General features: G+C 45.1%; 1 protein-coding gene across 1 annotated transcript; it reads left to right on the top strand.

Annotated features, from left to right (window-relative positions):
- The first annotated feature begins 47,587 nt into the window (after positions 1-47,587).
- KCNS1 (potassium voltage-gated channel modifier subfamily S member 1) lies at positions 47,588-143,785 on the top strand. The gene is made up of 3 exons (XM_030212102.1): positions 47,588-47,867; positions 135,574-136,572; positions 142,928-143,785. Exons 2-3 carry the CDS (start codon positions 135,607-135,609, stop codon positions 143,336-143,338), a joined length of 1,377 nt encoding a protein of 458 aa, XP_030067962.1. The 5' UTR covers positions 47,588-47,867; positions 135,574-135,606; the 3' UTR covers positions 143,339-143,785.
- The last annotated feature ends 394 nt before the right edge of the window (positions 143,786-144,179 follow it).

Raw genomic sequence — 144,179 nt, 5'->3', positions numbered from 1 at the left:
TTGGGAGTAATTAGAATTTACACGCACAACTCACTAAGCGCATTCTGTAATGCAGTACGCCTATCTTCTAATGCGCACAAGGAAAAAGGAGGCGTGGTTATAGGCAGGGAAATGGGCATTTCATGGCTGTTCTGAAACTTACGTGTGTAGTTATAGCATATGGGCCAATGCACCTAAGTCTACGCAATAGGACATGCCACATTTTCATTGGAGTATATGGAGGCGCATAGTTTTTAGACGCTGTGATATCAACTAAGCGTATTCTATATACCGTGCCTAAATCTAAGCGCCGCTTATAGAATACGCTTAGTTGGCTCTGATTGCCACGCCGATTTTTTAGGTTGCATATATAGAATCTCCCTCTTATCACTTAGAAACCTGTCATTACTGCCCCTAACATGATTAATAAGAAAAGCAATATATTATACATATATATATACATACACACACACACACATATATATCTAAACAGTAGTGGCATTAGCAATAAGATAATATATTAGTTCCCACTCTTCCCTTTAGCGTTGGAATGCATTGTAAGATTCACTTAATTTTGTAGCGATATCAGTTTATAATTGTTCCAGCAGATATTGAGCTGGCAGTGGTCAGTGTTTTTTTAAACACTGACCATCACTGGCTAAATTAGCCCAGGATATTCCACGCAGGGCCATGTCTGGACACTGGCACTAAATATACAGGGCTAATTGTATTTTTGCTGGCTGCCGGAGCCTACACAAGTCCCAGCTGGGACCTGCATGAGAACCGATTATCGTCCAGGACCCACATAAGGGATGCAGATTTGATCTGATTTATTCATTACACCCAAAGGCACCAAAGCACTTCACAACATTACAGTAAAACAGAAAAAAATATATTTATAGTATACAAAAATTGCAAAATACAAGAGAAGTAGCAATTAGTTAGAGTACAAATATTGAATCATCCTGTTCACATTATATTAGATCTATTAACTTCTGACAAGCGTCAAATCAAGCACTGAGTATAGAGCCATGTTTTCACGGCTGTGCAAAACTGCAGATCGTTGGTCAAGCTTCTTATATCCTCAGATAACTGATTCCAAAACAAAGGTCCAAAATAGGAGAATGCACGTTTCATAGTTGACGACAATTTGTGACAAAAAAGGAAGTCCTAACAAAGCCAATAGAGAAAAACCTAATTTCCTTGTCGGAACATACTGATTAATTGATGCAGTGAGATAGCCAGGTACACCCAACCGAAAGGCTTTGGAAACCAAACACAAAATTTTGAAATGGATTCATACTGGCACATGTAGCCAATGCATAAGTACATAAGTACATAAGTAGTGCCATACTGGGAAAGACCAAAGGTCCATCTAGCCCAGCATCCTGTCACCGACAGTGGCCAATCCAGGTCAAGGGCACCTGGCATGCTCCCCAAACGTAAAAACATTCCAGACAAGTTATACCTAAAAATGCGGAATTTTTCCAAGTCCATTTAATAGCGGTCTATGGACTTGTCCTTTAGGAATCTATCTAACCCCTTTTTAAACTCCGTCAAGCTAACCGCCCGTACCACGTTCTCCGGCAACGAATTCCAGAGTCTAATTACACTGGAATAATATGATCAATTTTTTTCTTACCTGTATGTAAGTGAGCTGCAGTATTTTGTACCACTTTTGTAATCTGAATGTTGAATTTCAGGAGATCGTCACCCAAAAATCCCAAAGTCGTCAAGTCATGCATTATGTTACGTTCTTTCCCCTGAAATGATGATCTAAATTGCAAGTGAATGGATTCTCGGGAAATCCACATAGCAACCATTTTGCTCATATTTTGAACTAACTCATTGATATGTAGCCGTTCCCTTAACACATCCAACTTTTGGTTGAGTCTTGTAATGGCTTCTTCTTGATCATCCTTGATGAAGACAATCAACTGAATGTCACCTTCAAAGAAATGAAAATTCATATCCATGCCCTCTGCTCTCCCTATCCCCCTCCCTTCCTCCTAACCCCTTCCCCTGAAGCACACCGCCCTTCTGATCGTCTCCCAAAAGCACCCAACCCTTCCAATCCTCCTCCATCCTTCTCATCCCCCCAATGAAACAAGATCCCCCCAAGCCTATACCCACTCCCCCCACTCAGAATAGCCCTACCCCTCCGGGGCCTAATTGAAATCCCTGGTGTTCCAGTGGGAATGATGGGGACAGGAGCCTTGCCCCTAGCAGCTGCCTTTAGAAAATGGCTGCCAAGATCTCTAGTAGCAGGCCTCGCAGTAACGGAGAATGCCACTGAATGTCACCACAGGCTGCTCCTGCACTGCCCGATTAGTGACGGGGTAGTTCATGGGAGGAGCTTGAGCAGAGTCAGAGAAGAGCCAGGACTTAACCAGTTAGTGGCTATATTCAGACCACTAACTGGTTAAGGAAGCGGCTAAAGTTAGAACTTCAGAACCCCCCCCCCCCCCAGTCCAATCCCCTGAACTTCAGAATTGTCTCCCATTCTGATCCCCTGGAACTTCAGAGTCACCCCCATCCCAATCCCCCTCTCCCTGTAGAAGGATGATGGCAGGTCTGAGCCCTGCCCCACCCCCATAGCCCCCCCCCCCCAAGCCTACTTGGGTGGCCTTTAATGGGGCAATTAGGCAGGAGCAATGCCCGCTCACTCCTATCTGCACAGCAGCCTGTTCAAAATGGCTGCTGCTTTCTCTAGTGGTAGCATCATAGTACTTAGAGGAAGGGTGATTAGGACAGGGGGGTTCTGACATTCCAGGGGTTCCAAGTTCCAGCAGGTGTGAGAGGGGATCAGAAAGGGGGGCTCCAAATCTGAATGAAACCCTTATTCGGTTTTGGCGGCCAGCTCACTGAGAATTAGCACTGCATAGTTAACAAGATGGCGCCCTAGTGTATCGAGCTCACAAAGAAGTTGAACTCTTAATGAAACCCCAGAAATCACTGAACCAACAGCTCGCTAGTGTTGAAGACTTTGTGAATGTGTCAAGGTTGAAGGAGGACACTTTGAACACAAATTATGAATAAACTAAGAAAAAGCTCGTTAGACTAATGTATTTTCAAAGGTTTAAACAATTGCAGAATATTCTGAAAATATAGAAGGGGTCCCGTTTTTTTCCAGACACCATGCACATATGCCGGAATGCTATTCTGTGCTTAAATATTGTTGGTATCAGGAAAGCTGTTGCAGTGCAGAGTTTTAATGCTAGAATACTGTTTCATGCATAAACATCAATATTATTCTGCACAAAAATATCATTGTATTGTTGTTATAATGTCATCAATCCAAGCACTTTATTGTTCCTGAGGTTGGCCTAAGACAGCTTATCAAGCTGCTGCTGCTGCTGCTACAAGCAATGGATTTAAATTTTACAGGATCATAGGGGAGCGAGAGAGGAGAGGGAGCAGGCCGGACCCATGGTGAGGGGGGGATCATAGGACGAGGAAAAGATAGACTAGATTGGGGGGTGAGGAGAGATGCTGGCCCGAGGGAAAGGAGAGATGCTGAATCTGCAGGGAGGGGGTGCCAGAAGCGAAACATTGAATGAGGCACCATCAAAGCAAGTTGACTTACAGCGCCATCCTCCCTTGAACCAGCCCTGATCCTATGCCCCCTCAGGCAAACATCCAAAAATAAACACTGCATACTTCACATTTTATTTTGATTTTTTTTTCTGTGCACCAGAGTTTACCTAATTGGTGTTAGGCGTAAACTCTCAAATGTATTTGTTTTCCTTCAAGCATCTACAGAAGACCCCTGAGGAAGGCTTTTTGTGCCAAAACATGGCCTGTTTAGATTCAAGACTTTACACTTTTGATAGGTCAAGATTGTATACATATTGGAGAATTGTTGAAGAATAAAGAATTTTAAGAAGCTTTGGACTTCACCTTTTGTTACACTCCTACCTGGCTGCGCCTGGCGGCAGCCATCTTCAAAGGTGCATTTGTATCAGTTCCTGAAGGTCAGCCATCTTGAGAAGAGCATCTGAATCGGTTCCTGAGGGGCAGCCATCTTGAGAGGCTTATTCCTATGGGTGTGCCCAATGAGGTTCCTCGCCTGTCAGCCGTGGAAGGGATCTCCTGATGAGAGGCCTGTTTAAGAGCAGAACACGCTCATCAGTTTGCTTCGGCTTCTACCTTGGTGGAGTTCGTGGTGTTTTGTGGATTTGATCATTGCCTGAATCCTGACCACTTCTTTGTTTGCTGCCTGCCTTGACCATGAGTCCTGACTACTTCTTTGTCTGCCGCCATTAGGGTTACCATATGGCTCCAGAAAAAGGAAGACAGATTGAGCCAGCCGGGTTTTACTTCCATTGTTAAACCAATGGAAGTAAAACCCGGCTGGCTCAATCCGTCCTCCTTTTTCTGGAGCCATATGGTAACCCTAGCCACCATCCACGACTCTTGCCTGTCGTCTGACCACTCCCGGTTGGAATTCGGAAGTCCTGTTGGGCCCCCCCCCCCCCCCCGTCCTGGGGGCTCAACCCCCGGAGGAAGGGGTCGCTCCAGGTGAAGTCGTGGAATTGTTCGGCCGCCCTGCGGAGCTCAAGTCCAAGCTTGTCTCATCTGTGCTGCGTGGGGCACAGGGACTCACAGGCATAACACCTTTAGACTGATTTCCTGGAACGTAACTCTTCCACTTTTTTTTTTGTTTCTCTTTGAGTACTGTGGGAGTTTGCTGTTCCTTCTGTTTGTTGATGTGTAAGAAAAAGGCATAGTACATAGACTCTGAAGTGCCTAATTCAGTTTTCAATTTCTCTGTTCACCTCCATTAACCATTATACTATCTGCTGTGGTATTTGTGCTATTGTAAAGTGTTGTATGAATAAATATTGCAAAATAAATAAGGAAGCTTCTTTTTCCACATGAGCACGAAAAGTAGTTCAGAATGGCATTTGGGTTGTTCCAAGACATGCCTCACTTCCTAAGGATTTTTACTGGGTTTTATGTCTGGTGGCTATTAGAAGCTGTGTCCTCTGGATGCCAAAATAAAATGTTTCAGTGTATTTCTAGCCCCTTGATCCACCCTCCATAGACCAGGTCTAGAGGTTATTGTGAAGTGAGACAGAGACTGCCGTGTGACAGGCATCTGCGGCTTCTGGATCCTTTGTTTTTGTAGCTGTAGTTGGAGGACGTGAGGTGATAGGTACTTGTAGACCTCAGTGTTTTACAGCACGGAGGCTGCAAGGAGTTGGAAGTGTACACTTATGCAGCTCTGACCCTTTCATTCTCCCTACTTGATTGGCTTGTCAGTCCCCTCTGCCTTCTCTCTGTGATTGCATTCAACATTCCTAACCTATAGCTTTATGGAAAGGGCCACCCGAGCAATCAGAACAAAAAGATAGGTCAGGGCACAATTTCGTGCAGCTGTTTGGAGGACAACCAGGGATTCACCAAGCTGTAATTGGAGTGGAAAGTAAGCTGCAGTCTCCCTCCTGGAACAGAAAGGGTGCATGAATTCCAGGAGTGAGATGTCTTGGCAGTGATGTATAGAGTTTCCAGAAGCCTCTCACCTCATTGTACCTGTGAGGTCCTATTGGGAACTTTACTAAGTACTGTGTCCCTGAAAAAGAGTTATACGATGTAGGATCGGCCAGAGGAATGTACTATTTGGCCACAGCATCTCCCCACCTGATATCTGACCATAGCATTCCCCCCCCCCCCCTCAGACTACTGCAGAGGCTGTCAGGCTTTCAAGGCAGAAACTAGATTCGTGAACCCTTGGGCCACTGCCGAGGAGCGGCAGTGGCAGGCAAAACCACCCCACACAAGAGACAAGGCAGAACTCTGACAGGAACAACTAGACTTCACCTATGCTTGACCGTCCTTCCCCAGGAGTTGAGCCCCTGGGTGCAGGCGGCTGGCAGGACTTACCGGACAGGGCAGGCACTGGATACCAACTAGGTTGAACAGGGACTGAGGGTCAGAGGGGAAAGGAATATACATGGGCAGCAAGGCAGGAAACTGGGCTAGGACTCACAGACAGACAATACTACACAAAGCAGGAAATGGACAAGCTAAAGGACAGGAACTGAAAGCTGCCATGCAGCCACTGAAACAGGGTACAAATACTGATAGACAAGAGACAAGACTGAAAGCTGCCAGGCAGCCACTAAACAAGAAACACAGACAACCAAGAACTAGACAGAGAAATACAAACAAGAAACAAGACTGGGAAACAAGCAATACAGTACAAGATAAACTACACAAAGACTAGACTAGAATCAGGCAAGAATCTCAGACAATAAACTGGACTAGGCAGAAGTGCACAGCACACACCAGCATACCAGGGACCTTAGGCGATGCAAAGGCAAACTCAGAAGGTTCCAGGTGGTTAATAAACCCATCAGCCCCTGAAGCTCAGGTGCAGGAATCATGAGGCAGCTACAGGTGAGGCTAGCTGCCAAACTTCAAACCAAGTCTGGAGGGCTGGAACATCTGGATCGGACCGGAAAGAAAGTCTGGAAAGTCTATGGCAGCCACCGGTTCTGGCCACCAGAGGGCGACAGGAACACAAACCAAGACACAGGCAGAAAGCATACTGAAGCACAGAGAGGCTTAACACACCCAGGTGCAGTGTAGTGGAGTAATCAGAGCCATGCTGGAAGCAGCCAGCACACAGAGACAGAGACAGAACTAACTCAGGAAGAACAGACAAAAGCCAGCTCAGAAGCTGACCGCCGGAAATAAGGTGAGTCTGAGAGGGGTCACGACCACAATCATGACAGAGGCATAGTCATTGGTGGGTTTGAGTGGGTCATGGCCCCTCCAATTTGGAATCAAACCCATTTAACTGTGGCAGTGACTTAACCCATAAATATGAGAGCTGCCATGTGCCCACCCATGTTACGCATTATTTCTATAGCACTATGTTAACCTCAGACTCTACCAAACAAATCAGTTTTGGCTATGCCAATGAATTGCTGCTATACTTTATTCTAGTTTCCATACTGACAAGTGACCTCTAGTGTTTTTTTTTAATGGAGGTTTTAGTTGGATTTTGAGAGAGGTGGAGTTTTTTTTTACTTCCTTCTTCCCTGCGTTAGATGAGAAGACAAAACCTTGGCATTTTATCAAAGGTATTAATTTAGAGAACAGCTGCAGGCTCGTATCCAGTGGCTAGTAAACCTATTCTCTCTTCTCCGCTATTGCTTTGAAAGGAAATTTGTCCTGTTGGTTCCTTCTTAGAAAGAAGACGGAAGTAGCTTGACATCTGGAAGGAAATGTCCATTCACCTAGGCTCTCAGCCATTGTAGGAAAGAATGTGGTAATATGTGAGCAGATAAGGGAGGGGGGTTCTTCTGAGGCTGGAGGTTGCCCTGTGGTTTTCAGGAACCCTACTGTTCACTCCCATATCACTAAGCCTGAAAGTGTCAACACAGCTGAAACATTCTGAGGATTGGATAACCAGCTGGGGCAATATGGGAGAAGGAAAAGACTGAACTTTCCATCTGGTGCTCACTCAGTGGAGGTAGAGGGGAATACCAACACAGTACATTATCTCACCTTCGAGGATCAAATAAATGCATCCATTAAGGCTTCTTTCTTTGTGCTTCACAGAATTCGTTCCATCCGTCCACTTTTTTCTCTTCCTGCTGTTCGATCATAGCTGCTCAGTTTAGTCATCATCCATCTCAACTACTGTAACTCTTTTTATGCCGGTCTTCCTCTCTCTCTTCTCTTTAAATGGCTCCAACTCTTCCACTCAACCACAGTTCGTTTACGTCATCGATCAACACCTTTTGATCACGTTATACCATTGCTCCGGTCAGAACACTGGTTGCCTCTCTCTGCCCATGTTCAATATAAACTGTGCATTTTGATCTATAAATCTCATCTTCCATCAGCACTGGACTATCTAGCATGTCTTTTCATACCTTATGCACCTTCCAGACACCTTCATTCCTCAGCATCTGGTTCAGTTTGGTTACCCCCCCTCCCTCTGTTGTTCAACTTGATGTTACCCGTTCTATTGCTATTAGTTATGTCGGACTCAGACTTTGGAATACACTCTGTTTGGAACCCTCCTATGCGAAAGTTTAAAGCAATACTGAAAACCCAACTCTTTGCAACTGCTTACTCCTCAAATCAACAATAATGTATGTGTTTCTTTGATTCTACTTTTGCTATTGCTTACTCCTTAAATAACTGTAATGTGTGTATTTCTTTGAGTGTGCTTTCTCCTTTAAGGCAGTTAATTGGCTTTATTGTAAACTGCATTGAAGCCAACTTGGCTCGCCTCGGTAAATAAATAAATAAATATATCAAGAAGGAGAGGAGAAGAGAGAAAAAGATTTAAAGATCAAGCAGTGAATGCCCAAAGAGTGAGGTTAAATGGCCAATTCTTCTAGTGTAGGAAGGTGAATAGTAGAGTACCACAGGGATCTGTACTGGGATTGGTACTTTTTAAAACTTATTTATAAATGTTCTGGAAATGAGAACTATGAGTAAAGTGATCAAATTTGTGGATGACACAAAATTATTCAAAATTGTTCAATCACAGTTAGATAGTGAACTTGGGAGATTAAAAAACTGGCCATCCAAATATCAAAGGACATTTGATGTGGACAAATCCAAAGTGACGCATATAAGGAAGAATAACCCAACGTATAGGTTCACAATGCTAGATTCTACCTTAGGAGTTAGCCATTCAGAAAAAGGATCTAGGAGTCAGCATAGATAACACATTGAAATCTTCTACTCAGTATGCGGCAGAAGCCAAGAAAGCAAACAGAACGTTAGGAATTATTCAGAAAGTAATAGAGAATAGTACCAAGAAATATCATAATGCCTTTGTATCACTCCATGATGTGACCGCTCCTCGAATATTGTATTACAGAATCAGAAAAATACAGAAAAGGGTGACCAAAATAATTAAGGGGACGGAATGACTCATATTAGGAAAGGATAGAGAAGCTGGGGCTCTTTTATTTTGAGAAGAGATGACTGACGTGATATGATGAGGTCTATAAAATCCTGAATGGAGTTGAACAGGTAACCATGAATTGTTTACTCTTTCAATAAATAGAAAGACTAGGGGACATGCCATGAAGTTACTAAGTAGTACATTTTAATCAAATTGGACAAAATATTTTTTCACTCAATGCATAAAAACTATGGAATTTATCGGCAGAAGATGTGGTTAATGCAGTTAATGTAACTGGGTTAAGAAAGGTTTGGAAACATTCCTGAAGGCAAAGTCCATAAACCATCATCAAGGTAGATCTGAAGATAGCCATTGCATATCCCTGGGGATAAGCTGGAATTCTTCCAGGTACTTGTGACCCCAATTAGTCGCTGTTAGAAACAGGATACTGGGTTAGATGGACCTTTGGTCTGGCCCAGTCTAGCAATTCTTAGGCTCTTACATTTTATGGTACATCCAACCTCCAGCCCAATACGTATTTTCAGCATCTGGACATGACACCATCTAATTCAATGGACAAAGTTTGAGCAAATATTTGTAGCATGGAAATGAGAATTTTCCCTTAACCCTGGTCCTATTGTACCATTGGAGGAGGTAAGGACATCAGTCATTTTTGGGGCATATTCTGGCACTATGGTCTCCTTTAAATGCCAACACTTTGATTTTTATTACAGTATTGCAGTGTATTTATGCTTTATTTTATGAGCCTCGTTCCCTTTGTGCCTTGTGATTAACTATTAATAACAGTATTACAGAGTTAAAAATACAGGTGTGTATTATTCATGAGGCAAGGGAATGATATGTGAAGGAATGAGGCTTCGTATTTGACTAGAATTGTATGCTGGAGTAAACTTATTTTTTTTAGATTGGAAACATAGCTTTCGGTACTGAACCACATTTATACTCCAAAAACAAAGGAAACCAAAGGTGCACTGTGTAAGCAGGGCTCTGTGTGAATCAAATATGAGAACAGTGGAAGGAGAGAAGGAGCCCGGAACCAAAGTGGTTTGCAGTACTATGTTAGAGGAGGGCGCTTGCCCCTGGTACAAAATAAGTACCTGAATATACATTCATATACATAGGCCCACATGTGAAGACCCAGGAAACAGATGGTGAAGAATGGCATTAGCAGGTAATCACACAGATCTGATTGTAGATGGTACAGAGCTGGAGAAGAGGAGTACAGTGCATTTTAGAGAGTGTTGTGCAAGAGAGCCACACAGGCAGGTGGGTACACATAGAACCATGGAAGGAGTGCAGAGGACACAGAGAAATTATCTTTGCGGGTGAATGCCTGTTTTGGTACCATTCTGACAACGGGATGCAAAACTTTGAAAATACTGAGAAGGGCGTCCCAAGAACGCCCATGTAAGAGCGGCATGGGTGTCCCCAAGATGGTCGTCCTAATTTCGATTATGGGCAAAATCCCTAAACGTCCCCAGCTGCTCCTTCTGATTTGGTCGTCCTCATTTCCATTATGGGTGGGAAGTATGGACGTCCCCAGCTGCTCTGTGTTTTGGACCCCCTAATTTCGATTATGGGTGAAAATGATAAACGTCCCCAGCTGCTCTTCCGATTTGGAAGTTTGCATTCCCTTTATTGGCGCCTCTTTAAAACGGCTTTCTCTGTGCTTGCAGTTTAGAGGTTTTTCTTTAGATTATGGGGTGGTATTTCTAAGCGTTTTACCTTCAGTTATAGTAAACCTTGTTTTTGCCACTGTATGCTTTTGTACACCTGTTTTTTTTGGGGGGGGGAGGGGGGAGACACCTTTTGACCAATTCTTAAAGGATAACAGGTGTGTGGTCTGTGTACCTTTTGTTTGTGCCTTTTTGTGCTGCGTCCCAGAGCCCAGTAGAACCAGCATTACTTACACAGACAAATTCTCCAACTGGTATCGCAGAACCCTGGACAGCTGGTAAAGTCTGCTAAAACAATAACAACTACAAACAAAAAGAAGAAAAAAGAACCAAAAGAAGCTTCTTGGGGTGAATACAGTTTTGTTCTTTATGGGATAAACATAAAGGAATCCTGTGCAGAAGGAAGGGATCCTCAGGAGCTTAGCCTAGAATGGGTGCCAGAGCTGGTGGCTGGGAGGTGGGGCTAGTGCTGGGCAGACTTATACGGTCTGTGCTGGGGCTGGTGGTTGGGAGGCGGGACTAGTGCTGGGCAGACTTATACGGTCTGTGCCAGAGCCGGTGGTGGGAGGCAGGGATAGTGCTGGGCAGACTTATACGGTCTGTGCCAGAGCTGGTGGTGGGAGGCGGGACTAGTGCTGGGCAGACTTATACGGTCTGTGCCGGAGCTGGTGGTTGGGCGGCGGGGATAGTGCTGGGCAGACTTATACGGTCTGTGCCAGAGCCGGTGGTGGGAGGCAGGGATAGTGCTGGGCAGACTTATACGGTCCCTGCACTGAAGAGGACAGTACAAATAAAAAAGTAGCACACGTGAATTTATCTTCTTGGGCAGACTGGATGGACCGTGCAGGTCTTTTTCTGCCGTCATCTACTATGTTACTATGTAAACCACTTTGAATGTAGTTACAAAAACCTCAGAAAGGCAGTATATCAAGTCCCAATTCCCTTTCCCTATTTGAGATTCTAAATGGAATGTTGCTAGTGGAGGAGTAGCCTAGTGGTTAGTGCGGTGGACTTTGGTCCTGGGGAACCGAGTTTAATTCCCACTGCAGCTCCTTGTGACTCTGGGCAAGTCACTTAACCCTCCATTGCCCCTGGTACAAAATAAGTACCTGAATATATGTAAACCACTTTGAATGTAGTTGGAAAAACCTCAGAAAGGCAGTATATCAAGTCCCATTTCCCTTTCTCTGACAGTTTGATAATGTCAGACTTGCTGCCAACATGGCCAAATTTTGCTTCTTTCATCAGGGTAGCAGTCCCAGAGTCACAAGCACTTTTCTCTTGTTATGCAGCTGAAGAGTTAAGTACCATGAAACAGTGGCATATCTACAGGGGGGCTTTGGGGGCCTGGGCCCTCCAAATTGAATCCAGGGCCCCTGCTTTGACTGGCAGGGGACACCAATCCCCACCAGCTGAGGCCTTTCTCCAGCGCTGCTCTCTGCGCATTGCCTGCCCTGCTTCTCTCACGTTGCGTGCATGCTCGGTATTAGTGAAACTGAGCATGCGCAACTTCGCACATGGTCAGTTTCACTAAAACTAAGCATGCACGCAATGTGAGGGGAAGCAGGGCAGGCAATGTGCAGAGAACAGGGCTGGAGAAAGGTTTCAGCTGGCGGGGGGTTGGGAACCCCCACCAGCCAAGGTATGCGGGGTTGCAGCAAGGTAGAGGTTGCAGCAGGGAGGCAGGCCAAACTATGCCCCCCTCACTTTGGGCTCCAACCCACTCCCCCCAAAGGTTGAGGTCTGGCTAAGCCCCTGTGGTGAAAGCATGTTAAAGATACTTTATTTGAAAGCATTTTAGAAGAAGATTTTCGTTATAAAAATCGGAACCTGTGAGAAAGGGGCCACTGTTGCATGAAGAACTTAATATATGCTTAAGTGTACTGTGTTTTCTGAGGAACCCTAAAAAGCTTTTCCAAAAATATTCAATGGTGATGACAAAAGTTTAGCGACACTTGTTTTAAACACTATTTTCTCATAATTGCTGGGATTTTGGTAACGTCTTAGAGTGCAGGGTACATCCTGTTTGTCCTGTTTGTCTGTCCTAATTAGATTGTAAGCTCTGTCGAGCAGGGACTGTCTCTTCATGTTCAAGTGTACAGCGCTATGTACGTCTAGTAGCGCTTTAGAAATGATAAGTAGTAGTAGTTAGTATCCTAACTGTAAAGGGCTAAAATACAAATCCATTTACGCGACCAGTTTCTCCTACATCTGCACGCAGCTATGGAACGCACTACCAAAGGCCATAAAAACAGCGCAGGACCTAACCATCTTCCGAAGACTACTGAAAACAGATCTTTTCAAGAAGGCATACCATAAACATTCATCTTAAATACTAAATAATAACATTATACACGATCTATACAAAACCGAACTTTTATCGCATAACTGTTTAACCTCTTTGCCATTAATGATCAAGCACTACCACTTTAAACCTTATGACGAATAGGGTCTCTCTATAGTCGATGACCTGTTACAACCTGATTTATTACCATAATGTATTCTTCTTTTTTACCATGTGTGTATGCACATGGTATATACATATACCATGATCTGTTCCATATATATGATGTTCCATGTATGTTACCATGTATGTGTTCACCTAATGCAACACCATTTGTAATTCTGTTACCAGGAAATGGCAACCGCCATTACGGCAAATGTAAGCCACATTGAGCCTGCAAATAGGTGGGAAAATGTGGGATACAAATGCTACAAATAATAATAATAATAGATGGAATCTTAATATTGATCTCCTGGTGATATGCCAGGACTGAAGTACATTGGTGAATATATTGAACATGTGCCGAATGGAGTTTGTTCGGACTTCAGCAAAATCTGTGATTAGAGACAGGTACTGGGACAAAGTTTGTTTCCAGACTCACCCTAACCCCATCCCTGCAAGCTTTGACCCCCCCCCCCCCTTCTCCACCGTGTCCTCAGAAACTCAAACTCCAGCAAAATAGTTCCATCCCTTTTGGCAAAAGACAATTGCTCACTTTTTGTCATAAACTGTTGGCGTTTTTCAAGCTTGAACCCTACATGTATTGCACAGCTGCTGACATTACACCCTGTGGCTGAAGCTGCTAGAGCAATTATTGTGACCCCTGAGGCAGACGGCTGAGTCCGCTGAAACACGGCCAACGTCAGGTCCTTTTTCTGGTGCTTTTATTAAGAGTTTTCAAGATTCATTTATTTATTTTTATTTATTTGTTGCATTTGTATCCCACATTTGCCCACCTATTTGCAGGCTCAATGTGGCTTACAATGCTCCGTTATGGCATTCGCCTTTCCAGAGTAGAAGTTATAATTGGTGTTACATAGAGAATGGCATACAGGCATAGAAAGAAATCAATCAAAATGGAGGTCGAGAGGTAATGTGTTGTGGTTACGGTTATTGAACGTTGTGGTATGCCTTTTTGAAGAGAGATGTATTCAGAGACTTACGAAAGTTAGTGAGTTTGTAGACTGTTTTTAAGTTATGTGGTAGTGCATTCCACATCTGTGTGCCCGTGTATGAAAAGCTGGACGCATGTGTTAGTCTGTATTTTAGTTCTTTACAGCTTGGGAAGTGTAGGTTAAGGAATGTGTGGGCTGAACATTTGGCATTTCCCCATTGGATCATCATTGTCGTCATCCTCTACTCCTCCTTGGTTGCTGTTGGATTCTTGTAGAGGTTTCTTTTCCTGTTCTTGTTTGAACTTTGAGGTGGTGGCCAAAGCCAGAAGGATGTCAGGCTGCATAGAGAGGGGCATAGCCAGCAAAAGGAAGGAGGTGCTGATGCTGCTGTACAATTCATTTATACTGCACTTTTGAAGGTCATATCTTGCTAAGGATATGAAAAGACTTGAAGCAGATCTGATGAAAGTAACCAAAATGATATTGAGTCTCCACCAGAAAACTTAAGAGAACAGATTGGAAGACCCAAGTTTGTACACCCTGGAGGAAAGGAGGGACTGGGGAGATACGAAACAGATGTGTTTGTTCAAGAAGTTGAACATCTTTATCAAAGATAGGGAAGATGGAGAACTAGCGGACATGAAATGAAACTGCAAGGAAGTACATTTAAGAACTACATCAGAAAATACTTTTTCGTAGAAAGGGTGGCAGATACCTGGAAAGCCCTCACTGTGGAAGTGATGGGAACAGTGACAGAATTTTTAAAAAATTGTGAAATAAACACCAGGAATCCTTAAATAACAAGAGGATGGAATCAAAGAAAAATGTAGGTGAAGGAAAACCAGAAAAACTGGTTGAAGGATAGGAAACAGAGAGTGGGGTTAAATGGGCAGTATTCACAATGGAGAAGGGTAGTTAGTGGGGTTCCTCAGGGGTCTGTGCTAGGACCGCTGCTTTTTAATATATTTATAAATGATTTAGAGATGGGAGTAACTAGCGAGGTAATTAAATTTGCTGATGACACAAAGTTATTCAAAGTCGTTAAATCGCGACAGGATTGTGAAAAATTACAAGAGGACCTTACGAGACTGGGAGACTGGGCGGCTAAATGGCAGATGACGTTTAATGTGAGCAAGTGCAAGGTGATGCATGTGGGAAAAAAGAACCCGAATTATAGCTACGTCATGCAAGGTTCCACGTTAGGAGTTACGGACCAAGAAAGGGATCTGGGTGTCGTCGTCGATAACACACTGAAACCTTCTGCTCAGTGTGCTGCTGTGGCTAAGAAAGCGAATAGAATGTTGGGTATTATCAGGAAAGGTATGGAAAACAGGTGTGAGGATGTTATAATGCCGTTGTATCGCTCCATGGTGCGACCGCACCTTGAGTATTGTGTTCAATTCTGGTCTCCGCATCTCAAGAAAGATATACAGTGGTGGAAATAAGTATTTGATCCCTTGCTGATTTTGTAAGTTTGCCCACTGACAAAGACATGAGCAGCCCATAATTGAAGGGTAGGTTATTGGTAACAGTGAGAGATAGCACATCACAAATTAAATCCGGAAAATCACATTGTGGAAAGTATATGAATTTATTTGCATTCTGCAGAGGGAAATAAGTATTTGATCCCCCACCAACCAGTAAGAGATCTGGCCCCTACAGACCAGGTAGATGCTCCAAATCAACTCGTTACCTGCATGACAGACAGCTGTCGGCAATGGTCACCTGTATGAAAGACACCTGTCCACAGACTCAGTGAATCAGTCAGACTCTAACCTCTACAAAATGGCCAAGAGCAAGGAGCTGTCTAAGGATGTCAGGGACAAGATCATACACCTGCACAAGGCTGGAATGGGCTACAAAACCATCAGTAAGACGCTGGGCGAGAAGGAGACAACTGTTGGTGCCATAGTAAGAAAATGGAAGAAGTACAAAATGACTGTCAATCGACAAAGATCTGGGGCTCCACGCAAAATCTCACCTCGTGGGGTATCCTTGATCATGAGGAAGGTTAGAAATCAGCCTACAACTACAAGGGGGGAACTTGTCAATGATCTCAAGGCAGCTGGGACCACTGTCACCACGAAAACCATTGGTAACACATTACGACATAACGGATTGCAATCCTGCAGTGCCCGCAAGGTCCCCCTGCTCCGGAAGGCACATGTGATGGCCCGTCTGAAGTTTGCCAGTGAACACCTGGATGATGCCGAGAGTGATTGGGAGAAGGTGCTGTGGTCAGATGAGACAAAAATTGAGCTCTTTGGCATGAACTCAACTCGCCGTGTTTGGAGGAAGAGAAATGCTGCCTATGACCCAAAGAACACCGTCCCCACTGTCAAGCATGGAGGTGGAAATGTTATGTTTTGGAGGTGTTTCTCTGCTAAGGGCACAGGACTACTTCACCGCATCAATGGGAGAATGGATGGGGCCATGTACCGTACAATTCTGAGTGACAACCTCCTTCCCTCCGCCAGGGCCTTAAAAATGGGTCGTGGCTGGGTCTTCCAGCATGACAATGACCCAAAACATACAGCCAAGGCAACAAAGGAGTGGCTCAGGAAGAAGCACATTAGGGTCATGGAGTGGCCTAGCCAGTCACCAGACCTTAATCCCATTGAAAACTTATGGAGGGAGCTGAAGCTGCGAGTTGCCCAAGCGACAGCCCAGAACTCTTAATGATTTAGAGATGATCTGCAAAGAGGAGTGGACCAAAATTCCTCCTCACATGTGTGCAAACCTCATCATCAACTACAGAAGACGTCTGACCGCTGTGCTTGCCAACAAGGGTTTTGCCACCAAGTATTAGGTCTTGTTTGCCAGAGGGATTAAATACTTATTTCCCTCTGCAGAATGCAAATAAATTCATATACTTTCCACAATGTGATTTTCCGGATTTAATTTGTGATGTGCTATCTCTCACTGTTACTAATAACCTACCCTTCAATTATGGGCTGCTCATGTCTTTGTCAGTGGGCAAACTTACAAAATCAGCAAGGGATCAAATACTTATTTCCACCACTGTAGTAGAATTGGAAAAGGTGCAGCGAAGGGCGACTAAAATGATAGCGGGGATGGGACGACTTCCCTATGAAGAAAGACTAAGGAGGCTAGGGCTATACAGCTTGGAGAAGAGACGGCTGAGGGGAGACATGATAGAGGTATATAAAATAATGAGTGGAGTGGAACAGGTGCATGTGAAGCGTCTGTTCACACTTTCCAAAAATACTAGGACTAGGGGGCATGCGATGAAACTACAGTGTAGTAAATTTAAAACAAATCGGAGAAAATGTTTCTTCACCCAACGTGTAATTAAACTCTGGAATTCGTTGCCGGAGAAAGTGGTGAAGGCGGTTAGCTTAGCAGAGTTTAAAAAGGGGTTGGACGGTTTCCTAAAGGACAAGTCCATAAACCGCTACTAAACGGACTTGGAAAACTCCAAAATTCTAGGAATAACATGTATAGAATGTTTGTACGTTTGGGAAGCTCGCCAGGTGCCCTTGGCCTGCTACTACTACTACTACTACTATTTAGCATTTCTATAGCGCTACAAGGCGAACGCAGCACTGCACAAACATAGAATTGGCCGCTGTTGTGGACGGGATGCTGGGCTCGATGGACCCTTGGTCTTTTCCCAGTGTGGCATTACTTGTGTACTTATGTCCTCTACTTGGCTCACTTTTATTACACAGAGCAGTGATTTAACCTATTGTGATGTCATAGTGGCACATTCCACCAATAAGAGCCAACCTCATTAGTGATGTCACAATGGCTTGATTGTATAGAATGTTTGTACGTTTGGGAAGCTCGCCAGGTGCCCTTGGCCTGGATTGGCCGCTGTCATGGACAGGATGCTGGGCTCGATGGACCCTTGGTCTTTTCCAGAGTGGCATTACTTGTGTACTTATGTCCTCTACTTGGCTCACTTTTATTACACAGAGCAGTGATTTAACCTATTGTGATGTCATAGTGGCACATTCCACCAATAAGAGCCAACCTCATTAGTGATGTCACAATGGCTTGATTGTATAGAATGTTTGTACGTTTGGGAAGCTCGCCAGGTGCCCTTGGCCTGGATTGGCCGCTGTCATGGACAGGATGCTGGGCTCGATGGACCCTTGGTCTTTTCCCAGTGTGGCATTACTTGTGTACTTATGTCCTCTACTTGGCTCACTTTATTACACAGAGCAGTGATTTAACCTATTGTGATGTCATAGTGGCACATTCCACCAATAAGAGCCAACCTCATTAGTGATGTCACAATGGCTTGATTGTATAGAATGTTTGTACGTTTGGGAAGCTCGCCAGGTGCCCTTGGCCTGGATTGGCCGCTGTCATGGACAGGATGCTGGGCTCGATGGACCCTTGGTCTTTTCCCAGTGTGGCATTACTTGTGTACTTATGTCCTCTACTTGGCTCACTTTTATTACACAGAGCAGTGATTTAACCTATTGTGATGTCATAGTGGCACATTCCACCAATAAGAGCCAACCTCATTAGTGATGTCACAATGGCTTGATTGCATAGAATGTTTGTACGTTTGGGAAGCTCGCCAGGTGCCCTTGGCCTGGATTGGCCGCTGTCATGGACAGGATGCTGGGCTCGATGGACCCTTGGTCTTTTCCCAGTGTGGCATTACTTGTGTACTTATGTCCTCTACTTGGCTCACTTTTATTACACAGAGCAGTGATTTAACCTATTGTGATGTCATAGTGGCACATTCCACCAATAAGAGCCAACCTCATTAGTGATGTCACAATGGCTTGATTGTATAGAATGTTTGTACGTTTGGGAAGCTCGCCAGGTGCCCTTGGCCTGGATTGGCCGCTGTCATGGACAGGATGCTGGGCTCGATGGACCCTTGGTCTTTTCCCAGTGTGGCATTACTGTGTACTTATGTCCTCTACTTGGCTCACTTTTATTACACAGAGCAGTGATTTAACCTATTGTGATGTCATAGTGGCACATTCCACCAATAAGAGCCAACCTCATTAGTGATGTCACAATGGCTTGATTGTATAGAATGTTTGTACGTTTGGGAAGCTCGCCAGGTGCCCTTGGCCTGGATTGGCCGCTGTCATGGACAGGATGCTGGGCTCGATGGACCCTTGGTCTTTTCCCAGTGTGGCATTACTTATGTACTTATACTTAAAAAAAAAAAAAGAAAAGCATAGAGGGTTGTAACCCACATGGAGGGGGAGGAACAACCCTAAATAAAGGCTTAGAGGGGTGTAACCTGCATGGGGTGGCAGCTTCAACCGTAAAAAAAATGCATGGGGGAAGGGAACCCGCACAGATCAGCAGGTAAAGCTCCAGCCACCTTACCGGGCAGACCACATGGATCACACTGGTCTTCATCTATTGTCATTTCATTTACTATACTCTATGTTGAGGCTGCAACAGTAGTGAACAAAGTTTAGAGGTTATTGTAAGAGACACCAACTCAGCTGTGCCTGTAAATCTGAGGATCTTTACTTTGAGCATTGGGGACACCTTTCTCCCTCCAGAGGTCGTTTAGAATATTTACTTATTTATTTGCATTTAGCTCACAGTTATATATGATCTTTAAAACAGACTGAGTTCCAGCTTGTCCTTTCTCCCCTCTGTATACACAGACTGCGCGTTTAGAAGCCGTCATAGTTTGGCTGAAAGCAAACACCAGTGCATCCAGTTCACTGTTCATGACTGCGATTTTATGTGAATAGACTTATTTATTTATGGTGATTAACTGGATGGGAGAAATCTGCAGAAAGCAGGTCATTGTTAAAACATACAAACAATTCAAGAGGCGGAAGCCTTGAGAAAAAGGAAGCTACAGAAGTGGTGAAACAGTACAACAGAACTTGTGGAGGAGTGGCCTAGTGGTTAGGGTGGTGGACTTTGGTCCTGGGGTACTGAGGAACTGAGTTCGATTCCCACTTCAGGCACAGGCAGCTCCTTGTGACTCTGGGCAAGTCACTTAACCCTCCATTGCCCCATGTAAGCCGCATTGAGCCTGCCATGAGTGGGAAAGCGCAGGGTACAAATGTAACAAAAATAAAATGGATACCATTGGAGATTCTACATGGAATGTTGCTATTCCACTAGCAACATTCCATGTAGAAGGCTGCGCAGGCTTCTGCGCAGGCTTCTGTTTCTGTGAGTCTGACGTCCTGCATGTACGTGCAGGACGTCAGACTTGCAGAAGCCTGCGCGACAACATTGGTGATCTGCAAGGGCCGACTTCTACATGGAATGTTTCTAGTGGAATAGCAACATTCCATGTAGAATCTCAAATAGTAGCAACAGTGGAGGAGTGGCCTAGTGGTTAGGGTGGTGGACTTTGGTCCTGGGGAACTGAGGAACTGAGTTCGATTCCCAGCACAGGCAGCTCCTTGTGACTCTGGACAAGTCACTTAACCCTCCATTGCCCGCCACATAGAGCCTGCCATGAGTGGGAAAGTGCGGGGTACAAATGTAACAAAAATAAAATAGATACTATTGGAGATTCTACATGGAATGTTGCTATTCCATGTAGAAGGCTGCGCAAGCTTCTGTTTCTGTGAGTCTGACGTCCTGCATGTACGTGCAGGACGTCAGACTCACAGAAGCAGAAGCCTGCGCGGCCACATTGGTGAGGTGATCTGCAAGGGCCGACTTCGCTAGTGGAATAGCAACATTCCATGTAGAATCTCAAATAGTAGCAACAGTGGAGGAGTGGCCTAGTGGTTAGGGTGGTGGACTTTGGTCCTGAGGAACTGAGTTCGATTCCCAGCACAGGCAGCTCCTTGTGACTCTGGACAAATCACTTAACCCTCCATTGCCCGCCACATAGAGCCTGCCATGAGTGGGAAAGTGCGGGGTACAAATGTAGCAAAAAAAAAAATAGTCAGATGATCAAAAGCCCTGAGCTGTTCCAAACAGCATTCTAACTCCCTTATATGGTATGAAGCCCTGTCCAGCGCAACCTAGGATGTACTGGGCTGGGCGCCACCATTTTGCAGGTGGCACCGATGGAAGACGAGGGAGGCCACCTCCCTCCTCCAACTGCAGGTAGGGGGTGGGGAAGGGCCGCTAGACCACTAGGTGTGTGGGGGGGAGGATTTACCTGCAGCCCAGGGACATCAGTGGGATGCTGGGGGGGGGGGGGGGGGGGGGACTGGAGACCCACCGGATCTCCAGTCCCCCTGAACCTCTGTCGGGGGAGGTTGGGGGGACCAGAGGTCAGGGTTCCTGATGGGGCTGCTGCATTGGGGGGAATGGGGGCCAGCTAGCATGCACATGCATGCTGGACAGGGTTCACCATTCCTCCCCTATGGTCTGCAAACCCTAACGCCAGCTCTGAGCTGGCGTAGGGTTTGCTGCGGGCAGAGTCTAGAACAGCGAGGGTGCTAGCGCCCGTTTCCTTCCCTTTTGAAACGGGCATTTTTTACTAGTTATAGAATATGCTCCTCTCAACCTAAATCTGCGTGCTGCTATTTAGACCACATTTTCTTTGTTTTAAATGGATTTGTATAGTTCTAGGCGCTGGGATATCAAGTAAGCTTATTCTATATTCCGCACTTAAATCTAGGAGCCACTTGTAGAATACCCTTAGGTGGAAATGTATTCCGTGCGGAGTTTTCAGGCGCCATAAATAAAAATCTGTCCTTAAGCGCTATTCTCTAAAAGGTGCCAATCTTTTGGGCACCATTTCTAGAATCCCCCTTTGCTTAGATTCACTTCAGATAACAGTCTATCCTTCTTTCTTTAACCCCCGTAGATGTCAAGTGGTCAGCACATCACTTTTAGACACAAAATTAATGGTATTCTATAGCTGTCGCTTCTGTTGTATTGCTGCATGTATTGCCCAGACGAGCAGTGGACTTTGAGCGTGATGTCCTACAGAATTGTTCAATTTCTGGATCAGAATAAAATAACAGAAAAATGATCATCAATAGTGCATTGTAATGAATGACATCATTTCAGCTTTCATAGCATTTCTACTCTGCAGTTGTTCTCTCCTGTGATTTCCTGACAGCAAGCTGCTTTGCAGAATCTCTTGCCAGGCATGGCACAGATAGGTTTTTTTTTGTTTTGTTTTTTGCATCTTTGGCTAGACATAGGGCTGCGCTCAAGTGGTTGGGGTTGTGTCACACAGGTGCTAATGAAAGCTACCTCATGGTAAGGTAACAGTGGGATTGAGCGTAGGCAGCGATTAACAGAACGGAGCGTGGGAGGCAGTGATTGGCAGCTTGATGGGACTTCTGGTATTAATATTGCAGGTTTGTTGACCGACGGAGTGGAGGAACTTCCAGGCCAATGATGGTTCATGCTGATGGTTCATGTTGGCAGTAAGGGCATGGCAGATATTTACAACTATTTCTGCTTTGCAGCTGGTGCAAAATAACAGGCAGCAAGTTAGGTAAAATATTCCATGCAGATTAGATACTTACGTACAGGGCTTAATTTGAAGGAAAAAAGTGGAACTGTGGAGAGAGGGAGGGGGAGTGAAAGGTCAGGAGAAGCAAGAGGAGAGGGACTGGGGGGCCCATTTTACTAAGCCTCAGTAGGCGATACGAGCATGCAGCACGTAGCCAAATGAGGAAAAGACCAAAGGTCCATCAAGCCCAGCACCAATCCAGACCCCACGAACCTGGCAAAAACCCCAACATTTAATAACGATCAATGGACTTTTCCTTCAGGAATCTGTCCAGACCCCCTTTAAACTCAGCAAGGCCAGCTGCCGTCACTGCCTTCTCCGGCAATGAGTTCCAGAGTCTAACTACGCGCTGAGTAAAGAAAAACTTTCTCCGATTTGTTTTAAACCTACCACACTCTAATTTCATCTTGTGTCCCCTGGTTCTATTATTGTTAGAAAGCGTTAACAAATGCTTCACATCTGTCCGCACTATCCCGCTCATTATTTTGTAGACCTTTATCATATCACCCCTCAGCCGCCTTCTCTCCAGGCTAAAGAGTCCTAGCCGTCTTAACTTCTCCTCGTAGGGTAGTCATCCCATCCCTTTTATCATTTTTGTCGCCCTTCTCTGCACCTTCTCTAATTCCTTTATATCTTTTTTGAGATGAGGCGCCCAGAACTGAACACAATACTCCAGGTGCGGTCGCATCATGGAGCGATATAACGGCATTATAACATCCTCATGCTTGGTTTCCATCCCTTTTCTAATAATACTCAACATTCTGTTCGCCTTCTTAGCCGCCGCAGCACATTGAGCTGAAGATTTCAACGTCCTATCCACGATGACTCCCAGATCCCTTTCTCGGTCCGTAACTCCTGGCGGTAATTTCTGATTTTGCGTATGCCCATAACACGTGGATGGATTATTTTATTTCCTTCTTCACGCACCGTTTCCGGCGGTAATCGGCACTTGGCGCACACCAACCAGTCACCACGCATGCAGCGTGTGAGCTTTTACTGCTAGTTCAATGGGCGGCGTTGAGGGCTCAGACTGGTTTTGGGCTCGCACTGGTGTCATTTTTACCGCAGGCCCTTTTCCTGTCCCATTTTTATAGATGCAGTAAAAACTGGACCGGTGCTTGCCCAATACACGCCTACCCTACTGCAGGCCACTTTTTACCGTGGCTTAGCAAAAGGACCTCTGGATTAGGGAGCAGAGTGACTGTCCTCTACTATGTTCCAGACTCACTTCCTCCCCTCCTCTTCCCTGCAGGCTGCCTGGAAGGGAGGGGCTGGAACTGAACACCCCTCCCCTCCCCCCCCCCCCCCCCCCCCCCCCCCCCGCTGCTTTGGAGCCTGTCAAGAAGTGGCGGAACTGCATCTCAGGCCACTTCCCTGGAAATTAAGCCTGCTTATATGTGCCCTACGCTGGCAGTTTGTAATACAGATGCTTTGGCATTTCTGTAAAACTTGTATAGACATAAATATTTCTACCAAGAGAAAAGTATTCACAGCTTTCACAAAAGCCTGAAGCATTTGCCTAATGTTTAAGTGATCCTGTTCCACCCTGCTATCTCCTCATTCCACTCAGTCTGGAATACACGTAGGGTTAGGGGGGCAGTTTTACAACTGGGCACCTCAATTTGGGTGCCATGAGGATTTGCAGCGGGAGCTTATTCTAAAATGTATGTATTTATTTATTTAAATATTGCACTTGTATCCCACATTTTCCCACCTATTTGCAGGCTCAATGTGGCTTACAAAGATCTGTTATGGCATCGCCATACCAGGGTAAAGAGTACAATTGGTGTTACAAAGAAATCAAGGCAAACACGAGGGTCTGGTCAAGCAGTTATAGAAAGAGACATTCTGAGTAAAAGGTGTGTAGGTGTTGTGTTATAGCTAGTTATGGGTTCTCGTGGTAGGCCTTGTTGAAGAGATAGGTTTTCAGAGATTTGCGGAAGTTCATTACTTTGTTGATCGTTTTCAGGTGAGTTGGTAGTGCGTTCCACAGCTGCGTGCTCATGTAGGAAAAGCTGGTCGCGTGTGTTAGTTTGTATTTCAGTCCTTTACAGCTGGGGACGTGTAGGTTAAGAAAGGTGCGAGAAGATCTTTTGGCATTTCTGGGTAGGAGGTCTACGAGGTCTAGCATGTAGGTCGGGGCATCTCCGTAAATGATTTTATGAACAATCGTGCAGATCTTGAACGCGATATGTTGTTTAAGTGGGAGCCAGTGTAACCCATATGGTTTTTATCTGCTGTCATTTTGTATGTTTCTATATTAGATCTAGGTGTAATATACTAGTAAAACCCACCTTCCCTTGAATTTCTTGGACTGTCATTAAAATGCTACAGTGATCTTCTAAGTCCTGTCCATTCATTTTAAAAAAACTGGAACTACCGATCCCAGACCCCATGCACTCCAGCACTAATCAAATATCATAAGTGGGCCAGCAGGAGGGGGGCAGGGTCATTCTTCAGGAGCTTCTGCCAGTGCCACCTGCCCTCTGGCAGTTTATAGTGATGTACCACTAGGGATAAGCTGTCATTTCAGTTTCTTGTACCAATAGAGAGGTAATGCTACAAAATGATGTTAAGTTTCTAGATTTTCAGAAAGCTTTTGACAAAGTTCCTCATGAGAGACTCCTGAAAATATTCAACAGTCATGGGTTAGGAGGCAATGTTCTGTTATGGTTTAGGAATTGGTTATTGGACAGAAAACAAAAGGTAGGGTTAAATGGCCATTTCTCTCAATGGAGGAGGGTGAACAGTGGAGTGCCGCAGGGATCTACGCTGGGACCGGTGCTATTTAACATATTTATAAATGATCTGGAAAACAGAACAACGAGTGAAGTGGCTACATTTGCAGAGGACACAAAACCATTCAACATTGTTAAAAAAAATTGCAGGAAGACCTTAGGAATTGGAAGACTGGGCATCCAAATGGCTGATGAAATTTAATATGGACAAATGCAAAGCGATGCCAAAAAAAAGCAAACAGGATGCTAGGAATTACTAGGAAAGGGATGCAAAATAAGACCAAGAATATTATAATGCCTCTGTATCACTCCATGGTGCAACCTCACCTTAAGTATTGCGTTCAATTCTGGTCATGAAAAAAGTGGGGTGTCTAGAGTTCTCCGCCCTCTGGCGGATTTCTTCCCTGTTCAATTTTGGTCACCATATCTCAAAAAAGATTTAGCGGATTTAGAAAAGGTTCAAAGAAGAGCGACCAAAATGATAAAGGGGCTGGAACTCCTCTCGTATGAGGAAAGGCTAAAGAGGTTACGGCTCTTCAGCTTGGAAAAGAGATGGCTAAGGGGGGATATGATTTAGGTCTACAAAATCCTGAGTGGTGTAGAATGAGTAGAAGTGAATCAAGTTTATTTGTTTGTAATCAAATATTATATAAACATCTATGGATTATGTTTTTGTATATTGATTTGTGTTTAGCTTAAGAGAAATAACAACAGCATAGTCATTTTTTGTTAGCTATTTTTTGATTGTGTCATCATGCATTTCGTCAGTGAATTATATGATTGTATTTTTTTGGTTCAGATTTCTTTTATTTCTTATATTAATGATTGTTTTTACATTGTTTTTATGTGTTTTAACTTTAGTCGGCAGAAACACGGCCGTGTTGAGTCTATAAAGCAGTATAATAAACTTTTAGACTTTGTGCAATGTTCACTTGTACGCCACCATCTTGAACAGACAAGCCTGCAGCCTCCCCCCACCTCCATATTAGGGAAGGAAAAGGGATTTAAATTTTGCTTGTAGATGAAGGCAAGTTAATTTCTGATACAGCAGCTCTTTCCCTGTTCCTGTAGGATTTATAATCTCATGCTTATACCTGAGACAGGGAGAGTGATGTGACTTACCAAGGTCACAAGGAGCCAGGGTGGGATTTGAACTCCGCCTTTGCTGGATCTGTGCCTGCTGCTCCAATCAGACTATTCTTCCGCTCGGCTTCTAGTTATTACAGAAAAAAAGAGCCGGCCAGACAGACTCAGCTGCAGTTTAATTCTGACTGTGTCAGCTAGCATTTGTTTACAATATTTGTTATTTCCAACACAGAGAAATATCTTTAAAAGGAAAAAGAAAAATTGATGAATTTGTATATTTTCTTTAACAGCTACAAGCTCAAAGTAGTTTGCAAATAACTGAAAATACTCCCAGAAGTGGCAATATTGAGTTATTGCTCATTCATAACTGAAAAGTTAAGTGAAGCCTGGAATGAAGAGATAGATGAAGCAAGTTCATTTTCAATAGCACAGTCTATATATTATTGGAGTGTAGCAGTAGCCTGTGAACCAGGGAAGTCAGCATTCAAATTCCACTGACACACTTTTGCGGGGTAAATCTATAACCATGGGCCTATTTGGAGCCTATTCAATAAAGAGAATTAGGGACCTGCTTTTCTTTCTCGAGTGCTAATACAGCAGGGCAAATCAGGGGCGTAGCCAGACACCCAACTTTGGGTGGGCCTGGACTCAAGATGGGTGGGCAGAAGAACCCCTCTCTGTCCCACAGATGATTTGGTCTCTCCTTGTCTCGCCTGCATGCCATCTGCTATTTACAAGGTATGTAGGAGGGACAGTAGTTGGGAGTTTTCAGCTGGTGGGGCTAGGGAATCAGCATAGGTGTGCTGCTACTGGGTGGGCCTGAGCCCAAAGTGGGTGGGCCTGGCCCACCCAGACTCACCATTGGCTACGTCACTGGGGCAAATGCACACCTCTGTTTTAAGGGCACCCTTTTACGCCAGCCATAAAGCTGCTGTAAACGCTGGTACCTAGAGTGCCCAGAAATATGCATAAATTTAAGTATTCTAGAATTTGCATGTGTTAACTGTGGACCCCACCCATGCTCCGCCCAGACTCCTCCCATGTACATGCCCAGACTAGCCCCCGAATTCTATAAAAGTTGCTAAAAATTGTGCACGTAAATTTGGGAGGGGGGGAGCCCATTTTGTGTACACGATTTAATTGAGTAATGAGCTAATTAGCGCTGATAATTGGCTTGTTATCAACCAATTATTGGCACTAATTAGATGTAATTGACATATATGCACATAAATTTAGGCAAAGGACACACACATATATTTGGGGGTCCCAAAAAACAACAAGGCAAATGCTCTGCAAACTCCAACGTGGAAAATAAACCAGCAGATCAATATAAAATGTAAAGATTTGATTAATGATACCATATACCAGAGAATTGCCCGACACAGGCCATGTTTCGCCCAAAGGGGCTACATCAGGGGCTAAAATAGAAAAACACATAAAATTACAAGTATAAACAAATATAAAAACAATTACAGTAATATAATATATCAAACATAATCAAAAAACACCAACAATATAAACATAAATAGTCATCAGCCTATATAATAATTCTCACCTCCAACATTCTGAGGCTGCCTGGAACCATGGATCATGTTGGAGTAGATAATAGTGATGTCACATAACCCACACCAGATTGGCCAGTAGAAGGGAGAGGGGCAGAGCCACGATACAGGGAGCAGCAAATCAGCACAACACAGGGAATGCACAGCAGCAGGAACAGAAGCCTCTCTCACACAGTCACTCTCTCAAACATGCACACTCAGAGGAAAACCTTGCTAGCGCTTGTTTCCTTTCAAACAGAAATGGCCCTTTTTTACTAGTAATAATATAAAATGTAAATAATAATAATATAACAATACATATATTATTATGATGACTGTTTATATTGTTCATGTTTTTTGATTATGTATGATATATTATATTACTGTAATTGTTTTTATATTATTTTATACTTGTAATTTTATGTGTTTGTCTATTTTAGCCCCTGACGCAGCCCCTTTGGGCGAAACATGGCCTGTGTCGGGCAATTCTCTGGCATACGGTATCATTAATAAAATCTTTACATGTTATATTGATCTGCTGGTTTCTTTTCTACACACATATATTTTACACGCTTGTTCAAAAAGGGGGCGTGGAAATGGGAGGGTTCGAGGGTGGAATGGGTTGCGATCCTAACATTTCCATGCATTGTTATAGAATGTTGGAGGTTATGTGCCTAATGCAGCTGCATACTTTTGTACCACGTTTCAGTTGGTGTAAATGGCCACACCTAAAGTGGCCATGATTCCCAGGTGTAAGCGCTTTTCTATAAACCGTTCCGGGCCAGTTAAATAGCGCTGAATATCAGCCCATTATATTTTACCTTCTGATCCTTCAGGAAGGCCTAAGAGCTTGATGTTATTATAATGATTCGATTTCCAGCATCCTCGAGGGCAGCTTGTAATTCAGACACCATCTTGGCTATTTTCCTGCAGACGGAGGATTCGTCTTCTAGATCACTTACATGCTATTCCAGTAGTAGCAGTTTGTTACTGTTCGCACTGTTTGTTTTTGTATATTATAAACGTCAATAAAAAGTTCAAATTAAAAAAAAAAAGAACGTTCCTTGAAATGACTTAGGAAGCAAAATGAAATGAAACTTTTCTGGCTGGCCATCCTTAATCTAGGCATCTACACTGCTTTTGTCAAATCGGTGGGGTTTTCTTTACATTTCCCACAGATTCTCTGCTATGCAATTACCTCCCCTGCAGTATTTTCCCTTTGAAACACGCCAGAGATACTTGAGCGTCTGTGGACCTCCTTTTTGTATGGTACTTTTTCCGTGAAAAATAAAATGCACTAAGTTAATCTCCCATAATTATTTTCCTGTCCGCTAAACATACCCCAGGGAACACTTTTTCTCAGTGCAGCTAAATGCATGTTCTGCTACAAAGCCAGTACGTTTGCCACATCGAAACACAGGGCAATTTTCAACCGGTCAATTTACATGGGTAAAGTAAAATGGCTTACAAGAGTTTGAACAGGGCTACAGATCTCGAGGTGAAGCAAAAACAAATCCCTATAAAAGGAAGCGATTCTATAACACTGCATCTATGTGCTGCATATTCTATAAAGGGTAAAGGGTCATGGATTTCATACACTACCTTTCTGTGGTACAATCAAAACAGTTTTACGTAGATTTTATATGCAGGTACTTTCTCTGCTCCTAGGGGGCTCATAATCTAGGTTTTCGTACCTGAGCCAAATTAGCATGCACAACTTAAGGTACCATACATAGAATTTGGGGGATAACTTATCTAATATAATAACTCGCACCTCCAACGTTCTGAAGCTGACTCCGTGGCAGCATGGCAGTGAAGCCATGTAGTGTTCGTAGGGTTCGTAATGTCACTCCCGATCACTGCCCCGCCCTTGAGGGAACTCTGTGGTTTTGCTTCTGTTTCTGCAGTTCCTGTGATCCTGCCCTTCTGCAAACTGGAAATGAGGGCGGGACCAGAGGAACAGCTGAAACAAGTGGTGTCTGACTGTCTGTACTTGCTGCACTTCAGTGTTGCTGGACGAGCAGGAGATAAAACTTTTAAAACAGCAGCTGCCACGTACGAAGGGCTGGGGCACCCGTACACGTCCTCCTTGCTGTCGGAGGTCACAGAGAAAGAGGGAGGGAGACGCTGGCCGGTGGAAATGGGAGGAGGAGGGGGGCCCGGATAGAGGGGGGTTTTGAGATGAGAGAGAGGGTGAGAGGTGGGTGCTGCAATGACAGGGGGGGGAAGGGGTAGAGGAAGGGGGAGAACATTAATGGCAGAAGGTCATTACCTTGCTAGCGCCCATTTCATTTCAATGAGAAACGGGCTTTTTTTTACTAGTAGTATATATGTTATGTGTGTAAGTATCACTCCTGCCATGATCCACTCAAACTCTGGCTGTGGACATCCATCTGTCAAATATGCACTATGAGGCCCTTTCACAAAGGAGCGTAAAGGACTTTGTGAATGCAACATGCATCAAATTAACATTTACCGCCTGGCTAGCACGCGCGCCTGGTGGTAATTCTGAATTTGGCGCACACCAAAAAACCCATGGTAGAAAATAATTTTCTATTTTCTACCGCGGGGCGTTTCCCAGCTTTAATCGGCAGTTGAAGCACGCTGGACGGCGACCACACGGGTAACAGATGAGCCCTTAGCGCTAAGTCAATGGGTGGTGTTAAGGCCATAAGTAGACGTTCGCTGGTTTTAATTTTGCCACACGTCCATTTCCCGGCCCCATTTTTTTTCCCAGACACGGTGGAGAAATGGTCCAGCGCACATCCAATACACGCAACCACACCACTGCAGGCCCCTTTTTGCCGCGCCTTGGTAAAAGGGCCTCTATGTGAGAGATACGCATGTTTACAGAATTACGCTTGGGTGAAATTCTGGCAGTTACCGGCATGTATTCACCCATCTAAATGTATATGCCTTATCATTGTAATCGCAGGAAACTCAACTACAAAATCTACAACAATATGACATTTTTATATAAGAATATTTTTTTGGGGGGGGGATCATCAGATCTTAATGCAACTCAAACCATTAGAACATCTTGTTCCTTCTTCATATTGAAAAAATGGTTGCGGTGCAAATCGTCATTTCGTAAAAAAAACTTCCTCAGGGAAAAGGTTCTCAAAACATATGTCTCATGTACTCCTGCATATGGCGGCCATTTTGTTTCTAGGCAGGAGTGCATGAGACATTTGTTTTGAGAACCTCTTCCCTGAGGAAGTTTTTTTTACGAAACCTGGCCATGTCGGTGGAGGTTCTCCTGTCACTAGATACTGTCTCCAGCTTATTAAGATAAGTGTTATGCTGTGCTTTACTACATTTTTTGTAAAGAATTATAAAATACTGCATAAGATATATGCAAAAAAAAAATCACAAAATCAGGGTGATCTAATGACGATTTGCACCGCAACCATTTCTTTCAATATGAAGAAGGAACAAGATGTTCTAATGGTGCGAGTTGCATTAAGATCTGATGATCCCCCCCCCCCCAAAAAAAAAAAAATATTCTTATATTAAAATGTCATATTGTTGTAGATTTTGTAGTTGAGCTTCCTGCTGCAATATCAATGTTTGGGACACTTTCCGCCTTATTTTCGAAAGAGAAAGACGCCCATATTTTGACCCAAATTGGGAGATGGGCGTCATTCTCCCGCGGGCACCCAAATCGGTATAATCGAAAGCCGATTTTGGGCGTCTTCAACTGCAATCTGTCGCTGAAACGGCCAAAGTTGACGGGGGCTTGTCGGAGGCGTGGTGAAGGCGGGACTGGGGCACGTTTATCGGCCGAAGAGAGATGGGCGTCCTCGGCCGATAATCGAAAAAAGAAAGGCCTTTTTAGCGCGAATTTGGGTCACTTTTTTTGGACCCTTTTTTTCACAAACAAGTGCCCTAAATGACCAGATGACCACCGGAGGGAATCGGGGATGACCACCCCTGATTCCCGCCAGTGGTCACTAACCCCCTCCCACCCAAAAAAAAACAACTTTAAAAACTTTTTTTTACAGCCTGTATGCCAGCCTCAAATGTCATACCCAGCTCCATGACAGTGGATGCAGTGGACTTCTGCACTGCACACCGCGGGCAGGTGGACCCAGGCCCATCCCCCCTACCTGTTACACTTGTGGCGGTAAATGGGAGCCCTCCAAACCGCCCCCAAAACCCACTGTACCCACATCTAGGTGACCCCTTCAGCCATAAGTGCTATGGTAATGGTGTAGAGTTGTGGGGAGTGGGTTTTGGGGAGGATTTGGGGGGCTCAGCACACAAGGGAAGGGAGCTATGGACTTCAGAGGTAGTTAACTTTTTTTTTCCTTTTTACAAGTGCCCCCTAGGGTGCCCGGTTGGTGTCCTAGCATGTGAGGGGGATCAGTGCACTACGAATCCTGGCCCCTCCCACGACCCAATGCCTTGGATTTGTTCGTTTTTGAGCTGGGCGCCTTCAGGTTCCATTATCACTGAAAAGCAATACCGCCCAGCTCAAATCCGCACAAATCCGATGCATTTGGCTGGCACAAACCATATTATCGGAAAAAAGATGGACGCCCATTTTTTTTTTTCGAAAATACAGTTTGTCCCGCCCCTTCACGTACCCGTTCTCGGAGATAGATGCCCATGGAGATGAGCGTTTGCGTTCGATTATGCCCCTCTTTATGTACTTTAGCTTTATTTAAGTCCCCACATTTGTTTTAAAAAATCTTTTTGGTCAATTAACTGGATTTATCATTGCAATCAGCACATAAACCCCCTTGTTCTAGAATCTCATGTACAAATTTACTGTACATGCTGTAAACATGCATGTGCATATGTAGGTTACAGAATAAAGGCAGTTCTGCACGTAACTTAATTGTTTAATTAGGCACAAATTAGCATTAACAACTAAAAATTAGCAATAATCGAAGTTAATTTTATAATGTTAATACATAAATTCTGTAGTGTGTAACTGCCGGAGGGGCATGGGTGGGGCGTGGTGGAGCATGGGCTTCCCAAGCATTTACACGATAAGGGCCAGATTCTATATACGGCACCTATAAAGTCTGTACAGTAAACATTTCCACCTAAGCATATTCTATAAGCGGCACCTAGATTTAGGCACAGCATATAGAATACGCTTAGTTCATATCCCAGTACCTAGAACTACATACCTCCATTTACACCAACAAAAATGTGACGTAAATCCCCTGCATGTAGATTTACATGCACTGGGCCGTATTTTATAACTATGCATGTAAATTTTGGAATGCCTATGAAATGCCCATAGCCATGCCCCTTTTGAACTTTGCACATTAGAATTTAGACGCATTACAGAATACGCTTAGCGAGTTATGCGTGTAAATTCTAATTAGTGGTTATTATTGTTTGTTAAGTGCTGTTATCAATATTGATTCGTTTGTTAAGCCAATTAAGTTGCATGCATTCTTATAGAATTCACTTCAATTTTGGCGTGGATCTCTAGGCATGCTGTATAGAATCCAGCGGTAAGCTTTTAGCATCCTATCCATTAGGCATGTAACTGACAGTATTTTGGTGCGAGCATTTACACCAGCCATTGACATGGTAATTATTTTTATAAGGCACAGTAATGTGATAGTAGGGCAAGTGATATATTGTTTTGCATTTTATGTCTTTGTATGTTTTTGAATTGATTTGTATTTTTATTATGGATGTTAACTTGTTCACCACCAAGTGCTAAGGGATGTGCAGCCAATACATCTTTTAAAATAAATAAAAACACTAGTACTCTCTAATTATAGAATTAGTGCTTAGCACCCAAACATTTGGTACCTAATTTTGGTTACCATTACAGAATTTCCTCCAAATTAAGGGGCCCTTTTACCAAGCTGCAGGAGAAAAGGCCCTGGGATAGCGGCGAGGGCTGTTTTTCCCACACACCAGGGCCCTTTTTACTGCAGCGAGTAAAAAAGCCCCCAGACACACATGGCCATGCAGTGAGAGAATTCTTATTGCGTGGCTATACGACAGGGAGCCCTTACCGCCATCCATTGAGATGGTGATAAGAGCTCCCGCACTAACCCGTCAGGATACCATCGTGCAAGCCATTTCTGTTGTTTTTCTTTTTTGACTGGAAATGGTGTGCACTTGGGGCGGGACTACCGCCGGCTAGTGGCGTAGCTACGTGGGGCCAGGGGGGCCTGGGCCCCTATAGATTTGGCCCTGGACCCCCCTGCTGATGACCCTCTCGACCCCCCCTCCCGCCATCGCCTGCCTTTGCAGGTGGGGTCCCCAACCCCCGCCAGCCGAGGTCCTCTTCTTCCCACGCAAGGCTTCCTTCTGTTTCTGACGTCCTGCACGTTGTACGTGCAAGACGTCAGAAACAGAAGGAAGCCTTGCGCGGGAAGAAGAGGACCTTGGCTGGCGGGGGTTGGGGTCCCCCGCCAGCAAAGGTAGGCAACAGCAGGTTGGCAGCGGGAGGGGGGGTCGAGATGGTCATCGGCAGGGGGGGCTAAAATGTGCCCCCTCACCTCGGGCTCTGGACCCCCTCCCTCCCGCCGAAGTCTGGCTACGCCCCTGCCGCCGGCAGTCGCATTGGGCTGGTGGTAGTCCCAAAAGAGCGAGCAGTAAGCCCCGTGTTGGGCCCCTAAGTGTCCATTTGACAGAAATTGCACCTCATTAAGACAATCTGATGGCACCAATGAGTTTAATCGGAAGCTTTTCTAGAATGCAAAGATGAGACAGTGATGTTCAAAGTTCTGCCATAAAATCATGGATTTTTTCTTTTTTTGAACTGTTTATTAAAGTTTAACGGCAATGAGGTTTGTTTGGGTTTTTTTTAATTTTACAACAGTTTCTGTAAAGATCACAAAACAAGCAGCTTTTTCTTCATGAGTTACCTCTGTGGAAATTTGGATTAATTACATGCTAATTTGGTGAAAGTAATGTAATAAATTCCACTTTAGCTAATTACTTAGCATTCCAAAGAAAGAACTGCAGATTCCCAATGTCCTGGTGGGCTAATGAGCTCAAACTTCCAGAGCAGGGCTTGTACTGAGAAGCATGAATGATATATTCATAGACTCCCGATAAGCCAGGCTGGTTTGCCACAAGAAGAGGATAAGAGAGAAGAAATTAATTAGGAGAAATCATTTATTTTTTAATTGCACTTACGGGGAGAATGTTAGAAGATTTCAGACATTAACAGGCATTAATAGACATTATTCTAGGCTTAATTTGGTTCTCTCTCTCTTCAGCTCCACCTACTGGCATTGCCAAATACAGACAGGTCAACACCACTTGTTCACCCACCTATAAAAACATGCTATATTTAATATGTCTTTAATATGTTTGTTGAATGTCTATACGCATTTTTATTTGATTTATTCAATATGTTGTAGAATATGCTTTTTAGATGGCCATTTTTATGTTTTATAATCATATTATTTACATTATCTTTGCTTTATACATTTTTATTGACTGAAATTTGTGTATTGTATTTTAACTTGCAGTCTCCTGAGGCAGGCGCTGTTCGCCAAAACACAGTGCCATGTCAAGTCTTTTCTACTATTAAAGAACCCCTTCTTTTTATTTCTCATCTCCTTGGTCTTGCTTGGAAGTGTCCTGTTGATCATGCTACTCCTTTGTCTCTATGTCTAGACATTAACAGGAAGCATCCTTCCTCTTTCTGCTCCTTTTGCTGGCTCCTGGGCAAAGGTCTTTCTTTCATATCATGTACAGAGCTGAACCTCTCTTCTGCCTTTGATACCGCTAAATATTCACATTAATTGGCCATCCTCTAATCGGCAAGCTTATGGGCGGGCCAGGGGTGGAGTTTGGGCAGAACGGTGACCTAGCGGGTTAGCTGAGATATTCAGTCTGCTAACTGGCTAGGTAACCCTGTAAAGTTAGGGTAGCTAAAGTTTGGTGGCCCCCTTCCAATCCCCCCTCCCTGGAACTTCAGAATTTGCATGTTGCTTTGAAATGTTTTGAGATGGGTCCCTCATATTTTCCCATAATGCTTTGAGATGGGATTCTCGTATGTCCCCACAATTCTCTTAGTTGAGTCCTTGACTCCATCAAGATACAAAGCAATGATGTCGAAGGACGTATACTGTTATTGAGACACACTCCAGTGAGAGGTGCCTGAAGATTTGGGAGATTACTGTTAGGTCTCTCCTTATGGTAGCAAAATTGGCCATCACATTTTTTTATTAGGAACGTTTGATTATAATGATGGAGCCTACTGCTGAGGTTCTGTCTTATCTCTTTTCTCTGCCCATCCATTCCCATAAACTTGTCACAGAAATACACGATTTCTATATGCCACCAGTCCTCACACAAATCCAGATACTTCTTCCCAGCCCCTGACGGAGCTCCTGCCACCCAACCAACAGGCACTTTACCTTGAGGGGCATAATCGAACGAAAACGTCTATCTCCATGGGCGTTTATCTCCGAGAACGGGGCCGTGAAGGGGCGGACCGAACCGTATTTTCGAAAAAAATAGACTCCATGTTTTATTCGACAATTTGTGAGCTGGGCGTTTTTGTTTTTCAGCGATAATGGAAAATGAAAGCGCCCAGCTCAAAAACGAATAAATCCAAGGCATTTGTTCGTAGGAGGGGCCAGGATTCATAGTGCACTGGTCCCCCTCACATGCCAGGACACCAACCGGGCACCCTAGGGGGCACTTTTACAAAAACAAAAAAAAAGGTAAAAGAGCTCCCAGGTGCATAGCACCCTTCCCTTGTGTGTGGAGCCCCCGAAATCCCCCTCAAAACCCACTGCCCACAAGTCTACACCATTACTATAGCCCTAAGGGGTGAAGGGGGGCACCTACATGTGGGTACAGTGGGTTTGGGGGGTTGGACGACTAAGCATTAAGCAGCACAATTGTAACAGGTGGGGGGGATGGGCCTGGGTCCACCTGCCTGAAGTCCACTGCACCCCCTAACAACTGCTCCAGGGACCTGCATACTGCTGCCAGGGAGGTGGGTATGACATTTGAGGGTGAAAATAAAAAGTTATGAAGCATCATTTTTTGTGGTGGGAGGGGGTTAGTGACCACTGGGGGAGTCAGGGGAGGTCATCCCCGATTCCCTCTGGTGGTAATCTGGTCATTTAGGGCACGTTTTGGGGCCTTATTCGTGAAAAAACAGGGTCCAGGAAAAGTGCCCTAAATTCTAGCTACAAACGCATACTTTTTTTCCATTATCGGCGAAAGGCGCCCATCTCTGTTCGGGTGGTAACCATGCCCCAGTCCCGCCTTCGACACACCCCCATCAACTTTGTACGCTTCCGCGATGGAGTGGAGTTGAAAACGTCCAAGTTCGGCTTTCGATTATACTGCGTTATTCGTTTTTGTGAGATAAACGTCCATCTCCCGATTTAGGTCGGAACTTGGGCGTTTTTCTCGTTCGATTATAAGCAGGCTTGTCTCTTTCCACCAAATCCCACCCACAGACATGCCTGTACCTTAGAGATGTGCATTCATTTGAAACATCACAGGAAATGTCATTTCATTATTATTATTATTATTTATTACATTTGTACCCCGCGCTTTCCCATATACAGCAGGCTCGGTGTGGCTTACATAGTAAAAAAAGCATTACAAAGAACAAGTAAGAAGAATATTATAAGCTGTGATAAACATTAGGGCAACAGTGCCCAAGATATATGAATTGGATTGTAAGGATAGGATAATATAGGTAAAAGGGAAAAAAGATTGGGAGGGATATGGTATAAAAGGATGGAGAGGAAAAGATTGGAGATTGAGTATAAGGGGAGTTGATAATAAAGGTCATAGGTATGATTCGTGTCAGAGTCAGTGTCATAGTCAAAGCAGGAGTGGTGTAGGTGGGCTGGTAGAATTAAGTTGGTTCATTGGGGTAAGCTTGCTTGAAAAAAATGGGACTTTAACATTTTCCTGAATGGTAGATAGTTGTTAAATGCTCGGATGGGTGTTGAGAGAGCATTCCAAAGTTGACTACCCAAAAAGGAGAAAGTGGATGCATAGTAGGTTTTGTATTTGCAGTTGGGAAGGTGTAGATTGAGATACGTTCGTGATGACATTGATCTGTTTCTAATTGGAAGATCTATCAAGTTGGTTATATAGCCAGGGGATTCTCCTGATATGATCTTATGGATCATTGTATGGACCTAGAAGTATACCATTTTAAACCCAAAATAGCAGGGAAAAGCTGAATTTTATTTCTTGTGTCCTTTACAGTGTGTGCGTTGGCGCACTGCCATGCTCTACTGCAGTGCTAAGACGCCTATAGAAGAAATACTGCACCTATAATCCCTAATTTTATAAACGCGCCCAAAATTGAGTGCATGCAATTTAATTGAATAACTAGCTAATTAGCAGCAATAATTGCCTTTTTAGCAAGCAATTATTGGCACTAGATTTAATTGAACCTTACAAGCGCAGGATCTGCACCTAAAATTTATGTGTGATCTGAAAAAGGGGGCACGGAAATGGGTGCAACATGGGCGTTGCTAAAATTTACATGCATTGTTATAGAATAATTATTTAGGCACATACGTTTGCACCACGTTTCAGTTGCGCAAATGGCCACACCTACTGTTCGACACGATTCCCAGGCGTAAGCACTATTCTGCCTAACTTGAAGCACAGCTTATACAATAGTGCTTTTATCAGTGCCTATTTTTTTTTCTTGGCTCCATATATAGCATCTAGAACCACAGTAATTAATTTAATTCTGGTCAACGCATCTTAAAAAAAACATATAGTGGAATTAGAAAAGGTACAGAGAAGGGCAACAAAAATGAGGAAAGGCAACTTCCCTCTGAGGAAAGGCTAAAGCGACCAGGGCTCTTCAGCTTGGAGAAAAGATGGCTGAGGGAAGATATGATAGAGGTCTATAAAATAATGAGTGGAGTGGTAGATATGAATCAATTGTTTACTCTTTCCAAAAATACTAGGACTAGGGGGACGCAATGAAGCTACAAAGTAGTAAATTTAAAGCGAATCGGAGAAACTATTTCTTCACTCAACATGTAGTTAAACTCTGGAATTCATTGCCAGAGAATGTAGTAAAAGCAGTTAGCTTAGCGGGGTTTAAAAAAGGTTTGGCTGGTGTCTTAAAGGAAAAGTCCATACACCATTATTAAAATGGACGAGGAAAATCCACTGCTTATTTCTAGGATAAGCAGCATAAAATATATTGTACTGTTTGGGGAATCTTGCCAGGTACTTGTGACCTGGATTGGCCACTGTTGGAAACAGGATGCTGGGCTTGAAGGACCTTCGGTCTGCTCCAGTATGTCAATACTTATGTACTTATAGTACACACTATTAATTAAATTGCCCTGAAACGAAAATGTAAAAGACACACACAAACAGCACAATAAACTAAACAAAATGAATTGTTTTGCTTGCCCACCCCTAATGCACATGCAACTTGTGAGCAGCAAACATGTCTCATTATGGAATACTGCACTCAGCACAGAGATCTCCTCTGCTTGCAGCACATTCACTGTCCTCTCACACTGGCCCCTGGTAGTGCTCTGGGGATCAGTTTTTATATCCCAGTTTCATTTCCCACCTCTTAAAAACTTCAGTACTCCCGGACATACAACCATATACGGTATTTATGAGGATGCTTCCATTTCAGGATTCTTAGTCATCCCTGACACTGTGAGGAAGTTCACACTGGAGGAGGCCCAGCTGTCACGGACAAGACAGTGCTGTGAGCAAGCCAACAATGAGTTATCAGACATCCACAGTGCTGTGTATTGGTCATAAGTCTCTACATATGATAAGCCCTACCAGAAAGAGTTTACAATCAAGGGGGGGGGGGGGGGTACCTGATGTAATGGGAGAGAAAGTGAGGAAGACTGGGAGCAGGCACAGACAGGGCATTGTTGCAAGCAAGTTCACACTGCAGGAGACCCAGCTGACACTGACAGGGCACAGTATGGAGTCCCCGTTAATCTGAGAACAGCAACAGAGAGGGATTAGCATTATTGCTTGAGCTGAAACATCAGTCCAGTGTCAGTCTCCAGTTCTACATTAATAGGACGTGTCAGAAACTGCTGGTGGTACTGGTGGTGAGGGGTAGGTGCTGAGCACAAAGGAAGCTGACGAATTTAAACTGATTCTCAGAAGTTGATTCAGAGCCATCTGTTTGCATGTAAATGGATATTAGAAGCTTCAACCGGGACCCACAAGGATTGCTGTCAAGGTTTTGCATTCTCTGTCTGCTTTCAGTAGCCTGACAGACTAAGAACTGGAGGAGTCTGGTCCGATTCCCTCTGTGGCTCCTTGTGCCACACGCCAAGGCTCTTTTTGCCGCAGCAGGTAAAAAGGCCGAAAAAAGAAATGGCTGTGCGGTAAGACCGCACTTACCATGTGGCCATGTGGGGGGAAGGGGAGCACTTACCGCCACCCACTGAAGCGGCACTAAAGGCTCTCATGCTGACCCACTGGGTAACCTGCTGCAGGGGCGTAGCTACGGGTGGGCCTGGGTGGGCCCAGGCCCACCCAGTTTAAGCGCTGAAAAGTGCACAGCTGAGCAGCCAGTGCCTTTCTGCCTCGCAGCAGCGCCGGCCTGCTCAGCCACCTCGGGCGGCACTGGTAGCTGTAGTGAGCGAAGTGGCGTGACGCTCCATGACGCAAGCTGCGCGGTGTCGAACAAATCCATCAGTTCCTGTGGGCTGAGGTCGCGGAAACGAGGAGCTGGGCGCAGTGAACAAACCAACACGTGTCTGGGCAGCACCGGTCGCCGGTTTACCAGTGCGAACGAGAGCTCTGTTGTCTGCAGGAAAACCACTGAGGGCTTGATGAGGTGCGGCCCAAAGCGGAACAACATGCCGGCTTCAGTCCACAGATCCGACGCGCTGCTCTGAGGTCTCATTGGTAGTCCAGACCCTATTTCCTCTGACCCCAATACTATTTCCTGTACCGCACAGACGCAGTACTTCCCAACCGGCACTTTGAAATTTGTGGCGCGGGCCCGCGGCCAAGGAAGTTTAATAAGACTTCCTTGGAAGGGACTACCCTCCACGATCACTCCTGTTTGACTTCAGTGCTCGCTCCTTTGGAGGGACTTTTTCGTAGCAGTTTGGCTGACTCAACCGTTACTGGCCAAACAAACGGCAGTCTAGCTCCTCCACAGTCAGTCCATACTGTGCCTGCCTGCCAGCCAGTTCTAGATTTAGTCTTGGTGTGGGTGTCGGTTCTCCAATCGATCAGTATCATCATCACAGCAGCAGCAGTAGCACTCCCCGTGGCCCCACACAACACAGGTACAGGAGCTGCCCAGCAGGTAACATGTATTTTTTAATTTTTTTTAACGTGCCATGTAATTGTACTCAAAATTCTGGCTGGTGGTGGGCTTCTGGGTGGGGTAAGCACTTCACTGCCTACAGGGCAAAAAAAGGTATATTTATTGGTTACATATACCCTTTTATTGCCCTAGGCAGTGAAGAGCCCACTCCCTCCCAGAAGCCCACCACCAGGCACCAGCCAGCATTTTGATTACTCTTGTAATCAAAATGAGGGCTCTGGTGGTGGGTTTTTGGGTGGGGGGTGGACTCTTTACTGCCTAGGGGGGAAAAGTATATTTAATCATTAAATATATATCCCTCTTGCCCTAGGCAATGAAAAGCCCACCCCCACCTAGAAATTCACAAACAATAAATTTTAATAGTGCCCAGGACTCATACATAGTGCCCACCCAAATTCGCTCTGGGCCCACCCAAAATGTCAGGCCTGGCTACGCCACTGACCTGCTGCAGTAAAAAATGAGATCTATTTTCCCTAGTGCAGGAAATAGCGCCCACTGGGGGTGGAATTACCACCAGTGTCCTCACTGGGCCGGCGGTAGTTCCGGATTGCCTGCAGTAAACCCGCAGTGGGTATTCTGCTTTACTATACGGATAGCAGCACTGAACATATATGGACTATTTAAAATGCCAAGGCTAGCATTTTAAACAAATGTTGAAGATGGGATTTAAATATTAATCCGTTAGCTTCTCCTCTGTTTAAAAATCTTGATGCAGAAGAAGCTACAGGTTCTGTAGTTCAGATATAGGGACTGGTGGCTGCAGCACCGGTTTCATGTAGATCATTGCTGCCATCTGCTGGAGACGAGCTAGTAGCGTTTTTAGTCACAAACCGAGAGCTCACTGGGATTCTTAGAAGTCTTTTTTTCTCTTAGAGGATGCTCAGGGTTTTCACATTTTCAAGAAACAGTTTTCTCTCTCACCCAAAATAGGCTGTGAAAGGCAGAGGGTGTGACTGGAGGTGGATGCTGGAGTGGAGGAGTAGCCTAATGGTTAGGGCAGCAGGCTTTGGTTGTGGAAAGCTGGGTTCAATTCCCACTACAGCACCTTGTGACCTTGGGCAAGTCACTTAACACTCCATTGCCCCAGGTACAAAAAAAAACTTAGATGACTCCCAGATCTACCTCTCCACACCAGAAATCTCAGCCGAAATCCAGGCCAAAGTATCAGCCTGCCTGTCTGACATTGTTGCCTGGATGTCTCAGCGCCATCTAAAACTAAACATGACCAAGACTGAGCTTCTTATCTTTCCCCCTAAACCAACCTCTCCTCCTCCCCCATTCTCTATTTCTGTGGATAACACTCTCATCCTTCCTGTCTCATCAGCTCGTAACCTTGGGGTCATCTTCGACTCCTCCCTCTCCTTCTCTGCACATATTCAACACTGCTAAAACCTGTCGTTTCTCTATAATATCAGCAAAATTCACCCTTTCCTTTCTGAGCACACTACCAGAACCCTCATCCACACTCTTATCACCTCTCGCTTAGACTATTGCAACTTGCTTCTCACAGGTCTCCCACTTAGCCATCTCTCTCCTCTTCAATCTGTTCAAAATTCTGTTGCACGACTAATATTCCGCCAGTGTCATTATGCTCATATTAGCCCTCTCCTCAAATCATTTCACTGGCTTCCTATCCGTTTCCACATACAGTTCAAACTCCTCTTATTGCCCTATAAGTGCATTCACTCTGCAGCTCCTCAGTACCTCTCCACTCTCATCTCTCCCTACATTCCTCCCTGGGAACTCCGTTCACTGGGTAAATCTCTCTTATCTGCACCCTTCTCCTCCACTGCTAACTCCAGACTCCGTTCCTTTTATCTTGCTGCACCATATGCCTGGAATAGACTTCCTGAGCCGGTATGTCAAGCTCCATCTCTGGCCGTCTTCAAATCTAAGCTAAAAGCCCACCTTTTTGATGCTGCTTTTAACTCCTAACCCTTATTCACTTGTTCAGAACCCTTATTTTATCATCCTCACGTTAATATTTGCTTATCTCTTATTTGTCCTGTTTGTCTGTCCTAATTAGATTGTAGCTCTGTCGAGCAGGGACTGACTCTTCATGTTCAGGTGTACAACGCTGCATACATCTAGTAGCGCTTTCGAAATGATAAGTAGTAGTATATTGTGAGCCTCCTAGGGACAGACAAAGTACCTGTATATAACATGTACATGAGGTAGTACTATAGAAATGATTAGTAGTAGTAGTATCATTGCAGTGGGGGACAGGAGAGTTTTACACCTGGTCCAGAATTTCCCTGTGCTACTCCCTTACAAATGTTCTCATAGACACTTTACAGCCTGAAATGCTTACAGTGGACAAAACACCCATTGTGAAGATATTGGCCACCCAGAACTGAAGAAATAACCTGGAAGAAGTTTCATGGGGCATAGAATATTATTATGATTAGTTCTCCTTTTTGCACGATTTGTGGTGCCTGCAGCAGGTCTTCTTCTACCTTTGCTGTGGGGAAGATAAAGCCTGTCAGCATCACTGCAGAGCTTCGGAGTATGGCTGATGGTCATGATATTTCACATTTCTCAGTCAAAGTTTCTAGCTCTGTCTGTATCCAATTGACAATTCCTGCACTGTATTTAACTTAATTTGGCATTTATAAACCCGCTTTACCGACAGGTTCTAAGCGGTTTACATTTAACAGTGAGTTATCAAAAGATTAGCTAACATTAATTAGTAATAGCTTAAAGTGAAACTGTTCATTATGCAGTAAACAAAATTACATTATATCTCATTAACTAGCTAGACATGGTTGAGCATAATTGTTTCTGTAAGATCATAATTAATAGGAAACTTGATAGTCTTTGGAATTCTAAGGGTCCTGTTTACTAAGCCGCGCTGTAGGCGCGCAAACTTTTTAGCACGCGCCATCGCTAGTGACATCCATAGGAATATAATGGGTATCTCTATTGTTAGCACATGCTCATTTTTAGCGCGCACTGAAAAACGATAGCACGTTTACAGCGTGGTTTAGTAAACAGGGCCCTTAGTCTGTAATGTAGACCCTTCGTCAATTTTAATCGGGACAGGTTTAGGTTCCGAGTGAGTGTTCTGCTAGGTTTAGCGGGTGGTTTTGTGTTTCATCTTCCGTGTCTTGAGTAGATGTGGGGCTGGTTTTCCTGAGGTTGAGCCAAAGTGTTTCTGGAATAACCAAGTTTTAACTGAGCGTCTGAAATGCAGATAGTCTATTAATCTTACGCCTTGCGGCAGTAAGTTCCACAGTTTCGCTCCTTTGCCTATATTTGCATTGCCCAGATGTTGATGGCCTTCTTGGCGATTCCACCACTTAGTTTAGCTTTCAGGATTTTCCTAACCTTTGACACATTCTTCAGTGATTGTTCTCTTTGCTGCAGTACATTTGATGTTATCTGCCCAGATATTTCTAGGCTCCTTCATGGTCTAGTCCCTTGATGATCTTATTATGGGGCATTTCTTTGTCTTCGATGTCAACTATTCTTCCCTTTTTCATAGCTAGGGTGGCACATTTTATCTAATCCAAATTTGATTTCGAGTTGTGATTTTATAAATTGCAGTGGCGTAGCAAGGGCGGGGCGGTCTGCCCCAGGTGTCAACGGGTGGGGGGGTGCTCTGATAGCGCACCCCCCACCCGTTGACACCCGGGGCGGACCAGCTCCATCCACCTGGCAGCTGTGTGGTGCGGCGCCTCGCGTCTGCGCTGCTGTAAAAGAAGAAAATCTTCTCACTCTGTCCCGCCCTTGAGGAAATAGGATGTTACATCAGAGGGTGTGACACAGTGAGGGAAGGGCCGACGAGGTGAGTTTCTTGTTTTACAGCAGCGCAGAGTCGCGCGAGGCGCCGGGTGGATGGAGCTGGTAGACAGGTGGGGACTGGGTCGGGGGGGTGCCGTGTTGCCGTGTTACACCGGGGGGTGCCGTGTTGCCGTATTATGCCTTGTTATGCCAGGAGGGTGCCATGTTGCCCTGCAGTCATGGGGGGGGTGCGCGCAGTAGTGATCCACCCTGGGTGGCAGTGAACCACAGAACGCCACTGCTAAATTGTCCATGTACAGCGTAAGGCTGTTTTCCACAGTATAACTGACAGTAGAATCATAGGGGACCTTTTACTAAGCAGCGGTAAAAAGTGGCATGTGGTAGTGTAGGCATGTGTGTTGGGGCACACGCCAGGCCAGTTTTTACCACATCTACAAAAAAGGGCTTTTTTCTAATGGGACGGGAAAAAGGACTGCGGTAAAAATTGAAACCAGTGCACGCCCAAAACCGGCCTCAGCCCTTATGGCAACCCATTGATCTAGCAGTAAAGGCTCACACGCTACACGCGCAGTGACCAGTCGGCACATGCCAAGTGCCGATTAGCACCGGAACTGGCGCACATAGAAGGAAATAAATAAATAATTCACCCATGCATTATGGGCATGCACCAAATCTGAAATTACCGCCAGGAGGGCATGATGGCATAGGAGCCGACTCTGTGGGTGCTGTGGGTGCTTGAGCACCCCCAATATTGAGAAAATTCCTTCTATGTGTCCAGGGAAGGGTTATTTCCACTGGGTTTAGCACCCCCAATAATTTTGAAAAGTTGGCTCCTATGCATGATGGCCTGGTGGTAGTCTCATTTGGGTGCGCACTGCACGCGTGTAGAGCCTACCGCGGCTTAGTAAAACGGCTCCACAGTGATCACAAACAAGAAAGGTGAGAGCGACCATCTCTGAAATATGCCTTCTTGATGTTACTACTACTAATCAGTGGCGTAGGAAGGGGGGGGCGGTGGGGCGGTCCGCCCCGGGTGCACGCCGCTGGGGGGTGTCGTCGGCGCCTCGCTGGTTCCTTGCTCTCTCTGCCCCGGAACAGGTTACTTCCTGTTCTGGGGCAGAGAGAGCAAGGAACCAGTGAGGCGCCGACACCCCCCCCCCCCCCAGCGGCGTGCACTTGGCGGATTGGCCCTCCGACCCACCCCTCACCGCCTTCCAGGTATGTTCTCGCGGGCGGGGAGGGGTGTTGCGCTACGGAGGGGGGAGGGAGCATCGTGCCGTACCCGGAGCGGGGGTGCGCAGCGGCGACCCGCCCCGGGTGTCAGCTGCCCTCGCGACGCCACCGCTACTAATCATTCTATAGTACTTCTAGATGTACACATTATACACAGGTGCTTTCTCTGTCCCTAGGGGGCTCACAATCTAAGTCTTTTTGTACCTGGGGCAATGGAGTGTTGTGACTTGCCCATGGGCGTAGACTGGGGGGGCAAGGGGGGGCAATGCCCCCCCCAAACGACGAAGACGACGAAAACAACTTAATCTTCTTTCCCGCAGCGGCGAATGGGCATGTGTAAAAACAGCAAGCAAGCGCAGCCAGGCTTAAGTACTCCTTCCTTCGCTTTCTGAATCCTGACCTCTCAGCGTCCCACCCGAAAGGAAATGACATCAGAGGAAGGCGGGACGCTGAGAGGTCAGGATTCAGAAAGTGAAGGACGGAGTACTTGAGCCTGGCTGCGCTTGCTTGCTGTTTTTATGCTTGTCCATTCGCCGCTGCTAGAGAAGAGAAGCATTTATTTAAAAGTAGATGGGTTGGGGGGTGGAGAGTAGAGCTGCTGTATTGGTGCGGGTGAGAGAGAAGGAAGCTGGTCGATGGATGGAGTATTTGAAAGAGAGGGAGCTGCTGGATTGCAAGTGCTGGTGGGGAGGCTTGAGAGAGAGGAGAGTTATTGGAATGGGGGGGGGGTTGTTTGAGAAAGGGAGCCACTGAATCACAGGGGCAGGAGGGGTTAAGAGAGGGGGAACTGCTGGATCACACAGGCTGGGAGTGATTGAGATAGGGGGAGCTGCTGGATTACAGGCACCTGGGGGGTTGAGAAAGAGGAGAACTGTCGAATTGGAGGGGGTCAGAGAGAGGGAAGTTGCCAGATCAGTGGGGGGGGGGGGGTGAAAGGGGAGAAGCTGTTGGACTAGGGAGGTTGAATGAGCTGAATCACAAGGCTGGGGGGGGGGGGGGGGTTGAGAGAGAGAAGGCCTGCAGAATCAGGAGGTGAGAGGGAGAAGGGTGAGCTGCTGGACAATAGGAGGACAGTTGAGAGAGAGGCCAGCTGCCAAACTGCAGAGGAGGGGATGCTTGAAAGAGAGGGAACTGCAAATTAAGCATACATATCATTTGCGAATAGAGAAACTAAATGATCAGACAACAAAGGTAGAAAAAAGTATTTTATTCAGAATTTATTAACTGAAATATGTCAGCTTTTTGAAATGTGCATCTGTGATATTTTGTCTGTAAATTTCAATTCCTTCCTCCATATTAGCATATTCATTTGCATATGTATATATGCAAATGAATATGCTAATATGCTCCGCCCCATCCTTTGCCCCCCCAAATGAAAAAGTCAAACTACGCCTATGGACTTGCCCCAAGGTCACAAAGAATTGAACCCAGGTTGCCAGGATCAAAGCCCACTGTACTAACCACTGGGCTACTCCTTCATGTTTTCTACTGCCAACCACCAGCTCTATAGACTAAACTTAAAACTTGTATTTTCCACTGACTCATTGCTTTCTGCACAAAGTCTCTGATATTTTTAGTCCTGCCAGTTCTTTCCAGGCATTTCAAAGTCCAGCTGCCTGGCAAGGAGTTGAAGCCCTTCTTGTAATCAATGCAAGCTACATTTAAGTTTGTTTTTCGACATTTGCAGTTTTCCAGGATCATTTTATCAATCAGAAGCTGATTCTTTTGTGTCTCTAGTGTTTTGACAGCTTCCTTTTGGTTCCAGTGGAAGAAAATTGTTTCTTTCCAAGTTCTCCTGGACTGCGTCTGCTATTAATCCTGCCAGCGGTTTGGACATTGTTGACAGACAGGTTTATTGTCCTGTAGTTGTTTGGATCTGTCCCTTTTGCTGGGTCTTTTTGCGGGAGGTAAGTTTTCCCAGTTGTCAACCAGTCTTCAATCTGCCCTCCTTGCACTACGCTGTTCTTAGATGTCAATTGCATAGATAAACCCGCAGCACTGACAAACTGAAAGATAGCAGCACGAGGTGCCGCAACGCCACGCCCCCCCCCAAGTCACCGCCCAGGCGTGCAGGCTCGGCCCTTCTCTCTCAGCTCTGGTCCTGCTCTCATTTCCTGGTTTCGCAATGAGGGCGGGACCAGAGCTAACAGAGAGAGAAGGGCCGAGCGGCTGCACGCCTTTTAACGCTGCTTTCATCCGGAGAATCGCTGGGTGGCTGGAGGGGGACCAGAGGAAACAGGAAAATCACTGGGTGGCTAGAGGGGGGGCAGGGGAGAGAGGACAATCAATGGGTGGCTGGAGGTGGGGCAGGGGACAGAGGACAATCGCTGGGTGGCTGGAGGGTAGGCAAGGGACAGACAATATTCATACAGATGGAAAAAGGAGACAACACTGTTTTGTTATCATTGCAGTGAGCTTTCTCTGAGCGGGAGGCCAGCAACAAGAAGGTTGCAATAGTCAAGACGAGAGGTAACGAGTGAGTGGATGAGGGTTCGGGTGGTCTGTTCAGAGAGGAATGGACGAATTTTGCTAATATTATAGAGGAAGAAGCGACAGGTCTTAGCTGTCTGCTGGATATGGGCACAGAAGGAGAGGGAGGAGTCGAAAATGACTCCGAGATTGCGGGCTGAAGGGACGGGGAGGATGAGGGCGTTGTCAACAGAGACGGAAAGTGGGGGAAGAGGAGAAGAGGGTTTGGGTGGAAAGACAAGGAGCTCAGTCTTTGCCATGTTCAGTTTCAGATGCCGGTTGGACATCCAGGTAGCGATGTCTGAAAGGCAGGCCGAAACTTTGGCCTGGGTTTCGACTGTGATGTCGGGAGTGGAGAGGTAAAGCTGGGTGTCATCAGCATAGAGATGGTACTCAGAGAACATGTTGTCATGTTCTCTTGTGTGTTCCAGGATCTTCTGTTGCAGTTCTTTTATTTTTAGACAGCTGATGATCTCAAGCTCCTTGTGCTGTTGGTTGGGAGGTTGTCCTGGTTTGTTGACGAATGATTTCTTTGACTTTGGCTTCCTCTACAGCTATTTCACTTGTTTCAGATTGACTGTTTTTGTGGCATTTGTTCTTGTATTACTTCTTGGATGTTGCTCTGAATTTCTTCTAACTCCACATCCGTAAACTCTTTTTTTTTTTCCTGGTGATGAATCACCTCTGATCTGCTAAGCACTTCTACTTCTGAGTCCAGGGGTTTTTTTATCGCGTTAATTCAAACATTGTTTTAAGTAGCTGCACTTTGAGGGGCAAGGGGCCCAGATTAAGCCCCCTGCACACTTCTATGATAGAACAAGAGGGAAAATGTTGGGTCATCTTGCAGAGTGGTTTGGGGGGAGGAGGTCGGGGGGGGGGGGAATGTACAAAGGAGAGGTTACAGGTTCTGCAGAGGGAGTTTAACATTTTATGCAGAATCCATTTCATTCATTTCCAAGGCTGTGGCTGGTGTGATTGCTGGCGGACAGGTTGGATAAGAGAGATCAATTTATGTAACTGGCTTTTTCCAAATAAGCCCATTCTGTTTTCAGTACACAGTACAGTACAGAGACCAGGAGCTGTCATCTCTCATAAGCGCTAGGACTCTTCCCCTTGCACTTGTCCTGTAATCTGGAGTCTGCTTGCCAGCGCACTGTTTTTCTATTTTCGAGGAATCTAATTTAAATGCATTTTACAGTATATATTATGCTATGCAGCAGGAATGCTGAGAGGAGCTATTCATGCCTGACCTTGATTTGCTTTCACACTTTCTTTCACATTAAATATCTTTTCTGAGCTAAAACCGTGACAAGGTTAAGCCTTTGCTACCTAGGACTGATTTTCGAAAGGTGGTGCAGGCCATCATCGTAGTGTTTTGGACTACTGCAACATCATGCATTTGGGCCTATCCAAGCCTTGTTTGAAGGCATTGCAGATGGTCCAGAACTCGGCAGCTCTATTAGTGACTGGCCTTGCACGTTTCGATCATATATCACCCCCAAGTTTGAGCATGCGTTTGCAACTTTTATAGAATTAGGGGGATAAGTTATAGAATAATAGCATTTATGTATATAATTGGCACCACTAATTGGCAAATACGCACATTAGTGTTAGGTGTTATTCTATATCATACACACCAAAATCACGTAACGCATAAGTGTGAGGGAGCATATGGGAGGGTGTACTGCTATGGATTTACAGCCTGTCTCACTGACACAGACTACGCAATAATTACCGTGGATTCTTTTGGATTCATATTAGATAAATGAAACCTTTATTAGAGGTGCTAAAATCTACAATGATTAAGATATATATAATGGTTAGCTATATACACACAATGATTAGCTATATAAACAATCATTACATCACTGGTCTCTACATCTAAGCAATGCTAAGAGTTCTTAGACCAGGAAAAGAAGCAATAATACACTATACAACATCACTGGTCCTTACATCATCTAGGCTCTTATCATCAGCTGGGGAGGGTGCCCATTACAGCGAAAGCCAGGAGCATTTTAGACCAGAAACAAGTCCTCTGTGCAGTACATACGTTACTCACAGATGAGCTCCCGATTTCACTGAAAGAAACTTCCCTTTTTATTAGGCTCAGAACTCATGTTCAGGGCTAAGGAAAATTACAGAATGCTTCTCTGTTTAGGTAAACAAGCCATACTGTGGGAACGTGGTCACATGTTTCCTAGTCCAGGTGGCCAGTCTGAACCCAAAAACAAGCTCCATCTTTCCCTTCACATAACAAATTAATTAGAGCTGTGTCTTATCTTCTGCATTCCAACTTGTTTTTGTATTTACAAGAAAAGTTACTTTCGGTTAAAGACGGAAGATTTCAGAGTTCATTATTGATCAAAGCAGGGTTGAAAAGCAATCCTTTAAATCTTCCATTATAGAGGGTCATGAGCATGTTTTCGCGATACATGCAAAACTTATATCACCCGATATTTAAAAGAAAATGGCCGCTAAAAAAGCACTTAGAAGGCTATCCAGCGAAATTTAGCACCGAATAGCTGGCTATCCAGCACTGAATATCGCCGGTTAGCAGCTTAAAGATAGCCAGTTATATCACACAATATAACCGGATCTGCTGATTTTTAAAGGCAGACTGGCCAAGTTTGCCACCACAACAGGTAGAATAACTCTGGCCGGTCTGACTTTAACCGGCCATCGCTGAATATCAACTTGGCCGGTTAAAGTCAGACCAGTCAAAGATAAACCGGATATTCAATTCTGGTCACCGGAAATGTGCTGGCATTGAAAATCCGGGTTTAGTGAGGACCGCGGGAGACAGCCTGGCTGTCTCTCACAGTCTGAATAATCGGGTGGAAAGAGTAGTATACGTTACACACACTTCAGGGATCATTTAGGCACCAACCATTACAACTTTAGGGGTCCTTTTACTAATGTGTGTTGAAAAGTGGCCTGCGCTGGTGTAGACACGTGCATTGGACGTGCACGGGTTCATTTTTCAGCACACCTACAAAAAAGGCCCTTTTTTGGCCAAAAATGGACATGCGGCAAAACGAAAATTGGCGCGCATCCATTTTGGGCCTGAGACCTTACCACCACCCACTGACTTAGCAGCGAGGGCTCTTGCGTTAACCGGGTGGTAATGATCAGCACACATACGATGCTGATTACTGCTCGGTTAGTGCTGCGCACTGTAAATTTTCTGGCACATGTAGTGGGTACGCTTAAAAATGAAATTACCGCCTGGGCCATGCAGTAGCTGGACAGTAGTTCCGAACTGGCATGCATTGGGACACCTACATGGCTTAGTAAAAGGGCCCCTTAGGCTTACGCTAATGTTCTATAATGGAATATTGGCGCCAATCTATAGAATTCCCACCATAGCTTATTTATTTATTTCCATGACGGCTGAATATTGCCACTATCTGGACTGTTGGGTAGTATATAAGTACATAAGCATCGCTATGCTGGGACAGACCAAGGGTCCATCGAGCCCAGCACCCTGTCACCGACAGCAGCCAAAAGAACAAGCAATTTGTCCCGCCCATCCTAGAAATACTGTATTAGTCCCTCGTCCATTCAATAACATTCTATGGCTTTTTCCTCCAGGAAACTGTCCAACCCTTTTTTGAAGTCCGCTAGGTTAACCGCCTTCACCACTTTCTCCGGCAACGAATTCCAGAGTTTAATTATACGTTGAGTGAAGAAAAATTTCCTCTGATTCGTTTTAAATTTACCACACTGCAGCTTCATCGCATGCCCCCCCCCCCCCCTTGTCCTAGTATTTTTGGAAAGCGTAAACAGACGCTCCACATCGACCCGTTCCATTCCACTCGTCTAGGGGGATTTTCAGTTTCAAGCTTATTTGATATACTGTTAATCAATGAATTTTCTAAGCGGTTTACAAGCACTAAAGTAAAATGATTAAAAACAAAACGATCGTTAAACAATAAGAAGTGTATTCAATCAAAATGGCAATAAAATAAATACTATCCATACAGCAGCCAAAAATTGACAGATAGTGGAGTTATAGGCTCACCAGCCACTTGTGAATGCAGAATTCTCTGTGAATATCAGCCCTTCACATTTTTAAATGCTGTTGAAAGTGGCTGTTCTTTCTCTTACAGTCATGTACGAGCTATTAATCCTGCTGCCTTTCTGCCCGTTTTCCCTAAAGCATATACCTGTCATAGAGAAATCTTAGGTTAGAGATTTTGATATAAGTACAAGGAGCCTGTGAAGCTAATTCAAAGGTTACCAGACTGTCCAGCTACCCTGGAAGGCAAAACGTCTGTTAACCTTTTCAGCCGAATTTGAATGTTTGTTATTTTTCATTTTCTAATGTTATATAAATCAGGATTAAACCTCTCAGGTGAAAGAGGGAATCTCTGCCACAGCCCTTGCTGCCACTCACAAACCACTGGTACGAGGCAGTTCTCAGCAGCTAAGTTAACGCAGAAAGATCTTGCAGCCAAATTACAAACCCCAGCCTCGAAGATTGGTGGTGGGGTTGCCCAAAGGACTCGAGTTTGATTCCTGGGCCAGGGCTCTGTTCCCCCATCTGGCTGGGGATCCTGCAGAGACAGGTTCACAGGTCCTATGGTAGGAGAATATCCAAGTCATTGTGCAATGGTGACACCTAGTGGCTGGATTTAAGGCTATGATTGCAGGATAGCAGAATGTCTCCGAGCTAAATTTGTCACTGCAGTAGAGTTATAAGAGGATATAAAATATAGGAAATTTCCCAACTAGTTGCAAATAAAAGTTCATAAGGATTAAGGCATAGGCAAACTAGGTACATGCCTAGGGTTTAGGGGGGGAGTTATTAATCTGCATTAGTGCCTTAAGTCAAGTGATTTTCCTCTTAAAGGACTATAACTAGCTTGTCTTGCCTACCATGGTTATATTTAGGTCACTGCGGGTTACAAAGTAATGATATGCAAAACATGCAAATGCATATAAAGTAGCTTATTGTTATGTAAAAAAACCAGCACATGAGTTGTGGCTTGCACCAGGTGCACACCTCAAGCCATGTTATGGTAAATAAATGACATTAGAATAACCTCAGCCAAAAGCTGGGGCTGTGCCCCCCCCCCCCCCCCCCCAATCAAACCTCCCACCACAACCTGATCACCCCGATAAGGAAGCATAACCTCTAGTGGTATTAGAGAAAGGGTGCCATTATAGAGACAGCACCAGCAGGGCAAGAACATCTGGAAATTGTTCTTGCCCTAAGCCCACTGGACCACCACCAATGATGAGGGGATAGGGATATGATTAGAAGGGTGAGGGGTTTGATCAGGTGGGAGGAGGCACCATCCCCTTTAGGCTCCGGCTCAGAAACATCGTGCTGCAACTTGGAGGCCCAATGCGTACCCTTTACTGCACCTTGATATCTTCCCCCCCCCCTAAATGTTTATGAGGGGCCCCTCTCACATGTTACTTCAATGGCTCCCAAGGCCCTGTAAGTCAACTGCTGGTAGAAAGAAGGCTGTGTGTATTGGGGAGGGGGAGGGGACATCTGTCTATTCTCCCCACCCCCTGTGCATTGACTTTCATTTGGCAGGAAGAGCTGGTGAGCAATGTTTCTTTCCAGCTGCTTCCTCCTCTGAAATCGGAACCGTGCATGGCCCTGTGTGGGAATTTTAAAATGTATTTATATTATAACAAGTGGCCAAATGTTTAGATCCCACCAAGTGATTAAGCCTGCACTGAGTGGAGGTCTGCTCCTATGGTTACCATATTTGTGGAGACAAAAAAAAAAGGACACGAAAAATAAAAATGGCTGATACTTCGCTAAAGAAATAATTATAGCAAATGTGCAAATGGCTTTTATTTAATGAAAACCATAAATGCCTCAGTAAGCACTTTTGTATTTTGCTTGTCAATCTTTAAATCTAGCAGAGGAAAAGACACTGTAACATAGTAGATGACAGCAGAAAAAGACCTGCACGGTCCATCCAGTCTGCCCAACAAGATAACTCATATGTGCCACATTTTGTGTATACCTTACCTTGATTTGTACCTTTTTCAGGGCACAGACCGTGTAAGTCTGCCCAGCACTATCCCCGCCTCCCAACCACCAGTCCCACCTCCCACCACCGGCTCTGGCACAGACCGTATAAGTCTGCCCAGCACGATCCCCGCCTCCCAACCACCAGCCCCGCCTCCCACCACCAGCTCTGGCACAGACCGTATAAGTCTGCCCAGCACTATCCCCGCCTCCCAACCACCAGCCCCGCCTCCCACCACCAGCTCTGGCACAGACCATATAAGTCTGCCCAGCACTATCCCCGCCTCCCAACCACCAGTCCCGCCTCCCACCACCGGCTCTGGCACAGACCGTATAAGTCTGCACCAGCACTATCCCCGCCTCCCACTACCGGCTCTTGCCAACCAATCTCGGCTAAGCTCCTGAGGATCCATTCCTTCTGAACAGGAACTGACTTTCAGATCAGTCAGTTTTCAGGATAGCCACAATGAATATTCATCAGATGTTTGCATGCAGTGAAGGCAGTGCATGAAAACCTCTCTCATAAATATTCATTGTTGATATCCTGAAAACCTGACTGGCTGGGGTGCCTCCGGTATCAGGTTTGGGAACCACTGATCTGAAGATTGACAAAGCAAGAGGTGGAAAATCATATTCAAGTGCAAAAAGGCTCTCTTAGACTTTTATGGTTTTCATTTGAAATTAAGTCCTGGCCTAATAATTGAGTGTTTTAGTTCATGAACACACATCAAAGAGTGACTGACTTACAGTACAGCAGTAGACAATAATCTACTTTTCAAACACTTCCAGATTTGAGTTTGACTGAATCTAAACTCAAGCGTACTTAGCAGAAGGGTGGATATCCCTCTACAACCCTGACTGGCTTCTGAGATATGTGTGAAGGTCTTTGCATTTATTTATTGCATTTGTATCCCACATTTTCCCACCTCTTTGCAGGCTCAATGTGGCTTACAATACATCATGGATAGTGGAAATATAATAGAAAAATAGGCATTTAGTGTTAAAGAAAATTTTTGGTAACATGATAATGATAAGACATGATAGTAGTATGACAAGCAGATATTATAAGACATTTCTAACTACGTGTGGAGATTTATGTATATTCACATTGGTTGATCTTTGTGGTAAGCCTTGCTGAAGAGATGGGTCTTCAGTAGTTTGCGGAAGTTCGTTAGTTCATAGGTCATTTTTAAGTTGCGCGGCAATGCGTTCCATAACTGTGCGCTCAAGTAGGTAAAGTTTGACGCGTGCATTAGTTTGTATTATAGACCTTTGCAGTTAGGAAAGTGCAGGTTAAGGAATGTGCGGGATGATCTTTTGGCATTCCTGGGTGGTAAGTCTATCAGGTCTGACATGTAGGCTGGTGCATCTCCATGAATGATTTTGTGAACTAGGGAGCAAATTTTGTACGTGATGCGTTCTTTGAGTGGGAGCCAGTGTAGTTTTTCTCGTAGGGGCTTGGCACGTTCATATTTTGTTTTGCCGAATATGAGTCTAGCTGCAGTGTTCTGGGCTGTCTGAAGTTTCTTGATTATTTGCTCTTTACAGCCGGCATAGAGTGCGTTGTAATAATCTAGATGACTGAGCACCATTGATTGTACCAGATTACGGAAAACATTCCTTGGGAAGAAAGGTCTTACTCTTTTTAATTTCCACATTGAGTGGAACATCTTCTTGGTTGTGTTTTTTGCATGGCTTTCGAGTGTTAGGTGTCGATCGATGGTAACTCCATGACATGATATATGCTTTAAGTTGTGCTACACAAACAAAATTCTGTTGACATATTCAACCAGCAGAGCAACAAAGAGGAGATTAGCGATGTCTCTCTTTAGCACCCCCATGTGACCAGACTGAGTAATAGACCAGAGATGGCTTCTCTCATTATGTGGGTAGGTGTGTGGTTCACAGTTACATAAAAGAAAAAGAGGATATTTTCCAAAAAATTAAAAAACCTGGAGGGCATATCTGAAGAAGTCTTAAAAGAGGACGTATGGTAACCCTATCTGCGCCTAAACAGGAAAAAAAAAAGCTACCGTCTATAAAGAGAGGCCAATGGTTCTGAAATTGGGGGGGGGGGGGGGGGTGAGTCAGAACCTCAGATGACATCAACATCTTAGTAGATGGGGTCACCAAAAAAAGGCTGCTCCCCCTCCCCCTGTGCTCATATTATAATCCACTTCTAGTAGTGTGATAGGTGCAGTGGAGTGAGCACCTGGGGAACTGGGTTTAATTCCCACTATGGCTCTTTGTGATCCTCCTGGGCAAGTCGCCTAACCTTAACTGCTTAGTCCACAGAAAGGGAGTTTATCAAATCCATGACCTTTGACTAGGGTTACCATATGTCCGGATTTACCCGGACATGTCCTCTTTTTGAGGACATGTCCGGACAACCGGGCGGGTTTTGCCAATCTGGGTTTTGCAGAAATCCGGACAAACAGGCAGATTGCTAGCCTCCCCTCCCCTTACTTACTACTGCCCTGGTGGTCTAGTGACCTCTTCCGCCTTCGGGGCAGGAAACAGCCCCCTATTTCCTGCCCGGAGCGCTGCCCTGCATGCATCCTTCATGTTCCTGATCTTGGCGCCGATTCAAAATGGCCACCGAGAGTTAAAGAGACCTCATAGGACTTCAACTCTCGGCGGCCATTTTGAATCAGCACCGAGATCAGCAACACAAAGGATGCATGCAGGGCAGCGCTCCGGGCAGGAAAGAGGGGGCTCTTTCTTCCCCCGAAGAGGTCACTAGACCACCAGGGCAGTAGTAAGGTAAGGGGAGGGGGTGATGGGGAGGGGGGGTGACGGGGTGTGTGACAGGGGGGAGGGGAAAATGTGACAGGGGCGGAGCGAGAGTGTGACGGGGGGGCATGTGTCCTCCTTTTTGGGGGACAAAATATGGTAACCCTACCTTTGACCCCTATTGCGGCAATCAGCATAGAGCCTGTGAGTCAGTAAAACCATCACAGGCCCTGCCCCTTTCTCCTTTGTGGGCTTCCTGTTTGACTGGAAGCCCATGCAGAGGACTGGGGAGTGTGAACCCCTGCTTCGCTCATGTTTTGGATAAGAAGGAGGAGGAGGGCAGTGGGAGTCTGCTGCTTTGGTTCCTTCATCTGGGGTCATGGAAACTTTTAAATTAAAATTGGGTCATTTTGAAAAAAAAGTGAACTGAGCTAATCCTCTTTTGCTGAACACACACACACACACACACACACACAGAGTACAGACCTGTGGTGAAGAGGTGCTGAAAGGAGAGCTGCTGTACCCTGTGGCTGCTGAACAATGCAGAGGGGAGGGGGCCCCCCTGCAGGAGGGCCCCAGGCTGAAAGGCCTAGCACACTTGGAGCTGAGAAACACTATGACGGGGAGGCTTCCTCCACCCAAGCCCCAAGCATGCAACCAGGAGAACCAGGAGAGCCCAGGCCTGTGGACGGAGGAAGGACCAGAGCCCAGCAGCGCTTGCTGAGGAGCCAGCTCACCCTGACTGTAAGTCCTGGCCATAACATTCCTAAGCTGGGTGAAGAACAGGGGGCAAGAAGGCAGGGCCCGGGTTCCAGAGCAGGGTTCTCTGCATCCAGTATCAGAGGAGAGGTGGTGGAAGAGAATAGCGGAGAGTCTGAAGAGGACGTTAGTGAGGAAGAAGAGGAGGAGAAGGAATCCAGGCCTAGGGCCTGGCAGAAGAAAGAGGCCCAGCATATGACTCCTGAAGAGGTTATTAGATCAGTGAAGAAAATGAATCGAGTAGAAGGTGAAATAGAGGTACTGAGGAAGCGGCTGAAGCTAGCAAAAACTATGTGTAACCTGGCTTCCACTGGCCCACGAGACAAGTATGTTAAGGGAGTTGAAGCACTCCAGAAGCGGCTTACAGCAAAACAAAGGCAGCTGCAAAAACTAAAGAACTGCAGAGATAATCCCCTTCGTGAGGTTTTCCTGAACAGGGAACGCATGCAGCAGACCCAGACGCAGTCCCAGATCCAGCAGGAAGCAGAACCCAGAGACACACAGGACTCCGTGGTTCCAGACACCCCAGAGGCTATGCTGGAAGGGACAGCAGGGGAAGAGAAACAGCAGCAGCCAGAAGGAGGAAAAGACAAGACTGACACAAATAATTCCCAGTTATCACCAGTATTTTATTTCCTACAGGATTCCCAAGAGCTAGGTGCTCCATCCACTTACCAGCCTTGTAGAACAGAGGCTCCTAGTCCAGTTGTGGCAGGTACTGTGGATAAGGAGGGGCTCCAGCACTGCATGCAGCAAGAGAGCCTGGCAAGTTTGGAACACAAAAGAGCTATGAAACTGAAAAAAATTCAAAAACGTCCCTTATACTTAGAGAGCTGGCAGGGCATAGCCGAACCCACAGAGAAGAGCTCAGGTTTGCTGGGAGAGACAGAGAAGAAAGACAGCCTGGAGAATCAGAACAGTTTGAATGCTGAGGAGAATCAGAACAGTTTGAATGCTGAGGTAGGAGAAGAATCACTACACACTGAGCAAGTACAGAAGTTACCAGGAACAACGGGAGGGAAAGTAGAGCAAAAACAAGGGGTTTTGCAGATGGAGACAGAGACTAAAGAGGATGGGAAAGTACAGGAATGGAGTAGTGGAGTACTACAAGAGATGGAAGAAGCTGAGAGCAAATATGGTGGACAGAGGGCGGGAACATCGTGGGAACACCACAGTCACTCATGGACAGAATTGATAGGGCAGACCTCTGAGCAGGGCTGTCCAAGAGCTGCCATCCAATCTCAATCAGAAGTGCTGATGACATCATGGGGGAAGCTCAGTGACAGGCAGGGGCTCCCAATAGATTCTGCCACTCAGAAACAAGAAGAAAGAGCAGAAGGGAGCTTCTCAGAAACTCATGCCCATCAAAGCAGGAGTCCCAGAAAGGAGAGAGAGAATTGTGGAGAGTGTCAGCTGCACCAGGAGGCGGAGCCAAGACCCAGATCGAGTGAGACAGGGCATGGAGGAGAGTGTCAGCTGCACCAGGAGGTGGAGCCAAGACCCAGACTGAGTAAGACATTGCCAGATACAGAGAGAGTACATGAAGGAGAGTGTCAGTTGCACCAGGGGGCGGAGCCAAGTCCCAGACCCAGTAAGACAGAGCATGGAGGAGAGTGTCAGCTGCACCAGGAGGCAGAGCCAAGACCCAGACTGAGTAAGACAGTGCCAGATACAGAGAGAGTACATGAAGGAGAGTGTCAGCTGCACCAGGAGGCGGAGCCAAGACTCAGACTGAGTATGACAGTGTCAGAAACAGAGAAAGTGCATGGAGGAGAGTGTCAGCTACAAGAGGAGACAGATCCCAGACCTGGTCTGAGTGGGACAGTTGCAGAGCAAGGGAACGAGTGCTGGTTGGGAACAGCAGCAACTGGCAAAGGACTGGAAGTAGAATATTGCAGAGGGGGAAGAGACAGAAACAGCACAAGTGAACTGAACATAGTGGGGTTAGTGGACATGGGAGAGGAGGGAGGGGAAGAGAGGGGGAGGGGAGGAAGGCAGGAAGGGAGTGGGGAAGGGGGGAGCATACTGGTATCAGCCCCTTTATCCTTTGCAGCAGTAGTACGGGGAGGAGGGGCAGAGACAGGGAAGGAGGAGGGGAGGCAGGAGTCAGACATGGAGACAAGGGGAAATCCATTTTCTGGTCCGTTGCGGGGTCCCGGGAGCGGTGTTACCCCAAAACGTCGAAATGTTGTCCAGCTGCGTTGGGTGGGCACAGGGGTAGCACCACCTAGAGAGGTTGTTTTAAGAATGGTATTCTCCCTTGGCTTTATCCCTGAAGATTTGTATGCATGCATACACCCTGTGGGAATCCCTGAATATGATATTAGTTTCTTAACAGGGCGAGGTTTGGACCTGTTTTGGGAAAAGTACACAGAGGTGCAGCATCAGGGTAGATGGGTGGATTTTAAGGCTGTCCCCATCAGTAGACAGGACGCAGTCCAGATTACCATTTTGGTACGTAATGAATCTCTTATGGCTGCAGACCTGTCATACTGGTTGGGACGGTATGCCGAAATTAGGACCCCATTAAGCAAAATACCAGACCAGAGTCGTGTGTGGGCGGGGGGGTGGAGTGCCCTTGTAAAATTAAAACAGGCAGGCTATGTCACCCAACATATACCTTCAGCCGCATACATTGGAAGGGATCGAATTCAATGCTTTTATGCAGGACAACCCAGACAGTGCTACAGGTGCGGATCTTTCCGTCACTTAAGCATGTCATGTACAGTGTTAAAGTGCTCGCGATGTGGTAGTGCAGATCATGACACCAGCGACTGCACTACCATACGCTGTAACCTGTGTGGAGGCTTGGGGCACCCTTTTAGCAAGTGCCCACAAGCATCGCACAATCAGGTAGAGGAAGAGAGGAGGGGGGGAGGAAGGGGCACAAGCAGAAACTACAAGGATACAAGGACAGAAGCGGGAAGCATTAAAGGGATTAATGGATAAATCAAATACCACTATTCATACAGAGGCAGGCACTAAGGGAAAGGGAAAGGGGGAGAAAAGGGCATCAGGTTTGGATCACATTCAAAGAAGGGGTATTTGTGAAAGGATGGAAGAAGGAGGTGGGGAGAAGGGGGGAGAAGAAGGGGAAGCATGGACCCTGGTAGGGAAACATGGAGGGAAGGGGGGTCGGAGGAAGGAGGGGAGGGGGCTAGCCCGAGCGGGGAGAACAGATATTCTGGAGAAGAGCCAGAGTAATCGATATGCAGTGTTTCAGGTTTCAGGTGAAGGAGAGGGTGATCTTGAGATGAATCCACCCCAAAGGGAGGTTTTGGAGGAGAAGAGGAGGGAGGGGAGGGGAGCAAGGAATGAATCATCTGAAAGACTTAACAGAGAGGAGCCAGCAGTGTTACCCCCCAGTCTAACATCACATCCTACTAGTTTAACGAAGGGCCTCATGCAGGAAATAGAGGAGGGTAAGGAAGGGATGAAAGGGGAAAGGGCTGGTCCAGAGGAAACCAAGAAAAAAAAGGGTAGAAAGAAAGCCGGGGAAGATGACTCAGAATGGGAGGATTTGGAATTAGAAGAAATTATAGAGGATCCTGAAGAAATGATGGGGGCAGGAATATCTGTGAAGAGGGATTGCGGTGAAGAGATGAGGAGGGGTAAGAAATTTAAGAAATAAACCATGGCTGCCTTGTCCTTAATCTTTGCAACTCTGAATGTAGCCAGCATAAAGGCAGAGAGAACTAGATTTGTCACCTTTAGCGATTTGACCCAGTGCAAGGTAGACTGCATCCTGTTGCAGGAGACTCATTTGGATTCTTTGCAGCTCCTGCACCGGGCCAAGAGAGATTGGAAAGGGGGGCCCTCATTCTGGTCTCTGGCCAAAGAAAGATGCGCAGGGGTGGCTATTCTTTTTGCCACCCGAGAAGTGGAGATTACGAGGGAAATAGAGGTGGAGATAGGGAGGTGTGTTGTCTTAGACGTTTTCATTAGAGGGGTAGCAGTGCGAATCATTAACTTTTATGGGCCCCAGATTAGTTGGGAACGCAAGCAGCTGTTGCTCCGGGTGAAACCGTATTTATATACAAGCAAATTGGTGGTATTTGGAGGAGACTTTAATATGGTCTTACAGCAAGCAGATAGAAAGGGGTCCAGGCGTCAGGTGGGTTATGACAGCCTCCAGCTGGCAGCAATTGTAAAACAGGCAAGACTGGAGGTGGCGGGAGGGAAGGGGTTCACTTTTAGAAGGGGAGACACGGAGAGCCGTATTGACTGGCTCTTTGTAGGCGGGTTGGCTAAGTTTCAGGGGCAGCCGAATAGATGGACGGAATATTCAGATCATGCCTTAGTTTCCACAGTCTTAACAATATGCGAAGGGGCGCAGAAAGGCCCAGGATTTTGGAAACTGAGTGCAAAGTTATTAGAAGTAGAGGAAAACAGACAAATATTTGAGGGTTTTTTAGCAGACCAAGAAACACTATGGGAGGTGATGGATGATAAGGGAGCCTGGTGGGACATGGTAAAGGGGCGAGTCAAGGCCCTTTTCCGGTCCCTAGCCAGGAAGCAGAGTCTGGGGTTACAGGCACAGTGCTGTCGTCTTCGTAAGCAATTGGACCACGCGGTCTCCAACCATCTAGAGAAGGGAGAGATAGAAGCTTTGCAGGCCCAGTTGAGGCTGTTGCAATATGATCGATACGCTGCTTTGCTTCTGGAAAGGGAATATGGGCATCGGTATTCCCCGGATCCTTTCCAGAATTGCAAGGTAGCAGTAGGACACAAGGTCATTTATGCTATGAGAGATGAAGCAGGGCAGCGATTGACGAACCAACGTTCAATCGAGGCCAGGGTCATTCGGTTTTACACCCAATTGTGGGGGAAAGAGAGCTTGGTTTCTAACTTCATGCTATCATACGTGCAGAGTGCCCCAGGCTTGGAAAAGGTTTCGGAGGGGGAGATGGAACAACTGCTTAGGCCCATTACCACAGGAGAGGTAGATGATGCTATTGATACGCTATCAGCACGTACAACTCCGGGTCCCGATGGGCTGACCCCAGAGTTCTACAAAAAATTCCATGTGGTCCTGATTCCAGTGTTAGCTGCAATTTTTAATAATTGTTTGCAGAACGGGCGTTTGGCCCCTTCACAGCAGTGTTCTATTTTGGTTCTCCTCGCAAAGAAGGGAAATCTGGAACTTATCGAGAACTGGAGACCCATAAGTCTTCTGAATGTAGATAGGAAAATAATGGCCAGGATTATTTACAACCGCCTGGCTGGGGCAGTGGGTGGTCTCTTGTCCTCAGCACAGTTTTGCTCGGTGAAGGGGAAAGGGGCAGTGGAAGCAGTTTGTACCATCCGTGAAATAGTGGAAAGGAGTCAAGGTGGGACAAAGGGAAAGTATTTGCTGACCCTTGATCAGTCTAAGGCTTTTGACAGGGTGTCCCAGGAGTACCTATGGCTAGTGCTTCGGTGCTATGGGATACCCGACCAGTTTATAGGGTGGATCCAGACTTTGTATCGCAATGCAAGGAGTAGCACTCTAATAAATGGTTGGGTGGGCAAGAGCTTTGCAGTGAGGTCAGGGGTACGGCAGGGGTGTCCCCTCAGCCCCTTGCTGTACGTCCTTTCCTTAGATCCTTTCCTCAGAAGGTTGAGTGGAGGGTTTAGCGGTCAACTAGAGGGCATCTCTTTGGGTTCACACACATGGCGATGTGTCGCCTACGCAGATGATGTCACAGTAGTAATCAGTAGCAAGGAGGAAGCCGAGCGAGTTCAGACCTGGATGGCAGAATACACACAGGCTGCGGGGGCCCAGATAAACCAGGATAAGAGCTCCGCAATTTGGGTAGGACAGGGCAGACCAGCTTTCAAACTTCCCAGTCAGTACCCAGTAGCAAGGGATGAAGTACGGATCCTGGGTCTCTGGGTAGGCAGACAGGACTATGATACGATCAACTGGGAGAAGGGGCTGGGGAGAGTCGAGGAAAGGGTGGCCCAGTGGAAATCATATAAGTTGCGGTTTGTGGAAAAACTGCATGTCATTAAGACCTATCTGATACCCCTTCTCCTGTTCATATCCAAGGTCTGTTTACTGCCTATATCGTTACATGCCAGAGTATACAGCTTGTTTTTCCAACAGCTATGGGGGAACAGGATGAATATTATCCGGAGGGAGGTGACCTATTTGCCCAAAAGGGAGGGGGGGTTGGGAATGGTCAACCCTGTGGTACATTTTAGTTGTTTCTTTTTCCAACAAAATCTGGGAGGGGTCTTGCGGGAAGGGAGGCCGGCTTGGGCAGACTGCATGGCCTCCTGGCTTCAGCGGTACTTGAGGGATTGGGTGAGGGGAGGTCAGGCAATGCCCCTGCGAGGGAAGGCGGGATACTTGCCACAGTACATCTCACCTCTGTTGAGATTGGTGAAGAGATGGGGTATCACAGTACAGGAAATCCAGAAGGAGGACAGGAGGCAGCTACAACACCGCATTATTCAGACACACTTTTCAACACGTCTAGCCTTGAGGGACTGCCCAGGTCCACTACAGGAGGAAGGTCTGGCTTTCCTCAATTCATCACGCCTCCCCCGGAAGATTGCGGACATGGCCTGGCTGACTTTCCACAGCCGGCTTTATGTTCGAGCTAACATGAAAAATAGAAACAGCAATGATCGTAAGTGCCCGAGGGGGGAGTGCGTGACGGAGGATGAAACAATGGACCACTTCCTCCTCAAGTGCCCGTTCAATCAACAAGTCTGTCAGGCAGTAGCCCGCCAATTAGGGATTCCTTTCTTCCACCAGCTATCTTATGCAGAATGGGCCTATGGAGGGTTTCCAAAAGGAAAGGGGTGGTGTAGGGAGACACTGTATATCATCGCTGCAGCCCTTTGTTACTTCCTGTGGCAGGCACGCTGCCAAGCTTCATTATATCGGAAGTGGCTGTCTGTACAGGAGGTGGCAGGGGATGTGGTACATTTTGTCCAGCAGCTGGCAGTGAGGGAGAAGGAGCATTGTTCTGGACTACAGTGGGCAAGGCATTGGAGGGGTTTTTCGTTTCAGCCTCCCTGAGTGGGAGGGTTTGTTGAGGGGCGGGGGTATTGGCCAGTAAGGTTTTATTTATGTATTAGTTAGCGGGTTTTATTGCTTGTTTTATCGCTTGTTTGTATGCTTGGTTTGTCTTGTTGCAAGTTTCAATAAAGACAATATGACACACACACACACTTAAAATGTAGCCCAGTAAACAGTACAGTGCTCATCAGACTTTCCCTAAAATGACTTTGAAAGGTTCTAGATGAGATTCAGAAGCATTTCAGATGATCTGCACAAAAAGACTGAAATGCACTTCTGTCTCATTGTATACTTCACTCCATATACTTTGCAAACAGAAATGCGAAGGCATTTCATATGCAGTTGAGAGCAGGCCGGTGTTCAGCTTGCATACCCATAAATCCTTCAGGTTATCATAATGCAATAAAGTGCAGCCATACTTCATGGAAGCAGTAATACAGCTGTCAAACCAAACATCCCTTCCTCTCTTAAGTTGAAAGTGACACACCCTAAGTAACCATTTATCACTGTATCTCCCTCAAAAAGCTCAGGCCCACAGGCGCTACCAGCCTCATAGCCAGACCCCGGCTCATGGGGGGCACAAAGGTTTGCCCCACCCTCTAGCTCTTCACCTAGGGTTACCATTTACCTGGACATGTCCTCTTTTTGAGGACATGTTCGGGCAACCGGGCGAGTTTTGCCAATCTGCCCGTTTGTCCAGAAATCCAGACAAACAGGCAGATTGCTAGCCTCCCCTCCCCTTACTTACTACTGCCCTGGTGGTCTAGTGACCTCGTCCGCCTTCGGGGCAGGAAAGAGCCCCCTCTTTCCTGCCCAGAGCGCTGCCCTGCATGCATCCTTCCCGTTCCTGATCTCAGCGCCGATTCAAAATGGCCGCCGAGAGTTGAAGTGACCTCGCGAGACTTCAACTCTCGGTGGCCATTTTGAATCGGTGCCGAGATCAGGAACAGTCACTAGACCACCAGGGCAGTAGTAAGGTAAGGGGAGGGGGTGCACGGGGAGGGGGAGTGACGGGGTGTGTGACAGGGGGAGGGGAAAATGGGACAGGGGCGGAGCGAGGGCGTAAAAGGGGGCGGGGCATGTGTCCTCCTTTTTGGGGGACAAAATATGGTAACTCTATCTTCACCCCACCCTGCCTCCTGGTGCTCTTCTTCCCCCTGATGCCCACACACCTGAACTGGTGGCAGTCCCTATGCCCTGCCAGTAGAAGTGCTCCTCCACATGCAGTCTTCACTTTTCTGACCATCCACTGCCACCACACTAGACCTCCCCCTCCCCCAGTGCATTCAGTTTCCATGAAACTGAGCATGCACGGGAGAGACCCATGCCCCTCGCATAGTTTGTGATGCATGCACAGGGGGGAGAGGCCTGGCATGGCGGTGGTGGTCCAGGGAACATGCAGGCCACGGGTAAAGGAACACTTCCAGTGGCAGGGCTTGGCGATCCCCACCAGCCAAAGCAGCAGACAGTGCTGCAGATTTGGGGAGGAGGCCTGAACCTAAATTGGGGCAAGAGCAAATGGGATCCACACACCATCCACAGGAAAAGTCAAGAAACAAATCAAAGGTGGAAGTGGAATTGTGCCAAATGACTATTATAAAAAAACAAAATTACAGAGCATATTCAAAAGCATGGATTAATGAGACAAAGCCAACATGAATTTAGTGAGGAGAAATCTTGCCCCACCAATTGAAGAGGTGAATAAGTATGTGGATAAAGGTTGTAATCCCCCAGGAGTACTCTCATGTGCTGAGAGCCCTCTTGTTGCTCCTGTACATCATCACAAACCCTCAGCCAGGGCTCACTAGCACTTTCCTTCTAAGAAAAACCCAGAGACAAAGCTCCTCTATGGTAGCCTGTAAACTCGGTCTCAATCTTTCCAGCATATCATTCAACTTCCAATAATAAACAGTTACATTACTACCAAAAGGAGTACCAGATAAGTACCTTCTTGGTTTTTAGAGGGATCCTTCTCTCTCCACTTCCAGTGGATCTCCTTCAGCAGGCTTCAGGCTTCCCAGGTCCCCATCTCCTCCCTTCCTTTCTCTTCTTAGAGTGTGTTCTTCATAGAGTGGCTAATAATCCTCCCCACCTCTTTAGGCCCCTCCCACTGGTTCCAGAAAAGTCCAGGACCAGAACTCTCTCTACCTTTCCATCTCCTGTTCTGAGAGTTCCCCTTGGTGGCCTCTTCAGGGATGGGCAGGTCCTATACCATGAGCACTCCCTAGCTGTCCCTTCAGGTCATTCCACTGGTGTACCCCTTTTGGCTCCCTCTAGTGACCAGATCAGAGCATTTTCCAGTCTTTTCCCTAGGACAGCGCCCTCTGGCGGCCTCCTCAGGGTAGGGCAGTCCTGTGTTTATCACAAGGTGAACCGGTCAATATTGTATATCTGGATTTTCAAAAGGCATTTGACAAAGTACTCCATGAAAGACTCCAGAAGAAATTGGAGAGTCATGGGATAGAAGGAAGTGTCCTATTGTGGATTAAAAACTGGTTAAAAGATAGAAAACAGAGAGTAGGGTTAAATGGTCAGTATTCTCAATGGAGAAGGGTAGATAGTGGGGTTCCGCAGGGGTTTGTGCTGGGACCTCTGCTTTTTAACATATTTATACATGATCTAGAGATGGTAGTAACTAGTGAGGTCATTAAATTTGCTGATGACACAAAGTTATTCAAAGTTGTTAAATCACAAGAGGATTGTGAAAAATTACAAGAGGACCTTATGAGACTGGGGGACTGGGCATCTAAATGGCAGATGACGTTTAATGTGAGCAAGTGCAAAGTGATGCACGTGGGAAAGAGGTACCCGAATTATAGCGACGTAATGGAAGGTTCCACATTAGGAATCACTGACCGGGAAACGAATCTAGGCGTCGTTGTTGATGATACGTTGAAACCCTCTGCTCAGTGTGCGGCGGTGGCTAAGCAAGCAAATAGAATGCTAGGTTCATCTAAAGTCCAATTCATCCAAAGAGACAATTCATCTAAAAGTTAATTCTTCTAATGGACAAGTGGTCTAAAAATTAAATAGTCAAGATAACGATGTGAAGTCATACATTTGTCATGTGGCAGGTCACTTTTTTAAAGTCAATAATGAGAATATATCACATGCTTTAATCTAATCAAGGCACTAACCTTGGCAGCCACTTAGTAATGTAATACAATAGGTAAAAATATAACTGAATTTTTTCACTCATACAGTGGGGGAAATAAGTATTTGATCCCTTGCTGATTTTGTAAGTTTGCCCACTGACAAAGACATGAGCAGCCCATAATTGAAGGGTAGGTTATTGGTAACAGTGAGAGATAGCACATCACAAATTAAATCCGGAAAATCACATTGTGGAAAGTATATGAATTTATTTGCATTCTGCAGAGGGAAATAAGTATTTGATCCCCCACCAACCAGTAAGAGATCTGGCCCCTACAGACCAGGTAGATGCTCCAAATCAACTCGTTACCTGCATGACAGACAGCTGTCGGCAATGGTCACCTGTATGAAAGACACCTGTCCACAGACTCAGTGAATCAGTCAGACTCTAACCTCTACAAAATGGCCAAGAGCAAGGAGCTGTCTAAGGATGTCAGGGACAAGATCATACACCTGCACAAGGCTGGAATGGGCTACAAAACCATCAGTAAGACGCTGGGCGAGAAGGAGACAACTGTTGGTGCCATAGTAAGAAAATGGAAGAAGTACAAAATGACTGTCAATCGACAAAGATCTGGGGCTCCACGCAAAATCTCACCTCGTGGGGTATCCTTGATCATGAGGAAGGTTAGAAATCAGCCTACAACTACAAGGGGGGAACTTGTCAATGATCTCAAGGCAGCTGGGACCACTGTCACCACGAAAACCATTGGTAACACATTACGACATAACGGATTGCAATCCTGCAGTGCCCGCAAGGTCCCCCTGCTCCGGAAGGCACATGTGACGGCCCGTCTGAAGTTTGCCAGTGAACACCTGGATGATGCCGAGAGTGATTGGGAGAAGGTGCTGTGGTCAGATGAGACAAAAATTGAGCTCTTTGGCATGAACTCAACTCGCCGTGTTTGGAGGAAGAGAAATGCTGCCTATGACCCAAAGAACACCGTCCCCACTGTCAAGCATGGAGGTGGAAATGTTATGTTTTGGGGGTGTTTCTCTGCTAAGGGCACAGGACTACTTCACCGCATCAATGGGAGAATGGATGGGGCCATGTACCGTACAATTCTGAGTGACAACCTCCTTCCCTCCGCCAGGGCCTTAAAAATGGGTCGTGGCTGGGTCTTCCAGCATGACAATGACCCAAAACATACAGCCAAGGCAACAAAGGAGTGGCTCAGGAAGAAGCACATTAGGGTCATGGAGTGGCCTAGCCAGTCACCAGACCTTAATCCCATTGAAAACTTATGGAGGGAGCTGAAGCTGCGAGTTGCCAAGCGACAGCCCAGAACTCTTAATGATTTAGAGATGATCTGCAAAGAGGAGTGGACCAAAATTCCTCCTGACATGTGTGCAAACCTCATCATCAACTACAGAAGACGTCTGACCGCTGTGCTTGCCAACAAGGGTTTTGCCACCAAGTATTAGGTCTTGTTTGCCAGAGGGATTAAATACTTATTTCCCTCTGCAGAATGCAAATAAATTCATATACTTTCCACAATGTGATTTTCCGGATTTAATTTGTGATGTGCTATCTCTCACTGTTACCAATAACCTACCCTTCAATTATGGGCTGCTCATGTCTTTGTCAGTGGGCAAACTTACAAAATCAGCAAGGGATCAAATACTTATTTCCCCCACTGTATATATAAGTTTATAAAGTTTGTGTGCTAATCTTTAATTTCTGTATCTTAGTGTAGTTTTTTCTTACATTGCACTGACTTTTGCATCAGTATTCTGTCTCCTCTTTTGTTTAGACCCACTCATTAGTCACTGAGGGGCCCTCTTACTAAGGCGTGCTGAAAAATAGCCTGCGGAAGTGTAGACGCATGCTTTGGATGCGCGCAGAATCATTTTTCAGCGCACCTGTAAAAAAATGCCTTTTTAAATTGTTGCCAAAAATGGACGTGTGGCAAAATGAAAATTGCCGTGCGTCCATTTTAGGTCTGAGACCTTACTGCCACCCATTGACCTAGTGGTAAGGTCTCACGCGCTAACCGGGCGGTAATGGTCTACGCGCGCAAAATACCAATTACCGCCCGATTACCGCCTGCACACCAGAAAATAAAAATATTTTCCAGCCTGCGTAGTGGGCGTGCATAAAAAATGATCACAGGGGCCATGCGGTAGCCAAGCGGTAACTCAGAATTGCCGTGCGTTAGGTGCACGTAGGCGCTTACGCTGCTTAGTAAAAGGGCTCCTGTGTATTTTAGACCAATTGTCATTAGACGAACTGTCGTTAGACCAATTACTGGGGACCCAATTGGAGATTGAGGGGGGAAGAATCTGAACAGTGCAGGTGGGTGAGCGAGTGTGGGGGTCAGAGGCAGAGATGCCTCTGGGCGGAAGAGAATAGCAGCAACCGATAATAAGAAATATGGGGAGGGGGAAATGCTTCCTCTTGCCCTTTCCAGATGCCGATGGGGGCCCCTATGCAGCTGCCCTTGTCACCCCTGCTTAAGGTACACCCCGATGGTGGAGAAAGGACTGTATCTGAATTAAAGAAAGCATGGAACAAGCAAATGAGGAAAAGTCAGCACGGATTTAGTGAAGGGAAGTCTTGCCTCACCAATCTAATGCATTTTTTTGAGGAGGTAAGCAAACATGTGGACAATGGGGAGCCGGTTGATATTGTATATCTGGATTTTCAGAAGGCGTTTGACAAAGTGCCGCACGAAAGACTCCTGAAGAAATTGCAGAGTCATGGAATCGGAGGTAGGGTATTATTATGGATTAAGAACTGGTTGAAAGATAGGAAGCAGAGAGTAGGATTGCGTGGCCAGTATTCTCAGTGGAGGAGGGTAGTTAGTGGGGTCCCGCAGGGGTCTGTGCTGGGTCCGTTGCTTTTTAATGTATTTATAAATGACCTAGAGATGGGAATAACTAGTGAGGTAATTAAATTCGCCGATGACACAAAATTATTCAGGGTCGTCAAGTCGCAGGAGGAATGTGAACGATTACAGGAGGACCTTGCGAGACTGGGAGAATGGGCGTGCAAGTGGCAGATGAAGTTCAATGTTGACAAGTGCAAAGTGATGCATGTGGGTAAGAGGAACCCGAATTATAGCTACGTCTTGCAAGGTTCCGCGTTAGGAGTTACGGATCAAGAAAGGGATCTGGGTGTCGTCGTCGATGATACGCTGAAACCTTCTGCTCAGTGTGCTGCTGCGGCTAGGAAAGCGAATAGAATGTTGGGTGTTATTAGGAAGGGTATGGAGTCCAGGTGTGCGGATGTTATAATGCCGTTGTATCGCTCCATGGTGCGACCGCACCTGGAGTATTGTGTTCAGTACTGGTCTCCGTATCTCAAAAAAGATATAGTAGAATTGGAAAAGGTACAGCGAAGGGCGACGAAAATGATAGTGGGGATGGGACGACTTTCCTATGAAGAGAGGCTGAGAAGGCTAGGGCTTTTCAGCTTGGAGAAGAGACGGCTGAGGGGAGATATGATAGAAGTGTATAAAATAATGAGTGGAATGGATCGGGTGGATGTGAAGCGACTGTTCACGCTATCCAAAAATACTAGGACTAGAGGGCATGAGTTGAAGCTACAGTGTGGTAAATTTAAAACGAATCGGAGAAAATTTTTCTTCACCCAACGTGTAATTAGACTCTGGAATTCGTTGCCGGAGAACGTGGTACGGGCGGTTAGCTTGACGGAGTTTAAAAAGGGGTTAGATAGATTCCTAAAGGACAAGTCCATAGACCGCTATTAAATGGACTTGGAAAAATTCCGCATTTTTAGGTATAACTTGTCTGGAATGTTTTTACGTTTGGGGAGCGTGCCAGGTGCCCTTGACCTGGATTGGCCACTGTCGGTGACAGGATGCTGGGCTAGATGGACCTTTGGTCTTTCCCAGTATGGCACTACTTATGTACTTATGATAGTAAATGGTACGGATGGGCAGCTGGGTAGGCCCATACGATTTTTATCTACCTCCATTTTCTCTGTTTCTGTGTCTCAAACTAAATGGTCAACACTCAACCTGGACCTCAAATAGGTTGAAGGGAGAAAACAAGGCAAAAGCGGATGGGCTTTGGTGTCCCTTTTAAATTTCTTCCCTGTGTCTCGTGCTCTGGGGTCCACGTTGTCCTTCGTTCAATTATATTCCTGGACTGGTGGCAGGATTCGCTGTGACAGGAAGCCAAAGTGCCTGGATCAGCTGCCCAAACCATGGTCCTCATTCTGTTCTGGCATTTCAGTTTCTCACCTAGGTCTGCACCCGTGCTAGTAGGGACTCTGCCTCCTGCTCACATTCATTAATAGCCCTGTAAACACAAGCCCTTAAAAATGACTCCATGATGAATGAGCTCTGTAACTGTAGCCCTCTAGCCAACTCCATCCCAGGAAAAGAAAGGGGCCCTGTTAAAATAAAAAAAGGCAACTCAATCAAAACTGTCCTGCTCAATTTGTTACCTGACAGAGAAAAGTAAGCGGTCTGGTTCGACTGCCTCCAACCAAGTTTAAAACCCTGTAGTAAATCCATGCCACTGAAGGATACCGTGTGCAGTACTTCAGATGAAAGCCCTGGGCGGCTCTGAATGAAGTTAATTTTTTTTTTCTATCTGTATTTATAGATTCTCTTTCTCGCTCTAATTTCAGAACAGAGTTTTCACCAGGGCAGATCTCAGAGTTATAAAGACCCAAAGCTGCTTTGGCTTGGACATACACATCCCACCGCTTAACCCATCAGTTCTCTCCCGTGTCTTTCACCTCTCAACCCTATTTCCACTGCTGCCCTAAAAAGGAGTGTGCATTAGAGGGCTGCATGGGAACGGGAACCCCATGGGAATCCCGAGGGTCTGACTTCGGGTTTGCGGAATTTCCACAGAGATGGGAGAAGACGTCGTGGGTTTCCCGTGGGGCTAGAAAACGTTGTTGCTAGTTTCCCTGCAGGAGTATAGTCAAAATCACTGGCAGTGCCAGAGTCAGGCTTGTAACACACTGAGAGAGGCTATGGGAGTGTCGGGATCAGACTTGAAAGGCCCAAAGAGGCAGCTGGGACAGCAGACTAAGGCTTGGAATTCTCGTTGGTTGAATAGTGAATCCTGCCCCAAAAAACTGCAGAAATCATTTCCAGGAAGGAGGAACAGGAGGAAATGGGGTAAAGAAAAGTATGGATGGGGTATTGAAGGAAGTACCTGCAGGTAAGAGAAGGGATGGTGGAGACGGAATGGATCTTAGCAGGTATGGGTGGGCATGGGGTTAGATACTAGTGGGGACAAGGGGGGATTCTCTGCTGTGCACGGAACAAAAAACTTTCATTTTTCATTTTATTTTGTATTATTTTGGGTGTTTCGTTTATTTCATTTGTCAATTTGTGTGTGTATAAAAGAACAAAAGAATGGACGTTTGGTTGCATTTCTGTGTGATTTCAGCTGGAAATGACACAACCCAAAGCAGCAAAAGTCATTATTATTTCCCTGTCCTTTGAAAACAGCAACTCTCCCCTGCCCTCTATACCTTAAATTCCATTACATTGTTTGGCCTCTACTACCTCTGCTGAAAATCTATTCCAGGCCTTCTCCTCTTCCTCTTCGGATCTCACGAGCTTAAGCCAGTGCCCTGGTTCCGTCTCTTATCTTACCACCAAGTTCTGTAATAATGGAGTGAAGCTGCTGCCCTAAATATCTGGCTACCCCACGCTTGTTTACATTACACTTCAACTATGGTTGCTGGGATGTACAGTCCTTTAAAATGAAATGGAGTGTTTTAACATGAGAACCTAAGAGCATAAGCGTTGCAATACTGGGACAGACCTAAGGTCCATCAAGCCCAGTGTCCTGTTTCCAACAGTGGCCAATCCAGGGAGGAACGTTTATCAAGTAAACCAAAATTGGCTCTTGTGGACCTCTGTATGGAGGTATAGGTAGACGCAGGTACATATGCCGGCCAGATCACGATGCATAAAAGTTCCTGGGGGTGGAGCTGGAGCAGAGGTATGAGATACATGTGCTGCTTCTTTGGAGCTATTGGGGGGGGGGGGGGGGGTATTGTGGGAGCCTATTTCATAAAGGCAGCAATCCCAGGATTCTATATCAAGGCTAAGGCTCAGGTGCCAGAAATTGGGCGCAGATCCAAGATCTGCACTTAACAAGTACATAAGCATCACCATGCTGCTACAGACCAAGGGTCCATCGAGCCCAGCACCCTGTCACCAACAGCGGCCAAAAGAACAAGCAATTTGTCCCACCCATCCTAGAAATACTGTATTATTCCCTCGTCCTTTCAATTACATTCTATGGCTTTTTCCTGCAGGAAGCCGTCCAACCCTTTTTTGAAGTCCGCTAAGTTAACCGTCTTAACCACCTTTAAGAAGGCGATAGGCACCAGTTGGCCATTTAATTGGCGCTTAATTGAAGTTGTACGTGGATCTGTGCTGCGTGCTATTCTGGAACTTGGTGCCTAACTTTTCTTGCTCAAAATCAAAAAGGACAAGGAGGAGCAGGGGCGGGTCAGGGGCATTCCCAAAATTTAGGCTGCAAGTTCTAGAATTGCCTGATCCACACCTAACCTTGGGCAGCAGACTTATACCTATTTCTATCAGGCACAAGTCCAGCACGCAGAATTAGACGTCATCTGTGCCCTATGCCAGAATTCTATAAAGTTGGGCTTGGGCACCCTTTATACAAAACCGACTAAGCGCCTAGATTTCAATGCTACTTATAGAATCTCACCCAAAGTGCCACATGTTGCCTTTATAAAACAAGTCTAAAGCACAGTTTTGTTTTTAAACATTTCATATAGGCTTCCTGTTAGGAAAATACCCCACACGCTTGTAGGAGGGCCTGGAGGACAGAGGAGGGCCCAGGGATGTTTTGTTGTTGTTGTTGTTGTTGTTGTTGTTGTTGTTGTTGTTGTTGTTGCAGAAAGAATGGGGGGTTTTCGTTGTTTCTAATTTCATTTGTTGAGGTTTTTCATTTTAAATGCATGAAACAAGATAAAATAATTAAAAATGGAACAGCCCACCATGGATACCACAAACAAATGTCTGTTCACAACCCTGATAAGTTCTTCCTGCAGGGGAGGTTACCCACTTTCCAGGAACTCTGAAATTGTCCATTCACTTCTGCTCTCCTCTTTTGACTCTCTAAAGTTTAATATGACTGGGAGAAAACTCAAGCCCACTCCTTCATTTAGGAGAGGAGTGGCCTAGTGGTTAGTGCAGTGGACTCTGATCCTGGGGAACTGAGTTTGATTCCCACTGCAGCTCCTTGTGACTCTGGGCAAGTCACTTAACCCTCCATTGCCCCTGGTACAAAATAAGTACCTGAATATACGTAAACCGCTTTGAATGTAGTTGCAAAGACCTCGGCAAGGCGGTATATATCAAGTCCCATTTCCCTTTCCCCCTTTCCCTTATGACATCACAATATCAGAAGTGAGTCAAGTATTGGGCAATCAAGCCATTGTGATATCACTAATGAGGTTGGCTCTTATTGGTGGAATGAGTGGAGGAGTAGCCTAGTGGTTAGTGCAGTGGACTTTGATCCTGGGGAACTGAGTTCAATTCCCACTGCAGCTCCTTGTGACTCTGGGCAAGTCACTTAACCCTCCATTGCCCCTGGTACAAATAAGTACCTCTCCTTTAGACTACTGCAATCTGCTTCTTGCTGGCCTCCCACTTAGTCACCTCTCCCCTCTCCAGTCGGTTCAAAACTCTGCTGCCCGTCTCATCTTCCGCCAGGGTCGCTTTACTCATACTACCCCTCTCCTCAAGACCCTTCACTGGCTCCCTATCCATTTTCGCATCCTGTTCAAATTTCTTCTACTAACCTATAAATGTATTCACTCTGCTGCTCCCCAGTATCTCTCCACACTTGTCCTTCCCTACATCCCTTCCCGTGCACTCCGCTCCATGGATAAATCCTTCTTATCTGTTCCCTTCTCCACTACTGCCAACTCCAGACTTCGCGCCTTCTGTCTCGCTGCACCCTACGCCTGGAATAAACTTCCTGAGCCCCTACGTCTTGCCCCATCCTTGGCCACCTTTAAATCTAGACTGAAAGCCCACCTCTTTAACATTGCTTTTGACTTGTAACCACTTGTAACCACTCGCCTCCACCTACCCTCCTCTCTTCCTTCCCGTTCACATTAATTGATTTGATTTGCTTACTTTATTTATTTTTTGTCTATTAGATTGTAAGCTCTTTGAGCAGGGACTGTCTTTCTTCTATGTTTGTGCAGCGCTGCGTATGCCTTGTAGCGCTATAGAAATGCTAAATAGTAGTAGTAGTAGTAATATATGTAAACCGCTTTGAATGTAGTTGCAAAAACCTCAGAAAGGCGGTATCTCAAGTCCCATTTCCCTTTCCCTATTTGAGATTCTACATGGAATGTTGAGATTCTGTTGCTACTATTTGAGATTCTATATGGAATGTTACTATTCCACTAGCAACATTCCATGTAGAAGTCAGCCCTTGCAGGTCAGCAACGCGGCCGCGCAGGCTTCTGTTTCTGTGAGTCATACGTGCAGGAAGTCAGACTCGCAGAAACAGAAGCCTGCGCGGCCACATTGCTGATCTGCAAGGGCAGGCTTCTACATGGAATGTTGCTAGTGGAGGAGTAGCCTAGTGGTTAGTGCAGCAGATTCTGATTCTGGGGAACTGGGTTCGATTCCCACTGCAGCTCCTTGTGACTGTGGGCAAGTCACTTAACCCTCCATTGCCCCTGGTACAAAATAAGTACCTGAATATATGTAAACCGCTTTGAATGTAGTTGCAAAAACCTCAGAAAGGCGATATATCAAGTCCCATTTCCCTTTCCCTATTTGAGATTCTACATGGAATGTTACTATTCCACTAGCAACATTCCATGTAGAAGCCTGCCCTTGCAGATCAGCAATGCAGCCACGCAGGCTTCTGTTTCTGTGAGTCATACGTGCAGGACGTCAGACTCGCAGAAACAGAAGCCTGCGCAGCCGCATTGCTGATCTGCAAGGGCAGGCTTCTACATGGAATGTTGCTAAGGGAGGAGTAGCCTAGTGGTTAGTGCAGCGGACTTTGATCCTGAGGAACTGGGTTCAATTCCCACTGCAGCTCCTTGTGACTCTGGGCAAGTCACTTAACCCTCCATTGCCCCTGGTACAAAATAAGTACCTGGATAGATGTAAACTGCTTTGACTGTAGTTGCAAAAACCTTAGAAAGGCGGTATATCAAGTGCCATTAACAAGATTCCATGCACATTCTCAAAGAGTAGCAACATTCCATGTAGAACCCCAAAGAACAGCAAGATTCCGGAATCCCAAGGAGTGGAAGAGTTGCCTAGTGGTTGCTACTATTTGAGATTCTACATGGAATGTTGGTAGTGGAGGAGTAGCTTAGTGGTTAGTGCAGTGGACTTTGATCCTGGGGAGCTGAGTTCAATTCCCACTGCAGATCCCTGTGACTCCTGGGCAAGTCACTTAACCCTCCATTGCCCCTGGTACAAAATAAGTACCTGAATATATGTAAACTGCTTTGAATGTAGTTGCAAAAACCTCAGCAAGGCGGTATATCAAGTCCCATTTCCCTTTCCCCCTGTCCCTTATGACATCACAATATCAGAAGTGAGCCAAGTATCGGGCAATCAAGCCATTGTGACATCACTGATGAGGTTGGCTCTTATTGGTGGAATGAGTGGAGGAGTAGCCTAGTGGTTAGTGCAGTGGACTTTGATCCTGGGGAACTGGGTTCAATTCCCACTGCAGCTCCTTGTGACTGTGGGCAAGTCACTTAACCCCCTGGTACAAAATAAGTACCTGAATAGATGTAAACCGCTTTGAATGTAGTTGCAACAACCTCAGAAAGGCGGTACATCAAGTCCCATTTCCCTTTCCCTTCATTTCTACTGCCTGTTACCCTTCACCTGCCCTTAGTCGTGGTTTTTTCTCCTAGTTCCTCTGAACCTTTCTTGCTGCAACTTGCTCTTGAAAGTCCTAATAAAAATTTCCCTTTGCTGTATTTTACACAGTTGCATAGTAAACTTCGGTAGATAAAAACCTGCGCAGTCCATCCGGTCCGCCGACAAGGTGGGCAGAAGTGAATCTGCACGGGTTCTATTTTTTCATGTTTAAACACTGGTTTACTTAATCTCTGTCTCTCCCTGCCAATTTTGGAGCATGGACTGTAGAAGTCTTTCCAGCACCATTGAAGCCCCCTCCGGCCTTGATCCTTATTCTTTTTGCCATTTACAGGTGCCAGACCAGCAACGTACCAAGGGCAGGGTGGTGGGGGGTGGTCCGCCCCAGGTGCACACTGCAGGAGGGGTGCAGGGATTCCCTGCTCCCTCTGATGTTACTTCCTGTTCTGGGGCAGAGGGAGCGGGGAACCGGCGGAGCTGACAGCTGCTCGGCTGCTCCCAGCACCCCAGGCAGGGGCGTATCTGAAAGTCGGCGGTAGCGGGGGCCGAAGCCAGAGTGAGGGGGCACATTATAGCCCCCCCCAGCCGCCGCCATTTCCGACCCCCCCCCCCCCCCCCCCGCCGCCGTGGGTACCTTTGCTGGCGGGGGACCCCAACCCCCACCAGCCGAGGTCCACTTCCTCCCGCCGCTGCGAGGTTTTTTAAGTTCTTCATCGGGATTCGTCCTCCGTCACTCTGTGCTGCTGTTCAAAGAAGCTGCTAGCTGAATGCAGTTTCGGACTGAGTCTGACATCACTGCTGCACGTTGTACATGAGTCTGACGTCCTGCACATACAACGTGCAGCAGCGACGTCAGACTCAGTCCGAAACTGCATTCAGCTAGCAGCTTCTTTGAATAGCAGCACAGAGTGATGGAGGACGAATCCCAATGAACTTAAAAAATCTCGCAGCGGCAGGAGGAAGCGGACCTCGGCTGGTGGGGGTTGGGGTCCCCCGCCAGCAAAGGTACCCACGGCGGCAGTAGGGGGGTCCAGGGCGAAATCTGCGGGGGCCCAGGCCCCTATGGCCCCACGCAGATACGCCCCTGACCCCAGGAGGTAAAAGCAATGCACGGGGGGGGGGGGGGGTTGGAGGTGATGCACCAGGGGGGATAATGCTGCGCCCAGGAGGTGTCGCTGCTGCACCCGGGGGGGGGGGGGAGGGTACGCAACATTGGTCCTACTTCCCAATATCTGATGCTGCAGCCAAAGCTCACTCCAATTATGAGGTCATTTTAAGTTTTGCTTCAGTTGGATTCTATCATTTTTCTATATAGTGTTCCTCTATGTTTTCCCCACACATTCTTGAATTCCATCACCATTTTTGTCTTTGTGGAAAGGCGTTACAGGCATCCACCACCCTTTTTGTGAAAAAGAATTCCCAGACAGGGCCACCGAGAGGGGGGGACAGGGGGGACAAAATTCCCGGGGCCTGGGCCTCCAAGGGGGCCCGGCGCCGCAGTCCCACCCGCCACCGCCACCAGGCCCCTTCCATCCGAACTCCCGCCAGCAGAAGTGCTGTCTTCTGTTCTGACTCCGGAGTGCGCGGCCCACACAGACGCGATCCTCTCAGCTGATCTTCGCTGTACTCTGCAGGGCTTCTGTGCGTCTGACGTGCAGGACGTCAGACGCAGAGAAGCCCTGCAGAGTACAGCAAAGATCAGCTGAGAGGAGCGCGTCTGTGTGGGCTGCGCACGCCGGAGTCAGAAGACAGCACTTCTGCTGGTGGGGGTTTGGGTGGAAGGGGCCCGGCCCGGCGGCGGAGGCGGGTGGGACTGTGGCGTCGGGCCCCCCTCAGGAGGGGGCGACGACAACCTGGGGGGGCAGTGGGGGCGGGGCCAGTGGCCCAGGGGCGGCCTTGTCCCGGGCCTGGCCCAGTCTCTCAGCGGCCCTGTTCCCAGATATTGCTCCTAAGTTCCCACCCTACAACCTCAACTCGTGACCTCTAGTTCTACCACTTCCTCATCTCTGAAAAATATTCTTTTATTTATTTAATTACTGCATTTCTACTCCACATTTTCCATCCTAGTGGTAGGTTCAATGGGGCTTACAATTTATTAAGGGAACACAGGTTGCACGTTAGAAGCCATGCGTTGCAGTTCTGCCAGGTTCAGTTCAGTCCAAGTTCAGATCAGTTCAAGTTCATATTAATATCTTTTAAGTATTTAAAGGAAAGTGCCACTGAATGCCAGGCTGCCAGTGGAGGATCTTTACTGCTACTACTACTACTACTTAACATTTCTAAAGTGCTACTAGGGTTACGCAGCGCTGTACAGGTTAACAACGAAGGACAGTCCCTGCTCAAAGGAGTTTACAATCTAAAGGACGAAATGTCAAGTTGGGGCAGTCTAGATATCCTGGATGGAGGTATAATGGTTATGCTAGCAGGGCTTGGGAATGGTGCTGCAATTGTGGGGAGACCTAAACCTAAACTGGGTGGGGGCCAGGCCCCCTATGTCCTGCCCCCAACCCCCATGGCTATGCCACTAAAATTCTACAGTCTCATCCCTTAATATTCTTAACTGACTTAATCAGACCTCAGTATGCTAAATCTAGTAGGATTCTGAATATGAAATTGTAAAATGCATATTTATAAATGTGGAAATCAATATTCAGAATACTTAGTATTATAAATACTAAGGGGCCATTTAGATTTCACAGATTCTATAGCATGGTATTTGCAAAACTAATTTGGGGCATGCCCAGCTTTTTCCTGTATAGGTCCCACATTAACACTGGAATTAGCATGCAGTGATCCAGCTGATGTTAGCGTGGACGCACTTATCCCTGGACTCTATGTAAGGCACGACAAGTTGCACATGTTAAATTGGGAGCAAGCCCCATTTGCACATGCACCTTAATTAAACATGCCAATCAGCGCTAATAATCGGCTAACAAGCAATTATCAGTGCTAATTGGCATTAATTGGTATTTATGCATGCACCTTTTAGGCATATTCTAAAAAGAGGCGTGCATAAATCCAGTGAACTGGCTTCAAGAAAAAGGGCGTCTCTAATCATTTCTTTTCTGTATTTCAGACTTGCAATAGCCTCTGCTTGAGCCAATATTTTACTTGTCTCCAGAATAAACTTTTATTTCACTTTTGAGTAGTAAGTATTATTTACTACTACTACTACTATTTAGCATTTCTATAGCGCTACAAGGCGTATGCAGCGCTGCACAAACATAGAAGAAAGACAGTCCCTGCTCAAAGAGCTTACAATCTAATAGACAAAAAATAAAGTAAGCAAATCAAATCAATTAATGTGTACAGGAAGGAGGAGAGGAGGGTAGGTGGAGGCGAGTGGTTACAAGTGGTTACGAGTCAAAAGCAATGTTAAAGAGGTGGGCTGTCAGTCTAGATTTAAAGGTGGCCAAGGATGGGGCAAGACGTAGGGGCTCAGGAAATTTATTCCAGGCATAGGGTGCAGCGAGACAGAAGGCGCAAAGTCGGGAGTTGGCAGTAGTGGAGAAGGGAACAGATAAGAAGGATTTATCCATGGAGCGGAGTGCACGGGAAGGGGCGTAGGGAAGGACGAGTGTGGAGAGATACTGGGGAGCAGCGGAGTGAGTACATTTATAGGTTAGTAGAAGAAGTTTGAACAGGATGCGAAAACGGACAGGGAGCCAATGAAGCGACTTGACGAGAGGGGTAGTATGAGTAAAGCGACCCTGGCGGAAGACAACACAGACAGCAGAATTTTGAACCGATTGGAGAGGAGAGAGGTGACTAAGTGGGAGGCCAGCAAGAAGCAGATTGCAGTAGTCTAAACGAGAGGTGACAAGGGTGTGGATGAGGGTTTTGGTAGAGTGCTCGGAAAGAAAGGGGCGGATTTTACGGATGTTGTAAAGAAAGAAACAACAGGTCTTGGCGATCTGCTGGATTTGAGCAGAGAAGGAGAGAGAAGAGTCAAAGATGACCCCAAGGTTTCGAGCTGAGGAGACAGGGAGAATGAGAGAGCCATCAACAGAAATAGAAAACACTAATAAGACAAATAATATTTGTCTTATTAGTGTAAGAAATCCAGGGACATGAGCGCTCCAGCTGTAGTCAGTTGGGGTAAGTTGCGTGGGGTGATTGTCCAACGTGTGATAATAGTAATCAGACCCCATACAGAACCAATTTTAGTGCTTAATTGACTAATGCCCATCAGTCTTAACTATCTATATGTTCCATCTTTGCTCATACCCTATCCTGTCTATTAAAGTGTTTTATTACGTATTGTATTGATATTGTTAGTATACTATCACCAAAATTACAAGAGTAAAGAACAAAATTTAACACTAAGAAAATCCAAAAAGTATTTTGTTCTGAACATTGAAAGGGACGACTGCCGTCTAAGTATCAATTTTAAACAAATGAAACCTCAGCTGCCATAGAAGGTCAACATAGATGATCATTCGCATTGGCTCTAATCACTGGTTTCCAATTAAAGCACCAAAGAAGGAACAGTGAAACCAACTCCCCAATCAGAGAAAAAAACCCCACTGTTGCTGACTATTTGTGTGTTATTCCTCCTGAAGAAGAAAACGAAATGAGGGGGACCCTTGTCGAGGATATATGGGACCCTGTGCTGCAACATTTTGATATTGAACAGAACTGGACTAATCGAGCTGAAATTCTGGGATGTTTATGCAAAGCACTTCATTTTACATACAGAGTAACATACATAGTAGATGATGGCAGAAAAAGACCTGCACGGTCCATCCAGTCTGCCCAACAAGATAAACTCATATGTACTACTTGTTGTGTATACCCAACCTTGATTTGCACCTGTCCTCTTCAGGGCACAGACCGTATAAGTCTGCCCAGCACTATCCCCGCCTCCCACCACCGGCTCTGGCACAGACCGTATGTCTGGCCAGCACTATCCCCGCCTCCCAACCACCAGCCCGGCCTCCCACCACCGGCTCTGCCACCCAATCTCAGCTAAGCTCCTGAGGATCCATTCCTTCTGAACAGGATTCCTTTATGTTTATCCCATGCATGTTTGAATTCCGTTATCGTTTTCATTTCCACCACCTTTTAAAGCTAAGTGATTCAGGTTTTTGCTGTGCACAGTGAGGTTCTATATGTTTATATTTTTCAGCTATAACGAACAATGATAGTGAAATGACTGCAGTATTTTGAGAGTTTAACAGCATCTTTAAGTAGCATAGTTAAAGATTACTATTTGAATATTTTTACTGCTGTAATTATCTAGTGCTCAAGTTTGATCTATTCTTACTGTACACCACCTTGAGTGAACTCCTTCAAAATGGCGGTAAATAAATCCTAATAAACGTATAAATTAATAAGTTTACGTGTGGATCTAGGATCTGTGCCCATATTTGGGCAACCAGTACAAAATCCAGGGGGACATGCCATTATTGCACAATGAGGAAAGGCTAAAGCGGCTGGGGCTCTTCAGCTTGGAGAAAAGGCGGCTGAGGGGTGATATGATAGAGGTACATAAAATAATGAGTGGAGTGGAAAAGATAGATATGGAGCGCTTTCCAAAAATACTAGGACAAGGAGGCATGCGATGAAGCTGGAATGCAGTAAGTTTAAAACAAATAAGAGAAAATGTTTCTTTACTCAGCGCGTAATTCGACTCTGGATTTCGTTGCCGGAGAATGTGGTTAAGGCGGTTAGCTTAGCAGAGTTTAAGAAAGGTTTGGACGTCTTCCTGAAGGAAAAGGCCATAGAATGTTATTAAATGGACGTAGGGAAAAATCCACTATTCCTGGGACAAGCAGTACAAAATGCTTTGCTCCGTGGATCTTGTCGGGTGATTGTGACCTGGATTGGCCACTGTCGGAGACAGGGTGCTGGGCTAGATGGACCTTTGGTCTGTCCCAGTGTGGCGATGCTTATGTCTTAACTTAGTGCATAGTACCCCAATGGCAGTTACTATGTTTGTATGTTAGCTGTTTCCACTTGCTAAACTGCAAACACATTTTAGTAAACAGGCCTCTAAGGGCATTGATTTTCCATAGAAATGCAATAGGTACCTCCTCTCTTCCCCTTTTCCCCTCCCCCCCATACCAGTTTAAGTCCATAGCAGCTTAAGATTCTATCCAGTCTCCCCTGCTTTGGGGGACAGGGCCGCCAAGAGACTGGGCCGTGCCCAGGACAAGGCCGCCCCCGGGGCCCTGCCCCCACCGCCGCCCACCCATGAGGTCATCGTCGCTGCCCCCCTCCATCCACCACCAGGCCAGGCCCCCCTGAATTCAAATCATAGCGCCTCACCTCGACCACGCACCATGTGAAAGAAGCGCAGCGGCGGCAGCCTGCAGATCGCCTCCCTGTGTCCCGCCCTCGCGCAAGTTACATCAGACAAGGGCGAGACACAAGGAGGAAAGGCCCGAAGGGAGGCGATCTGCAGACTGCCGCTGCTGCTCTTTCACATGGAGCGAGGTTGAGGTGAGGCGCTATGATTTGAATTCAGGGGGGCCCGGCTTGGTGGTGGACGAAGCGGGACAGGTGGAGGGGACTGCAGCACCGGGCCCCCCTTGGAGGCCCGGGCCTGGGGAATTTTGTCATCTCTGCCCCCCCCCCCCCCTCTCTCGGCGGCCCTGCTGGGGGATAGATTTATCGCTTTTTTTTATCTTTGACACAGAAGGGAAGAGATTGGCCTTGATAAAAGTATACTCTTTCTTTTCTGTGCTTTATCACCATACGTTCTGATCTTTGCTTTGCTATTGAAAATAAATAAATAAACTGACATGATCCACAGGGATATGGAACACCCCAAAAACGTACTCCACGCCAATGCTCTTCAGGAGACTGCACACTGCAGTATCTGTCATGCTCCTTGCAAGAAAAGAAAAGAAAAAACGAATTAAAAGGCAGAAAGGAAAACTCTGTTCATAACTAATAACCAGAAACAATTAAAACAGGCAAACATTTTTAAACGATGTGCGAATGGCAGATTACCGCTATCTTGTTTAAAGTACAAATTCAGGGGAAATTGGATTTCTTCTACGAGCATGTCAGCACTGCCGGTTTAGTTACGGTATATAAGCTAATTATGCCCAATAAACTAGGAAGTGTATATCAGACAATCCTCCCAGAGCCCTATCTCTGCCTAATTAGCTGCATTAAATTAAGTTTTGCATCGCATCACAAGGAACGGGAAACCCGATATGATTCCCCCCCCCCCCTTCCCATCTGTGATGCCCCCACCCACCCTGGTTTTTTTGTGTGCATGTGACAGCAGCGAGTAGGCAGAGACAGTCCAGATGATGGATCTCCTCTTCAGCTCATCAGAAAGCTCATAAACCGTGTCTTGGTAAACAGAAATCGCTCCGGGTGCGAGAGAGAAACCATTGACCTGAACCGAATCGTGAGCTTCCGAAACTCAGCAGCCCCTTGTATTTAAAGAGACACGAGCCCTATGGTGCAGTCAACAGCTGGGGAACCACCCCATGCCCATCGATTAAGGTAAATGCAGTCGTTGCGATGTCTCGCGGCAAGCAGGAGGGTTTGCACCCTCCGTGATAGGTACGAAAACGCGTCTTATCTGTATCCTGTATTTAGGTTTCTCGGGATGTGAAGAGTCAACAGAATGCCAGTGTCAGTGGATGGGGCTGTCAGTTTGCTGGGGAGCACGTGGGTGATGTCCTCCAAGCTGAACTTCTTCTACTCTGCTGCAACCTGAAGAGGACTCGGTGGGTTTGGGGTGCTGGGGAGGGGGAAAGGGGGTGGCTGGACCTTCTCTTTGCATTTGAAGACCGACACGCTGAGCTTCCAGAGCCACCGGGCCAGCTCGGCTTCCATGAGGTGAAGAGACATCCAGAAACGAGATCTGATCGTCCGAGGGATGCTAATAGGAAACCCTTAATGCAACCGAGGCTAGATCAGACCCGTCAGCTGCACGATGAAACGTAAGTAGGCTGTGATAAGGGTACAGTATAATGTATTTTTTTATGCGCGATATCTTCACGTTAAGCAAAAGTAACGCATTTTAAAGAATTAATTTTGTTCCAAACCGAATGTTTTTAAGATGCAAGAAAAGAACTTACGTCTGTCCTCAACAAACGTTGCTAACTTCTATTCCTTCCAGTATATCAAGAGTAAAATTACAATATAAATACAGCGATGGTCCTTTTACCTAATTGCAAGTACTGTATTATATACTGGAACTCTTCAGAGAACTTTTGGACATGAATTGACAGATGGATTTTGCTGTCAACACTGATCGAGGCATTTGCAAGTTGTGATGGATTATGTGCTTTAGAATAAACAGCTAAACTGGCCTAATCTGTAAGGGTGTTTGGGTTCGTTAACTGACGACTTGTAGATACCGCCCAAGAAGCATCTACTGGCAAATCCAATACTCCTGGGCGTGAACAGTACAAGTAAAATCCATGAACAAGAAAAGCTCCCTCTGAAGGATCAGGATAAGACTTGAGGTTTTAATGTCAGTCTTCTGGGGTTGAGGATTCTACATTACTTATGTTCTGCACAATGGTACGCTTGGAGATAGAGGTGTCCAGCCCGAAAAAAAAAATCATTTCGTTTCTACCGGGTGACCTTTAAAGGAATTTTCGTTTTCTCTTATTGTTGTCGTTGGGAGCAATGTTAGGAGTGTAGGTTGTTCTGAAAGAGTGCACGCTATTCAGGAAGGGTAAGCACTGTTTCCTCGTAGTGACTGATAGTGCACGAATGTGCCCACTGTTCATGTCTGCACAATGGTGTGAGCATGCAAGTTCAGTCAGTGCCCTGTGCACTCTTTGGAAGAGTGCACACTGTTAAGGAAATGTGAAAGCAACACAATTTCAGGGTTTTCCTGTCATTATCCTGTCCTATCCCAAGGAAGAAAGTTCAGGCCTTTGAAAGCTACTCAAAAAAAATTTTTTTTTTAAGTTTAAAGTAATTTTATTGATAACAAAGTTAAGCAACACAACACACAACATACTCAATATTGCCAACTTACAAACAATACGATAGTATGCATGAACCATACAGTTTGTAAATCGCCCATTCCCCCCCCCATCCCACCCCTCCCCTTCCCATCCCCTCCATCCCAACCCCTGTACCACTCAATTTCCAAAATCTCAGGAACCTTCCTGTTGCTATCCGTATTAATTCAAGGAAGTACAACAGTACCAGTAATCCAGAACTGTTTGGCAGCCCACAGATTACCCGATTACCTTTGTACACTAGGAAAAGCAGCTTACTACGGGCAGAGAGGAGGTGGAACCCCCCCCCCCCCCACCCACTCCACATCCAAAATCAACAAGCATTAATAAGTAAGCTCTGACCCCGGGCTTAGAATCTGAAGATAAGGCATCCATATCTGAAGAAATTGTTTTCTACATTTAGGCGACATTTTGGAATCTCTAGCCTCCCAAGATGCTAAAAGGTGCACCTGATTACGCCAATGCCAGTAGGCGGGTGCTTCTGAAGAGGTCCAATATTGCATTATACACTTTCGAGCTACCAAACTCAGCTTTTTGCATAGCATAGTTGCAGGAGTACTCAAAGAGGCAAAAGCCCATGGATGGTCTAGCAAAAACTGTCCCTCCGTGCCCTCAATTTTATTCCCAAGCCTGATCAGAAACCCCCGAACCCGCTGTCAAAATTTTGTTTTACTTTGTTTTATTGGTATTTATGTTCTGCCCTGAGTAAGGGATCTTATGTTCTGAAAGGTAGTCAAGAAAGTGCATTGAGCTGGTCCAATACAAAGACATCATCTTTGTTTGTTTGTTTTTCTTTTGCTTTTATTTGTTAAGCTTTATTCCTGTTCCTTGCTTGAAGGCTTTGCAAATTCTCAATTCCACTGGTTTTGAAGTAGATTCCATGGTAGAGTAGGACAAAAATTTTCATCCTTTGAATAAAAGATGAAGGCAGAACATACGTTGTTGCACTAATAAAGCTTTTTCACATTGATAATTTTGAAAGTTGGAATTTGTTCTAAAGATTTAAGCAAAAGCAAAATGGCAAGAAACTTTTTAAAAACAAAGGCAACCTAGATCAGTCCCATGCGTAATCATATACCAACGTGATTATAAAGGGTGGGGGGAGGAGAACACATTGGAATGTGGAAACCCAGCTTAAAGGCAATATTTGTGGCAGAAAATCAATGCGCTCCAAGGAGGAAAATGCTTTTATTCCACTCCACAGAATTATTCCACTTTCTTGGCATACAGGGATCTTGCGTGTTTATTCCGTATTTCCTGCTGTTGTTTTTCAGTTTCCCCACTTGCAGCTCATTGTGCTTGTGCCCCAATTTAATTATTGGGGGCAATTCTATAAACTGACACCTCATTTTAGGTGTCACAAAGGGCTGCACTTAGGACTAGATTCTGTATATTACGCCTCAAAATTTGGCACAGAAATTACATTTTCCTAAGCGCATTTTATAAAGTACACCTTCATTTAGGTGTACTTTATAGAATAAGCCTAAATCTCCATGTGGTTTACAGAATATACCGAGCGCCGGTCCGCATGACTAAATTTAGTCACGGGCAGTTACGTCAAGTAAAACCTGGTGTAAATACCGATGCCTAAATTAGGCACGGATCAGGCATATTCTATAAGAATGTGCATAGATTTTAGAAACGCCCATGACCCTCCCATTCCATGCCATGGCCATGTCCCCTTTTCAACTATGCAACTTAGAATACACGCGCACCACATTACAGAATACGCTTAGCGCATAGTGCATGTACATTCTAATTAATGTCAATTAGTGCAGATAATTGCTTGTTAACATCCAATTATCAGTGCTGGCAGGGCCGCCAAGAGACTGGGCCAGGCCTGGGGCAAGGCCGCCCCCGCAGACCTGCCCCCACAGCCCCCCCTCCGAGGTCACTGCTTGCCCCCTCCACCCACCCCCCTCCATCCGCCACCGGCCCGGGCCCCCTGCGTTGAAATCACAGCGCCTCTCACCTCCGTGTGAAAGCGCTGCAGGCAGCAGGACAGCAGATCGCTTCCCTTCAGACCTCCTTCCCTCCCTGTGTCCCGCCCTCATATGATGTAACTTCCGCAAGGGCAGGACAGAAGGAAGGAAGGAGGCCCGAAAGGTAGTGATCTGCTGCCCTGCTGCCTGCAGTGCTTTCACACGGAGGTGAGAGACACTGTGATATCAATGCAGGGGGCCCAGCCCAGTGGCAGGCAGCCGACGGCGGAGAGCGGGTGGGACTGTGGCGCCGGGCCCCCCTTGGAGGCCCGGGAAATTTTGTCCCCCCCTGCCCCCCCTCTCAGCGGCCCTGGCTGCTGGTTAGCTTGTTAACCAATTAGGTTTTGTGCATTGTTATGGAATATGCTTCAATTTCTGTGTGGAAACCTCAGTGCAATATGTAGAATCCGGGGGATAGAGCCGAATATGACTGACCCCCATATATTCAGCGCTATTTAACTGGTTGAATATCCCCCGGTTAGCAGCTAGCAGATAGCAAGTTATATCAGCCGATATAACCATTGATTTTAAAACTGGGCCATGTGAAAATCTGGGATATCTTTGGCCGGTTTAATGATAACCGGTTAAGTCTGAATATTGACTTAGCCGGCTATTATCAAACTGGCCAAAATTAAATCGGATATTCAACGCTGGTAACCAGAAACAGCCCGGCATTGAATATCCAGGCTTCGCACGGATTGCAGGAGTTAGCCAGTCTACCTCCCATGGTCTGAATATCAGCCCCATTGTATTCGGAGCACTATTCGGGGTGCAATTGAATCAAACAGGAATATTCGGTATGGCTCGAATTTAAATTTCTCTATCATATCTAGTCTCTCCTACCTTTCTTTATAAAGTATACATATTGAGGTCTCTAAGGGGTCCTTTTACTAAGGTGCGATGAAAAGTGGCCTGCACTGGTGTAGACATGTGTATTGGATGAGCGCAGGTCCATTTTTCAGCGCACCTGCAAAAAAGGCCTTTTTTTGGCCCAAAATGGACATGTGGCAGAGTAAAAATTGGCACACGTCCATTTTGGGCCTGAGACCTTCCCGCCACTCAATGACTTAGTGGTAAGGTTTCACGTGTTAACCAGGCTGTAATCGTCACTGTGCGTACAATGCCAATTACCACCCGGTGTGACTGATAGTAAAAGAAAGATGGGGGGTGGGAAGTAGTGCAGCATATCTGAAGTAGAACATTATAGCTAAAACTTTATAGAACACTGGTTAGCACCATGCGCCAGAAAATAAAATATATTCTTGGGCACACATAGTGGGCATGTGTAAAAAATTAAATTACTGCCCTGGCCATGTGGTAGCCGTGTGGTAGTTTCAAGTTGGCACACGTTGGGCACACGTAGGTGCCTACATGGCTTAATAAAAGGGCCCCTAAATCTGTCCCCATACACTGATCATTTTAGTAGCTGCCCTCTGAACCGACTCCCTCCCTCTTCTTTTTGAGGGTGTGGTCTTCAAAATTGTACACGATATTCTAAATGGGACCTCACCAGAGACTTATACAGAGGCATCATCACCTCCTTTTTCCTGCTGGCCATTTCCCTCCCTAGGCACCCAAGGATCCTTCTGCCTTTTCTACATGTTTGGCCACCTATGATCACCCCCAAGTCCTGCTCTTCTTTCATGCACTGAAGTACTTTACCCCCTCTATTATACCATTCCCTCAGGTTTTTGCAGCTGCAATTCATGACCCTGCATATTTTAGCATTAAATCTTAGCTTCCAACTTCTGGACCATTATTCAAGCTTTGCTAGATCTCACCTCATGTTATTTACACCATCGGGGAGCTCTACTCTATAACAGAGTTTGGTATCAGAAATATTAATTCACTTGCTTCATCCCTCTCATCCTCCTGATCTTACCCATATTGATGTTTCTTGACCTTTTTCAAATCTAATTTTCAAATTTGAATGTCAACAAATTTTAAGAGAGTGTAGATAGGGTAGCATGCAAAGAGTAGCAAGTTCAACCAGCAAAGGGGGAGGGGAAGTAAGTAACCTCTATGGAGCAGCAAATGCAACCCTGGCAATCTTTCTGGGCAGACTGGATGGACCATGTTGGTCTCTAAATGCCATCATTTACTGTGCTACTATTATGACGAAAGAGAAATTCTTCCTTGTGTACATACAGTTGGTCAAAGTTGGTGTAGGTCTTGATAAGGGCATTCCTAAAAGAGTTAAATTTTTCAGAAGGAGATAACATTAGGAAGAAGAGAGGGACAATGCAAGTGAGTTATTATTTTTGAGCAATCTTGCTAGTACTACAGTGTTAAGGTTCTCAGACAAAATGGGCAGAGTACTTAAAGAATAAGTTAGCCCTTTACATACCTTTGTGAACCCTAAGGTCCTCTCAAGGATCATCACTATCTGTACTTTCGACAAAAGAAATTGTACGATGTGATACCCACCAATGAGCCTTCTCAGGAGTAGCCCACAAGCTCTGGAATTTACTCCCAGAGGGGCTGCATATAACTCGAGGCTACCTCTACTTCAGGAAGCAGCTGAAAGCCTGGCTCTTCTCCAAAACCTTTAATACATAAGTACATTAGTACATAAGCACCGCCATACTGGGAAAAGACCAAGGGTCCATCAAGCCCAGCATCCTGTCTCCGACAGCAGCCAATCCAGGCTTCAAGAACCCGGCAACACCCCCCCCCCCCCCCCCAAAAAAAAAAAAAAAAAAATTAATAATGTTCAATGGACGTTTCCCTCAGGAATCTGTCCAAACCCCCTTTAAATTCCGTAAGGCCAGCTGCTGTCACTACATTCTCCGGCAAGAAGTTCCAGAGTCTAACTACATGCTGAGTAAAGAAAAACTTTCTCCTATTTGTCTTAAATCTACCATATTCTAGCTTCATCTTGTGTCCCCTGGTTTTGTTGTTGTTTGAAAGTGTAAACAAACGCTTCACATCTGTCCGCTCTACTCTGCTCATTATCTTGTAGACTTCTATCATATCACCCCTCAACCGCCTTTTCTCCAAGCTGAAGAGCCCTAACCTTCTCAGCCTTTCCTCATAGGGAAGTCGTTCCATTCCCTTTATCATTTTCATCGCCCTTCTCTGCACCTATTCTAATTTCTTTATATCTTTTTTGAGATGCAGCGACCAGAATTGGACACAATATTCGAGGTGCGGTAGCACCATGCAGCCATACAACGGCATTATAACATCCTCTTGTTTGCTTTCCATCCCTTTCCTAATAATACTCTACATTCTGTGTGCTTTCTTAGCCACGGCAGCACACTGGGCAGACGTTTTTAACGTCTTATCCACGATGACTCCCAGATCCCTTTCTATGTCCGTAACTCCTAACGCGGAACCTTGCATGACATAGCAGTAATTCGGGTTCCTCTTACCCACATGCATCACTTTGCACTTGTCAACATTGAACTTTATCTGCCACTTGGACGCCCAATCCCCCAGTCTCACGAGGTCCTCCTGTAATCTTTCACACTCCTCCTGCGACTTGACGACCCTGAATAATTTTGTGTCATCTGCAAATTGAATTACCTCACTAGTTACTCCCATCTCTAGGTCATTTATAAATATGTTAAAAAGCAGCGGTATATATTGCTTTGGAATTCCTTTTTTTTATTTTCTTGACAAAGTTTATCTTTGGAATATAATTGAAAAATTGAATAAATAAAGAATAAAAAAAAAGCCCCTGTGGGACCCCACTAACTACCCTTCTCCACTGAGAATACTGACCATTCAACCCTACTCTTTGCTTCCTATCGTTCAACCAGCTCTCAATCCATAGTAATACCCTACCTCTGATCCCATGACTCTCCAGTTTCCTCAGGAGTCTTTCATGAGGCACTTTGTCAAACACCTTTTGAAAATCCAGATACACAATATTCACTGGCTCCCCATTGTCCACATGTTTGTTCACCCCCTCAAAAAAATGCAGTAGATTGGTGAGGCAAGACTTCCCTTCACTAAATCTGTGCTGACTTTGTCTCATCAGCCCATGTTTTTGTACGTGCTCTGTAATTTTATTCTTGATAATAGCCTCTACCATTTTGCCTGGTACCGACGTCAGACTCACCGGTCTATAATTTCCCGGATCTCCTCTGGAACCCTTTTTAAAAATCGGCGTAACATTGGCTACCCTCCAGTCTTCCGGTACCACACTCGATTTTAGGGATAGATTGCATATTACTAACAGTAGCTCTACAAGTTCATTTTTTCAGTTCTATTAATACTCTGGGATGAATACCATCAGGTCCTGGCGATTTACTACTCTTCAGTTTGCAGAACTAACCCATTACATCCTCCAAGTTTACAGAGAATTCGTTTAGTTTCTCCGACTCGCCCGCTTCAAATACGTTTTCCGGTGACTGACTAGTGACTATACACTCATTCTGCACCTGGGCTAGCTTGCAACACATACTGTAACTTAGATTGGTTCCTTATCTCTTGGTAACTATACAAAGAACTTGCCTTGAGTTTAGCTAACCATCAAATTATCCCAACTGACTCTAGCCCGCATCTTGTTCCCATCATATATCTGCTCTTGTACATAAGTACATAAGTACATAAGTAGTGCCATACTGGGAAAGACCAAAGGTTCATCTAGCCCAGCATCCTGTCACCGACAGTGGCCAATCCAGGTCAAGGGCACCTGGCACGCTCCCCAAACGTAAAAACATTCCAGACAAGTTATACCTAAAAATGCGGAATTTTTCCAAGTCCATTTAATAGCGGTCTATGGACTTGTCCTTTAGGAATCTATCTAACCCCTTTTTAAACTCCGTCAAGCTAACCGCCCGTACCACGTTCTCCGGCAACGAATTCCAGAGTCTAATTACACGTTGGGTGAAGAAAATTTTTCTCCGATTCGAGATTCGATTCGTTTTAAATTTACCACACTGTAGCTTCAACTCATGCCCTCTAGTCCTAGTATTTTTGGATAGCGTGAACAGTCGCTTCACATCCACCCGATCCATTCCACTCATTATTTTATACACTTCTATCATATCTCCCCTCAGCCGTCTCTTCTCCAAGCTGAAAAGCCCTAGCCTTCTCAGCCTCTCTTCGTAGGAAAGTCGTCCCATCCCCACTATCATTTTCGTCGCCCTTCGCTGTACCTTTTCCAATTCTACTATATCTTTTTTGAGATACGGAGACCAGTACTGAACACAATACTCCAGGTGCGGTCGCACCATGGAGCGATACAACGACATTATAACATCCGCACACCTGGACTCCATACCCTTCCTAATAACACCCAACATTCTGTTCGCTTTCCTAGCCGCAGTAGCACACTGAGCAGAAGGTTTCAGCGTATCATCGACGACGACACCCAGATCCCTTTCTTGATCCGTAACTCCTAACGCGGAACCTTGCAAGACGTAGCTATAATTCGGGTTCCTCTTACCCACATGCATCACTTTGCACTTGTCAACATTGAACTTCATCTGCCACTTGCACGCCCATTCTCCCATGGTCCCTCAGCTATATGGTAAGCCGGATTGTAGAAAATCTTTAGCATCATATCTATTTTATTTATTTGTTGCATTTGTATCCCACATTTTCCCACCTTTTTGCAGGCTCAATGTGGCTTACATGGAACCGTAATTGGCGTTAACCGATTCCGGTGTAACAAATACAAGTTGCGAGTAATATCAAGGTGATATTATGGTAGAGTGAGATACATGTATGGCAAAGACCATTGGGGAGAACTTAGTAAGGGAAGGAAGAGTAAGGATATGTCCGTTATGATCTTTGGTTATGTTGTGTCGCAAATGTCCAGGTTTTTTATGTTGGGTCGGTGGGGTATGCCCTTCTGAACAGTTCTGTTAGTTGAATGTTCTAACGCATGCTTATTAGGTGTATCATTAGTATTATGCTAACATTGTATTATACCTCTGGTATTTGAATTCCAGTGCTGTTGAATGTGTATATTTTTTTATACTGTTTCATGGTAGTTCTATTATTGGGTTTCAATTTACTGTGTTCAAGTTTACCTCATTTATTGTATTTATGTTTATTCTTGGTTATTTTACTATTGTCATGCTGTTAACAAAATTGTAAGTTTTATGTTTAAACTGTACCTGCTGTACACCGCCCTGGGTGGATCTCTTCATAAAGGCGGTTAATAAATCCCATTAAATAAATCCATAAAATGATAGTGTTGTGGTGGATTCATTAGATTTCAACGAAGATGATTGTTGTCTATTGACAAAATGGTGACACTAGTTACGGTGTTTCTTCCCAGATGTGGAGAAGCTGTTAGGGTTTGGTCTGGTGTTAGGGTGACGTCTTGTGGCTGTTTCAGAGGGACTCATTCCTACTGATGTTTCCAGGATGTACCCATAGCTTTCAGGGCTCTATGATCAGTCCAAACTGTCGGACATTTGCTTGGAATCAAAATGATTCTGGGAACAGCACCCTATTACTGTCTGCAGTTAAGGGAAAAAATTACAGTTTTGTACTTCACTTAATTTATTTACAAATGAAAGTCAAGTAAAATTGCTTTAAAAAAAAAAAAAAAAGAAACATTTGAATTTGTTTTTCGCAAACAAGCCTGGTATTGTCACATAACACAATCTGTCTTTTGTGAGGATAATCACTACCACATTGTTCTCTTTATAGCAATAAACAACACAGGAAGCAACATTAGTCAGCTGTGTTGCAGCTTGTGTCTCTGACTGACCTCAGCTTTACCTGCTAGTGTAGGCTGAGTCCCCTACGTTGTTCACTTTTAACTGGAATCTGTCTTATTTTAAAGCAGTGTTTCTCAACTTCTATTTCAGAGCCTACTTTCATTAATCCTCATTGCCCATCAAGCCAAGTTTTGACCACACCCAACATCTCTGGATGTACGTTTATCTGTTATTTCCTTTCTTTCCTATTGAATAATGAAATTATTTTTCTTTGTGTTTTGTTTGTTCATACACTGTTTTGCTGTGTCATCATGAAAGGGCGATATCCTATAATATAATTCTCACCTCCAACGTTCTGTGCCTGGGACCGTGGATCGGTGGTCTCCGAGGCACCATCAGTGACGTCCCACCTCACGCCCCTCCCACACTCTGTGGCGTTACCCCTCACGCCCCTCCGCGTAACCTAACCGCCCTCACGCCCCTCCCACCCAGTTCAACACTTGACTCCGCCCTCAAAAAAACGCTGCCGCCCTCCCTCCCAAAGATTCGGACTGTCGAAGAGGACCAAGAGGGAGGGCGGCGAGACGTCGACCGAATGGATGCGGAGACTGGCGAATCGGAATACAGGGGGGAGGGAAAGAGCAGTGGGTCCGACCGTCAGAGAGGAAGAGGGAGGGCGGCAAGATGGCGAGGTAAGCAAAGAAGCACATTGGTTGATCTCTGTTTCTACTCCCCTACGCAGCCGTCATTCCTATACACAAAAAAACAACCAAAACTAGAAGCTGCTGCTTCACACTGTCGTTTTTACATTGAGGGAGGGAGGGGGGACAGATGGAGGGAGGGAGGGAGGGAGGGAGGGAGGGAGGGGGGGACCCTGCAACTGGGAAAAAGCGAGAAAGGGAGGGAGGGGAGGTAAGCAAGGAAGCACATTGGTTAATCTCTGTTTCCACTCCCCTGCGCAGCCGTCATTCGTATACACTAAAAGACAAGCAAAACTAGGGGCTGCTGTTTTACACTGTCGTTTTTAAATTGAGGGAGGGAGGGAGGGGAGGAGGGGGGACCCTGCGAATGGGAAAAAGGGGCGGAGGGGGACCCTCCTGCAACTGGGACGGAGGGGGGGACCCTGCAACTGGGAGACAGACTGGGGCTGAAAGTGAGTAGATTGGCCCTCTTGCTCCTCAGCCCAGATGCCCATCCCAGATCTTGGAGTCCTTCTTTCTTTTCATGTACCCAATCCCTCCTCTCCTTTGCCTTCCTCTGCTCTCAACTGATTCTCCAAATTCTCCACTCCCTATATGCCTCCACTCACTCTTCTATCCTTGTTGCCAAAAATCACTTCTCCATTTTCCTCCTCTGAGATTCTCTGTCACTATGCTAAGATTCGCCCTTCTTTCCCAAACCCCAGGTCCCTTCTTCTTCCCCTCTTCTCTCTTTTCCTTTCCTGCACCATTTCCCTAAAACAGGATGAAATAAATTAACTAGGCATCATAGAAGATATGTGAAAAAGACTTTTTATAATTAAGTTTAAAAGATCATATCATTCCTTGCAAGTGTTTGATACGTTTCCTGGGCAATAAATATGTTTTCTATGAACCAAATCAACTGCGCACCTTTATAGATATGAAAAAACTATCCAGTGGACCGGTGGGGATTAATGATTTAAATGAATAATTAGTGGAGATATTCAGGGTTAAGCCATTTTCTTTTGTAAAAAAAACATTTTTTTTCAATGGATAATTGATCTTCTTGTCTTATCCCACTACCCCTCAATTTGTGGTCTAAGAAAGAGTGAACTGAATCACCTGATTGTAATAATTTTCTTTATATTACTTTCTCTGTATTTCATGGCAATATTTTATTACTTGTAAATTTTAAATTGCTATAAATAAAAATTAAAAAAAAAGATCACATCATTTAGAATGCAGATATAAATGTATGAAAATATGCCCAATATTTGCCACACAATGTTGAAAATTCTTTTTTTTTTATAATAAGTTTATTAAATCATAACAATACACCACAGAAAATGCAACAGAACAAAACACACAATATGGTACAGAGTGCTGAGTTCTAACCCTAAAATTAGTCCTTATTGGATAGAAAAAGGTCTAAAGACTTCCATTTGCGGATAGCTGATTTGTGTCCAGACAGGGAGAGTACTGCAGATTGCTCATATTTTTTATAAAGCAGAATCCAATTCCACCACATTCACATGGGAATTATCCTTCCAGTGTGATATGACCAGTTTCAGCGCAACTGAAACCAAAAAGTCATACAATAACTTATCATTGTCCGTGTAGAGAAATGATATACAAACAGATTTCCATATCACATATTTAGGTAAAAAAAGATTCTTGGAAACCAAAAATCTTTTCCAATTTTTCCCAAACATCTGATCAAAATGTTACAAGAGGTGGACATTCCAACAGTAGGTGTGTGAGAGTTCCAGTTTTGTTTTTACAGGACCAACACAAATCACAACTAGAGGACCCAGACAGTTTACTCTTTCTAGGTGTCCAGAGGGCCCTGTGATACATGAAGAAGAGGGATTGAGTTATTGCAGCCGACAATGATGCCCGGGGGCCGGTCGACCAAAGACGCGACCACTGGACACCCGACAATGCATCATTTAAATCCAATTCCCACACGTGTTGTGTGGAACTGCGTGACGTGGCAGCACTGGACCTCAAGGCTTTGTAAAACTATGAGGCCGCATGCTGCTGCCGGCACTGAATGTCGATAAAACCAGAAAGAATGGTCTGCTGGGATACCCCATTTAGTGCCCACTTTTTGGAATTGACAGCACTACGTAACTGATACCAATGCAAAAGTTGAGAGTTAGGGATTTGAAATTCTGCCTGTAACTGTGCAAACGTCTTCAGAGTACCATCAGAGATCAGTTGGCTCAAGAACCAAATTCCACAGTTTTGCCAAAGAGGCCAGCCAATTAACTGTTTACCTATCACCAGCTGTTTATTATGCCACAAAACCAAATTACCAGGAGAAACGTCTGGTTTGGGAAGAGACTTTTTTAAGTCAGCAAAAGCCGATACGGTAGCATGCATAACCGTTCTATTCTTTGAAAGCAACCCTTTGCAGCTCTGAGGCCCAAGTTCAGCCAACACTCTTAAAGGGAAATGACCAGACAAGGACCTTTCCACTACAAGCCAAGAGGGAGCACAGAAAGTGCAATCATCTAAAAACCAAAAAAAATTCTGCTACAGGAAACTGGGGGCCATGTCTGTAAACTGCCTCCAGTCTCCCAATCATTGTTAATTCAATTCCTAACTCTTAGAATAGGATGTAACACTTGGAAGTCACCTCATCCTAAATATTGCTACATTCTTGGGTTCATTCCATACATTGTTATTATTCTGCAGTAGACACAATCTTGTTCCATTCATTTGCATTGTGCAAATGTCAGAGGTTCATAGAATTGAAAGTGTTGCATAAGTTCCTTCGAGATGGAAGAAGTAATACTGCAGGCAGTCATTAATCATGCTTTGGTTTTATACCTTACACATTTCTGGACAGATCATTGATTAAAAAGGCATTTTAAGTTCAGAGTTCAAGGAAAATAATGGTGTATAGCACTTTTTCTTCACGTCTTTTCATAATATTACTTCCTTTTCATTGTGATATCTGATGAGTGGGCATTTATAGTCAAATTTATGCCTTAATTTATTAGTTAATTTATTTGTTACAATTGTACCCCACATTTTCCCAACTATTTGCAGGCTCAATGTGGCTTACGTGGAGGGGCATAACCGAACGCGAATGCCCATCTTCATGGACGTCTATCTCCGAGGACGGGTACGTGAAGGGGTGGGCCAGACCGTATTTTCGAAAAAAAATGGGCGTCCATCTTTTTTTTCGATAATACGGTTTGTGCCGGGCAAATCCATCGGATTTAGGCAGATTTGAGCTGGGCAGTTTCGTTTCTCAGCAATAATGGAAACCGAAGGCGCCCACCTCAAAAACGAAAAATCCAAGGCATTTGGTCGTGGGTGGGGGCCAGGATTCGTAGTGCACTGGTTCCCCTCACATGCCAGGACACCAACCGGGCACCCTAGGGGGCACTTGTAACAAGTAAAAAAACATTAAAATACCTCCCAAGTCCATAGCTCCCTTCCCTTGGGTGCTGAGCCCCACAAATCCCCCCCAAAACCCACTGCCCACAACTCTACACCATTACCATAGCACTTATAGCTGAAGGGGGGCACCTACATGTGAGTACAGTGGGTTTTGGGGGCAGTTTGGAGGGCTCCCATTTACCACCACAAGTGTAACAGGTACAAGGGGATGGGCCTGGGTCCACCTGCCTGAAGTCCACTTCACCCACTAACAACTGCTCCAGGGACCTGCATACTGCTGTGATGGAGCTGGGTATGACATTTGAGGCTGGCATACAGGCTGGAAAAAAAGTTTTTAAAGTTTTTTTTCTTTTTGGGTGGGAGGGGGTTAGTGACCACTGGGGGAGTCAGGGGAGGTCATCCCCGATTCCCTCCGGTGGTCATCTGGGCAGTTGGGGCACTTTTTTGGGACTTGTTCGTGAAAAAGAAGGGTCCAGAAAAAGTGACCCAAATTCTCACTTCTGGCGCCCTTCTTTTATCCATTATCAGCCGAGCGCGCCCATCTCTCCTCGGCCGATAAACACGCCCCAGTCCCACCTTCACCACGCCTCCGAAGCGCCCCCGTCAACTTTGTCCGTTCCCGCGACAGATTGCAGTTGGAGATGCTTTCGATTATACCGATTTGGGTGCCCACGGGAGAAAGACATCCATCTCCCGATTTGGGTCGAAATGTGGGCATCTTTCTCTTTTGAAAATAAGCTGGATAGTACTGTGAGGCGTTAGCCACCTCCGGTGATGAAACAAATACAGTATTGTCAATGAGATAAATGTGTTACAGACATATTAGGGGATCATAGAGAAGAGGGAGTTATATAGTGTTCATTACAAGTATTGGTTTCTTTGTATTGCTGGATTCAGGCATTAAGTTGGGTCAGTAGGATATGCCTTTTCGAACAGATTGGTCTTTAGTGATTTCCGGAAGTTGAGGTGGTCGTACGTTGTTTTTACGTTGATCAGTTAGTCCATAATGGGGAAGAGTTTTCATGCTTTGTTTTGTTTCATGTGTGTACTTACACTTTTTATCCACATAAATTCATTTTTATGCGCATAATTCAATTTTATGAATATACAAAATGAATTTATGCACATAAAATTTAATTTGAATGCATATCAAAAAGAAGAAAATAAAAAATAAAGCAAAATGAAACAAGAAAAAGTAGAGGAGGGGGACTCTTCAAGCTCAAGGTTTTAAAAAATCATCAACATCAAGTGTTTCTCTTGATTAGAACTTGTACCTTTGCCTCGATGTACAATCTTGCTTCAGTATGTCATACAGAAGACGCATTTAATTTAATTATCAGATTTCTTAACTGCTTTTATAGCCATTGCACAAAGTGATTTATAATTTTCCAGTATTAAAGCAATTACATAAACATCACAATAAACACAGCATATTAAAAACATATATCATCTCAATTCCACTAGATAATATTATAGCTCAGCTAACCTGCAGAATATAAAAGTCCAGCCCGCTAATATGAAAAGTACCAACAATTCCATTCCACCACCCATATAGAATGATCAGTTGCACAGGCCAATCTGTTCCTAGTCTCCTTATTTCCAACTGAGTCAGGCTGCCAAATTAAGGGGCCTTTAGGTGGTCTTTACTAAGCCATGGTAGCATTTTTAGCTCGGGGTAGAAATCAGCCGCTGGGAAACACCGAGACACCCATTATTTTCCTATGGGTATCTTGGTATTTACCGCCAGCTGATTTCTATTGCGATCTAAAAACGCTACTGAGACTTATTGTCCTTAACAATAAATTATTATAGTTAATTGGCACTAATTTGGATTTGCGTGCACGCGGCTTATTCTATAACACCAGGTGCCTAAATCCCATTAGCATGCAACTCAAAAGGGGGCGTGGCCAGGGAGGGGCATGGATGGGTCGGGGCATTCCAAAATGTGCATTCATGTGGCGAAACGCCATGACTTGGGTGCTGACATTTACACCAAGTTTCAGCTGCTGTGAATATCGGCGCTGAACTTTAGGTACAGAAATTGGCTCTAAGCACCAGCCTATAAAGAGCCCTCATAGAATAGTGTTTGCACCGATTTTTGAGCGTCATTTATAGAAATTCCCCCTTAACACATAGTTCATGCTGGAAAACAAGCTACTGTGCAAACAGCATTAATGCAGTGGCGTCGCAAGGGCAGCTGACACCCGGGGCGGGTCGCCGCTGCGCACCCCCCCCCCCGGGTGCAGCGTGATGCACCCTTCCCCCTCCGTAGCGCAACACCCCCACCCGCGAGAACATACCTGGAGGGCGGTGAGGGGGCGGGCGGAAGGGCCAATCCACCGAGTGCACGCCGCTGGGGGGTGTCGGCGCCTCGCTGGTTCCTTGCTCTCTCTGCCCCGGAACAGGAAGTAACCTGTTCCGGGGCAGAGAGAGCAAGGAACCAGCGAGGCGCCGACACCCCCCAGTGGCATGCACCCGGGGCGGACCGCCCCACTGCCCCCCTTCCTACGCCACTGCATTAATGGGTTCTGTAGGACTTTGCCTATTACTGCACGTTCAACTGGGCATGACTGAATTTCTCTGTGAGGGGATGTGGCTTGGGTGGAGAGTGGGCGTGAAAGCTTTAGCCAGCAAGCGTGTTACACTTACCATATGCTAACTGGCTAACACAGAGTTAACATGAGAGGTGGCAAGCGGTCCCCAGTTAACTCTCAGCATGTACCACACCCTAATGGGAACATTAGCATGTGACCTGCAATAAAAAAAAAATCTGGGGATGCCCTTTTTTGATGCAGTGTTAGTTTTCAGCTTGCGCCGACGGTTTTTGTCGGTTGAAGGCTGAGACTGCACAGTTCCTACTTAAGCACTCCGTTCCCCTGAGGACGCCAACATGTGAAACATGCTTGCATGTAGGGAATTGGAAAGATAAGCGAGACTGTCTACTGTCCACTGACTACTGCGTTTAACTATAGAAAAGGTGATTACGACAAAATGAGAAAAATGGTGAAAAAAAGACTGAAAGGAGCAGCTCGCAGAGTAAAAAACTTGTGTCAGGCGTGGATGCTGTTTAAAAACACCATCCTGGAGGTTCAGGACAAATATATTCCACGTATTAGAAAAAAGGGAAAAAAGACTAAACGTCAGCCGGCGTGGCTAAACAGTAAGATAAAGGAAGTCATTAGAGCCAAAAAACAATCCTTCAGAAAGTGGAGAAGAGAACCAACTGAAAGTAACAGGATAGATCATAAGGAATGCCAAGCCAAATGCAAAGCGGAGATAAGGAGGGCAAAAAAGGACTTTGAGAAGAAATTAGCGTTGGAAGCAAAAATACATAGTAAAATTTTTTTTAGATACATTAAAAGCAGGAAACCGGCCAAAGAGTCGGTTGGGCCACTGGACGAAAATGGTGTTAAAGGGGCGATCAGGGAGGACAAAGCCGTAGCGGAGAAATTAAATGAATTCTTTGCTTCGGTCTTCACCGAGGAGGATTTGGGGGGGACACCGGTGCCGGAAAGAATATTTGAAGCGGGGGAGTCGGAGAAACTAAACGAATTCTCTGTAACCTTGGAGGATGTAATGGGTCAGTTCAGCAAGCTGAAGAGTAGTAAATCACCGGGACCTGATGGTATTCATCCCAGAGTATTAATAGAACTAAAAAATGAACTTGCGGAGCTACTGTTAGAAATATGCAATCTGTCCCTAAAATCGAGTGTAGTACCGGAAGACTGGAGGGTAGCCAATGTTACTCCGATTTTTAAGAAGGGTTCCAGAGGAGATCCGGGAAATTATAGACCGGTGAGTCTGACGTCGGTGCCGGGCAAGATGGTGGAGGCTATTATTAAGAATAAATTGCAGAGCATATACAAAAACATGGACTGATGAGACAAAGTCAGCACGGATTTAGTGAAGGGAAGTCTTGCCTCACCAATCTAATGCATTTTTTTGAGGGGGTAAGCAAACATGTGGACAATGGGGAGCCGGTTGATATTGTATATCTGGATTTTCAGAAGGCGTTTGACAAAGTGCCGCACGAAAGACTCCTGAAGAAATTGCAGAGTCATGGAATCGGAGGTAGGGTATTATTATGGATTAAGAACTGGTTGAAAGATAGGAAGCAGAGAGTAGGATTGCGTGGACAGTATTCTCAGTGGAGGAGGGTAGTTAGTGGGGTCCCGCAGGGGTCTGTGCTGGGTCCGTTGCTTTTTAATGTATTTATAAATGACCTAGAGATGGGAATAACTAGTGAGGTAATTAAATTCGCCGATGACACAAAATTATTCAGGGTCGTCAAGTCGCAGGAGGAATGTGAACGATTACAGGAGGACCTTGCGAGACTGGGAGATTGGGCGTGCAAGTGGCAGATGAAGTTCAATGTTGACAAGTGCAAAGTGATGCATGTGGGTAAGAGGAACCCGAATTATAGCTACGTCTTGCAAGGTTCCGCGTTAGGAGTTACGGATCAAGAAAGGGATCTGGGTGTCGTCGTCGATGATACGCTGAAACCTTCTGCTCAGTGTGCTGCTGCGGCTAGGAAAGCGAATAGAATGTTGGGTGTTATTAGGAAGGGTATGGAGTCCAGGTGTGCGGATGTTATAATGCCGTTGTATCGCTCCATGGTGCGACCGCACCTGGAGTATTGTGTTCAGTACTGGTCTCCGTATCTCAAAAAAGATATAGTAGAATTGGAAAAGGTACAGCGAAGGGCGACGAAAATGATAGTGGGGATGGGACGACTTTCCTATGAAGAGAGGCTGAGAAGGCTAGGGCTTTTCAGCTTGGAGAAGAGACGGCTGAGGGGAGATATGATAGAAGTGTATAAAATAATGAGTGGAATGGATCGGGTGGATGTGAAGCGACTGTTCACGCTATCCAAAAATACTAGGACTAGAGGGCATGAGTTGAAGCTACAGTGTGGTAAATTTAAAACGAATCGGAGAAAATTTTTCTTCACCCAACGTGTAATTAGACTCTGGAATTCGTTGCCGGAGAACGTGGTACGGGCGGTTAGCTTGACGGAGTTTAAAAAGGGGTTAGATAGATTCCTAAAGGACAAGTCCATAGACCGCTATTAAATGGACTTGGAAAAATTCCGCATTTTTAGGTATAACTTGTCTGGAATGTTTTTACGTTTGGGGAGCGTGCCAGGTGCCCTTGACCTGGATTGGCCACTGTCGGTGACAGGATGCTGGGCTAGATGGACCTTTGGTCTTTCCCAGTATGGCACTACTTATGTACTTATGTACTTATGTACTGGAACCCCAGATTATGAAAACTGCAGTCTAGTCAACACTAGTTGGAGTAGGGACTCCGAGCACACCACTCCAGTAATCCGCTGGTATCGTGATCAACCCCCACTGAGATAAGTGTTACCTGTTACATCTATTTAACACCAGTGATTTGGAAAACACAAAAAGAATTTTAGATAACTTTAGATAATAATTAAGATAAGGAGGAGGCAGGGGTGCAATGATGTCATAACGGGAATAATCACAGCGCGATACTGTGAGAAGGTTCCGGTTTCCCCATCACTGAGCACCAGTGGCATTCCGAGGGGGGCTGGCACCCGGGGCGGATCGCCGATGCGCCCCACCCCCCGGGTGCAGCGCCCCCCCCCCCCCCGATGCAGCATGGACCCCCCCCCCGGTGAAAGGACACCCCCACGAAGGAACCCCCCCCCCTGCCAGGTGCACGCCACCGGGGGGGTGCCACGCGTGCCTGTCCTCCGTTGTTCCATGCTTCTTCTCTGCCCCGAAACAGGAAGTAACCTGTTCCGGGACAGAGAAGAAGCATGGAACAACGGAGGACAGGCACGCGTGGCACCCCCCCCCCCCCCCCCCCCCCCCCCCCCCGCGGCGTGCACCCGGGGCGGACCGCACCCACCACCCCCCCCTTAGGAACGCCACTGCTGAGCACAATAGCATAGCAAACAAAAAAAGAAAAAGCACGTACTTGACACTAGAAGGTTTTTAGATATATGGTATAGAGGTTTTTTCATGTAATATCTAAAAATATATTAAGCCAAAAACTTAACACACTTTAGTAAAAGGGCCATTTAATGATCGAGCCATTTCCCCAGTTAAGAGCCACTTGCCCAGTGCTTCTAAACACAGTCCTCGGGGCACACTCAGCCAGTCAGGTTTTCGAGATATCCACAATGAATAAGCATTAGATAAGTTTGCATGCACTGACTCCATTGTATGCAAATCTATCTCATGCACACTCATTGTGGAAATCCTGAAAACCTGGCTTGGTGTACCTCGAGGGCTGGGTCCAAAACCCCTGCACTTGTCCATGATAGCCTTATCCAGTGGTTCCCAAACCTGGTCCTGGAGGCACCCTAGCCAGTCAGGTTTTCAGGATACCCACAATGAATATTCATGAGAGAGATTTGCATATAGAGGAGGCAATGCATGCAGATCTCTCTCATGAATATTCATGAGAGAGATCTGCATGCATTGCCTCCTCTATATGCAAATCTCTCTCATGAATATTCATTGTGGGTATCCTGAAAACCTGACTGGCTGGGGTGCCTCCCGGACCAGGCTTGGGAACCACTGGACTTATCCATGGCCAGATCACCACAAATATTTTTTGCAGTAGCCTGCTTCTTGGATTCTTCTAAAACAGAGATAAATTTTTAGAATAACCCATTCAATTTGAATGGGCTGTGTTGGCATTTCCACGCAGCTTAGTAAACAGGGAGAAAATATAATTGTTTTATGACTTAATATCTTTTAATCAAATATTCCAACATGCAGGTATAACCACTGAGAAGCTCTGGCTTTAAAGCACGCTACCCAAACTAGGGAACATTAGGAATATTGCACAGAATAGAAACAGAATCCAATCTGTAATAAATAATGGGAAAGTTGTTTGTAAGAAAACCTGGGAGAAACTCAAACAAAATAATTTCTTTACATTTTCATGTGTAAGCATACTGCAGCAGGACATGTTGATCCACTCCTACCCTAGCTGAGATAATATTTAACCACCCCTCTAACCTCATGTGCAACTTTCTTTAAAATAGTCACCTTACTTTCTAACTCCTCTTACTCTCTTACCTATCTATATGTTCCATCTTTGATTTACCCTTCACTATCAATTAAAATGTTCTAGTACGTATTGTGTTGACATTGTAAGTAGTATACTATGGGGCTCATTTTTGAAAGAGAAGGACATCCATCTTTCGACATAAATCGGAAGACGGACGTCCTTCTCCCAGGGACGTCCAAAAGGGTATAATCGAAATCCGATTTAGGATGTCCCCAACTGCACTCCGTCGCAAGGACAGCCAAAGTTCAAGGGGGCATGTCGGAGGCATACGATGACGGGACCTAGGCGTGTCTAACACTTGGATGTCCTTGACCCATTATCAAAAAAACCAAGGACGTCCACACTTGGACGTTTTCACCCAGACCTGTTTTTCTTACGACTAAGGCACAAAAAGGTGCCTGAAATGACCAGATGACCACCGAAGAGAATCGGGGATGACCTCCCAGTTCTCCCCCAGTGGTCACTAACCCCCTCCCACCTTCACAAAACATCTTTAAAAATATGGCGTGCAGCCTCTATGCCAGCCTCAGATGTCATACTCAGGTCCATGATAGCACATGCAGGTCCCTGGAGCAGTTTTAGCAGTGAACTTCAGACAGGCGGACCCAGGCACATACTCCACGCCCCCCATCTGTTACATTTGTGGAGGGAACAGCGAGCTCTCCAAAACCCACCACAAACCCATTGTACCCAAATATAGGTGCCCCCTTCACCCGTAAGGACTATGGTAGTGGTGTACAGTTGTGGGTAGTGGGCTTTGGGGGGCTCAGCCCACAAGGTAAGGGAGCTATGTTCCTGGGAGCAATTTATGAAGTCCACTGCAGTGCCCCCTAGGGTGCCCGGTGCTGTCCTGGCATCTCAGGTGGACCAGTGCACCACAAATGCTAGCTCCTCCCATGACCAAATGGCTTGCCTTTGGCCGTTTTTGACAAGCACGTCTTCGGTTTTGAAAATCGCCGAAAGTCAGAAACGTCCATGTCTAGGGACGTCCAAATTTAAGGATTTGGATGTCTCTGACGGTATTTTCACAACAAAAGATGGACATCTATCTTGTTTCGAAAATATGGGTTTCCCCGCCCCTGGATTTTGCCGTTTTGCAAGGACGTCCAAATCGCAACTTGGACGTCCCTTTCGAAAATGCCCCTCCATGCCATACTTTATATTGGTATTTGAATATTTTTACTGCTGTAATTGCCTATTGCTCATGTTTGATCTATTCTTACTGGACACCGCCTTGAATGAATTCCTTCAAAAAGGCGGTAAATAAATCCTAATAAATTAAATAAATAAATGTGTATATATGGAGAAAAAAGCTTGCTTGGTAGCCTATCCAGTCATCTTTTTCCTGGTGAATGCTGTTTAAAGTTAAGTACTGGATTTATTGCATATATTGCATTTGAATCAAGATTTATTTGACCTTGATACAATGTACATGATAAATGTTTGGTTTTTCTTTTTTCTGACTGATGAAGTGATTTTTTTTTTCTTCCAGAAATTGATACTTCTGGAATATTGTACAATTCACTGATGTCTTTTTCTCTGCATTTATACATTTACACATGAAAATTTAAAGACATTATTTTGTTTGGATTTCTCCCAGGTTTTCTTACAAACAACTTTCCCATTATTTATTACAGATTGGATTCTGTCTGTTCTGCCTAAACCACTTCAGCCCTGTCACATAATAAGGGCGTAGAGAATGTTCTAGAGATATATAGCTGAGAGAATGGCAGAGAGGTTATGTAAATATGCCGAAACTTACTACAAGCCCTCTAAAAAGTCAAGAAAACAGCCAAAACCTTTTTCTGCAGAAAACAATGCAGCCTTCTGTTTCTAAAAATAAGCTCTGAAAGTGCTCCATAGCCAAAGGGAAAGGGGACTTGATATATCGCCTTTCTGAGGTTTTTGCAACTACATTCAAAGCAGTTTACATATATTCAGGTACTTATTTTGTAGCAGGGGCAATGGAGGGTTAAGTGACTTGCCCAGAGTCACAAGGAGCTGCAGTGGGAATTGAACTCAGTTCCCCAGGATCAAAGTCCACTGCACTAACCACTAGGCTACTCCTCCACTCATTCCACCAATAAGAGCCAACCTTGTCAGTGATGTCACAATGGCTTGATTGCCCAATACTTGGCTCACTTCTGATATTATGATGTCATAAGGGAAAGGGGGAAAGGGAAATGGGACTTGGTATATCGCCTTGCTGAGGTTTTTGCATCTACATTCAAAGCAGTTTACATATATTCAGGTACTTATTTTGTAGCAGGGGCAATGGAGGGTTAAGTGACTTGCCCAGAGTCACAAGGAGCTGCAGTGGGAATTGAACTCAGTTCCCCAGGATCAAAGTCCACTACACTAACCACTAGGCTACTCCTCCACTCATTCCACCAATAAGAGCCAACCTTGTCAGTGATGTCACAATGGCTTGATTGGCCAATACTTGGCTCACTTCTGATATTATGATGTCATAAGGGAAAGGGGGAAAGGGAAATGGGACTTGGTATACTGCCTTGCTGAGGTTTTTGCAACTACATTCAAAGCAGTTTACATATATTCAGGTACTTATTTTGTACCAGGGGCAATGGAGGGTTAAGTGACTTGCCCAGAGTCACAAGGAGCTGCAGTGGGAATTGAACTCAGTTCCCCAAGATCAAAGTCCACTGCACTAACCACTAGGCTACTCCTCCACTCATTCCACCAATAAGAGCCAACCTTGTCAGTGATGTCACAATGGCTTGATTGCCCAATACTTGGCTCACTTCTGATATTATGATGTCATAAGGGAAAGGGGGAAAGGGAAATGGGACTTGGTATACCGCCTTGCTGAGGTTTTTGCATCTACATTCAAAGCAGTTTACATATATTCAGGTACTTATTTTGTAGCAGGGGCAATGGAGGGTTAAGTGACTTGCCCAGAGTCACAAGGAGCTGCAGTGGGAATTGAACTCAGTTCCCCAGGATCAAAGTCCACTGCACTAACCACTAGGCTACTCAAAGGGAAAGAAATAGCTCTATTTTTCATGGCAGTAATGCCTGTTTAGGCAGTATTGGAAAGGAAGGATTGGACCAGGGACCTTGTAATAATGCTGTGATTTTATGATCTAAGGGAAATCATACAGTGACTGCTGCCGTTGGATCTTAAATCTTTGTGCTAACTTGTCCCTCTGCTGTTAAATAACACTGTGTCAAAATGTAGCCCTTGGCTTGCCTGCATGTGAATGCATGGTGACTTCTAGTTTAGGGGCCCTTTTACAAAGCCGCCTACGCACACCCAACGTGTGCCAAAATGGAGTTACCACCCAGCTACCGCGTGCCTCTTGCGCTAATTTCATTTTTGGTGCACGGCCGATACGTGCGGCTGAAATAATTTTTATTTTCAGATGCGCATGTCGGACGTGCGCCAAGTGACATTTGGCACATGTAGGTCATTACCGCCCGGTTACTGCGTGAGACTTTACCACCAGGTCAATGGCTGGCGGTAAAGTTTCAGACCCCAAAAATGGACGTGCGGCAATTTTGATTTTGCCGCACGTCCATTTTCAGCAAACATTTTTTTTTAGAAAAGGGCATTTTTACAGGCTTGCTGAAAAACAGATCGGCGTGCGCCCAAAACCCGCGCCTACACTACCGCAAGCCATTTTTCAGCGCACCTTAATAAAAGGACCCCTTAGAGAATTCGTTTTTTTTTTTAAACAGCAAAATGAAACATTAAACACTCTCTGTAACTGCAGAAGGAAACATGCAAATAAAGTTCAGATGCCGTTCCATTAATGGTGTTATAAACAGTCGGGGACTTACTTAATGATATTGGTTAATAGTCTAAAAGGATCATTTGGGGGATTAAAAAAACATTGCATTACATTTTTGTTTACACACAACGGGGGCCTTTTACTAAAATATGCCAAGGAGTTAATGCAGGAACTAATGCACGATGTTAGTGCAAGGCAGTGGCATAGCTACAGGAGATTTGGGGGCATGGGCCCCCCCACAAATTGAATCCGGGGCCCCTGGTTTGGCTGGTGGGGGTCCCAAACCGCCACCAGCTGAAGCCTTTCTCCAGCGCTGTTCTCTGCACATTGCCTGCCCTGCTTCCTCTCATGTTGATCGATTTTAGTGAAACTGAGCATGCGCATGCAGCAGGGAGGTGGGCCAAACTGTGTCCCCCCCCCTTTGGGCTCTGGACCCCCCAAATGTTGAGGTCTGGCTACGCCCCTGGTGCAGGGCCGTGCTAACAGTTAACATGGCAGCCTGGCACTTACCATGTTTAGGGCTCCTTTTTCTAATCTGCAATAAAAAGTGGCCTGTGGTACTGTGGGCATGTGCTTTTGGTGCGCGCTGGGCCATTTTTTTTTTTACCGCAACTCAGAAAAAAGGCTTTTTTAAAAAATGGGGGCAGTAAATGGCTGTGCGCTAAAATTAAAAGTAGCGCACAGCTCTTTACTGCCTGATCCCTTGCCCCACCCATTGACCTAGCATTAAGGGCTCATGCACTACATGTGGTACTCATGCAACGTGCGCCAATGTGGTCGCGTTGCTGATTACTACTACTTATCACTTCTATAGCGCTACAAGGCATACGCAGCGCTGTACACCATACATGAAAAAGACAGTCCCTGCTCACAATCTAAAAATGGAATGTTGCTAGTGGAATAGCAACATTCCTTGTAGAATCTCAAATAGTAGCAACAGAATCTCCAATAGTAGCAACATTCCATGTAGAATCTCAAGTAGTAGCAACATTCCAGAATCTCAAATAGTAACAACATCCCATGTTCCACTGCACTAACCACTAGGCTACTCCTCCACTAGCAACATTCCATCTAGAAGCCTGCCCTTGCAGATCAGCAACGCAGCTGTGCGGCCGCATTGCTGATCTTCAAGGGCAGGCTTCTACATTACTACTACTACTTATCACTTCTATAGCGCTACAAGGCATACGCAGCTCTGTACACCATACATGAAAAGATAGTCCCTGCTCAAGGAGCTCACAATCTAAATAGGAGAAGCAAACAGACAGAACAACTAAGAGGTAAAGGAATTACAGGGAAAGCGAGTAGTGGTTAGTAGTCAAAAACAGTGTTAAAGAGATGGGCTTTTAGCCTGGATTTGAAAACGGCCAAAGATGGGGCTAGACGTACAGGCCAGGAATACTGCCAGGAATGCCCCCTGCAGTAGAAAATAGACAAATATTTTTTACCGTGGGAAACAGCACACACCAGCTTCAACATTACCGCTGGGTGGTTGCACTAACCAGGCGGTAGTGTCAATTTGGCACATGCTACATGCATGGTACCTCTACTGACGCTTTGTAAAAGGGCCCCTTAATTCCTGTATTAACTGCAGAGCATGGAATGGGGTAAGGAATGATTGTGGACTGCACCTTTCACATAGTGCACAATAATTTACCATGCATTAACTGTTCAGGCAAGAGGTAATGTGGATCATTTAATGCCACTTCAAGAGATGGCATTAAGTGAGCCACATTCTCTGCAATGCAGTTAGCACGTGCTGAATACATTTCTCTGCATTACCTGCCAGTAGCATAGCCAGATGACAGATTTTGGGTTGGCCTATAATAAAAATAGGAGGGTATGAAATTAGAGACTGACATGGGGACAAACTGTGTCCCCGCCCACCCCCATCCCTTCCCTGCAAGATTTGAATCTATCCCCACCCCATCCCCACAAACTCAAACTCAACCGCACTTTTATAAAAGACAATCGCTTGCTTTTTGTATAAATTAGATTTTGTACTGTTGTGGGGACGGGAATGGAGTTTGAGTTTGTGAGGAGGGGGTGGGGTGGGGATGGGGACAAACTTTGTCCCCGTGTCATTCTCTATATGAAATGACATCTCTCTGCCCCTATATCCACCCCCTGCCCCCTAGTCTCTGCCCTTCCACCACCCACTCAACTTAGTACCTGAGCTGGCTGGGATTCCCAAGCCCTATCACCTCAAAACCTTCCTCAAAGGTGCCCAGAATGCTGCTACACCTCTCAGCAGTTGGCAGCAGCTCCCTGAATCACCAACACTGCTGGCACTGGTGCATGCTGAATTCTCAGCACATTGAATTCTAGGCATTTTGCTTGGGTGTTGGTTGTGACAGGGAGCTGCTTCCAGATAGGTCTTGAGCTGGCAGGGCTTGGCAAGCCCTATCAGCTGCCGCAAGGGTACAGAGCTGTTTGGTGGTCCTGTGACCAAAGCGGGGGCCCGAACTATGAAACACGCTTCCAGTGCATTTCAGATTACAAACTTCCCCTCAACTATATAAAATCGATCTTAAGATGTTCCTATCCGCAGAGGTGTACACCTGGCTTCTCCTCACTGTACAGGCCAGGAGTGAAAGCTGAACACATTGCATAGCCCTGCTGTATCTCCCTCCCTACTATCCTATCTTTTCTTGTAGCTCTGCCCCATCTTCCCTTACGGTCATTATTTTTTATTTATTGGGATTTATTAAGTGCCTTTACTTGTCTCTGTCTTTTCATCTAGAATGTAAGCCGCTCAGACATCTGTATTGATGAGCAGGGGTAGAAAGCTCTTAAATAAACTTGAAAACTGGGATGGGCCTCTGCCCGCCCGTGGATACGCCACTATTACCTGCGGGGTCCTTTAACTAAGGCGTGTAGGCACCTATGTGCATCCAACATATGTCAAACTGGAACTACAGCATACCCCAGGCGGTAATTCAAGTTTTTACACACGTCCGAAATGCGCGGCAGAAAATATTTTTTTATTTTCTACCGCGTGGTGCTAACCGGGCGGTAATCGGCAGTGTATGCGCGCTGATGCTTACCGCCTGGTTTGTGCGTGAGACCTTACCGCCAAATCAATGGGCGGCGGTAAGGTCTGAGGCCGAAATTGGATGCACGGTTTTAATTTTGCCGCACGTCCATTTTCGGTCACAAAGAAAAGGCCTTTTTTCCAAGCCCACTGACAAATGGACCTGCGCGTGTCCAAAACACGCGCCTACACCACCGCAGGCCATTTTTTTTTACGCGCCTTAGTATAAGGGCCCCTGTATGTAAAGCAGGGCTGCCGAGAGACTGGGCCGGGCCTAGGGCAAGGCCGCCCCTGCCGCCCCCCCCCCCCCCCCGAGGTCACCATTACCACCACCACTCCCCCCTCCACCCCCCCCCCCCCCCCCGAGGTCGCTGCCGCTCCCCCTCCTCCACTCGCCCCCTGCTTTGAAATCACAGTACCTCTCACCTCCGTTTGAAAGTGCTGCAGGCAGCAGGGCAGCAGATCACCTCCCTTCGGCCCTCCTTCCCTCCTTGTGTCCCGCCCTCGTGGAAGTTATGTCAGACAAGAGCAGGACACAGGGAAGGAAGGAGGCCCGAAGGGAGGTGATCTGCTGCCCTGCTGCCCTGCTGCCTGCAGCACTTTTACACGGAGGTGAGAGGCGCTGTGATTTCAATGCAGGGGGCCCGGCCCGGTGGCAGATGGTCGACAACGGAGGGCGGGTGGGACTGCAGCGCCAGGCCCCCCTTGGCTATGATGTACAGATGCTGGTCACAACCCCAACTGTTACCACGGAGGCTTTACAGTTACTACATGGTAATTTGGGTAGTTACAATGCAGTAGCTGCAAACCTTTATCATCCGTCAGTGAAAGGTCTTATTTCTTTCACAGCAAAAGTAAAACCAGAACAATTGTTGGATATGTTTGAGCAACCTCTGTGCTCCTACACATTAACCTCACTGTTCCTCTCAGCTCCTTGTTCTGTAGCCAGGTCACTGCACTGCCAGGCCCCAAAGTCTCCTGTTGACTGAACCCTTCTTGCTCTCCACCCTACGCACTTGAATTTTCTTCTCTGCACTGATCTTGTCCAATCTCCGTGATGGGTCATAATATCTGATGCATTAGCACAAATTCAATCCTAGTTAAAACTAACCACGTAGGTTGGAAGAAGACCAGGGGTTCATGGAGTTCAGTCTTCTAATTGCCTAACAACTTTCTCCCTATGACTATTCAGGGAAGAAGTAGGAGAGTAAATAATCACTGCTGGAAATTTTGCAGCGGTGGTTTTTCTTTATTTTTAATTTACAAATTTTAAATCTTACATGCCACTAAAGTATAAGTCACAGCACTATGCTCAGCAAATGGCAAATTTATAAAGTGTAGACTGGTACTGAACCAAAATCACCTTCAATTCTCTAATATCCAGTCAGCATATCTTCACACGTTTTTCAAACGATTATCGATCAATACATATATATTACTCTTTAGCACAAGCAATTTAGCAAAGCAGTTGTATATATAATTTTGTTAAAGTGACCTCAGTGATGTTCACCACCCACCACCCTTATAGGATTTACATGGGGGTGTATTCGAACATCCGCTTCTTCATAGGCACACTACTATACCCTCCTCTCAGTACCCTTCTCCACCATTGCCAACTCCAGGCTCCGCTCATTTTGCCTTGCCTCACCCTATGCTTGGAACAATCTTCCTGAATCCCTACGCCAAGCCCCCTCCCTACCCATCTTCAAATCCTTGCTTAAAGCTCACCTCTTCAATGCTGCATTCGGAACCTAACCTTTCGAACATATAGCTTGCCCCAATCTGTCTGACCTTTCAGATTATCTGCACATTTGTCTTTTAGATTGTAAGCTCTTCGAGCAGGGACTGTCCTTCCATGTTAAATTGTACAGCGCTGCGTAACCCTAGTAGCGCTTTAGAAATGTTAAGTAGTAGTAGTAGTAGTACTATAATTTTTATTTACCTTGTATACAACTTATTAGTTCTTATAATTTATTCACTTAGAGATTGTTACTTATCTTATTTAGTCTGACTCGGGGGTACTGTTGTCCGACATGTTTCGCTCGATCCCACGAGCTGTCTCAAGGACCAACCCCTATAAATATAAAAATATATACATATATATATATACATATAAATTCGCCTCAGTCTCTCCCTGTCCTCTAGTAGTTAACTAATGTCCAGGGACAGACCAAATTATATATTATTCTTTCTAACGCTTACCCAGTCTTTATATTAGCGCCAGCTCTGCCAGTAGTTATCTCAACAAAGATGGTGGCGGCGTGTTTAAAGTCCCAATTGAATATCAGCTGTTCAATGACTTATCTAGCCCCACCCTCATAGCTACCTCGGGCGCCCATAGGCTATATTAGCGACATCCAGTCCAACTCGGCATTCAAACCTTTTGGTGTAACTGTTTGCAACCGGTATATATATATATACCATTGTTCTCTGAAGTTTAAAATTTTTATAAGTGACATCAGAAATATCAAAAAATAAGTAACAAGGGGAAAAAAAACACAGGAAGGAAATATCTGCTATAACATTAGCCCACATATTCAAGAGAAAAAAGGGATCAAAGAACAGGACTCCGAAATTTAAACAGGAAAACTAAAATTAAATTGAAAGTATATCCGCTCCGGAGAACAGATCTATCAGACAGCCCTCAACCATATTAAAAATTCTACAGAATTACATCAAAACCCTCAATTCTTCTTTCGTCACAATAAAATTCTTCTGTTTGGAATGAAAAAACTAAAATGTTTTAGCATCATATATGACCACACAGGCCGGGTTATTTACTACTACTACTATTTAGCACTTATATAGCGCTACAAAGCGTACGCAGCACTGCAAAAACATAGAAGAAAGACAGTCCCTGCTCAAAGAGCTTACAATCTAGTAGACAAAAAAATAAAGCAAACAAATCAATTAATGTGTAGAAGAAAGAGGAGAGGAGGGTAGGTAGAAGTGAGAGGTTACAGGTGGTTACGAGTCAAAAGCAATGTTAAAGAGGTGTTTTAAGAATTTCAGGGATTACTTCTACTGGAGGCAGGGCTTTTTTTGAGGGGGTACTTGGGGGTACTGAGAACCGGCACCTTTTCCATTGTCTGCAAAAATTTACCCATGGACCCCAAGTTTTAATGAAAGAGCTCAGGCTCTATACACCAATTCTGCCTTGTCATAGATTCTGTGACTGGTTGCAGGGGGCCTGGCTATTGTGGGGTGGGTCCCTCAGTGATCACCCCACCCCTGAAGGGTAGCCTGGCATTTGAGTACCGGCACCTTTTTCGCTAGAAAACACGCACTGACTGGAGGAGACCAAGCAACACCCATGACGATAGGGTTGACTGGAGCTTTATCTTTGCCTGACACAGGAAATCCAGAGCAGGGCCAGAGTTGAGGCGGAGGGAGAGGTGCAAACAGGGCAATTGTCTGGGCCTCCATGCCATAGGGGACCCCCCAAGCCTGCTCAGAGCTGAAGAAAATAGAGCTTGATGACAGTCTTTGCAGCCCCCTTTCCAATTTCTGCCCTGGACCCCAACAAGATTAACACCAGCTCTGACTCAGAGACTGCACCAACCAGTCTTTCCGGGAGGACTGGGGTTTTTGTCTTCACAGAATCTTTGAAGGTGGAAGGGGTTGGGTTGGGTGGTTTGACAGCTACAAGGGGCTCACAACAGGAGCTGCTCTGAGGAGTAGGTACGGTACCAGTGGCCTATAAAAGTCAGTGGAAACCAAATTTTGTGTCTTTTACCCACTGCAGGCTTTAAATCAGTGGACTTTGAAACTCAGGGCTGGACTATTTAACCAGAGGGCCAACACATTCCTTATTTTCAAGGCATAATGCTAATCTCTTAGGGCCTGATTCACTGTGCCTTTATTCCCACAGACACAGCCTGGGAGAAGATCCATAGGGAATCAAACCCTTAGTAACCGTCTAGCTCTGTGGATGGAAAGAATTATAAGCTTTGTCTTTATCCCCTGAGGACAGATCTTACGGAAGCTGAAAGTTTCCAGCAGGGCCTCTGGTGTGACTAGGTTGTGAATTATTGTATCTCAGATTGCTTTCTGAACGCTTCACGTTCTGCTGGACGGATTCATTGTTTGGGACCCAAGTATGATTTGCAACCTACAGTATAATCTCTAGATCTTTCAAGTCTCCTATTTTCCAGGTATTCAACTCTATTTTTACCTGCCGGTTAGCTTAAGTTTCATAACTCTACATGTTGTGTAGTGAGCCAAAGTGCTTGGCCAAGATAATTTCATTCCATGAAAGTGGCATGCGAGGAAGCAAAGTTCTTCACTCTGTCCATCAGTTATTTCAGTATTGTTACTCCAGTTACTGTCAGATCTTCTCTTGTAAATGCTTTGCCAGTGTCAATGAAGTCTTGTAACTGTAGATATTTATAGTGAGTGAGATCAGCTATTTAAGGAACCGTCACTTCACTGTTACATCCATGGTGTCTTCTCAAAGCCCTCTCAAAGCACAAAGACCATCCAACATACAGTGAAGGTGACAAATTCACACCAAACAGCACTGTATTTGTTCAAATCACTTGTTAACATCCAAGACTCTGCACGGCCTGTGTTTCAGCCACTAGGCCTGCATCAGGAATCTGAGAGGGATGTCGCGCTGCAGTTGCCGCTGCCAATGCAATAACTGGAAACCTTTATCACCCTACAGTGAAAGGTCTTATTTCTTTTACAGCAAAAGTAAAACTAGAACAATTGTTACGAGTGAGCAATCCCTGTGCTGCCACACTTTAACCTAAGGCGGTCAATCAAATAATGGCAACCTTGAACCTTGCAAATATCCATTTAACTTATGTAGCATCTACTTGCAAGAGTGGCATACACAGGGACAAAGCATATTCACTTGAGTGATGTATACTCACTTGAGTATCTTGTTGCAATTGCCACTTCCAATGCAATTAATCACTTGGCCCGTTTTAATTGCACTGGCAACAGCAATTGCAGCGTGATACTCAAGTGAATATACATCCCTCTCAGACCTAGTCTGTGTTGAGTCTTGGATGTTAATAAATATTTTGAACATATAGAGGCACCGTTTGGTGTGAATTTCTCACCTTCACTATGTGTTGGATGTCTTCTCCTCTGTACCAGACTCCGTCATGGTAACTCTTTAGCTGGGCGCCTCCATTTAGGTGCCCCAAGGCTGCGCAATAGGAGCGTATTCTATAAAGAAACCCAGACACCTAGGTTCCATTCTACTATACTAGAATGACTTGGTATTGGCATGCCTGACATCTAGGCATTTGTACTTACGACAACCTTAGAACTAGCATAAGTGAAGGTGCCTGATTGCGACAGAGACATGTGTAATATACGCACATAAGTGGGAGCTCTGCCAATGGCCCACCCATATTCTGCCCCTGTGAACGCTGCTCTTACAAATAGATGCCATGTAAGTTAAATGGATATTTGCGAGATTCAAGGTTGGTGGGAAATGGACCATGGACTCCAGAAACAAGGAAAGTAAAGTTAGTACTTTAACAAGGTTTATTGATCAAAGACTCAATGTGGTACCGTCTTTCATCCTGAAGCAGGCCTCATAATGAGTTGATTAAAAAATTCCAATATCGTGTCTTGTCAAACTTGTGATACAAAAAGTGGGTCTTAAGAAAGACCATCGTAGTAATAAAATGGAGAGTAGAAGATGCATGTGGTTCCCAATCGCGTAACTTGCCAAAGTAGAGAAGTGTATCAGTAGACAGGCGCCTTGTTTGTCAGTACTTCGGATGCTGTATCTTTGGAGGTTTTTGCTCTCTCTTTTGCATTTTGTCATCTGTGGCTGAAATCTTTCCCAAAACACTAGGACTAGGGGGCATGCCATGAAGCTATAAAGTAGTAAATTTAATATGATTTGTAGAAAAAATTTCTTCACTCAATGTGTAATTAAACTCTGGAATTCGTTGCCAGAGAATGTGGTAAAGGCGGTTAGGTTACCGGGGTTTAAAAAGGGTCTGGATGGCTTCCTAAAGGAAAAGTCCATAGACCATTATTAAATTGACTTAGGAAAATCCACTGCTTATTTCTGGGGTAAGTGTCATAAAATGTATTGAGCTTTTCTGGGATCTTGTTAGGTATTTGTGACCTGGAATGGCCACTGTTGGAAACAGGATACTGGACCTTTGGTCTGTCCCAGTGTGGCCATACTTATGTACTTATGACTCCTGAAGCAGGCGCACGTGGCACCAAAATGCAGAACTGCGTTGAGTCATTTTATTGCTTTTCCTCAATAAACCACCTGTTTTGGAACCACCCTTCTTCTCGTTTTCATTGCTGTAAAGTTCAAGAGATCACCATGTGTGGGCATGTGTTTTCCCCCAATCACTTTTGTGTTGACTATCCTAACAACACAGAGTTTTCAGCACATGGTAAGGGATCCCAGGGGATCTTGGCAGGGAATTAGTTTTCACTACTACTACTACTACTACTTATCATTTCTATAGCACTACTAGACGTACGCAGCGCTGTACACTTGAACATGAAGAGACAGTCCCTGCTCGACAGAGCTTACAATCTAATTAGGACAGACAAACAGGACAAACAAGAGATAATAGGAGCTGTCTCTCAGCTCTGGTCCCGCCCTCATTTCCTGTTTCCGCAAGGGCAGGACCAGAGCTGAGAGACAGAGAAGGGAAAACTGAAGTAAGTGCCGAGCCTGCACGCTTTTTACCACTGTTGCCGGCCGCCGTAACCCCGACGAGGTAAGTCAGGATGACTTTTAAAATTCAGAGGGAGGGGGCCTGGAACTGGAAGGGAGGGATGATGACCATGGAACTGGGAGGGAGGGGGACCCTGGAATTGGGAGGGAGGGGGGACGGACGACAACCCTAGAACTCGTAGGGAGGGAACTTCCGGTGGGTGAATATTGGGGGTGCTCAAGCCACGGAGTCGGCGCCTATGCCGTGCTTGCTTTTTAAAAGCATTTTTGGTTTGTTTAATTAGCTCTTTTTTTTTTTTGTAGCGGCCGCTGCTGCTTAACAGGAGAAGCAGCAGTGGCCGGAAATGGGAGTTGGCACCGCGTGTTTCAGCGGGAGACTTTCCCACTTTGGCAGGAGTGCGGGAGATGACTCGCCAAAGCAGGAGTCTCCCACTGAATGTGGGAGAGGCAGGTCAGGTGATGTCACTGGAACGCTTCAGACATTACAAACCAGGCTTCAACTTCAGAACATTGGAGGTGCAAATTATTATAGTAGATATTTATTTTTGTTACATTTGTACCCCACACTTTCCCATTCATGGCAGGCTCAATGCGGTAGGCAATGGAGGGTTAAGTGACTTGCCCAGAGTCTCAAGGAGCTGCCTGTGCCGGGAATCAAACTCAGTTCCTCAGGACCAAAGTCCACCACCCTAACCACTAGGCCACTCCACCACTGGGTTTTGTAGTGTCACAGTTAAATGGTGTTTATGATGTCACCAAAAAACCTTGATATTTTTTCCAGCCTAGATGGTTCTCCATCTGTTGTGCTAAGCTCATTTTCATTCATGCAGATAATATTTTGAATTTGGATTTTCAGATTTATTTCTTGCCTTTTCCAAATCTGAGCTCAAGCAGAGTTACATTTCAGGTTTAGTAGGTTATTTCCCTGCGCCAGTGGGTCATGTTCTAAGTGGTACCTGTGGCAATGAAGGGTGAAGGAACTTATCCAAGCTACTGCCCTTCCATCCTAACCAAGATTCATTTCACTCAGCTTACAGTATGTTAATATTACACTATTACACAATCTCATAGCAGATAGTTTTTTATATGCATGAGTCAGGTTTGAATTTTCAGCCTGAGTTAGACAAATTGAAAGAGTGGTCCACTGGATAGACAATGAGTTTGCATTTGTGGCGGGACTGATTTATTTAAAGTATACTTTGACAAGAGTCTGCCTGGAATAAGCAACACACGAGAGACCCAATTGCCACATTCCCACAGAACAAGGGTTCTCAACCCACATGCAACCAGTCAGGTCTTCAGGTTATTGACAATAAATATGCTGGAGAGATTTGCATGCATTACTTCCATGGTATGTAAATCTACCTCATGCATCTTTCTTGTATATATCCTGAAACCCAGACTAGCTGGGTGTGTCCCAAGCACTGAGTTGAGTATCAGAGCACTTGATATGTTAAAAAAAAAAACCAGAAGATTTTGCTCACATGTTTTTCAGTAGTAGCTCAAGGTGAGTTATATTCAGGTACTCTGGATTGTGATAAAGTCACCTCCAGGATAGTTGGGTTAAAGCAGTTGCAGTCTGAAATACAAGTCCCAGAAGGCATTGCAGGCAAGGAGCCAGAGGGGGAGATGAAGAACCCGGACTGGACTCCTAGCTGCAATCCGGGAAGACATGGGTGTAAGCTGGCAGGTTGTGTAGAGTGGCTGCCACTAGGCGGAAAGAGAGTTAGGAAACCCTGTGTGCAGGAGCTCATCATTGGTCTCATTAGTCTAATGCTTAACTCAGCTGGTTTGGGTGTGAGGAAGCTAAGGGAAGGAGAATGATAGGTTGTGAAGGCAGAAGCCAGGGATTGATTAGGCAGGTGGGAAGGAGTCCCAGGGGAGCAGCAGTGGAGAGCAGCAGGAGAGAGAAGCAGTTGCAGGCTGAAAACCCTTGGGCAGGGAGGTCCCTAAAGTACTGAAGCAGGCTGAGATTCCTTGGGTGACAGGAAGTCCCAAAAGTATTGAATTCATTGTAAAGCAGATGCAGGGGAAAACCCTTGGGTAGAAGGAGTCCCTAAAATATTGAACTCTCCTGAATGTAAAGAGGATAGAAGGTAGAAAATGCTGCTGGGTGACTGAACTGGGATGATGAACTGAAAGAACTGTTTGTCTTGGGAATTTAATTACTGTTTATTATGCACTGGATAAAGAGCCCAGACTGAAGCCTGTAAGCCTGTATTGAATCCTGGTATGTGCTATGCTGCTGTTGGAACTGTGTACTAGAAACCTGCATGGAATAAAAGTCCTTAAGATTGAAGTTACTGGTAGACATCTATTTCTTCATTGTGCCGGGAGCCTGTGGCTGGAGGAGATTTTTCTATCCTTGGCTGCACAAGAGAGGCGCCTGGTTACAGGATAGTTCTCTGTCTAAGGAGAGCTCACAATCTAAGTTTGTACCCGAGGAAATGGAGGGTTAAGTGACTTGCCCAAGACCACAAGGAACAGCAGTGGGATTTGAACCAGCCACCTCTGGATTGTAAGACTGGTGCTCTAACCACTAGACCACTCCTCCACTCTAAGCTGCATAAGCACCTATGTGCACCCAACGCGCACCAAAATGGAGTTACGGCTCAACTACCGCGTGGCTCTTGTGGTAATTTCATTTTTGGCGCATGTCCAATATGCGCATCCGAAAAATATTTTTTATTTTTGGGGGCGCATAATGGACATGCGCGAAGTGGCATTTGACATGCATAGGTCATTACCGCCCGGTTACCGCATGAGTCTTTACCGCTAGGTCAATGGCTGGCGGTAAGGTCTCAGGCTCAAAATGGACGCACGGCAATTTCATTTTGCCAAAAAAATTTTAAAAGCATTTTTTACAGGCGCGCTGAAAAATGGGTCGTCGCGTGCCCAAAACCTGCATCTACACTACCATTTTTCAGCGCACCTTTGTAAAAGGACCCCACGATTTCTTTGGAAGATGTGATCCTTTATTATCCCGGTTGTCAAACATAAGGTTATTTGAGTTATAGAATACAACGGCCATGTAAAACTGCTCTCATAATATTCCTCGCATACAATTACAGCCCCTAATGCAGCCTGAGAAGAAAACATGGCCAAGGCGGGCTTTTAATAAAGGATCACATCTTCCAAAGAAAGTTTGTTTGTGGTAATACTGTTCTTTGTCTCTTGGATTTTTTTATTACTAAGACTCTGTGGGTTTCATCTTTAAAAGAACAAATTCTTCACAGAACTGATCTGTGAGAGAAACCAATAACTATTATACATAACACGATCCCTTTCTGAGACAGTCTCCCTGGTGGACAGAAGTGATAGTAACCATGAATTTTAATATTTGTTTAGATATTGTGCTATATGTCCATGGTGTCACACTAATCCTCTTCTGGCTTTAGTGTCCAAATTAAGAGAGGTAGAGAAACACTCTTTATCATAACATTATTCTCATATTTGCTTAAAGACTTCAAGGGTTCCATTTACTAGGCGTGATTAACGCAGCTTAAGATGCCTTACTGTGGGGCACGCTCAGGCATCCCATGGTAATTTTGGCATCGGCGTGTGCTACCCACACACTAAAATAATAGTGCTGGGGGCGGGTCTGGGAGGAGGACAGTAGGCGTGTTCTATGTTAATCAGTTAGCACAGCTACATTGCAGTCCACTAAGGGGTCCTTTCACTAAGGCGCGTAGGCGCCTCCGTGCCTCCAACATGCATCAAATTGGAACTACCACCCAGCTACTGCATGCCCCTGGTGGTAATTCCATTTTTGATGCGCGTGCAAGACACATGGTAGAAATTATCTACCGCGTGGCGCATACCCGGCAGTAAACACGTGCTGACAATTACCGCCCGGTTAATGCATGAGACATTAATGCTAACTCAAAGGGTGGTGGTAAGGTCTCAGGCTGAAAATGGACGTGCTCTGGTTTTAATTTTGCCGCACATCCCTTTTCGACCCCCCCCCCCCCACCCCCCCAAAAGGCCTTTTTTGCAGGCGCACTGAAAAATGGACCTGCACATGCCCAAAACATGCGCCTACACCAACGCAGGCCATTTTTTGGTGCACCTTAGTAATAGGGCCCCTAAATAATTAGCGCATGAGCCCTTACTGCCTACAAAATACAGTAAGTGGCAGTAACGGCTTACACGCTATTGGTCATGCATTAATGGGAAAATTAGTGCCTGGCCATTAATAGACTTCCTGAGCCGGTACGTCAAGCTCCATCTCTGGCCGTCTTCAAATCTAAGCTAAAAGCCCACCTTTTTGATGCTGCTTTTAACTCCTAAGTCTTATTCACTTGTTCAGAACCCTTATTTTATCATCCTCACTTTAATATTCCCTTATCTCTTGTTTGTCCTAATTAGATTGTAAGCTCTGTCGAGAAGGGACTGTCTCTTCGTGTTCAAGTGTACAGCACTGTGTACTTCTTGTAGCGTTATAGAAATGATAAGTAGTAGTAGTAGTAGTCTTTGGGATTTCGGAATCTTGCTACTCTTTGGGGTTCTGGAATCTTGCTACTCTTTGGGATTCCACACAGAATCTTGCTACTCTTTGGGATTCAGGAATCTTGCTACTCTTTGGGGTTCCGGAATCTTGCTACTCTTTGGGATTCCACACAGAATTTGGGATTCCGGAATCTTGCTACTCTTTGTCCTTATCCCTTATTTGTCCTGTTTGTCTGTCCTAATTAGATTGTCAAGCAGGGACTGTCTCTTCGTGTTCAAGTGTACAGCACTGTGTACTTCTTGTAGCGTTATAGAAATGATAAGTAGTAGTAGTCTTTGGGATTTCGGAATCTTGCTACTCGTTGGGGTTCTGGAATCTTGCTACTCTTTGGGATTCCACATAGAATCTTGCTACTCTTTGGGATTCCGGAATCTTGCTACTCTTTGGGATTCCACACAGAATCTTGCTACTCTTTGAGATTCCGGAATCTTGCTACTCTTTGGGGTTCCGGAATCTTGCTGCTCTTTGGGATTCCACACAGAATTTGGGATTCCGGAATCTTGCTACTCTTTGTCCTTATCCCTTATTTGTCCTGTTTGTCTGTCCTAAATAGATTGTCAAGCAGGGACTGTCTCTTCGTGTTCAAGTGTACAGCACTGTGTACTTCTTGTAGCGTTATAGAAATGATAAGTAGTAGTAGTAGTCTTTGGGATTTCAGAATCTTGCTACTCTTTGGAGTTCTGGAATCTTGCTACTCTTTGGGATTCCACATAGAATCTTGCTACTCTTTGGGATTCCGGAATCTTGCTACTCTTTGGGATTCCACACAGAATCTTGCTACTCTTTGAGATTCCGGAATCTTGCTACTCTTTGGGGTTCCGGAATCTTGCTGCTCTTTGGGATACCACATAGACTCTTGCTACTCTTTGGGATTCCACACAGAATTTGGGATTCCGGAATCTTGCTACTCTTTGTCCTTATCCCTTATTTATCCTGTTTGTCTGTCCTAATTAGATTGTCAAGCAGGGACTGTCTCTTCATGTTCAAGTGTACAGCGCTGCGTACGTCTAGTAGCACTATAGAAATGATAAGTAGTAGTAGTAATAGAAAAAATTTGGAAAGATGACCTTACCATGCAGGAATGACCCATATAAACGTGCACTAAAGCTACTTTTTACTGCAGTCTGGTAACAGGGCCCCTAAGATAACTAAGGGGTCCTTTTACTAAGCTGCGACAAAAGGGGGCCTGCGCTAGCATCAGCCTATGTTTTTGATGCACGCTGAGGCCCCCTTTTACCGCAGTAGGTAAAAGGATGTCTTTTTGTCTCAAAAAGAAATGGCCGTGAAGTAAGTGAACCACATGCCGTGCAGCCATTTTGGGGGGAGCACTTACAGCCACCCATCGAGGTGGCGGTAAGGGCTCCCACACTAACCCGTCAGTCACCGGGCCGTGTGCAGTGCTGCCCGATTTCCACTAGGTAAGCACCAGAGCTACAAAAATCGAAAATATTTTTGGATGACCAGAAATGGCGCCTACTGAGGGTGGAAACTGCTGACGGGCTCCTGCGGTTGCCCAGCGGTAGTTCCAGTTTGGCACACAGCAAGCCTGTTGCTGCATGCCAACCCTTTAGTAAAAGAGTCCCCTCACTTTGTCAAGACAGGGGAATAACTGAAGGAATCATTAGCTGCTTGAGGATATCTGAGGAAAGTAGAAAATCAGTGGGCAATACTGAAAGCAGATATTTTAAGGGCAGCAAACCTTTTTGGGGACCTTTTACTAAGCTGCGGCAAAAAGTGGCCTTAGCAGTGGCATACCAAGGGGGGGGCGGTGGGGGCGGTCCGCCCGGGGTGCACGCCGCTGGGGGGTGCTGCGGCGCGCGCCTGCTCTGAGTTCGCTGAACTCAGGGAACTCTGAGCAGGCGCGCGCTGCGGCACCCCCCCCCCCAGCGGCGTGCACCCGGGGGGGGGCCGCGCTGCATCGGGGGGGGGTGCTGCACCCGGGCAGCGGGGCGCCGCCCCGGGTGTCCGCCCCCCTAGGAACTCCACTGGGCCTTAGCACACCCTTGCGTGGGTCTTTCCCCATGCGTTAAGGCCATTTTTACTACAGCTATAAAATGGCTGATTTTCTAAAAAAATATATATATATTTTTTTTTTAGCTATGGCCATGAGCAAATGTTGTGAAAAGAAGGGAAAAACTGTATTGGTTCATGGTGCGACCGCACCTAGAGTATTGTGTTCAATTCTGGTCGCCGCACCTCAAAAAAGATATAGTGGAATTAGAAAAGGTGCAGAGAAGGGCGACAAAGATGATTTAGGGGATGGCATGACTTTCCTATGAGGAAAGGCTAAAGCGGCTGGGGCTCTTCAGCTTGGAGAAAAGGTGGCTGAGGGGTGATATGATAGAGGTATATAAAATAATGAGTGGAGTGGAAAAGATAGATATGGAGCGTCTGTTTACGCTTTCCAAAAATTCTAGGACAAGGGGGCATACGATTACGCTGGAGTGCAGTATGTTTAAAACAAATAAGAGAAATTTTTTTTTTTACTCAGCGTGTAATTCGACTCTGGAATTCGTTGCCGGAGAATGTGGTTAAGGCGGTTAGCTTAGGTTTGGACAGCTTCCTGAAGGAAAAGGCCATAGAATGTTATTAAAGAAACGTAGGGAGAAATCCACTATTCCTGGGACAAGCAGTACAAAATGCTTTGCTCCGTGGATCTTGTCTGGTGATTGTGACCTGGATTGGCCACTGTCAGAGACAGAGTGCTGGGCTAGATGGACCTTTGGTCTGACCCAGTGTGGCGATGCTTATGTCTTATGTCTTAAGCAAAAATTTAGGGCCTTGTTTACTAAGCCGTGGTGTAGGCGCATTAGCGTTTTTTAGTGTGTGCTAAAAATTAGCACGTGCTAACGCTAGAGACACCCGTATATTCCTATGGGTGTCTCTAGCATTAGCATGCGCTAAAATCCTAGCACACCTTAGTAAACAGGGCCCTTAATGTCAAACCAAAAAAACCTCAAAGCTAAAGAAATAGGGCCCTGTTTACTAAGATACGCTAGCGTTTTTAGCTCGCGCTAAAAATTAGCACACACTAATGCTAGAGACACCCATGGGAATCGCTGCCGCCGGCGGCTTTTGAAAAATGGAGAAAGAAGGTAAACTCAGAGAAAGGGGTGGAGGAAGGAAGGGTAGAGATGCCAGAACTTGGCTGGGGGGAGGGGGCAGTATCTCAGCCCTGCCTCAGACAGTATCTTGCCTTGGGCTACCCCTAGCCCTTGGTACAGACCCCAGAGTGATTGACTAGCTTACAAACTGTTTGAGTGGGAAGTGACAAAAGATATTGATGAGCCACAGGACTTGGTCCTTGACTCTGCACTTAACATTTTTGTAAGTAATATTGCAGAAGAGCCGTCTGGTAAGGTCTCTTCTCCGTGGATGATACCAAAGAAGATGCAGATGGATAGACACCTTGGAAGATATGGATAGCATGGTCTCGAAATTTCACAGCTAAGATTCAGTGCTAAGAAATGCAGGGTCATGCATGTGGGCTGCAAAAATCTAAGGAAGAGGTACAGAATAGGGGTGAAGTACTTTCAAGAATGAAAGAAGAGTGGGACCTGAGGTGATCGTATCTGATGATCTTAAAGCCATGGCAAAAGTCAGAAGGATGTGTGGGTGTATAGGTAAAGAAATGGCCAGCAGAAAAAGGGAGGAGATAGTACTGCTGTATAAGTCTCTGGTGAGGCCTCATTTGAAATATTGTGTAGAATTCTGGAGTCTGCACCTTCAAAAAGATATTAACAGGATGGGGTTAATCCGGAGGGCAGCTACCGAAATGGTCAGCGGCCGTCATCATAAAGCACATGAGGACAGAATTAAGGATCTCAATATGCATACTTTGGAGGAAAGGTAGGAGAGGGGCGATATAATAAAAATATTTAAATACCTCCATAGCATTACATGGACAGGAGGTGGGATTCTCTCAATTGAAAGGGAGCTCTGGATTGAGGGGACATAGGATGACAGTGAAAGGGGATAGACTCAGGAGTAATCTAAGGATATTTCATTACAGAAAGGGTGGTGTGGAATGGTTTCCTAATGGAGGTGGTGGAGATGAGGACTTTAACAAAATGAGGTTAACCACAAGAAGCAAAAAAAAAAAAAAAACAGAGAGGAAACCCTGAGAAGGAACGAAACTAAAAAAACAAAGGAGCAGTGGCAGACCAGGCATCTTCTACAATGAAGAAAACCCAGAGGGTCCGAGGTTGTGTCAAACAAATCTGTTTATTAGAAATCCACACAAAAAATACTACTAATAATGGATGCAAATATCCACTAAACAATTGAACTCAGTGCAGGTCTGTGTTTCAGTGAGAAATGCCTGCTTCAGCAGTCACAGAATCCGGATGAAATCTAGTTTTAAATTATATGCAGATAAAGGACTCATCTGTGAAACTGTATGCGTAGTCAGTGGAGCAGAGAGAGAAATGCCACTCAGCAATGAGTGTGTTCCCAAAATGAGGTCAATTCACCCTCTCCTGGCCTTTTCATTATGACTGAATGATCTTAGCAGAAATACATGTGTGTAAGTTGTTTCCATAACCAAGCATATTTTATTGATTTAATAGTGAGCAATCAATCCTCCAGGTTTTATGTACCATCTAGCCAGTTCCTGTGCATACTGCTGTTAAGTTTAAATGGGGATGCATAAATTCTATTCAGCTGCAAAATAGGGAATGTGGAAGTCTTAACTGCATTCTTTCTCTGCAGGAAGCTCTATAATTCCAAGTCTAGAATTACAAAATGTTGGAGCTTAGACACTACAGATAAGAATTTTTTTATAATCTTAATTGACAGGTTGTCATAAGTACATAATTGTTGCCATACTGGGTCAGACTGAAGGTCCATCAAGCCCAGCATCCTGTTTCCAACAGTGGCCAATCCAGGTCACAAGTACCTGGCAAGATCCCCAAAAAGTACAAAACATTTTATACTGCTTATCCCAGAAATAGTGGATTTTCCCCAAGACCATTTAATAACGGTCTATGGACTTTTCCTTTAGGAAGCCGTCCAAACCTTTTTAAAACTCCGCTAAGCTAACCGCCTTTACCACATTCTCTGGCAACGAATTCCAGAGTTTAATGACACTAGTCTAGAATTACAAAATGTTGGAGCTTAGACACTACAGATAAGAATTTTTCTTATAATCTTAATTGACAGGTTGTCATAAGTACATAATTGTTGCAATACTGGGTCAGACTGAAGGTCCATCAAGCCCAGTATCCTGTTTCCAACAGTGGCCAATCCAGTTCACAAGTACCTGGCAAGATCCCCAAAAAGTACAATACATTTTATGCTGCTTATCCTAGAAATAAGCACATACTGTTTTACATGGTATAGCCTTGCGTCAATGAAGAAAATTTGTGGATTAACAATGGCCTAAATTATAGATTTGATTACTCAACTACAGGCAGAAAGTATGTTGATATATATAGAAATGAAATACCTAGGGGTCAATATTCAAAGCGATTTAACAGACAAGAAGCAGCTCCTGCTTTTTCAGTAATTTTCAGAGGTCGCCACAAACCATGAAGCATGAAAATAAACAACTCCCGCCCTTCAGTGTAGTTCTAGGTATGTTGTTAATTTTCTGATGGCTCGCGATGGAGTCAAGAAAGCAGGCCACTGCAGTTTAGCAGTCCAGACTCTCTTGTAATCGATACAGAAAAGATCCACATCTTGCAAATGGATAACTTTTGTTGCCTTCTGAGAAAGGAAATTGTCCTTAGGCCTGAGAGACACCATAACAGTGTCAGTGTGGCCACGTAGATGCTATGTCATTCCGAGGCGATCAGTCCTTCCTGACTTCCATCTCATTATAACCTGCTACACATTAGCCTATAGCATTGGTGTGATGCTAGAAAACCGAACAGGATAATGGACATTCTTGTAATAACAGAGTTCAGCTTAGATCATCATAACCTCTTTGTGCATAGTTCTATCATCAAAATGGGCCCATTTCCAACAAAGGGGCCAAAGTAATGATAGCATTAAATCCAAGGGAAAAAAATTGGCTTGGATTTTTTTCTTAACACAGGAGCTAAAAAAGCAGCTTGCTATATGGTATGTACTCATCTAAGGTTATGCAAATGGGCAGAGGGCACAAGGGTTAAAGGGTCATCTGAGCTGAATTGCTGCACTTTACCTCGGAAGACCTTTTCACTACCCTGGCTGAAAAAAAGTCTCTGGTGGTTACTATGGGCACCATAACCCACTACACGCATCTACTTTAACCTTTGTAGCTGTTCCTTTAAGCCTTTTTTTTTTTTAAACCATTTTCCTCATTTTATCATAGCTGCCCTTTTGAAAGTTAAATGCTAATGAAGTAATTTCCTTAGCGTCTTCACACTAGAGTGGAGGAGTGGCCTAGTGGTTAGGGTGGTGAACTTTGGTCCTGAGGAACTGAGTTCAATTCCTGGCACAGGCAGCTCCTTGTGACTCTGGGCAAGTCAGTCACTTAACCCTCCACTGCCTGCTGCATTGAGCCTGCCATGAGTGGGAAAGTGCGGGGTACAAATGTATAAATAAATACCTTCACATACCTCTGCACAAAATCATGGAATAAATTACCGAATACTATAAAAACAACGTATGAGTTGACAACCTTCTGGAAGTTATTGAAGAGACTTACAATAAAAATCCTCCTTAATGACTTGATTCCATTCTATATCTAAACCAACTAATCCTTCTAATTTGATTATGTTAATCACCTGTTTTATTTTGTGTTATGTAAATAATTCTACTGACCTATCTACCTACTTTCTTACACAGTAATATGTTAAATTAGACCATACACTCTGTTTATGATTATACCTTTTGCAACATAGTGTAAGCCACATTTGAGCCTGCAAATAGGTGGGAAAATGTGGGGTACAAATGCAGCAAATACATAAATAAATAAATTCCTTCTCTCCCTATTTAAAAAAAAATCAATAGTAGCCCAAGAGAGCCCCAAAGCTCCCCCCCCCCCCCCCCCCATTCCATCCCCAACTCACCTCCAAGTTGGGGGGCAGAAGCGATGCCCACTTGCTCCTGCTTCCAGTGCCTTCATCTTGCAGTGCTGTTTTAATTGACTAGCTGACCCCTACCAGTATGTTATGGGGTACCTCTTGGGTATCCCTTAACATACCACTTGGGTCAAGTGCTGCCATTTTCCAAGATGGTGGCAGTGAAGGTCGGAGCAAATGGTCATCATTCCTGCCTCCCAATTTCAAGTGGGTCGTGGATGGGGTGGGGTCTTCTAGTTGGGTCATGAGGGATTGGCTTTGCAGACCATTTGGGCCACCATTTATTTTTACGCAGGAGGTCTTAGGCTTCAGGGGCCTCCACAGGCATTTTTGGGATCAGGTAGATAACGAATCATCTGAGGTGGCATGCACTTGACATCAAATGATCTTTTCACCTCCTAAGCTAGAATCTTTTCTGAAGTTCATGGGCTATAGTTAAGATTCAGTACTAAGGGAGAAGTAATAAGCCATGCTAAAATTCAGCATGCTAATTAAGTGATTAGCATAGATTTAAATGATGACTGTAATAACACTTGGGACAGCAGTTTACTTGATTTTTTTCACCGTGTTAACATTATGTAATAATCAATATGAGGGCACTGATGCTGGGGAGTGAACACCAATGGAAGCTGGCTCTGGGTGAGAGGAAATCCGCCAGGAAAGCGGAGAACTCAAACGCCCCACGGTAAAAACAATAGTGTAAAAGAAGTGGGAGAGTGACCAAGGATACCAGAAGCTGGAGGATGTTCGATAATAAACAATTTTATTAATAATTTGAAGACTCGACACAACGTCGTGTTTCGGCCGTCAGGCCTGCATCAGGAGTCTATAAAAACATACATTTATATAAAAAAGTAGAAAAAAACAAAGTATAATACACGCAAATAAATTAAAACAATAAGTTTATTATCGAACATCCTCCAGTTTCTGGTATCCTTGGTCGCTCTCCCACTTCTTTTACACTACAGCTGGCTCTGGGTGTCATAATCCCTTGAGCCGGCTCTGCTTAGTTTGAGAAAAAAACATAAAAGACTAGTAAACCTTGACACTATGTGGTGGCATCGTTGATTTCATCAGGGCCAACACTTTGAAGGACTGCACGAACTACATGCGATGCAACCGAACGAGATGTAGGTAACTGCAACCTTTTGTGACTATGACAGATTTACGGAAAGTTGTTCAAGCTCTGATCATTTCTAATCTGGATTATTATAATGTTATATCAGGTGACTTCAAGTTGGAATCCCTGTCATAAATTAATCCAGACAACAGCTGCAAGGTTGACTGTAGCAGCAAGAAAGTTTGCTTCTGTATTATTTCCATCGCATTGGCTGCATGTGAAGTCACAAATTATTTTTTAAAGTGTTTATGTTGTTTCGAAAGATTCTGTTTGGTGTACCCAGATTTTTAAGGCAAATTACAGTCTAAACGTTTTAAGGTCATCGGATCAAATTTCTTCAGTGGTCCCAACCCTTCTGAAGTTCAATTAGAAGCAAATCCAGAACCAGCTTTTTGTTTGATTGGGCCACATTTCTGGAATACTTTGCTATACCATTTCGATTAGAGATATTATATTTGAATATAGTATTTTGGATTTCCACTAAGTAAGTATTTAACTAAGAAAAGAAGTGAGCCTCTTTGTGTGCCTTAGGCTGATGAGTTGAAAGAATGGCTAATCTCCTAATCAGTCCTTTTTTTTAATATATATTTTGCGTGTGTTTTTAACTTGTAACTACCTTTTAGTGTAAAACACAATATCATTTTGTTAGCAATAAATAAATAGGTGACAAGAACAAAGAAGAATATTGGAGGAAGAAGACAGGAAACATCTTGGAAAAATACAGATCAATTATATAGATGCTACCCTACAGTAAATAACACAGAAGAAATTATTTTATTTACGCACCAGTTTAACTGATGGTCTTATATTACCCTGTCAATTCTTTATGAAGGTGGTTAAACATGTCTTACGTCATTATTACATGTCAATGGTTGATGAATCAGAGCAAGCAAAAGTAGAGGCTTATCAAAGACGAGTCAACACTGGAGATATGAATCCACCAGTCTTTAATATAACGAATAACTAAAAGACCTGACACAGGTCGTGTTTTGACGCACACAAGCGTCTACATCAGGGGTTGATGAATATCAGAAGATAAAACTCACTGGGGCCCTTTTACTAATATGCGGTACGTTTTTGGACTTACTGCACCTTTACTGCAAAAGGTAAAATGCAGTAAATGTAAAACCCATATGATACATAAAGGGGAAGCGTGTTCTGCACAGGGTAGATATTGACTGCAGGGCAGTCATGGTACATGCGTCTGCAGTTAGCATGGCTGCCCCCACAGTACATGCCAGGAAATGTAATGCGGTTTGTCCCAGCGCTGCCACAAACGTTAGAAAAAGATGAAGCCACAGTGGTTCATCCCTTTTGATCACATTCCTCACCCCCCCCCCCCCCCCCACCACCACCACCGGCACAAGTACCTTGCCTTCCGATTCACTCAGCACAGGTTCCCTCGCTTCCGATCCCCTCCAACAGATCCTACTTCTGACAGACTCTGACCTCCCCCCCCCCCCCCCCCGTACTCATCTGGCAGTTCCTTGGGAGTCTAATGGGACAAGGACAGAAGCAATCCTCCTTCACTCCCACCCCATCTGACTCCAGATGTCAAAATGGTGCTGATAACCCCTAGTACATAAGAACATAAGCACTGCCATACTGGGACAGATCAAAGGTCCGTCAAGCCCAGAATCCTGTTTCCAACAGTGGCCAATCCAGGTCAGAAGTACCTGGCAAGATCCCAAAAGAGTAAAACAGATTTTATGCTGCTTATCCTAGAAATAAGCAGTGGATTTTCCCAAGTCCATCTTAATAATAGCTTATGGACTTTTCTTTTAAGAAAGTACCCAAACCTTTTTTAAACCCTGCAGAGCTAACTGCTTTTACCACATTCTCTGGCAACAAATTCCAGAGTTTAATCCCACTGCTACCAAATGGGGGGGGGTCATCCTTCCAAATATGGGCAATTGCTCCTTATATGGAAGAATATCCCCTTACAGTAATAATGTGGGACTACTTCTAGGGGTAATCAATGTCATTTTGACGCCCAAGCCAGACGGAGTGGGAGCAGAGGGGGACTGCTCCCATTCCGTCCCACTAGACTACCAGAAAGAGAACTCTTGGGTGAATCTTGAGGGGTTGGGGGGGTGAGGGTACAGTCTTTTGGGTGGGGGAGATTGGAAGGGGCTTATTTATGCTGGGGGGGATTACAAGGGGATGAATTGCCACTACTGGGGCTTCATTTTTTTTTGACAGTTGGGGCTGCATCCATGCTCCTGAACTTCCAATAATGCAGCTGCATTTAATGCCACCTTTTGGATGGCATTAAGTACTGCCGTGCTATCAGCAGCTCTTGCAGCTAGAGTGGGCATCAACCTATGTGCCAGCTGTTATGACCAGCCACACCACTGTCCCTCTTCTACCACGCCTGCAACCCACCTTTACCCATATTAAGCAGCTAATGTTTACTGCATGGTAAAACCCACCCTAGCTACTTAATTAATCATAGTAAAGGGGCCCCATTATGACTTATTCCATTTTGAAGGAACATCTTTTGACTATTCTAGGAAATGGACCAATGTTTCTTTACAATCTGGGGTTTATTTTGAAGAAAGTGGGCCATGGAGTGGATATCGATTTTATTCAAATTTTCCCGTGGGAGATATCCTAGGATGTAAGCTGGCACAAACAGCCTTGTCTCTGTTAAGGCATGTAAGATAATCTTTTGAAAACAGGGACCATGCAGTTTACATACGTTTTCAAGTGTATAGGTTAAACAACGTAGCAGTTCAAAATCAAACCAACACTATTCTAGCTATCCTGTGTGCTAACTTTTCTTCTTTTTTTAAGACTGGAATAAAATGTACACTAAAGCGTTCTAATAGATTCTACCCATTATTATATCTGTTTTCAGGGTAAGACAGCAGCCCGTCCACAGTTGGTGAACATGGTCCATGAAGCCTTGATCTTCTGGGATCCTGATTTTGAGGATCACCTCATCAACATCAATGTGGGGGGTCTGAAAAGAAGCCTTAGCTCTAACACCCTCTCCAGATTCCCCAATACGAGACTAGGCCGCTTACTGTCTTGTCATACAGAGGAATCCATTCTTGAAATCTGTGATGATTATGATATGACTGCTAGGGAGTTTTACTTTGACAGGAACCCTTTCCTCTTCCTCTATGTGTTCCACTTCTACCAGACCGGGAAGCTACATGTCATGGATGACCTCTGTGTGTTCTCATTCTCACAAGAGATTGAGTATTGGGGCATCAATGAATTCTTTCTCGATGCCTGCTGCAGCTACCGTTATCACGAGCGCAAACTGGAAAGTAGATGTCGAAACTGGGATGAGGAGAGTGAGGTGAGCAGTGTGGACACATCTCCAGATGAGATTTCTGACTTCAAGCATGACTTGCTCCATTTCAACACACTCCATTGTGGCAATGTTCGGAAGCGCCTTTGGTTGACCATGGAGAATCCTGGATATTCCATCCCTAGTAAACTCTTCAGCTTTGTGTCCATTATTGCAGTTCTTATTTCTATAGCTACTATGTGCATCCATAGCATGCCAGAATACCAGGTAGTAGATGAAAATGGCATTGTTATAGATGACCCCATCCTTCACAAGCTCGAGTATTTCTGTATCTCCTGGTTCACTTTTGAAGTGTCTGCACGCCTGCTCCTGGCACCAAACCTGAAGAAATTCTTCCAACATCCTCTGAATATGATTGACATTGTCTCGGTGTTGCCATTTTACTTTACCCTTTTGGTAGAAGTAACTAAAGGTCGGGACACTGAACTGGGAAACTTGGGAAAAGTAGTCCAGGTATTCCGTCTCATGAGGATATTTCGAGTATTGAAGCTGGCCCGACACTCAACTGGATTGAGATCATTAGGAGCCACCCTAAAGGTAAATCAAATATATTCTAGCAAAAGTCATTTTAGATTGCTTGAATTATCAGAGACTATTATTGGTTATGATGGCGTGGTGGTTCGGAGGTTGTCAAGGTACAATGAGGAGAACCTCTTCCGCAGAATAAGTTATAAGGGTATAGTTCCTAGACTTAGACAAAATGATTGCAAGAGGTATTCAGTTGCCTATATATGAGATGAAGCTTTCTCTTCCCATTTGTAATAAGTATAAGGTGTGTTTCCACTAAAAGTATACAGGTGTGGGAGTGGTTCCTAGCAGTATCTGGCCACTCGCATGCATCCAGTCAGTGCCATCTGTCTGCCTGACTGTCAGTACCATGTGCTTCCATAGCTCGCAGTGTCTCATTCTCTATATCTCAGTAGCATTTTGGCCTCTTGTCAGCAAGCAGCAGCTCTCAGTCCCGGTTCTCTCTCCACTGCACTTATTCTGGAGATATTGAACCAACCAGTCTGAAATTTGGCCGTTGCCACTGTCACATCCCACCATAGCATCCTAGTTCCTGTTGTCTTGCCTGTGATACAAAGTCCCAGACAGCAGGGATGTGCACAGTCAAAAAAACTCTGCTTAGTTTTTCTTTTAAAGGGAGTTTTTTTTCTGCAGTTTTCATATGGGGTTTTTAATGGGGGGTTTTCACAATAGTCATGATTTGGCATGCATTGTATGCATGCAAGAACTTTTATGGGCACTCATAAGTGATCTGCACGCACAAAAACATTTTAGGTGCTCAAGATCAACTCCATATGCACCAATGAATGCACACTCATACCGCAGACATAGACAATGTCTTCATAAGGCATTGTTACTATATGTTATGCAAGAATGCATGAAAAGGGTAGGAGACACAGATTTCTATCTAATCTAATCTGGCTCCCAGTGCAGGACCAAATACATTTTAAGGTGGTGCCTGATTTTCAAAACCAGTGTCCCAATGGATTGGTCCCTTTGATTAATTTCTTGGGTTGATTTATAGAAAGTTGCAAGTGTAATTATCTGCTTTTGGGATTCCCCTCTGTTATAAATGTCAAATATGAATTGTTAGTAACACATTTATTTATGTATTTATCAACAAAACTCTGGAACAACTTGGCCAATGAGAGATCCGCTCTTCAATATGTTATTTTCATTTTTGAAAGTTGGTGAAATCATATTTATTTTATAAATTTTTGTAATAGGTTTTTGTCTTTCTTTTAGCAATGATTATGTTAGACTGTAATTCCTGGCTACTGCACCAGTAATTTTTTTGTTGTTATCCTGCTTTGAACCTTATTAAAGGATTAGGCAGGTAATAAGTCCCTTAAGACATGATAAGATAATTCCATTTAATTCCTAAGTAGTCCTTTTACCAAGCCACGGTAGGGCTACCGCATTCTTGGTGCTCAGTGATTTGGCCCCACCACTGGACTATCACAAGAGCCCAGCAGTAGTACCAACTCCCACCGCGTGGCATTTCCAGTGCTAAAAAATTATTTTAATTTTTTTAGTGCCGGGGGCTTACCCAGTGGTAATTGGACAGTGCTCCCCAGTTACCTCCAGGTTAGCGCAGAAGTCCTTACTGCCTCCTAAATAGGAAGCGGCCCTGATCGTGACTGAATAGATAGGGATGGGCTGGATTGTAAATTTTAAGGTGCTTTGATGTTAGCTTCAGAACTGGCTCCCAATCAAAGAACGCATCGCCTTCAAAATCTGTACCCTGGTTCACAAAATCATCTACGGAGAAGCCCCGAGTTACATGACAGACTTGATCGACTTACCAATTAGAAGTACATCCGAATTAACACGATCTTATCTAAATCTGCACTACCCAAGCTGCAAAGGACTTAAATACAAAACAACTTACGCATCTAATTTTTCCTACATAAGCACACAACTGTGGAACACATTACCAAAAGCCTTGAAAACGACGTACGACCACCACCTAAACTTCCGGAAATCAGTTTAAAAAGGCATACCCTACCGATCCAACATAAATGCCTGATCTCTGCAACACAACAAAACCAAAGCACGTAATGGACATAACACAACTCTTCCGTTCTCCGATTCCCTAATGTGGCTGTGCCACATGAACTTGATCTTACCACAACATCACCCTGTATTTGTTCACACCTGCAAAGGCCTCTCTGGTACTATGTAAGCCACATTGAGCCTACAAATTGGTGGGAAAATGTGGGATACAATTGTAACAAATAAAATAAATAAAATAAACTTAGTACAAGAGCAGTACTGGGCAGACTTCTACGGTCTATGCCCTGAGAATGCCAAGGACAAATCAAACTCGGGTATATATATGTAAAGTATCGCATATCAAGTAAAATGAGTTTATCTTGTTGGGCAGACTGGATGGACTGTACAGGTCTTTATCTGCCGTCATTTACTATGTTACTATGTAATGGCTCCCTCAGAAATGGCCACGTGGCAAGTGTTTCACTTACCACACCGCCATTTCCATTTTTTTTTAAGTCCTTTTACTGGCAGCGGTAAAAGAAGGCCTTGGAGCGCGGCAAACCCGTGCGCCATCACCGCTTGGTAAAAGGACCGCTAAGTGGCTTGCAAAATACATTTGACAATAAACAAGCATAGAATAAAATGAAAACAATAAAGAAAAGAAAAGATAAGAATCAGCCCAAATATTTTTGGAATAAATAAGTTTTCAAACGTCTTCTAAAAGAAGAATAAGAATGTTGTTGTTTTGTAGACGGCAGTAGACCATTCCAAACCTCAGCCATCTGAAACAAAAAAAAGAGCCTTCTAATATTTTCTTCATACAAACATGTTTAAGGGGCCATTTTAAGAAGCTGCGGTAAAAGGGGGCCTGATCTAGTGTTGGCGGCTATTTTTTCCGTGCACCAGGGCCCCTTTTACCACAATTTTATTTATTTATTTATGTATTTATTATCTCATTTGTACCCCACAGTTTCCCAACAGTGTCAGGCTCAATGTGGCTTACAGCGCACCACAGAGGCAAACGCCAATGCAGTAAAATGAAGCTAATACAGCAGAAAAACCTACAAGAGATATTGGGGAAGAGTAGGAATGGACGGAAGGAATAGGGAAACCAGGAGGGAGGAGGGAAGGGGAATGTGTCCAAAATGTCTCTAGATCGATGCAATTACAATTAGTAAAAAGGCCAAAAAACACCCAAGTGTCGGCATCTTCAGAGTTAGCGGACGCCATTTTGACAGAATCTGGGCACAACAAACAATTGAAATGCACTTGGTCCCCTGATGAAACTCAACAACAGAGTGAAAGAGAGAGCCCCGTTGGGCGGAGTGCTAAGCTAACTGCTTTAAAACTTTCAGTAATGTGCCTTGGGCTGCTATAATTATTATAGACACACAGAAAAATTTGGTAAAAAATATTAAAAATTAATAAAATTAATGGAGGGGTTTTTTTTGACCAGTGATAATACCGGAATCTAAATAAGCTGGCACTTAGAAAATTTTGATCTGCGCCAAGCGAAGACTGTTGAGGTCTTTTTCTCCATTTAATATAAAAACAATTGATCGAATATTATAGTCAATATCAACATTGTGAAAGTGATTACTATTGGGAATTACTTGGAATTTCAGCTTAGTAACGGGGTATTCAAAAAAAGAAATAGCCATGCAGCAAGTTCACACTTGCTGCGTGGTCATTTTGGGGGGGGGGGGGTGCACTTACCACCACAGGGCTCCCATACTAACCTAACGCTAACTGGGCAGCGTATGGCACTGCTCGATTACCGCCGGGTAACCCCTTCTGGAAATATTTTTAAAATATTTCCGCTAATGCTGGAAATGGCACGCACTGGGGGTGGAACTACCACCAGCACCCGTGTTGGGCCGGCAGCAGTGGCGTAGCCAAGGGTGGGCTTGGGTGGGCCCAGGCCCGCCCACTTTGAGCTCAGGCCCACCAGTAGCAGCACACCTATGATGTGGCCGGCAGAGATTCCCAAGCTGAAAACCCCCAACAACTGTCCCTTCTGCGTACCTTATAAACAGCAGATCTTCGCCTGCAGGAAGCAGCGACTGATACATACTGCTCACACCGGCCCCAAAGCCTTCCTCTCTGACGTATTCCCGCCTATGCGGAAACAGGAAGCTGCATCAGTGGGAAGGATGTGGGGCCAACATGAGTAATGTGTATTAGTTGCTCCTCACTGAAAATCTGAAATGTAAAAGGTGTGCAGGAGAGGAAGGATATTTGAGAGACCATATGGCATGCAGGCGAGAAGAGAGACCAAATCACCTATGGGATGGGGTGGGGTTCTTCTGCCCACTCATCTTGGGCTCAGGCCCACCCAAAATTGGGTGTCTGGCTACGCCCCTGGCCGGCAGTAGTTCCAGGTTGCCACATGGCAAGCCTGTTGCCGCATGCCAACCCCCTACTACGCTGTCTATTAAAATGCTCTATTACGTTTTGTGTTGACATTGTAGGTAATATACTATTTTCTATAACAAGCTATTTCCAAGGGTTAACGTATGTAATGACCCGGACCTCCAATGCTACAATGTATTTTTTTATCAAACTGACCTCAATACCTCCACCCCTGGTCTAACACCTATTGGTGAAACAGAACCTTTATATAAAGGATACCATGGATTCTGTGGGGTTGCTTCTTATCATAGGTCATAATTTAATTAATAATTCAAAAAATTTTTTCATATATTTTTTACCAATGAGAAACTGTTTTGTTAGCATTGGTTGACCTGAATCAACACATACTCTTCACATCTTATATAAAAGTGTCCTAATTACTATGTGTACATGGAGACCCCTTGTCCCAATACCTTTATTTTCTATTTTTCATTTTTCACATTTGTCCACATTTTCCTCTCATCACAAAACTACTTGCACTTAACTGAATTCTATTCAATCTTCTCCAGCCGGCTGGTGCCTACTCACAGCCCCTGGGGTTTGTGGCAATGTTTTCTCCGGTTTGTGGATCCCTGCGTGTCTCCGTTCTTCTTCGTTATATATTTCAACTTTTAATTTTCCAACTCCGTTCCTTTGTTTTCTTCATGCAATATTTCAATATTGTATCTTAGTGTTCTATTCCGACAAGCACGTCTTGTTTCGCGATATTCATCGCTGCTTCAGGAACTTTGTTATTCTTTAATTTCTTACTTTCAATTCTGAATAACAAAGTTCCTGAAGCAGCGATGAATATCGCGAAACAAGACGTGCTTGTCGGAATAGAACACTAAGATACAATATTGAAATATTGCATGAAGAAAACAAAGGAACGGAGTTGGAAAATTAAAAGTTGAAATATATAACGAAGAAGAACGGAGACACGCAGGGATCCACAAACCGGAGAAAACATTGCCACAAACCCCAGGGGCTGTGAGTAGGCACCAGCCGGCTGGAGAAGATTGAATAGAATTCAGTTAAGTGCAAGTAGTTTTGTGATGAGAGGAAAATGTGGACAAATGTGAAAAATGAAAAATAGAAAATAAAGGTATTGGGACAAGGGGTCTCCATGTACACATAGTAATTAGGACACTTTTATATAAGATGTGAAGAGTATGTGTTGATTCAGGTCAACCAATGCTAACAAAACAGTTTCTCATTGGTAAAAAATATATGAAAAAATTTTTTGAATTATTAATTAAATTATGACCTATGATAAGAAGCAACCCCACAGAATCCATGGTATCCTTTATATAAAGGTTCTGTTTCACCAATAGGTGTTAGACCAGGGGTGGAGGTATTGAGGTCAGTTTGATAAAAAAATACATTGTAGCATTGGAGGTCCGGGTCATTACATACGTTAACCCTTGGAAATAGCTTGTTATAGAAAATAATAAACCAAGGTACCCAATTAAAGGAAAAATAGAGAGGTAATATACTATGCCATAATTTGTATTGTTATTTGAATATTTTTACTGCTGTAATTGTCTATGGCTTATGTTTGATTTATTCTTACTGTACACCACCTTGAGTGAATTCTTTCAAAAAGGCGATAAATAAATCCTAATTAAAAAAATAAAATAAAATACAAGAAGTTCAATAACTAATGGTCTAAAGATCTGAAATTGCCTCTCCTGGAGGGAATATCTATCAAACTGGATAAATGAATAGGTGCTAGGCCATAAAAAAAAAATCTTAAAAACAAAAGCATGATAGTTTAAAATCTAACACGAGCTCGAACAGGGAGCCAATGAAGTTTCATAAATATTTATAACGCACAGTGCTACAACAGCGTGATGGAGCAGGTTTCTCTGCTCTATATTTCCTGTGCATGTGTACTTTCCATGACAAAAAAACGTTATCATTTATTTAGCTGTATTGATTTCCCCCTGTATTAATTTTCAAAGCTTTTTTGTAATTCAGTCTCCTATTGTTCTTTCAGCACAGCTATAGGGAAGTAGGCATCTTGCTTCTTTACCTGGCAGTGGGCGTCTGCGTTTTCTCTGGAATGGCCTACACTGCTGAAAAAGAAGAGGATGTTGGCTTTGACACCATTCCAGCCTGCTGGTGGTGGGGCACCGTCAGCATGACGACTGTAGGCTACGGAGACGTGGTCCCAGTAACTGTACTTGGCAAACTGGCTGCCTCCGGCTGTATCCTAGGCGGAATCTTGGTCGTGGCGCTGCCCATAACGCTCATCTTCAACAAGTTCTCGGACTTTTACCGGAAGCAGAAAGCGCTGGAGGCCGCCGTTCGGAACAGCGACAGGAAGGGGTTCCAAGAGGAAAACGGCGACGATAGCCAAAGCCAAGAATCTCAAGACCCAGACGCAGCCCTAAGGGAAATGCTGTAAGGCTGTGGTTGAAAAGTAAAATAAAGTCTATTGTGTGACTTGCTGAAAAATATGGTATAATCAAGACCATCAGCACGGCATTCTTGCTTGCACTAAGAAACAGCATTATATATACAGCATTGCAATAGGTTTATTATGAATTTATCCTTCAGTTGAACTTTTATAAGAAAATTATATTAGTTAAGAAAAAAATGAATCAGATGGGCCTTTTGCTTCAGCCCTGATGGGAGGACATGCAGTGCACGGAGAAATTAATGTATGCTTGATAGAGTTATAGGCTGGGAATATACCTTTTATGCTTCCATATACCGCACATCAGCCAATACTTGAATTCAACTCATGTTAACCAAAGAAAATGTATAGTATAGGTGATTTTAAGCCACAGACACATCACTGTTTCAAGAATCATGCATTTCAGCAGTCTGTACGATGCTATCATGTATTTAAAAACAAATAAAAAACCCGCAGTCAGTGGTGTCCCCAGGTCGCCACTGCGCTCCCCCCCCCCCCTCCAGCGAATCACCCCCAACCCCACGAATGACACCCTCCGCCGGCGTATCACCTCCACTCCCCCCCAAAGCGCATCACTCTTACCTCCTGGGGTTGCAGGGAGCAGTTGCGTGGCTGTCGGCTCCGCCGGTTCCCTGTCTCGGAATCGGAACAGGAAGTAACGTCAGAGGGAGCAGGGAATCGGCGGAGCTGAGTGCTGTGCAGCTGCTCCCTGCACCCCCTTGCAGCATGCATGCACCTGGGGTGGACCGCCCCGCCCTTGGTACGCCACTGCACCCAGTAAACCCAAAACTATAATATACTTCACAAAATTGTGCTCATTCATTTGAGA

Source organism: Microcaecilia unicolor, chromosome 8 (assembly GCF_901765095.1).
Source record: "Microcaecilia unicolor chromosome 8, aMicUni1.1, whole genome shotgun sequence".
NCBI lineage: Eukaryota > Metazoa > Chordata > Amphibia > Gymnophiona > Siphonopidae > Microcaecilia > Microcaecilia unicolor.
Note: the sequence above shows the minus strand (reverse complement) of the source record. Positions and strands in the feature narration are given on the sequence as shown.

Bases quoted from the DNA above. Each gene is read 5' to 3' on its own strand.
- KCNS1 (XM_030212102.1), top strand. From the start codon at position 135,607: ATGGTCCATGAAGCCTTGATCTTCTGGGATCCTGATTTTGAGGATCAC. The intron at 136,573-142,927 runs GTAAATCAAATA...TTGTTCTTTCAG, and splicing joins CATTAGGAGCCACCCTAAAG to CACAGCTATAGGGAAGTAGG.